Genomic DNA, 144,179 nt, shown 5'->3' with positions numbered 1-144,179 from the left:
ACTAGCCAGGAACGGAGAGGAGGGAAGCCCCAGGACCATGTGCTTTTGCACCTCCTGTAGCAGCAACTCGTGAGTAGGGAGGCCAATCCCCTCTTCAGAGCCGACTAGCCAGAAAGGGTGGGGGCGGAGAGAGGGAAACATCTTCATTTCCTATGAAAGGAAGACATTTTAAAAAGGTGTGCTGTCCCTTTAAATGTGATGGCCAGAACTCTCTTGGAGTTCAATTATGCTTGTCACATCCTTGTTCCTGGCTCCGCCCCAATGTCTCCTGGCTTCACCCCCAAAGTCTCCTGGCTCCACCCCCAAAGTCCCCAGATATTTCTTGAATTGGACTTGGCAACCCTATCCTTAGGCCAGCTTGCTTTTTAAAATTGGGGTTTCCTCTCCCACTTTGCCGTGTAAAATTGTCTATCACAGGGTGCTTAGGCTGCTTGGTGTAAAGATTGCTTGTTGGCTCTCTGGATGTTGTTGTGGTGGTGTATTTTTTTTTTTAAAAGAGAAATAATATCTGTCTCCGACAAGAGGCTTGTTGTGGAAAAGACCAACCCCCTGTTGTCTTTTCCCCCCCTCCTTCTCTCTCTTCTTTCTCTCTTTCTCTCTTTCTTTCTTTTGTAGGGATCCCTGGAGGTCCCTTCCAACTCTGTGATTCTTTGATGCTAAGCAGGTGCTCTGCCACTGAGCCACAGACCCTTCCAGTCTGCTGTAGACTGACCTTTTGTCTAGCGAGATGGGTATTGTCTGCTCAAGCTAGCATTGGCTCTCCAGGGTTTCAAGTGGAGGTCTTCACTTGAAACGTGAAAGCAGCCTGAGGGGATAGGGTTGCCAATCCCCAGGTTGGGGGCAAGGGATCCCCCAGTTTGGAGGCCCTCTCCCCACTTCAGGGTCATCAGAAAGCAGAGGGGAAGAGGGAAATGTCTGCTGGGCTCTCCATGATTCCCTATGGAGACTGATTCCCATACGGTGTAATGGAGAATTGATATAGGGTATAATGGAGAATTGTCGGGTGTCTGGGGCTCTGGGGGCTGTTTTTTGAGATAGAGGCACCACATTTTCAGCATACCATCTGGTGTCTCTCCTCAAAACACCCTTCAAGTTTCAAAAAGATTGGACCAGGGGGTCTTATTCTATGAGCCTCCAATGAAGGTGCTCCTAGCTGTTATTACCAATGGAAAGGAAAGGTCCCCTGTGCAAGCACCAGTCGTTTTTGACCCTGGGGTGACGCTGCTTCCACGTTTTCACGGCAGACCTTTTTAGGTGGTGGTTTGTCATTGCCTTCCCCGGTCATCTACACTTTCCCCCCAGCAAGCTGGGTACTCATTTTACTTCCTGTTTCCGGCAGTGGCATTTGGGGGAAATGATGTCACAGGAAGTGATGTCACTTCCTGCTTCCGGCAGGTGGCGCAGGGAAAACGATGTCACGGGAAGTGATGTCACTTCCTGTTTCCGGCAGTGGCATGACGTCACTGGAAGTGACGTCGCTTCCTGTTTCCGGCGGGCACGCGCTTTGCGCGCGCACACACACATTCATCCCCCCCTCAAGGTGTCCCTGGCTGGCCTGCAGATATTATGGCCACCTTATTGCTAGGTGTCTCTGAAATAATCCTTCAAGATTGCGAAAGTAGGGAAAGAGAAGCGTAAGGCAGCAAAAGAGGAAGTTAATCTTTGACCCACTGGCTCACCGCAAAGAGGAGCTAGAAGTTTGCTGGAATAAGCATTGAGTCATATACCTTGGAAAATCTTGGGGTCAGGTCAAAGGGGCAAATGTGTTTTTTATGAAGGATATTGCTGTAAGAATGTTAGCAACATCAATGCCATGTATGGAAAGACCCTCCCTGTCTCCTCCTTGTTCCTTTAGTAATATGACGCTTGTAATGATGTATAGGATGTGGGGTTGTCCTTTCCTGTAATTGGGCGAATGTTTACTGGAAATGATTGTCTGTGACTATAAAACTGTAGACCTTCCTGCAATCGGGGCTCCCAGATGTGTTCAGACATGAGTCTGGTCTGGGGCCCGTGTACACGTTAAATAAACCACTGTTTCTTCCTGATTTTGCCTGTGGCCTTGTTTCTGCCTGACCACCAGCAGCTAAGGTTGCTGCTACAAACCCATAGCCAAAGGGGGATATTACACTGAAGAGCAATTGCCAATCTGAGTAGACCTGGGGGCAGGGAGAGAAGTTTGCAATGCCCAGCCATTTCATGTTTTCCTAAACCAGAGCATTTTATATTTTTGGTTTATATTTTTAGCTTCTGCTGTGATCCTTGTCCTTTATTCTTGATATTTTATTTTTAAAATTGCATTGCCAAATCCCGCTATTCCCCTTACCTTTCCATTTTAAATAAAACATTGCAAGTTTTAAGCATGTTTGTAGGGCAGTGGGGTTTTTTAGAAAAAGCCCAGCAGGAACTCATTTGCATATTAGGCCACACCCCCTTGATATCAAGCCAGCCAGAGCTGCATTCCTGTGCGTTCCTGCTCAAAAAAGCCCTGCATGTTTGTATTTTAAGTGAAAAATAATATCTTTAATTGTGTTTCTCTGTATCCTTTATAAAGTTTATATCTTTACTACCTGGCATTACATTTTATGATACACATGGCCTGGCCCCACAAAGTTCCATTTATGTTAGATCTGGCCCTTGTAACAAATTAGTTTGACACTCCTGGTTTAGCCCAATCTCGCTAAATCTCAGAAGCTAAGCAGGGCTGATATTTGGGTGAGAGAACACCAAGGGAAGCTTTGCAGAGGAAGGCAATGGCAAACCACCTCTGCTTCTCACTTGCCTTGAATACCCCATGCTGAGGTCATCATGAGTCAGTTGTGATTTGATGGCACTTAACATACATTAAAACGGACAAGGTAATTTAACAGGAGTTATCGTTGGATGTTCCATTATAATTGGACAAAAGCTTCTGTTCTTATTCAAGATGGCTCTGATACTAACAATTTATAGACACACAGAAACTTGGACTATAGAAATGTCTATTGTCTAACAGGAAATTTCTCTTTCCCCCATTTATTTTTTAAAATCCTCCAATGGCAATATGGCATCTCCACCTAATGAGGATGGCTGGCTATGGCCCTGCTACAGAAAGGATGTCAGCAAACAGCTTCTGGGCATTTGGCAACTATTTTAGTGTCATTATCCAATCACAACTGCATTTAACATGCCTGCCTGCTGGCATTGCTGATCTTTTTTTACTAACTAGAAGCAGAATCACAGATTTCAGTAGAGGAGGACAAAACTAAATATTGCACATGGAAATGTTATGCTTCTGTTGTTGAAATATTTATTCAACTCCGTGGAAGAAGAGTGGCACCCCAAAACATGTCAGCTTCTTTAAAATGTGATATCGGTTCATATGGATCTGATTCCACCCCCCCCCCCCCTCCCAACCAGGTAACCTGATCCTGCTTCACCTACATAATTCACATTCTCGTTTCTGGAAGTGCATGGGTAGGTCATCTTCCAAAGCTACCAAAAGTCTTTCATCCTTCCTCCGCATCAAAAGCACACATGAAGTTTGGACTCAGGTGTTTGGATGGGGAAGTTAAGTATAGCTGCAGTCTTTTACCTAAGGGGCACATGCTCTTCAAAGCAAGCAGAAACAGCAACTGGGCATATCCTGTTCTTCTGTAATGAGAAGGAAACAGAAACCAACAAACACTGAATCTCGAGTCTGCTGAAAGAGTAAAAATGGAGGAGTTCTTCAAAGTCACATGGCACAACCTCTAAATTGTGCACAAGGCACTCCTTTAATCACATCTATGTGTATTTCCAGTTGTTTGATAATAGCAGCAGCACTACAAGGAACTTAGGCCGATTTCCCACTCGCCTTGTTTCGGTCTCATTGCTCCTTTTCCCTGCGGGGCTGCTGCTGGATTTTGCACAAGCTGCCCAGAGCTGGTGAGTTGCCCCATCCGTTTTCAAGTTCCCTCCACGGCAGACAGAAACTGGTTTTCAGAGGATCCTGCCTGCTGCAAAGGGAACTTGAAGAGAGGCGAAGCAACTTGATGGTCCAGGGCACTTTGTGCGAAATCCAGCAGCAGCCCTGCGGGGAAGAGGAGAGTGAGAGCGATGTAAGTTCAGTGAGAAATCCATCTTAGTGCCAAACAACCAAACAAACCATCACATCTCTGGTTTTCATACATCTCCAGCTGTGATGTGTTTGGGGCACCAAGACCTTTCAAACAAGTTGATGCCATTGTCTCCATGTATGTTCTGCTCTACCTCTACCATTGTGGGCGTGAATCTTTAACTCAAAACAGGAAAGTCAATCCTGTAGCAGTGTTAAGAAATATCTTTGTGCCTCCCACATTTATCTCTTCCAAAGCTATCAGCCCAGGTAGGCTTGTTAGCAGCTATTGGACATGCAGTTCCTTATGTCAGCTAAACATATTCTTAGAGGAGAAAGAGAAGGCAAAAAAACAAAAAATACACCTGTGTAAAAGCTAAGTCCCTCATTGCAGACCATCTCAAAAGAGTGGGGTCAAGTGCAAGGACCGCGGAAGATCCCCACAAATATCCTTCCTGGTTTTGCCTTCCCTTAGCAGCCATTTCCAACCATAGTCAAGTTTACTCCTGAAGGTCTCTTGAGTGGAATGACAGCCTTGTGGGATGGGAAACCAGAGCTGGAAGTGGAAGGGGCTGAAGTCACTCCGTTCTTGTGTCAACACAACTCTGCTCATGGAAGAGCCTGAAGGAATCATTCCCTCTCCACCACAGCTCCTGATCCATATGGGCAGGGGTGGAATTCTAGCAGGAGCTCCTTTGCATATTAGGCCACACCCCCTGATATAGTCAATCCTCCAAGAGCTTACAAGAAAGAGCCTTGTAAGCTCTTGGAGGACTGGCCACATCAGGGGTGTGTGGCCTAATATGCAAAGGAGCTCCTGCTAGAATTCCACCCCTGCGCATGGGTGTTAATTTCCTGGGACCAGAAATGGGAGCTTGGGGTAAGGGAGAGTTTGAGAGGACTGGTGACCACAAGCACCTTTCAATGACATTTAAGTTTACCCACACTGAACAAAAATAATATAAACCTACATAAATAACTCAACTGTAAGTTCTTTCTAAAGCTGGGGCCCATTGTGCTATTTTTAATGTGGATGCATTAAGTGACTATAGACTTCAAATAGAGATTAATAATCCTGAGATAATTAATTTTAATTTATTCCCACTGTGATAAAAATGTGCCTTCCAAGTTTCACACTTCTTCAATGAAAATTGTTCCATTAAAATATATTACCTCACTTTCAAATGGAATATTTTTATGCTCTGGGACCAATATAGCAAATGCTGTTTCTATACCAGACTTATGGGTCATGGGATATGGAATAATACTGAATAAATTATACCAGAGTAAACGCTTGTTGAATCCCCCTTTCACTAATCTCCTTATAGAACTGAATTGCTTATTAAAATTGTTCTCCTTTTTTTTCAGCAAGGGGGAAGAAAGCTGTCCATTTTGAAATGAAAATGGCAAAAGAAAAACGTGTCATTTGAGAATGTTTAATCTTCTTTTGGTTCTAGCAAAAATGTAGATGTTTTCATTTTGACAGACCTGGTTGAAAGTGTCATGGATGCTTTGGACAGTTCACAAATCATTCTGATTTAGAATGGAAGCAATTATGAGACATCAAGGTTTCCTCACCAAAGGAGACCAATTTCTTGTCAAAATGTGAAGGAACACGTTGAGATTTATTGTTTCCAGGGATGCTAAATTACAGTTGGAAAAAGGAGGCATGGTCAATACGGGATGGTCTTGCTCTTCTGTACAACAGAGAATCTTTTTGGGGAACAGAATGTGAGTCTCTTTTGTGTATGTCTTTTGCCTTTAAAATTCTATGGGTTTTTAAAAGCAAAATAATGTATTTCTGGATTTCTGAGGATTGGAGATAATGTATTTCTGAGGATAGTTATCTGGTAAACATGTTTGTATATGGTCCAGATAACCTTTCATTTAAGAACATAGAATGTAATGTCACAAGGGCCTCCAACCTATTCTGACAGTGCCATCCTAAACAGAATTATACCCTTCTAAGCCTATTAACTCCAATGCATTTAGGGTGTAACTCTAGCAGTGTGTGCCCTTTAAAAAGCACTTTGGTAAGACCTGAAAAAACACCTGAATTAAAAGGAATGCACAACTCAGAACCACTATGTCCCTTATTCTTTGTGAAGATAATTACCATTGACATCAACAAGTTCGGACTGGGCAGATCTTTCTATCCTACAGAAGTTAATTTGTTTATTTTATATAAATATATTTATACCATGCCTTGCCTTTGTGTCTTGAGGCAGCTCACAAATTATAATTTAAAACAACAAAGTGCAATAAAACTTCCAAACCATTGGAATGAAAGCTGGTGTCTTTCTGCATGGCAAGACTGTAAAGCCCTGTTGTTTCAGTGAGGTCAGAAACAATGAAAGGGCAATAAAATCAGACAGGAAAAAATGACGTGCCCATTCAGAATAACATTCTTCATTTCAAGGATGACCCACCACCACCAATTGACTCCAACACACATTATCCAAGGAAATAAGAAAAGTGTAAAACCTGGCACAACTGTAACATCTGACATGAACACTAGGAGGCCGGCAGTAAAATACAGTATTTTTGCTCATGACAGCATTCACTGTTTGAAATTCAAACACCTGCTGGACCCACATCCATTTTTAGATCAGTGCTCCCTCTAAGCAGAGTTAGTGTGAGCTAGGCTCTAGCTCACACATTTTTGTCTTAGCACAGGAAAAATAGCCCCAGAGCAAACTAATTTATGCAGCATCTCACAAATTAGAATTTTTGCTCACAAGACTCCACAGCTTAGAGGGAGTATCAATTCAGATACTGTTCTTTGTTTTGAAAACCTACACCTATGAAAACTCACTCTTTTATCCTCATAAAAAGATGCTGGAAGCTTATCTTTCTCTTTTGCTGGCCCTCAGACAACAGCTTTTATTTATCTAAAAGTATTTTTTCAACCTTCTCTTTCACAACAAATGTCCTTGATAGAAGAGTAAGTTTTACACCCTGCTTTTTCTACTCTAAGGAGTCTCAAAGTGGCCTACAATTGCCTTCCCTTCCTCTCCCCACAACAGGCTCCTTGTGAGGTAGGTGGGACTGAGAGACTGTGACTGCCCCATGGTCACCCAGCAGGGTTCATGTGGAGGACTGGAGGAATCAAACCTAGTTCTCCAGATTATAGTCTGCTGTTCTTAATCACTACTCCACTCTGACTCTCAGGAAAAGTCATAGAAGTCAGTCTCTCATCCCTTTTCTTTGTATAATACATGGCTGCAAAGTACAAAAAGCAGAGACAGAGTTGGGAATGCAGCTATGGAAAAAAGGAAGGAAGATGAGAAAATGGCAGGACTTGGGAATACCATGGAGAGCAGGGAACATCTTCTCCTATCCAAGTTGTTAAATAAAGAGTAAACCTGAGCTAGCTTATGAGATTTGGAACCAACAGAAATTTCCCACCCCTTTCATTCCATCTCTTGCTAAGTATTCAAATGGTAGCTCTGCGGCAATTAGTCTGAGCAAGTGGAAATATGACAAGAGCAAAAGGCCCTATGACAATGGATTTAGCACGGGGGCCTATTTTATAAAAAAAAAGCTGGATGGATCCACAGGCATTTAAAACATTGCACTTTCATCAACCTGTGCCTGGAGTTAGAGGCAAAGGGGGCTAATAAAAAGTGGCTTACAAGGTGCCTGGAAAGTAGGATTGCCAAGTCCAATTTAAGAAATATCTGGGGACTTTGGGGGTGGAGCTAGGAGACTTTGGGGGTGGAGCCAGGAGACATTAGGGGTGGAGCCAAGATCAAGGCTGTGGCAAGCATAATTGAACTCCAAAGGGAGTTCTGGCCATCACATTTAAAGGGACGGCACATCTTTCCAATGCCTTCCTTCCATAGGAAATAATGAAGGATAGGGGCACCTTCTTTTAGGGCTCATAGAATTGGACCCCCTGGTCCAATCTTTTTGAAACTTGGGGGGTATTTTGGGGAGAGGTGCTATACTGAAAATTTGGTGCCTCTGCCTCAAAAAACAGCCCCCCCCCCCAGAGCACCAGATACCCGTGAATCAATTCTCCATGATTTTCTATGGGAATAAATCTCCCTAGGGAATAACAGAGTTCCCAGCAGACATTTCCCTCCCCTCCCCCCCGCTTTCTGATGACCCTGAAACGGGGGGAGGGCCTCCAAACCGGGGGATCCCCTGCCCCCACCTGGGGATTGGCAACCCTACTGGACAGCAATCAAGGAAATCTGCTAGCTTTTAAAAGGAAATTACTCACATTCAACCAGTTAGCTAAGTCTCTCAAGCAATATCCTTGTACAAAAGAAACTGAATAGGAAGCACGGAAGGGAAGGTCATGCTTCTGAAAGCAAGAGGGTGGTCCCTGAGGAAGCGTAGGCAGGAGCTCCTTGCTAGCCAGGCATGCGGGCATCCAGATGGAGGAGAGTTAGATAGTGCTAGAAAAGGAACAGGTCGCACTCTCTTTATCATGTGTCTGCCTCCCTCAGGGATTCAGAACAATTAGCTCTAGAACTAGAGCATCTGCTCCAGTCAAGGGGGCAAGGTTTGTTGCTGCAAAGGGTATGAAGTCATCTTCTACCCTCTCAATCCATCCAACTGTTATGAGGCTAAGTGTGGATAAACGAGATGCCTACAGTAAAGCTCTTTCTTGGATGGGGAGTTCTAAATAAACAATATATTAGAAGATCAGAAGGATACCAAGTCAGAAGCAGACAAGAACTATTAAATGCCATCATTTTGGAGATGTACTGGATTATTCTCAGGTGGGACCTCCTCACTTGAATCTTCAGTCTGAAAACGCACCTCTTGGGGAAAAAAGTCCAATGTCTTTAGGGGCTTGGAATTTTGGTCAAGGCTAATATGACCTTTTCAGTATTCTTTTTGTTGATTGATGGACCATTTATTTACCTCTCCCCCCCCCTTCCAGGTTGTAAACAGCAGAGAAGCAAAATATCCAGCCAAAATAAATGCAGCAATATGCCATAAACCAAAGGAGAATTTGGAGGATTTTACGAGATGTAAAATTCCACAGTCTCATTCTTCTCATAAAAATTATAAAGAGAGCAGAATGAGGCATAAAAATCAATCCGCTTTCATGAAAAAGATCATTAATTAAAGTGAGAGGAAAATATATCCTGTATTCCCACTCATTAAAACTCAGAGATAATCACCAAAGTTTATGTGTTCAAGAGCTGACTTCCCCTTTTAAACAGACAGACAGATCTTTTCAAACAAGTGATCCTTCACACTTGCTGTATTTCATCCCCTCAGTGAGACAAAATTTGGTACAATTTGATGGAACTTTAAACACCTACCCTCAATAAAGGATTTTTAAACCTTTATTCAGAGGATGAATATGCTGATGGATTGAGAACAGGGATTGGATTAGATGGATGGGTGGGTGGATTGATGTGTATTCTGAAGTGAGATGTATATGCTTAGTGTGCCCTCAAAAGACAAAAAAATTGAATATTTTCTTACTACTAAGGCAACGAGAGAAGACGAGTGAAAACATGTTTATAAAGGTATATTGTTAACCTCTGAGATGTTTCATTATAGACATTTATTATACGGAGTTTTATCTTTACCTAAATTGCTTAAAAAATTGTTTTCAAAACTTTTTATACCAAGTAACATTTTGATACCCTGATCAATAAATTGTGGCTTTTATTTTGGTACTGATCTAATCATTTTTGCTTTCTCTTTCCCCGTTTGTATGTAACCATACTGAAGAACTTGTTAGTTTATTTATGTGTTTGAAATATTTGTGGGTCTGAAACCTTCCTCAGTTGGTCTGCCTAACAACTGAAGAATGATTGCCAGAGCAGAAACAGAACAGTCTCCCCCCTGGTATGACCACCCCGCAAGATGGAACCACTAATAAGGCCTGGAATGGTGACTGAAGGTATAGCACAGCTGCACATGGCACAAGGTAGTTCCTCATCTAATTGATCTCCATACCATATAAAGTGCCATACCAAAAAAACAAACAAACAATAAAACCCTCCCAGCTCATGAAAATCTAGCATGTCAGAGAGAGATGAGATCTAGAATCGGTTTGGTATAGTTTACAGACAACCAGGTTTGATTCCCCACTCCTTCACATACAGCCAGCTGGGTGACTTTGGGCCAGTTACAGTTCTCTCGGAGCCATTCTCTCAAGAGCAGTTCTCAAAAGAGCTCTTTCAGCCCCACCTACTTCACAGGGTGCCTGTTGTGCAAGGAAGATGGGAAAGATTAAGCCATGCTGAGACTCTGAGTGAAGGGCAGGGTATAAATCCAATCTCCTCCTCCTCCTCTTCCTTACTATTCTTGTGTTTCTGTGGGGGGGAGTTTTAAATATAGGAAGCTCATTCACAGAGTGATATTCTCATTCAGATTGTGATTCTGCTGATTGTACGCTTAGCTCTGATCTTGTTTATATTTCACTCTGCAGAAGAGCTGAGTTATTGAAATGAACTCTGTTTTGAGTGGGCTGCACAGCTCCTGTGAAACTTCTGTATTTTAAAAGAAAGCTAAGTAGGGGGCTAAGACTGAAAAAAGATATGGAAGAGAACTTCTTGCAATCCCCACTAGAATTAATGAAGGTGGCACAAAAGGTGTTTGGGGGTGGGTTTCCCTAGCAACCAGGCCTAGTTTTCACAGCAAGAGATAAAGTGGTATTCCTAAATCTGGATTGTTCCACTTCAAACTCTAGCTGGGGGCAGGCCTTGAATTCTGCAGGAGCTCACAGAAGCGCAGCTCCTGAACCTTTCTGAGGGTTCCCCCTCTTCCTCCCCACCTACCTTGTCCATTGAATAGTAGGTGCAGCTGCATAACAAGCCCTGGATTAGGGTTGCCAAATCCAATTAAAGAAAAATCTGGGGACTTTGGGAGTGAAGCCAGGAGACTTTGGGGGTGGAGCCAGGAGACATTGGGGGTGGAGCCAAGAACAAGGATGTGACAAGCATAATTGAACTCCAAGGGAGTTCTGGTCATCACATTTAAAGGGACAGCACGCCTTTTTAAATGCCTTTCTTCCATAGGAAATAATTAAGGATAGGGCCACCATCTTTTGGGGCTCATAGAATTGGACCCTCTGGTCCAATAGTTTTGAAACTTGGGGGGTATTTTGGGGAGAGGCACTAAATGCTATACTAAAAATCTGGTGCCTCTACCTCAAAAAATAGCCCCCCCCCCGAGCCCCCAATACCCATGGATCAATTCCCTATTATTCCCTATGGGAATCGTTCTCCATAGGGAATAATAGAGTGCCTAGTAGACATTTCCTTCCTCCCCCACGCTTTCTAAAGGGGGGGAGGGCCTCCATACCAGGGAATCCCCCCTCCCTGCCCCCTTCGTCTCTCACACACACAAATACTTACTTGGTCTTCTTCCAGCAGAACTTTGCTTGCTGTGAAAACGAAAGCAAGGCTGCACAGGAAAAGAAAGGGAGGGGCCATTCTCCATGGAAACTGTTACTGACCCTTTCCCATTAAGCCCTTCCTGTTTCCTGTGCAGCCTTAAAGGGGCACACATTTTAAAAACAGATCAGAAGCTCTACAACAACATGATGCCTACAGGTATGTTCTCTCTCCCCCCCCCACCCGCCCCCCGCTTCCAGATTTTTTGAGAGTGGGGGAGGAGGCTGCAAATTCGGGGCTCCCCCGCCAGGGCGGGGGGGTTGGGAAGCCTACCCTGGATTAGGAGACCAGGCAGTTAGGCAGCCACCAGGAGCTTTGCCATACCCCCAGAAGTCTTCATTAACCGCTGGAGACGCCCAAGTAACCCTTTCTCCACTTCTTATGTGATTTTGGGCAGCAGGTGACTTGCTGGCCTTTTGATTGTGGAGGGAAGAGGTGGCCAAGGAGAGCCCCATGTGAGCGAGGCCTGATTGGGCTGGCTGGATCACTATCAGGCCTCACTCACCCGGGACTCTCCTTTCTTGTGTCGGGTTGCTTTAGGCTGGTGGGGGTGGTATATGTTAATGAATTATGCTAATGAGCTCCACCACCTATTTTTCTACAAAACGACCCCTGGCTGGGAGCATCACATTAGGAAATGCTCCTCCTATGAAAATCATTCCTATACACAGAAATCTAGCAGAAAGAAGAATGTTAGAATCTGTGTCTCTGATTACTTTCTCTTTGCTAGGAGAGGAATGGAGAAGTGTTCAGGGTCTCATCTGCAGCATATGGTGCAGATATATGGTTAATACCATATATCATTTTATGACTATCCTATGCCACCATTTGATGGGTGGGTGGGTGGGTGGGTGGGTGGATTTTTTTCTGGAACAGGGTTATCAGACACATAAGGTAGAGATCAGTGAATTTCCAAATCAAACTACCTTGAACCTCAAAGCCAACTTTCATTCATGATGGCCAAGTGACTATGTGCTGATCAGCTTCTCCTCCTGAGGAGGTCCTATCCAATTTTGTTCTGTTTTTGTTTTCAGTCACAATGAAGATGAAAGTTTTCTGGTACACTACTGACTTAAGCTGTTGTCTTCTGCCCACGACTAACAGTACCAGTTGTTCCCCAAACATGTTTTAAAAGAAACAATTCTCTATGTGTTCCATTTGATAGAGATTGGAGTGCATCTCTACTTTTTGGAGTGTGTTTCACATGTAGATGCCATTCATTTTGGAGACAGATGCCGTTCATTTCGGAGATGACATCTGGTGCTGTCAGAACATGTAATGGGTTCTGACTTGTAATGTGAGCAGAATATTCTGGTCTTATTTAGGAGAGATGATAACCCTAGTTGTTTCAGCCATTGCACAGAGTATTTATAGAAGTATTTATAGAAGAGTATTTATATTTGGAATGGAAAATAAAATAATTGGGGGTGGAGAGAGAGAGCTTGAACCATAGCTGTCCAGCATGTGGACACATGTGATTGTCAATAGTCAGTGGTGTGCATAAAGTCTGAAAAAGGGGGATTCATTTAGGATTAGCAACATTTACCCAATTCCTACTGAGATATATAGTATCTCCATCCTTTTGATGGAGAGAGGCTCTACCCTATCACTTATATTCATGCCAGATTATAGAATTATGGAACCATAGGCATGAGAGGCGCCTTATAGAATTTCAAGTCCAACCCACTACTTTAAGGTAGGAAATTCAGTGCTGGAGCATCACCAGCAAATGTTTGTCCGCAGGACTTTTTTTGTAGCATGATCTCCTTTGCATATTAGGCCACACCCTCCTGATGTAGCCAATCCCCGAAGATCTTACAGGGCTCTTATGACTGGGCCTACTGTAAGCTCTTGAAGGACTGGCTACATTGCGGTGTGTGGCCTAGTATGCAAAGAGTTCCTGTTACAAAAAAAGCCCTGATTGTCCAGCATCTGTCACTGACACAGGGGTGATACTGGATCTAGCTTTGTAGCTGAGGAAGTAAGATGACGTAACTGCAAAAAAAAAAATAATTCTACCAATTCCACTTAGTTTACAAAATAGTCCCTATCTTGACTCTGCTGACCTGGCAACATGGGTCCATGTTATAGTTACCTTAAGGCTAGACTACTATAACACATTCTACATAGGTCCATGTCTTAGATTCCTTTGTCAGTAGCTGCCTCAAAACCACATGCTTGGCTGCCATTGATGAGAGCAGGAAAAGGTAGAGTGCTGTGACATCACAGTAAGGGTAAAGACTGCTAGATGCTATCAAAGGACTGGAGAAATTAGAATGATGGCTAGTGTGTTCAGCAGCAAGCACGCAAATAACACTGCCACTTGTTTGAGCCTTCATTTTAAAGTTACATTTATATATATATATATATTTATTTATTTAATATATTTATATATATTAAATATATATATATATATATATATTTATTTAATATATATATATATATATATATATATATATATATATATATATATATATATATATATATATATATATATATATTTAAAGCTGCATGGCCAAAAAAAGAAGCAAAAATGAATGAATATGCCTTTCAAACAGGTTTCTTTTATTAGATTAATTCCTGTGTGTGTTTGCACATGTTTGACACTACAATCTCTGAATTTCAGTACTGACCTTTCCAACACCAGATACTGCAAAATCATTGCCATTTCTCATTGAAATGTGTGTCAAAATACGTCCCCGAAAAGGGTGGCTTTTTAAAAAAACAGAAAGTCTTCTTATTGTAAGGAAGAACAGGAGAGTACAGCATTGCTGACCTTTCTTTGGGCTTAATAAGATATTTTCTGAGCAGGATGAGATTTATGCTATTGGCTGTAATCATGACAGAGAGGCCGATTTCTCTTTACGTACCTTGTGGTGGTTGTGGTGGGGGGAGTGCCTGTGTTTTTAAAAATAGGATTTGCTCTAATGACAGTGATGTGAAGATACACAAAGGGACATGTTCTTTATGACTGTTCACTTTGGGATAATATGTAAAACATATGAAATAGGAAAATGCAATCATTATGAAGTCTCTCTCTGGACATCACTTTACAATGTATTTTATATATTTGCTTCTTCTCCTCCAAAATGGGAGCTAAAAATAATCTGGTCCTCATACATCTAACAAACAGGAGACATATTCTTCACTGTGGTATCTCAGTGATGATCACCATATCATATTAGGGTGCATTATAGAGAGACTTGCCAGCTCCAGATTGGGAAATACATGGAGATTTGGGGGCAGAGCCTGAGGAGGATGGTATATGGGGAGAGACAGAAAGACAGACCGAGGAAGAAGAGCGTAGATTTATACCCCGCCCTTCTCTCTGAATCAGAGTCTCAGAGAGGCTTTCAGTCTCCTTTATCTTCTTCCCCTACAACAGACACCCTGTGAGGTGGGTTGGGCTGAGAGAGCTCTAACAGAAGCTGCCCTTTCAAAGACAGCTCTGCAAGAGCTATGGCTGACCCAAGGCCATTCCAGCAGCTGCAAGTGGAGGAGTGGGGAATCAAACCAGATAAGAGTCCACACACTTAACCACTACACCAAGCTGGCTGGCTGGCTGGCTGGCTGGCTGATGATAGATAGATTAGATAGGACAGACAGGACAGACAGACAGACAGATGATAGATAGACAGATAGATAGATAGATAGATAGATAGATAGATAGATAGATAGATAGATAGATAGATAGATAGATAGATAGATAGATAGATAGATAGATAGATAGATAGATAGATAGATAGATACTTTAATTAAAGAGTGCCAACTGTTTAGGGGAAACTGCAAAAAAAAATCTAACTCAGTTTTATTAGCAGAGATAAGGAGTGAGATCACAAATGATATGACAGAATTAGAGTTAGAACAAAAAAAAATCCAGCAGATCATGTGATTTAAAAACACCCTCTTTTACACATCTGTGAGATAATTTGTAAGGGCTGGTTACTTTGCCATGCCACATTCAATTTACTGCTGTGAATAACAAATGCCACATGATTAGACTTTTTCAGAAGCTTTGGGATCTGTGAACTACAGCTTGGATTGTTGCACTCGGCCACAGCTTCCACAATCTTAGTTAAAAGGTCACAAAATGTTGCAGTGGCTTTGGGAATGTTCATAAAACCTTCCAGATAAATTACTCAAAAATAAATTGCCTGCTTTGCTCTCAAAATATTTATATCAGCTAGACTACCAAGCCATTTTTATGAGGTACCCTTGGCCATGACATAACCCTTAACTTTCCTTTATGACTGTTTTGATGACATCATCATTGCAGTGTGATAAAAAATAATGGGTTTTTGCAAGAGATGGGACTGAATTTCAAAAGCTGTCTGGTTTAATTTGAATGTCCCAGTTCTGATGCCATTCCTCCCTTGTTAGAATTTATGTATGTGTTTGTTTCTTATGCTTACAAATTTAGATCCCACTCTCTGAGGAGTGGCTTACAAGAAACTAGACATAATCACCCAATAACAACAATTTAAAACAACTAAATGTTGAAATGAGCACACACAGCCATAATGCCCAGTGGAGACACAATAAACTCATTAATAATTAAATGCCTTTCGGAAGCAAAAAGCCTTACAAGCCTTGAAAAAAGTCATAAAAGGGACCTTCAAAACCTCTGGAAAATTATTGCACTGGGTGGGCATGACTTCTGAAAAAAGGACAGGCAGTGGAAGACACCCACTGGAATAAGGGATCACCGAAAGATCTTGCTGGACTGACCAAAGTTGGGATCTTATCAGGAGATGCAGTCTTTAGATATGTAGGTTGTCAGGGCCCGGGTGGCAGATAAGGAACGACGGCGGCCAACGTCTGGCAGCTGGCCAGAACTCTGTCAGCCGGCTGGGGAGGAGCGCAGGGGTGGTCGTTAAACAGTCCAATTATTTCAACACCGTAAATCAGTCCGGCCGAAGGAGGAGACAGAAAGCTTGGTCACAGGAATGCAGGGGGGTCGGAAGCCAAAGAAAACAACGCCAATTACCTAGGTCAGTCCACAAAGCAAAGTCAGAGTCCAGAAGTTCAAGTCCAAGGTTCAGGCCGGGTCAGGAGTTACACGGGTTCTCGCAGCAAGCAAGAGGGTGCAGAGCGTAGTCACGTCCCAGGAGGGTCATTCGTTGCCAGCACAGTTTGCCTTGAGGTCAGGGTTACAGATATACTGTGCTGGCTTGTTAACTTGTTAGTACTCCGGGCTGAGATCTCTCCTCCCACGCATGCGTGCATCTCTCCGTCTGTTTCTGAACTCCTGTTGCCTCCTCTCACGTAGCCGGCTTACAGGAGGTGGTGATTCAGGAGGGGATGCACTAGGGCCTGGTGTGGCCTGATCAGTTTCAGGTGGCTCCTGCTCTGAGTTAGCAAGGGCGGGGGCTGAGCTAGGGCCCGGTGTGGCCTGATCAGTTTCAGGTGGCTCCTGCTCTGAGTTAGCAAGGGCTGGGTCTGGGGCAGGCACGACACTATCCCCCCCTCAGGCCCCCCCTCATCCAAGCCGCCTGGCTTATCCGGGTAGGCCGCATGGAATTGCCGGAGCAGGTCAGGGGCGTGCAGGTGGGTAGCTGGTTCCCAGGAACGATCTTCGGGGGGGTAGCCCTCCCAGTCCACTAGGTACTGGAGCTGACCTCGGTGCAGCCGGGAGTCCAGGATCTGATGGACCTCATACTCCTCCTCCTCATCCACTAAAACCGGTGGCGGAGGCGGCGGTGGGACGTCCCTGTTCGGGTCTGGCGCGGCTGCGGGTTGGAGGAGGGAGCGATGGAAAACCGGGTGGATTCAGAGGTGGGCGGGGAGGCGCAGGCGGAACGCCACCGGGTTGATTTGCGCCTCGATGGGGAATGGGCCGACGAAGCGAGCGGTCAACTTGGAAGACCGGCCAGGGGTCCGGAGATATCGGGTAGAGAGCCAGACGGAATCCTCGACCTTGAGGGGGGCTCCCTCCTGGCGATGCCGATCTGCGGCCAGTTTATAGGCATCCTTGGCGCGCTGGAGCTGGGCGCGCAGAAGGTCGTGGAGCGCGTGGAGCTCTTCGATCCGGTTGTCCGCTGCGGGAACATCGGCGGACGGGCCGAGCGGAGGGAAGAACCGGGGGTGCAGTCCATAGTTGGCCGCAAACGGTGTAGTCTGCGTGGAGCTGTGGGCCGCATTGTTGTACGCGAACTCGGCCAGGGGTAACAGGGAGGCCCAGTTATCCTGCTGATAACTGGTATAGCAGCGCAAGTACTGCTCCAGGGTAGCGTTGGTGCGCTCGGTCTGGCCGTCGGTCTGGGGATGGTAGGCGGACGATAAGTGAAGCTCCGTCCCCAAGCCTTGCTGGAACGCCTGCCAAAAGCGCGAGGTGAATTGCGGGCCCCGATCCGAGACAATACGCTTGGGTAACCCGTGCAGGCGGAAGACGTGGTTCAGGTAGAGCTGGGCGGTTTCCGGCCCGGACGGCACCTTGGCGCAGGGGACAAAGTGGGCCATTTTGGTGAACAGGTCCACCACCACGAAAATACAGGTGTGGCCCTGGGACCGAGGTAGGTCAACAATGAAGTCCATGGACACCACGTCCCAGGGCCCGGCGGGAGTGGGGAGTGGCTGCAGGAGACCGGAGGGCTTGGCGGGTACGTTTTTGGTGCGGCGGCAGACCTCACATGACGCCACGTACCGACTGACGTCCGCTCGGACGCGAGGCCACCAAAAGTCGCGGGTCAGCAGATGGGCGGTTTTGTGTTGCCCGAAGTGGCCGGCCGGTGGTGCATCGTGGGTGAGGCAGAGGATGCGGGATCGGAGAGGTCCTGGAGGGACGTACAACTGCTCCCGATGGTAGAGCAGCCCATCCCGGGTGGTCAGTTCCCCGGCAGGGTCTTGCTGCGGGTCTTGCAGGTGCTTCTGGGCCCAGGGGTCGGTGGCCTGACTGGCCTGTATTTCGGCCACCAAGGCGGGTGCAGTCAGGGCGGCGGCGAAGACCGTGGGTGGCAGGATGCTAGCCTTGGGGGCTTCGGTAGCACCAGGGGTGTCATGGTCTGGCCGGCGGGACAGAGCGTCGGCTTTCTGGTTTTGGGTGTGCGGGATGTAGGAGATGGTGAAGTTAAAACGTGAAAAGAACAGGGACCACCGGATCTGTCGCTGGTTCAGCTGGCGAGTGGTCTGTAAGTGTTCCAAGTTCCGGTGGTCTGTGAATACTTGGACCGGGTGCCTTGCTCCTTCAAGGTGGTGCCGCCACACCTCGAATGCCACCTTGATTGCCAAGAGTTCTCTCTCCCATATGGTGTAGTTGCGTTCGGCGGCGGAGAGCTGCCGGGAATAGTAAGCGCAGGGCTGCCAGGGCTGACTGGGGTCGTCCCGCTGGGAGAGCATGGCTCCGATGGCCACGTTGGAGGCGTCTGCTTCCACCATGAAAGGCAAGCGGGGATCAGGGTACCGCAAGAGGGGACTGGAGGAGAAGCTGCGCTTGAGGTCGTGAAAAGCCTGGTCAGCGTCCGGGGTCCACTGGAAGGGTTCCTTGGGGCGGAGGAGCCGAGTCAAGGGCTTGGTTAGATCGGCGTAGCCAGCGATGAACTGCCGGTAATAATTGGCGAAGCCCAGGAGGCGCTGGACGTCCTTCCGATTGCGAGGGGCCTGCCACTGGAGGATGGCGTCAACCTTCGTTGGATCCATCTGAGTTCCTTGGTCTTGTCTGTAGGGAAGTCGCCCTGCCTTATCTCCATGTACAGTTCATACTGAGCAAGGAAGGCAGGGAACGCTTCCAGGCTTCCTTCAAACTTGTCAGGGACACTCACTGGGCAGCGGGCGCGAGGCGCGGCTGCAGCAGCCAAAGCTGTAGCATTGGAAGCAGTCTGCTGCTGGAGTGTAATTACAGCCTGCGTCAGCTGTTGCACTTGGTCGAGAAGCCCCGACAGGGGGTCCACGCCTCCTGCCGCTTGGTCAGTCATGGGGGAGCCGGGTGAGTTATATGGGTGCTGGCAAGCTGTCAGGGCCCGGGTGGCAGATAAGGAACGACGGCGGCCAACGTCCGGCAGCTGGCCAGAACTCTGTCAGCTGGCTGGGGAGGAGCACAGGGGTGGTCGTTAAACAGTCCAATTATTTCAACACCGTAAATCAGTCCGGCCGAAGGAGGAGACAGAAAGCTTGGTCACAGGAATGCAGGGGGGTCGGAAGCCAGAGAAAACAACGCCAATTACCTAGGTCAGTCCACAAAGCAAAGTCAGAGTCCAGAAGTTCAAGTCCAAGGTTCAGGCCGGGTCAGGAGTTACACGGGTTCTCGCAGCAAGCAAGAGGGTGCAGAGCGTAGTCACGTCCCAGGAGGGTCATTCGTTGCCAGCACAGTTTGCCTTGAGGTCAGGGTTACAGATATACTGTGCTGGCTTGTTAACTTGTTAGTACTCCGGGCTGAGATCTCTCCTCCCACGCATGCGTGCATCTCTCCGTCTGTTTCTGAACTCCTGTTGCCTCCTCTCACGTAGCCGGCTTACAGGAGGTGGTGATTCAGGAGGGGATGCACTAGGGCCTGGTGTGGCCTGATCAGTTTCAGGTGGCTCCTGCTCTGAGTTAGCAAGGGCGGGGGCTGAGCTAGGGCCTGGTGTGGCCTGATCAGTTTCAGGTGGCTCCTGCTCTGAGTTAGCAAGGGCTGGGTCTGGGGCAGGCACGACATAGGTCACAGATCATGAAGGACTTTAGTGTAAGATCCTTGAATTGAACCTGGAAGCTTGTAGGCAGCAATGAAAACCCGTGTCAGGTTTGGCTTAATATGTCAGATAGCAATCTGGGTTCATCTCCTCACTCGACATTAACCTTAGGCCAGTCACCTCTCTTTCAGCCAAACCTATCCCACAGGATTGTCAAGATAATAAAATAGAATAGGGGGCCATATAAAATTCTCGATGATAATGAAGGAAGAAGAAGAATATTAGGCTGCAGCATTTTGTACTAACTTAAACTTCTGGACTATTTTGAAAAGTATCCCTGTTTAGAGCACATTATAGTAATCTTGCCAAGTGGGACTGTCAACCTCCAGGCTAGAGATCTCCTGGGATTACAACTGATTTCCAAGCAACAGAGATCAGTTCAGCTGGAGAAAATGGCTGCTTTGGAATGGGACTGTGTGGCATTATACCCCAGTGAGGTCCCTCCCTTCCCCAAATCCCACCCTCTTCAGGCTCCACTCCCTAAATCTTCAGGTATTTTCCAATCTGGAGCTGGCAGCCCTACTGCCAACTCGTTACAAAAGCATTAACAGAAGATCAGCATGGTCATATAAGCTGAATCTAGAAATGAGAGCTAAACTAGATGATATGGCAGCTACAGATCTTACCCATGGCCTCCCATGTCATTTTACAGAAAGATCTGGACTATTTAAAATGCACAAGGACCTGATCCTGATAAGCCCGACAGTTAGGGTTCCCAGCCTCTCATTGGGGGCGGGAGTTCCCCTGATTCTGGGACCTCCAACCCACTGGCACAGGATTGGCCGGTGGAGAGAACCCTGGTCCTGAAGAGCTCCATCAACGCCCAATGTTCTTGGTGCAATAACATTACCCAGAAGTGATGTAATCATGCTGGGCATGTTGCATGGGGATGCTCTAGCATTTTGGTTTTAAAAACTCTATGGCACCATAGAGGTTTTTTTTTATCAAAATGCTAGAGCATCCCCACATGATGTGCCAAATGTGATTATGTCACTTCCTGGTAACATCATCACTCTGCATGCATTTTGTTCATGTGAGGACAGTCCCCCCACCAGCAGCCAGGTGAGACTTGGCAACCCTGCCCACAGTGTAGCAGAAACAGAGACCATGTCTCCCCCTTCCAGTGGCAAATAAGTAGGACCTGTGGCTACAGTAATGTCTAATTTATTCCTTAGAAACATGCCACCTAAAAGCCCATATTTTCTCACCAGTTTCTCTTTCCTTACACTGAATTTTCTTATCATTTTGTTGACACTTATGTAAAGGAAACAGAAGGGTCACCAGTGAGAACAATGAACATGTAAGTTAAAAGCTAGGGTTGCCACAGCTAGCTCTGCATTGGGAAATACTTGGAGATTTGTGGGGATAAAGCATGAGGGGGGTGAGGTTTGGGGAGATGCCGCAAGCAGGAGACTAGGAAAGCCTCTGTATAGGCTGCCACCACTCTAGTATGGGTCTGTCTGGAAAGGCCCAGAGAACCTACACAAACCCCTTTATCTTCCTTCCCAACAAGTACCTTTGATCTGTGACTGAAGAGGTGTGCAGACCCAGGCAACATAACAAAAACCAAGGCTTTTTTGTAGAAAAAGCCCAGCAGGAACGCATTTGCATATTAGGGCATACCCTCTGACATCACCATTGTTTAGCACAGGGCTTCTTGTGGAAAAAAGCCCAGCAGGAACCTATTTGCATATCAGGCCATACCCGCTGCTGCCAAGCCAGCTAGAACTGCATTCCTGCTCAGAAAAGCCCCAACAATCAGGGATGGAATTCTAGCAGGAGCTCCTTTGCATATCCCCTGATGTAGCCAGTCTTCCAAGAACTTACAAAAAAGAGCCTTGTAAGCTCTTGGAGGATTAGCTACATCAGGGGTGTGTGGCCTAATATGCAAAGGAGCTCCTGCTAGAACTCCACCCCTGCTGACAATAACAAGTTTATTGTAAGTGCTCACAAACAAGTGGGTTGTAACTTTTTAGTGCAATAGTGAACAAGGAAAAACAAGACAGTAAAGGTGGTTCTACTAAATAAAAACCCTGACGTGACTAGCTACACGTTCCCTTCTTCTGCTTTCAACTCACTCACCTTTCCCTGGATGAGGGAACCTTCATGACTGCAACCTCTCCCCGACTCAGCTTTTTCGAGAGAGTAGACACTTCCCTCTCTAGTTGGCCTTTTAATTGTTTCCTCCCATGTCCCACCCCTCTGGACATGTTCCACACACAAATGTTCTTTTAAGATATACCAGTCCCACTGTGAAACTGATCTATGTATTTGTGTGTGGAACATTTTAAAGACACACTTGTTCGATTAAATTTTCGATACATTGAATGGCTATCACTGTGGAGCTCACGCACTTGAGCCCCCAGACCCCACAAAGCCTGAAGACAGAAATGGGGTGGATCACGCATTTGGCATATCAGCCTGAGCTGCCCACGTTGTGTCTGAAAGGGCGCAGACATCTTACACTCATATTTACGCTTCCTTTTGCTGACACATGTATTCTTGACAACTGCTGAGCTGGTATTAGTTTCTGTAGACTAGGCAGACACTACCTCATGGTAAAGGGGGGTATGTCTTCCAGTTAGTGCTTTTGTCTGTTCGATGCTGTAAGCTGGTTTATTTCTGGCACAACTGATGCAGAGATAAATAAACCCTTGCTCAGAGAGGCAAGGCTAGGGCTGCCAAGTCCAACTCAACAAATATCTGGGGACTTTGGGGGTGGAGCCAGGAGACTTTGGGGGTGGAGCCAGGAGACTTCTGTGATGTCATTTTCTGTGATGTCACTTCCAGGTCAAAGATCAAGTGATGTCACTTCCATTCATTCGATGATGTCACTTCCAGCACACTCCACTAAAACCCCACTTCTTCCTTTGACATCACTTTCTGGGCACTCTCCCAAACCTGCCTTTTCCTCTGAAGAAACTTCTTCCCACCCCCAAACTTCAAACATACTGTCGTATATAACTTCGCACGACCACCTTTTCCCCATTTTACATTACCTCTAGGCCAGGGGTGGTCAAAATTGCTTAATGCTAAGAATCACATAGAATAAACATCAGATGTTTGAGAGCCACAAGACATGAACATCAGCTGTTTGAAATAGGCAAATAGATGGGGGCAGGGCTTGAATTTGGTAGGAGCTCACAGGAGCACAGCACCTGAACCTCCAGCCAGGGTCTGTATGCAGTGGGCAGTTCTCTCCCCACTGCACACAGATTCCAGGGCACACACAAATGAAATATGCTACTGAGCTCCCACACCTTTTTTTCCTACAAAATAACCCCTGGATGGGGGAGGAGGGAGGGAGAGGTGGAAAGAAAGCAACTTTAACTTTAAATGCATTCTCCAAGCTGCCAGCTGGCTTGGAAAAATGATTTAGAGAGAGAAATGCCTTCTCCAAGCTGGCCAATGGGGCAGCAGTGGGGGCTTCGGGAGCCACACAGTATGTGTGAAAGAGCTACATGTGGCTCCTGAGCCTCAGTTTGGCCACCCTTGCTCTAGACTTTTAGGCCTCCTGCCTGTGCAAAAATAACAAAAATTTTGCATAAAGCATCAAGGATGTTGTAGAACCTTACTGATGGGGAGAGTTATAGACGAAATAGCAAAACATATATTTCCTTGTACCAAAATAAATAACCTAACCAAAGCACTCTGGATGGGTTTGTTTTTAAAGAAGGTCAAATTTCAGCAGAAAACAAAGCAGGCCAAAAGAAGAGAGTTTGACTTAAGCAGCAATAGGGAACTCCAGCAGATACATTTCACTCAGCACACATACCAAGCATAATTCATAGCTTCAAAACAGACCAAAAAAACCCTCACCACCACAAAAATGCAGTGTTAATTTGAAAATTATACTGCCATCAGATTGTGCTTTAACAATAAGAAATAATACCAACAGAATACTTTCTGCATATACTCCACAACTAATTTAAGAAGATATATACAACACACAGGTAGAGGCTATCCAACATATAACATTAGTATTGTTATCAGCTTCATTTATAGCCCACCTTCCTCACTGAGACTCAGGACAGAATACAAAAAATGAAAAGCAATTCAATCAGACAGCAAGAGCCTTTAATAAACAATGTATTAGGACTACAATTACTGAAGTGGAGAACAATGCAAATGAATTACTTGGTAAAATATTCAAAAACAGTATAGTGCAGGGGTAGCTAAACTGTGGCTCAGGAGCAACATGTAGCTCTTTCACACATATTGTGTGGCTGTCAAAGCCCACACCACCCTGTCAGCTGACTCGGAGAAGGCATTTCTCTCTTTAAATCAAGCCTAGTCAACCAGTGGCTTGAAGAATGCATTTAAAGTTGCTTTCTTTCCACCTTTCCCTCCCCTCAGCTATTTGCCTGCCTGCCTTCTTGCTCTCAAACATCTGACATTCATGTCTTGTGGCTCTCAAACATCTGACATCTATTCTATGTGGCTCTTACATTATGCAAGTTTGGCCACCCCTTGTCTAGAGCATGGCATAAAAGTTCTGCCAAAAATGAAGCCCTTTACACTGACTTTAGTAGGAAAGAGACGCATGCAATGTTGATTCTGTTAACTTCTTCATGAATTTCCTGCATTGTGCAGGGGGTTGGACTAGGTGACCCTGGAGGCCCTTCCAGCTCTAAGGTTCAATGATTCTATGCACTGAACTGCACACTTAACACTATGCAAAATGCACAACAGAAAGCTGTATGAACCTAGGGATGCCAGCCTCCAGGTGGGACCTGGGGAATCCCCTGGAATTACAGCTCATTTTTAGACTACACACTGGAGAAAACTGCTGCTTCAGAGGGAGAACCATATGACATTATACCCTCTCCAGGTTATGTCTCCAAATCTCCACAAGCTTCTCATCTGGATATGGCAACCCAACTCCCCCATTCCCTGCCAGTGGCCAGTAGTTCCTATATTTCTCTTCTGTGGAAGGTAGCCTTTTGATACTTTTATTCTCCTAGCAGAAACTGCCTGCATCTTAACTATGATATATAACTAAAAGTACTACTGAATTTGTTTACTTTGCAAATTAAGTCTGTCAACTTAAAACTTGAGGGTATAACTGTGTTTCACACATCTCCTTCCCTGAGTCATAGGCAGGAGTGGCCAACAGTAGCTCTTGGTTTTTTAGCTCCTTGATTTTCTGCTTCTTTCTATTCTCCACCCCCCCACTGTCCCCCTGGAAAATCCTCTTCTGTGCCCTTTATTTTATTTTATTTTTAAATTCAAAACTGGCCCTGAAATCCTGTTGCTGGAGCCCTGTTTTGTCCAGGTCCAAACAAACCTCTCCCCCACACCCACCTTTACACTCAGAAAAAAAAAATTACAACTTACAGTGCAGTTGAGAGAGAAGAAGAAAAGTTTGTTTGGGAGACCACGTGGAAGGAAGCCGAGGAAGGAGAAGGAAACACTGAGTCTGGGAGGAGCAAGTGCCGAAGTGAAACTGAGTTGGGAAGGGAGGAGCTGAGGTGGTGGTGGGGGGGAGGAAGCTGGGGAACCTGTTTAAAGGAGCAGGGGAAATTTATTACTCCAAATGCCGCACTAGGCAGGCAAGTCCCAGCTCTTCCCGATTGTATTTAGCCATGCACGAGTGAGCACATAGCTCAAAATAAAAGCTCCCAAGCCTCCCAGCCTCAGTGAAGCAACGAGCCTGATAGTATCCTCCATCCCCAAGCTCCGGCAGCAAAGTGAAGCCTGCCTGGAGAGCCTGCTTTCTCCTCCCTCCCCCTCCCCCTCCCGCTTCCAGTTTTTTTCAGAGCGGGAGATGAGACTGCTAATCAGGGAGTCCCCCGCCAGGGCGGGGGGGGGGGGGTTGGGAAGCCTAGGCAAGACAGAAGCATTTTCTCCTCAACACGCGTGTTGTGTGGTTCATTCCAACATATCACAGCCTTGTATTTTTGATCACATATACCTTTAGAGGTTTTTGGTTGCCCACCTGGAGGCTGGAAACCTTAAATGTAGGCCTGGTTACTACTCTAACATAGGCTTCCCTGGAGCCTGTAGGCTGCACTAGGCCTAGCATCATGACAGGAGAAAAGAAGACATTGGATTTATATTCCTCCCTCCACTTAAGAGTCTCAGAGCGGCTCACAATCTCCTTTATCTCCCTCCCCCATAACAGACACCCTGTGAGGTGGGTGGGGCTGAGAGGACTCTCACAGCAGCTGCCCTTTCAAGGACAACCTCTGCCAGAGCTATGGCTGACCCAAGGCCATGCCAGCAAGTGCAAGTGGAGGAGTGGAGAATCAAACCTGGTTCTCCCAGATAAGAGTCTGCACATTTAACCACTACACCAAACTGGCTCTCCCAAGAGGAGGGACTTCAATGGGGTATAATGCCAAAGTAGCCGTTTTCTCCAGGTGAAATTATCTCTTTCACCTTGAGATAAATTCTAATCCCAGGAGATCTCCAACCACCACCTGGAGTTTGGCAACCCTAGTTAAAGTAATGAAAACGACAACATGCAAAATCCAAAATAAAGGAAAATAGCCTTATCTGTTCATTCCTCATGTTTCCCCATGCTTCATTCAAACTGAAGCTTATGCATGTGTTCTCATTATCCTAAATTAATCTGGGCTTTTAAGTTTTATTTAATTATCATGAATGCTGTTAATATGACTATGAAACCCATACTAAGTAGACTTGGAGTTGGTTCCAGGCAGCTTTTCACTTAAGCCTATTCAATTTGCCTCCTTACCACAGCCCAAACCCCATTATTTTTGTTCATTCAGACCTCATGATCCCCAGTGTAGCCTTGCTTAAATACCTCTGAAGAAGGCAAGCTCAGCACCTCCTAAGGAAGCTGTTCCCCTGAAGAACCACTCTAACTGTCAGGAAGTTCTTTCTAACATTTGGCTAAAAGCTCTTTTGATTTAATTTCACCCTATTGGTTCTTGTCAGATCTTCTGGAGTAGCAGAAAATAACTCTGCTCCATCCTCTATATGACAGCCCCTCAAATACTTGAGGACTATCACTGCTCAGTCATCACCTCTTCAGGCCAGGGCCGGCACGTCCATTAGGCAGACTTGGGTGGCTGCCTGAGGCCCAGCCCAGAGGGGAGGGCGCCTGTTTTGGTCCTCCCTCCCACCCTTGCCTTCATGGTGAATGAAATATACGAGCCTGGTGGCACAGCGTGGCTCCTGTGCCTCAGACTGCACTGCCACTGAGTCACCATCACGCCATCTCCTGGCTTCTGGAAGTTTCTAGAAGCCAGGAGGTGGAGCGATGGAGGCTCATTGGTGGGTGTGTGCACTCTGAGATGTAGGAAGCATGCTGCACCACCAGCCTCACTGTGGAGGGAACGTGCAGGCCATGGGGTGGGAGCGGCACTTTGCCTGGGGTGATGGCCTTGCACCGACAACCATACACTGGTGCTGCTTCGGGCTAACCATACTAATAGGACTTGGTCTCCAGACCCCTCACCATCTTTGTCACCCTCCTCTGGAAACATTCCAGCTTAGAGTCGCTGCTGTCTGAAATATCTTAAAAGATAAAAGATTCCTCACTCAGCAGAAAGGAACTCTTGGAAACAACCCTGTAAGGGTGAGATTATACAGTATGCCCAACACATTTCAGGTCCCAGGGTCACATGAAGCCAGAGAAAAGGGACAATCCCTCTAGAAAAAGAGGGATAGGAGGGAAACTAAAAGCTCCTTTTTAAGGGTGTGCACCAAGAAAATATTTGTTATATGTACTTATTTGCAATTTGGGGGAATTCCTCCCAAAAAATAATTGCTCATGTTCGTCTAGGTCATTGGCAGTTTGGGCTTCAGCTATGTCAGGTTTTCAGGTTACAGTACCATTACTTTCTATGGGGAATCTATTGATGGTTTGGGACAGCCATTTATAAAGAAAATGGCACCAGATTTTCATAGAATATACAGTCTTCCCTCTATCCTAAAGCCCCCACAATTTCAAATGACTTGAACTAAGGGGTTCAATTTTACCGACCTCAAAGTAGCTGCCTTGAAGTGCATGTAAAGTTCTCTCCACTGATTTCTATTAGGAGGAAATGTGCTGGCCATCAGCATTAAAAAAAACCTGACTGCATTCATTTTCCTTTCCTGCTCTTACAATGACTGATTAACAATTTTTAAAAATACCTTTCCACAGAAATCTCTAGCTTTGCCACCCTTTGTTCCTTCTGGGGGACTGGAGTCACACCAAGATTGACACCAAGATTGAATGACACCAAGATTGGAGTTGAGCTAGTGCTGCCTGTCTACTATTACCTCCCCCACTCCCCAGTTTCAAATGAATTGAGTGGGGGGGGGCGCAATTCAACAGGCCCTGAACCATGGTACTCCTAGGCTCAGCTGTGCTACTTGGAGAGAGGGGAAGGGTTCTGGACCCATTAAGGTGAGAGGAAAGAAGGAATCAAGAGTCTGAGTTTACCATTATTCCCCATGAAGAACATGGGGGGTTGGAGTAGCTGTTTTTCTATCAAATGACACCAAAATTGCAGTGTAGCTAGTGCTACCTATCCACTAAAGAACCACCAAGTTTCAAGTGAATTGGACCACGGAGTCCAATTATATAGGCTCCTGAGCAAGATGCCTTCAATTATCATCCTTGTGGAGGAAAAAAATGGAGGGAGCGAAGGACAACAACAGCTCTCTGCAGCTTGTCTCCAAAGGTGATTGTCTGGGAGGGCTGTGTGCTCTTCCCTACAAGGATCTGATTGGAAGTGAGAAATGCCTTTTCCTGGTGGGAAATCAGTAGAATAATAATGACACGAGCTCATGCTATTCTGCTGGTAAGCACCTGAACTTGAGAAATGCATGGATTGTTTGCAGGAGGAAGGTTCATACTTCCCAAGAAACCTGGATTTGCAGTCCCATTCTGTAATGACTGGAAGCAGTGATTTCTGTGTGTTTCTTCAGTTTGAGAATGTCATAATGTGCATCCTATTCTGCCCCCTCTCCCAACATCCACAAGAGCTCCCTAGCAGCAAGGAAAGAGTACTTTTTAAGGTAAATTCCCAGCAATTTACTGTGAGTCCAGTTGCATACTGAAAGTTATACCATCAGAAGTTCAGTGACTGAAATAAAAAAGACACTGAAATACGGAGCTGACCAGCTTTCTTATATGTCCATTGAGATATTAAAATTGGCTGAGGCAGCAGGAGCTCATTTGCATATTAGGCCACACCCCCAACACCAAACCAGCCACTGTGTGTTCCTGCTCAAAAAAAGCCCTGGGCTGAGGATCTAGTTTTAACTAGGCGTTTCAAGAATTCCAACATAAACATGATCACTAGATGAAGTTATCCTGTTTGAATTCACTCAGTTATGAAGCTGAATTCCTGACTGAAACCTTTGATGTACCCTATTGAGTTAGTTTCATGCATAACACCATGTCAAGCAGCTTGTACCTATGTAGTAACCATTTGGTCACTGCTGGCTGTGGCTATTTTTGCCCACCCCGATAATTAAAACATCTCACCAGAGAGCACAAAGCCATCCCCCATTTCTGAACAATTAGTTTCTTCCTTAGGTTATATCTGGGCCATTACATTGACTGACATATAAAGCATAGAATCACTTGCCGTTCATCCAGTCTTTGTACAATCAGATCAATCTTGGATTGATTGCAATGCCTATCTTGTGCACCAGCACAGCAACATCTATTCAAGAAGCAACCTCGAGAACTGGTTAAAAGACACACACATATTCACATGAACGCACATGAAGTTGCCTTATACTGAATCAGACCGTTGGTCTATCAAGGTTGGTACTATCTACACAGACTGGTTGTGGCTCTCCAGGGTTTCATAAGAAAAGAGTGTATTCACACTATTTGGGTGTAATATGATGTACCTGAATTTTTTCAAATGCATCCAAACAGCTCACAAAAGAACTGGCTCCCTGCTCATGACAGAAGAGCAAAACATAAGCCCAACTGATTGGGCATGACTAGTATGGACCTGTGATTATGATTGGGTTCACACATTACTGAATATTGTGCTCTTGTAATACCTCTTCCTGTCAGAACATCTAGGAAGTGAATGATTCCAATATTACATATTCAGGGATGTATGGAATGTGCCTATGTGACAGGTAAAGACATGAGCATCTAATTCAGCATCATTCTGCACTACCCCAAACAACACTGATTATGTGGGAAATGGGGAGTCAAATGATGCATGATGGTTGCTTTCCTTGGTAAGGCTAGGGGGAGATACTGGAAGGGTGGCCTTTCATCCCCCTATCTCATTCTAATAATAATGAGAGTTCAGTCATTGCATCTGTAAGTAAATGTTGACTAGTGTATAGCTGCAAAATTCTATCCAATACAGCTTCATAGCAGAGGATCTGGGCACTTTCACACACACTAAACAATGCATTTTCAATCTACTCTCAATGCACTTTGCAACTGGATTTTACTGTGTGGAATGGCAAAATCCCCTTGCAAATGATCGCTGAAGTGACTTGAAACGGCATTATTTAGTATAGTCAAAGATTTTTATTTCTTGCTAAGTTTCCATTGAAATCAACTGCAGCAAGTCTGCGTGCCGTTGCTCTGTAAACCACCTGTAACCATGTTTATGACACTCAAAGCTTTCTCTTGCAATATATGATTATCATTCTTGAAGCCTTAACTACTTTGGAAAGAGCTGGTAAATGAAGTAAACTAGATGTTAAAAGCCAAAGGTCATGCTGTGAATTAGAGAGAGATTTCCTAGAGCAGGAAGAGTATCTAATGCAGTGCAAGATTGAACTCTAGTGGTTATATTTAAACATTGCATATGGCTTTGGATATCTTCAAAAAATCAAAAGATGCTTTTAAACTCTAGCCCAGCTGCTCAGAAAGAAATAATCTCATCAGTTTACAGGCAAGATACACCCAAGGGAAGGACTGAAGGAAACACATGTTTTAAAATATGGGGAATGATGTTTTAAAATAAGAGCCACACCATAAAAGGAAAGATTTGCAAGCTTAGGTGACATCTTTTCAGAGAGAAATCAAACATATATGCAAGTAGAAAGTGAAGCTTCTATTCAATTCAGGCTTTGCTGAAAATTCATTTTTAAAATTCCTAAATATGTTTGACTTGCTCTGTTACACCACTCCCTTCTCCAGCAGTGATTATTCAATTAGCTGCTGAGTTCTAAGTTCTCTATGGTCTCTTTTTTGCTTTTCTGTCCCAGTAACCCTTGGTACTTTCTGAAATCTGTTTTGCACCCAACACAGTGTAATACAAATAAATCTGCTGCATATTCTGTATTCCATTTCTATACTCTGTAGACTGGAGGCATAACGAAAGCATATTTTTCCACTCTAAGTTCCCCTGCCTCATTTTTTTGTTTACACTGAACATTCAACTTTTTCTGGGGAATTTGAAAGCATACACATTGTTTTATAATATAAAAAAAATAATATCCTGACTGTTAAATGCTATCAAGTCACTTGTGACTTATAGCATTTCTATGAATTAATGACCTCAAGAATGTTCTATCATTGACAACCTTGCTCGCATCTTGCAAATTTTTGTTGTTGTTGTTGTTCAGTCACACAGTCCAGTCCGACTCTTTGCGACCCCATGGACCAAGTCATGCCAGGCCCTCCTGTCTTCTGCCATCCTCCGAAGTCTGCTCAAATTCGTGTTAGTTACATCAGTAACGCTGTTCAGCCATCTCATCTTTTGCCGTCCCCTTCTTCTTTTGCCTTCTGTCTTTCCCAGCATCAGGGTCTTCTCCAGTGAGTGCTCCCTTCTCATTTGGTGGCCTAAGTATTTGAGCTTCAGCATCTGACCTTTCAGGGAACAGTCAGTTGATTTCCCTTAGGACTGACTGATTTGATCTTCTTGCAGTCCAAGGGACCCTCAAGATTCTTCTCCAGCACCACAGCTCAAAAGCATCTGTTCTTCTGCACTCGGCCTTCCTTATGGTCCAATTCTCACAGCCATACATTACTACTGGGAATACCATAGTTTTGACTATATGGACTTTTGTTGGCAGGGTGATGTCTCTACTTTTTCTTATACTGCCTAGGTTTCCCATAGCTGTCCTCCCAAGGAGCAGATGTCTTTTAATTTCATGGCTACAGTCACCATCTGCAGAGATCTTGGATCCCAGAAATGTGAAGTCTGTCACTACTTCTATGTCTTCCCCTTCTATTTGCCAAGGTGTGATGGGGCCGGATGCCATTATCTTAGTGTTTTTGATGTTGATTCAAGCCTACTTTTGTGCTCGCCTCTTTCACCCTCAACAAGAGGTTCTTTAGGTCCTCTTCACTTTCTGCCATTAGAGTTGTATCATCTGCATATATCTGAGGTTGTTGATGTTTTTCCTGGCAATCTTAATTCCAGTTTGTGCTTCATCCAGGCCAGCATTCTGCATAATGTACTCTACATATAAATTAAATAAGCAGGGTGACAATATACATCCTTGTCAAACTCCTTTTCTTATTCTAAACCAATCAGTTGTTCCATATCCCATTCTGACAGTTGCTTCTTGACCATTATACAGGTTTCTCAGGAGACATGTGAGGTGGGCTCATACTCCCATCTCTTTAAGGATCTGCCACAGTTTGTTGTGATCTACACAGTCAAAGGCTTTAGCGTAGTCAATGAAGCAGAAATAAACACCTTTTTGGTACTCCTGTGCTTTCTCCATAATCCAGCAAATGTTGGCAATTTGATGTCTAGTTCCTCTGTTGGTCCTAATAGAAAAGCTATTAAATGATTTGAGGGTTTTTGTTTTGTTTATATATATTTTTAGGCAGAACAACATAGCTACCTACATTCTAAATCTGATATTAGAAATGTATTTCCACTGGTGGTATTTCTCATTAGATTGCTCAAATATGTTATCATTTCCACAACTACATCAGCCTATCCCTAATCCAGTTCCTCTTGATTTTTTTTAAATGATTGAGGGTATGATTGCCCATCAATATTGTCCTCTATCTGGTGGGGCCAAAACTGACAACTGACCAAGACTAATTTACTTCCTTATTCAAGTTGTTGGTGAAAGCCCTACAGCTGAAAGAAATCTTGGTCAGTTTCACCATCAGGATGTTCCTCACACCTTCAAAAGGGCATGTATGTAATTAAAGAACTGTTATCTGTGTTATAATACTTTAATTTTTAAAAAACTCATTAGACATCAAGTAAAACTGAGCTAATGTCCTCTGGTTTGGTCAGTCTGATGCGGAGAGAGGGAGAGGAAATCAGTGAAACTGGATACCAGTTGGAGTGGGGGTGAAAGAAGTTAGGGTAAAGAGGGGGGAGCATAATTCAGAAAGGAAGTCAAAGTCTGTCAGTTTATCACCAGCCTCATCATGAAGGGATTTCATCCAAGTTAAGTTGCGTGGCAGTATGGACAGCATGTGAGTGATATGTCTTCTCCAAAAAACTAATTAATTAATAATTGTCGTATGGTGCTATGTGTGATATAACCAGGAGATCCTAAGATGGTCTTGTTGCCTGAAGTACTAGCTCTTTTTAGCATTATGCAGCACTAGGCAGCGAGCTAGACTTGGGGGGCTGAGAGCTGCGACTGACCCAAGGTCATTCAGCTGGCTTCATGTTGAGGAGGGTGGAATTGAACCTAGTTCTCCAGATTGGATTCCACTGCTCTTAACCACTACACCATGCTGGCTCTCTTGTCTTCTCCTGAATTGACTAGAAGGGATGTGCTGATATGTAAAGTGGAACAAATACAGCTTCTGAATATTAGTGCTGTTCACTAACTGAAATACAAAACAGTTCTTGTATAATTTTTTAAAGCTGAATTAGTAACGGCGCCTTACTGGTGGAACCAGCTGCCGGAAGAGGTGAGGGCCCTGCGGGACCTAGGGCAGTTCCGCAGGGCCTGCAAGACAGTCCTCTTCCGGCTGGCCTATAACTAACCAACACTGAGAATTTTGGATGGAGGTAGAGTGCATTCTGATAGACCGCTGGTTTTTATGTTTTATGTTTTATTAATCTATTGTTTTAACTGCTGCTTTGTAATTGTTTTTAAGCCAAACCTATGTAAGTTTTATATGTTGTAAGCCGCCCTGAGCCACTTCGGTGGGAAGGGCGGGATATAAATCAAAATATAAATAAATAAATAAAAATAAATAAATAGATGAAGGTACTTCAGTAACTGCAAGGTACCAGTATAGTGGTTAAGGGCAAGGGGCTGTAATCTAGGTATGTCTGTATGCTGGCTTTTCTGGGGTGTCTGGGATACTAGTATGCCAAGGAACCTGGAAACCAGGTCCCATGAGGTAAGACTGAAAAAGCTGGGAAAGTTTACTCTGGAAAATAAAAGACTAAATGGAGATATGATTGCTGTTTTCAAATATCTGAATCACTGTACTGCAGAAGATGGAGCAGACAATAATTTACCTTGGGCCTCAAAGAGAAAGGTGAACTATAAATGATGCAGTCAATCAAACAAATAACAAACAAATATTTCCTTGACACTCAGTTCTGGAATGGAATCATCATATGAATTTAATAGCTGGCTAAACAGGAGTTGTATGAGTTAGGAGGTATATTTAGAATACATTAATCCTACATTTCCATAAACATTGTTCCAAACAACTTAAAATTCAAAAGCATAAAAATGTAATCATAAATCAGCAAAAATTTATAACTTAAAATATCAAGAATGTTCTATGTTCATAATTTGATATGCCCATTCATAATCAGAGAACCTCTCTGGACAGCCTGCTTTTTGGAGATGTGACGGAGTGGAGACAGATGTTCATAGGATACCTATATTGTTGTCATTTAGATATTAAATATTCTCTTAGGCTTTCTTCCTTCACCTTCCTTCATCTTGAGAGCCAGTTTGGTGTAGTGGTTAAGTGTGCAGACTCTTATCTGGGAGAACTGGATTTGATTCCCCACTCTTCCACTTGCATCTGCTGGCCATAGCTCTTGTAGGAGTTGTCCTTGAAAGGGCAGCTGCTGCAAGAGCTCTCTGTCAAGAAACAAACTTTCCATCCACCATATTTAAGTGTTTGTAATAGTTGGTGTCATTTTGTTTAAGTAGTATTAGGATTTGGACTTGTAAGTGAGCTGTGCCAGTAGGCAATTACCTAAGCAGATACCAGGTTAATTAGTCTTACCTGCGTAAGAATCCATTTGACAGTAGATCATCTAGATCTGACAACATGTCATCTAGATCAGAGTTAGTTGACAGCTCTAAATTAGATCACGTTCAGGATTGGCCAATCAATTAGCTAGTTATGTAACAACTGGGATATAATCTGGCTAGAAGCCACTCCAAAACAGATCACAGACATCATCAAGACAACAAGACAGATGGACACAGGAACAGAACTTCACAATCATCTTGACAATGAGAAGGAGTGACATCTAACTGTGTTGTGGTGCCTGACCAAGAGAGCATCAAAGTGAGTAAGGCTTTGGGTAAGTAACCAGGGAATGCTACATGGTTAAGTGTAGAAGATAGTTGGCTGGGTGCGTATAGACTTTTCTTTTGAGTGTCTTCTTTTGTGTACATTGTATTCTTTTGTTTGGTTTTATGCTCTTTTTATGTTCCCCTTTCCCTTTGTCAATAAAGTCTGTATATATTTTTCTATAATTTGGCTTTGCATTTTGCAGACTTGTGACCAGTAAAGCCACTAGACCACAAGAACCCTTAAGGCAACTGTTTGCAGAGCTATGTTATTTTCAGTTATTTTTCTTCCTTCCCCTCCCAGATCTGAAGGGGCATAGCCCAAACCCCTAGACCTTTGTGTGTTTGACACTGTTCTTTCCCTGAATGGGTTGGATCCTCCTACAAACCACTAACACAAGGACTGTGCTGGCCCCCCAAAGAGACTTTGCTTTTTGAAAATGATGTTTTTGCTCATTTCCCCTTCTTAACTGCATTTTGGTTTTTGCTATCAAGTCATGGCCAAATTATGGTGGCCCGTAGGGTTTTCAAGGCAAGAGACATTTAGAGATGGTTTTGCCCTTGCCTTCTTCTGCAAAGGGACCCTGGTTGTCTCCCATCCAAACACTAACCAGTGCTGACCTTGCTTACTTTCCAAGATCTGGTGAAATTGATCTAGCATGGGCTATCCAGTTGATTGCATGCCCCATAGCATTTTGCCCTCAAGACCCACATGTCCAACAGTATCAGCTTCTCAGGGACCACAGGGGCTACTGGAGGAAGTGGATGAAGGGGAAGAGTCACATCCATGACCACACTCTTCATTGTTCTTAGGAGTGAATCCAATCTCTCTAACAATCTACATTTAAAAAAAAATCATTCATAATTGTTACTGATCTGTTAATTTTATGATTTTTAATTGTAAGCCATTTATAGTATCTTCATTGGGAAAGCTGGATAAATATAACATCAGAAGTTGAATCCACTTTTATCTAGTCTCCATTAAAAAATTAAAAACATTTCCATCTCCCAAGTAGCATGTTTAATGTGTATCATGCACTAAACATATATGCGGAGAACCATGATCAGGATTAATAGACAAGCTGTATTAGGAGATGCTGTCACATAGCAGCTCAGAGTGTGAGCTGGAAGGTTCCTGGCTCAAATGTCATCTCAACCACAGATATATTCTTGGGAAAGCCTCACTCTCTGCTTCAGTCCCCTGCCTGTAATATAGGGAAAATACCAGCCTACCTTCAGATTCTGCTGTAAGGATTACTGAGATGAGGTAGACGAAGCACCTCCAATGTTGAAATTATTATACAAATAGGGCATTTCTGCAAGCCATGATTTGAATCTCTTCAAAGGGTGAAATGTTTTCCTGTGAAGGGGTGTGTGTGTGTGATATTTTTGGATAAGGCTTTGCATCCTAAGAACTTTTCCCTGGGAGAAAGTTTCATTAAACAAAATGGAACTTAATGAGGACTTCTTTGATCTGCCATGAGATACTGATGCCAGGGACTGACTTAACTTCAGTGATGTAGCAAGAGAGCAGTTACCCTTGTAGGAAGACAGACTTGGGGACTCAATAGAAAACTTTATCCTTGTTCTATGCCAGCAAGTGAGGCCCTTTATTAGTTTATCTGGTGTTCCTTCACTAAATCATTAACTTCTTCCTTGTTTGTGTTTTGTGTGTGTGTGGATATTCTGCTTCACTGGTTTTAATTGTTTATGTTTTTGTACAATGCATTGGCTGCAGGGGTGGAGATGTAATCCTGTAGGGCCTCCAACAGGCCTAGAGAATGGGGGAGAGAAGGGTTGTTTCTACCCAATTCCCTCTCTTTCTGGCCTGCTCATGTCCTCTCCTGCGTTGTCTAGGAAGTGATCAAACCCTTCTATCTTGGCCCTTCTGAGACCTGCCTTTAGAAGGGTCTCCTGTGAGGATGGACATCCCTGTCCTACCTCCTGGGCTCATCTTAAAAAAGAAGAAGCTTGCCTTTAGCCCATTTGGACTTGGGTGAGTCTGGGGCTGCCTCACCCCTGTTCCACCCCACCAGGTGATCCCCCCTGTATTTGGCCTCCTTATTTGGGCCTACCCCATATGGGACCAAGTCCTACTATGCCTCTTCGGCTGTTGCCCTGCCCCTAGAATCTAGGATTGCTAGGTCACTCCTGGCAACCAGCAAGAGATGGGGGAACTTACCAGTAGAAAGAAGAAGGCCTCAGCCATGTTCCCAGTGTTGCATAGGAAGTTATGTCATCAAGCCAGTGATTTCTGGGAAATGCTCTGGAATTTGGGCAAGAACTCTAAAACTGGCTTCTATTATAGTTTTTTCCCCAAATACCAGAATGTTGCATGAAAATTGCTGGTGTGATGATGTCACTTCCTTTGCAACACCGGCAAAGTGGCCTTCTTCTTTCTAATGGTAAGCCCTCCCACCAATCAGCTGATAGGTGACTGGGAGACAGAGCCTTGCAGTGGGGGACCCTGCCTCCACCTGAGGTGTCTGGCAACTCTACTGTGATCCAATGGGCATGGCTCCTGGCTCCTGCAGGGGCCTTCTTGCTGTGGCTGGCCCTGGGAAGCTTCCAACTGAGTGGGTAGGTATATGGGTGTTGCCTCAGGACAATTTTTGCATTTTAAATGCTTTTTAACATCTGAAATGTTTTAATGTTTGACATGGCTTAATGTTTATTGTCTTGGGCACCCTGAATTGGGTGGGAAGGCAGCACAGAAGTGTATTCAATAAATAATGTTATGATTATTTCAGAGTACTGTTTAATTTCTTTCCATGTGATACTCTCCTCTTCTAAGATTTGAGAAACAAGATGACTAAAAGGTGAGTCGGCCACTGAAGGCAGTCCTTTCAAATCTTTAGCCCTTCTATAGTGCAAAGAAAGGTGTGCCTGTGGAGGGAGTTGGTTCACAATAGTATTAATTTGTCAGCTCAAGTAATTAAGAGAAAATGTATCATCTTCATTAGCTTCTTTGGTGAGTGGCACAGGCACATTCATCGTCTGTCTATCAGCTTGCTAGCTCCATTGTCAGATAGAATAATGACAGGCATTATAGAGAAGATGGGCTGTTTTGGAAAAATATATTTGCTCGTAAATCCAACTTCATAAATATACACAATTCCTACTTTTACTAGGTTGAAGAAACAAGCAAGAGAACATAACAACCTTTCTCACTGTCTGTTTCTTTGAGAAAAGATAGAGTTCCATTGTTTTAAAAAGTGATGATCTAAAGATAAAGTATATGTAAAGGGTTCTACAAATATATACATCTAGGCTGTGTAACCCTTTCAGACCTTCAAAGCTACATCATTGAGACATCCAAGCTTCAATTTAGTATTTTCAGTGGCCCAAAGTGGCTTTGAAATTTGAATGAGTTACTTCACAGTTTGGCCTATGTCTCCAGATGGTCAAATGAGTTGAATGGGTGGCTTATAGTATCAATCACCAACAAAGACGATTATGGGTAGAATCTGGAGGTGCTGGAGGCATTTACATTTATATACCTTGGTAACACGTCCTGTAAGATGATGAAATAAATACCTACAAAACAAAATGAGGCTTTAGGTTGCATTTCTTAAGAGTTGCTCTGCTGGATCAGATCACTGGCCCATCTCGTCCAGCATTGTGTTTCACACAGTAGCCAAACAGTTGCCATGGGAGGCAAAGAAACAGGGCAATGTCTTATTGGTTCATGTCATCTGAATTGGGGGTGTCCTAATATTTGGGGGGAATATTAGCTCTTAAGCAAGGACAGCTTGCCCACTAGGCAAACTAGGCAGTTGTCTAGAGCACCGGGAGGGTAGGGGCACCAAATTGGGCTCCTCCACTCCCAGTGCTCCAGGTAAGCACCTAATTTGCCTGCCTCCTCCGCCTGCCACTGCCCACCGCCCACCCCTCCTTTCCCTTCCCGTCTCTTTGCCTTCCCGCTCCCAGTGTGATCACAGTGCACTGCGCCTGGGCCCTACCGGCTGCAATGCGGTATGCATCTTATCTTCCAAAGGACGTGCTGGAGAAGGCTTGGCTCCCCCTCCCTTCCGAAGGGGGGGGGAGGCAACAGGAAGGGAAGGAGAGGGTGGGCAGCAGGCCTGGGGGGTGAGATGGAGCATGGCGGGGGTGTGATGGAAGGGAGTGTGATGGCTGGGGAGTGCAACAGAACACAGCACAGTGGGGGGGGGGGTGCCTGCCTGGGGTGCCATGTGCCCTTGGGCTGGTGCTGCTCTTAAGGGGACTTGTGAGACGAATTGTATACCGGGATTCTTCCTTTAGAGAACTGGTCCAAACAGAGTTTGGGGGTGCAAGTCTCTAGCAAGACAAGAGGCACTGAGCATGTCTAGAATGTCCCCTTAAATAGACAAAAATGTATCCTAGGGTTATAGTTGATCAGGATGTTCCTTGGAACAATGAGAGATTGGATTATAGAGGTGAGACAATGTGTGCAGGAGTGAGTTGATAGATTTTGCTGAGACAAACAAAGGGTCTCAGGAAGCCAGGGGAATGGAGTTTGGATGCCAATAATAGGTGATGATAGCCCACTGCCAGAAGGGTGAAGGGAGAATTGAAGATGTGTAGGGTGATTAGATTAATTGGGTGGAAGCAGGAAGTCTCAGGGATGGAGGCGGGGAGAATCAGAAATTGGAACTTGAGATATTGACAGGAAACATTGGTAGGATATTGACACAACCGGAGGGTATGTCAATATCAGTAAGACAGTGACAATAGGTTGGGGGAAGAAGTCAGAAACTCAAGTGGAAAGACTTTACAAAGCCTTGTGCATTTCATGGAAGCTGAAAGAATAAGATTAGCTTAGGTGTCTGTCTGCTCCTGAGCCCAGAGCCACCTTAGCTAGAGACAGAGAGATTTATGCATATTTATCAGGCTTGTCCAATGCTTGTATATGCTGAGCCTTGGGGACATGGTGTGTTTGGAGCTGGGGAAGCTTGTCCAGGGGGCTGCCAGACTCCATTTTGTGTGCCAAGCCTGGCAGAGAATGTCCGGAGTACAATGGTGTCATAGGTGCCGAGTGTTATTGAGGGGTGCTGATGCTGCAGTGCAGCCTGCTTGCCCTCCACAAAGTGCATATGGGAACAGGGCATGTAGGTGGAGTAACACATCAGATATATGGAAGTGTATATCCATGCCAATGTTTTAATAATCACAACAGGAATTCTTATACAGCAATTCCAGATTGGAGTCTTGTTCTCTTTGAAGAACGGTAGTTTTTGGGCCAGCAACAGAATATCATGGAAGTTCAAAATGTTTGACTGCTGGTTTCTAATTATAGTTTTTAATGTCAGATTTCCATCCATGTATTCTTATGAACAATCTATATGTCTAATGAAAAGAGTAAAAGGCATTTTTGATGGCATGTTACACTAGAAGATAAGCTAGGGAATAAACTTAAGATGGTATAGCTCATGCTATTAGGTCCTGAATCTGCCCTCCATTAATCTGTTTAACCCCCTTTTAAAGCTTTATAAGAATGTACTTTGCACATTTATTTGGGAATGACCCCCCACAAGCACAACTGGACATATTCCTAAGTAGCTGTGATCACAATCTGATTACATTCCCCATGGTTATTTGCCATGTGGTGGCATTGGAGTACATTTTGGAATTGCACTTGCCATATAGCAGAAGGCAGTGCCAAAGCGCTGCTAAGACAAATTCATCTTTGCCTGCCTTGACTGGTGGCATTTGTTAATGTGCAGAAGGCTATTTCTTGGTCCTTGCATTCATGATATTCTGTGGTTTCCACTATGCATCCATATCATTATTCTTGAAGAGTGCAAGCCGGTGTGTGCTCAGATCTGAGCGCTGCCTTGTTAAAAATCCTCTGCTGTGCTCTCAGTAGGAACACCCCCCCCCCTAAAAAAAAATCTTAATCTTTGTCACATGGAAAATGAATACCTCACTGAAAATACAATCTAGGACATTTTATTGACTTTCAAAACATTATTAAAATTAATGTTGAAATAATAATAATAATAATATAATAATAAATTTTATTTATATCCTGCCCTCCCCGCCTAGGCAGGCTCAGGGTAACAACAGTTCAATAAAATTATACAATATAGAATATACAATATAAGGTGATTTAAAACAACATTGAAATTATACATTAATTTAAACAACAATCTAAAACCAGTTCGAATGTCTGGGTCATTCCATAATTTAAACGGCAGTGATCTTCCTGATGTTATTCTGTACACTTATATTATGGCAGGGGTCACTAGATAAATCATTGGTGGATTAAACAGCCATCCTATCAACGTCTACAAAAGCCTGCTTGAAAAGGATGGTCTTACAGGCCCTGCGGAATTGGTCCAAATTCCGCAGGGCCTGTACCTCCTCCGGAAGTTGATTCCAAAGGCACGGTGCTATAACAGAGAAGGCCCGTGCTCATGTACTCTGTAATTTTGCCTCCTTTGGCCCAGGGATAGTCAGCGTGTTCTTCCCTGCTGACCTCAGTGCTCTTTGGGGCTCATATGGGGAGAGACGGTCCCTCAGGTAGGCAGGTCCTCGGCCATATAGGGCTTTAAAGGTGATAACCAGCACTTTGTATCGGACCCGGTATGTAACTGGCAGCCAGTGCAGTTCACGCAGCCCCGGCTGTATATGCTCCCATTTCGGGAGTCCTAATAACAGCCTGGCCGCTGCGTTCTGCACTAGCTGCAGCTTCCGGGTTCGACACAAAGGCAGCCCCATGTAGAGGGCATTGCAGTAGTCTAGTCTTGAGGTGACCGTCACGTGGATCACTGTTGCCAGGTCCCGGCGCTCCAGGAAAGAAGCCAGCTGCCTTGCCCGCTTCAGGTGGAAAAATGCCGACTTGGCAGTGGCCGCTACCTGGGCCTCCATTGATAGTGAAGGCTCCAGTAGGACTCCCAGGCTCTTGACCCGGCCCGCCGCTTTCAGCGGCGCACCGTCAAAAACCGGGAGAGGTATTTCCCTTCCCAGAGCGCCGCGCCCCACGCAAAGGACCTCTGTCTTCGTCGGGTTCAGCTTCAACCCACTCAGCCTAAGCCAAGTTGCCACGGCTTGCCATGAGAAATGTGACTTTACGAAAAAGGAAGAACAGCACTTTTTGACAAATTTTCAATGAGTACTTGTTAGGCATGTGGTGTTCAAACAGCTAGCAGGAAACTTAAACTGCTTAATTTATTATTAGTAAAATAAGGTGAGATTCTAACATTCTAATAACAAGAGATCCTGAGAGATTCTAACATTTAGTTGCAAACGTCTAAAGGTTGGATTCTATACCTTTACTCCAAGCACACTTATCTTTGGTTGCTGCAGAGGCAGTCCTGTGCTATGGAGCTGGCTTCCTCTTGTACTAGATATTTCCGCATGTGCAATTCCAGTGTTTTTCAATGAACCCCTCATGTAAGGGGAAATGAGCTCAACAGCAGAAAACTGCCTCCACAGCATTAGGTGAAAAGTGTACATAGAGCCAGGGCTCCCCCCCACACCAGGAAAAAGAGGTGCCGGAACTCTCAAGAGGGAAATGAAGGAGGAACACATGGGTACCCCTACCTCATTTTTTCCTGGGGGAACATGGTGGAACAGAATTCTGGAACCTCTTTGTGGAAACAAAATGATAAAAAAAAATGTTTAAAAGTTCATGAGCACCCATGTGTTTCTCCTTCATTTCCCTCTTGAGAGTTCCAGCACGTCTTTTTTTTTTTCAGAAAAAAAGCTCTGGGTTCCCTTCATGAACTTTTAAATATTTTTGGAGAATTTTCTGTTAAGAGGTTCTGGAACTCTGTTCCACCATGCTCCCCCAGGGAAAAAGCCCTGCACAAAGCAAAGGTATAAGATTCAAGCCTAAACTGATTTTCAGTGCCATCCTAAGTCCATTAAAGTCTATAGCGTTAGAAGGGTGTATTTAGGATGGCACTGTGAAGTTCTCTCCTTCACATTGCAGAGAATAAGCCAAGACCTATACAGGGATCTATAATGTAGTCTGTGTTCTGCCATCCCCCCCCCCCCCGCACACACACATCTGTTTCTCCTCTCTTGTCTTCAGTGAGGAACTACACCAATGATTAGATGTTCAAGGCTATTCAGGCAAATCACACTGTAAATAACTGGCTGGCTGCCTCTGCTAAAGGTCCCCTGGCTCTACTAAAGTTCATACTGGTGACTGAAGCCAACATCTATCACAAACCCAGCTGGTAAAACCCAGCTATCTGTGAGTGCCCCATTACAAAACAAAGAAGATGGGCGTAAATATCTGTCCTATTTTATTTTTCTTGAGGTTTCTAGATTGCTTCTCTTTTTCTTTCCCAAACTATCTCATTCTTAATGCTCTGTCATGTTTCTTTGGATCTCTTGCTCCTTATTTTTACTGTTAATGCATATTTTTAATATCGCTTCTGTTTGTCCTAAATATTGACAGGAAAGTCAGATTAGATTTCTATCACTCCACCTACATCACTGAAAATCCAATCTACAGGTCATGCCTATAGATTGGATGGCCGGACTGGAAACATTAGTATTCATTCACCCATTTCTATCAAATTAAATCCTCACCTGTTGGACAGAGGCCAGGGTTTCAAATGAGCCTTATGCCTGCATAAGCATTTCTCTTTGTGTGCACCAGAAGGTTCTCCAATTCTGTCCACATTCACCCAAGTCAGTGCAATATATTAGTTAGACCAGGAATGAGGAGACCTGGGTTCTCCATTTAGCCATGTTTCCTGGGCTAGTCTTGGGCTAAACTACCTCTCAGCCTAAACTAACACGGTGTTACAAGGATAACAGAGGAGAGGAGAATGATACTTGCTTCCTTTAGCTCCCTGGAAGACAGGAAGAAAGATACGACAGATATTTTGTGTTGCACCCATGTCCACTTCTGAGAGATCTCCCACTTCAGAGCAATGTGGAGGGTTCCATTTGGAACAGGGAATTTTCAAAGACCAACTGCATGTATGAGACTCCATCCTTGTAGGTTTGGGGAAATTGAGCATAACAGGTTGCATTTTACCTTCAAATTTGCTTCTAGTTTTCAGTTTAGAACATTTCAGAAATAGTTTGCTTTGGTCCAGTGAAGAGCTGCTTTTGTTGACAGAAGAGCAAAAGGGTATTGATATTATCTATCTGTTTACCAGGCAGTTATTTTGTTATCAATTATTTTTGCCTCATTCAGTCACAAGAATGCATAAAGAGGCATGCTGTTATTCTTTAAACTAAAAACAGCATTATCTTGGCAGGCGGAGTTTGTTTAAACATTTTTTTTCCGTAAAAATCAGCTATCGTTACAATCGTATCCAGATATTTCATTCAAGGTTGTCCAAGTTGTTGAAACTCATGAATAAAAAACAAGGGAGAAACTTGCATATCTGAAGATTTCTTCAATGCCTACTCAAAAACAAATCCGTTGCTGCTGTGTTTGAAGTCCTTTATCTCTGGCATTATCCCAAATAACACCATTGATTCATGCCTCAGATCTGTTTTTCTGTTAGCTACGATCAGAAAAAAAAAGTCCCTGCTAACAAGGGACATTGTATGTGCACATGTAAGAAAATTACGACACTGCGTTTTCTGATTTAATTAACTAAAGCTTTCACAAAAGATTGAAATTTATCACCTCATAAATCAAAAGACCTGTCTATAAATTCAAGGCCCATCAATAGAACCCAGCACTGAGGAGTCCTGAAGAGCACTGTGACAGATCTTTTCTTCCCACCAAGGAAGCCTCTTATGATTTTGGGGGACCAGGTTTGTTTTAAACTATTAACCTTCCCCTCAACTGCAAGAAGCAAGGAAGCAAGTATAAAGCTTTGGGTTCACTGTCATTTACTTTGTGGTGAGCAAGCAGAACACGGAGATCACTGAATCAGGAATTATATGTAAACAACAATGAAAATTTATCTATATACGGGTTGTTTTTTGAAAGAACAGATCGGCAACACAGATTTCCAGATAGTCAAAGCTAGCTGAGGCACATAAGTTTAAGTTAGTTATGACTTCAGAGTGTGGTTTGAATTTTTATGAATGCTTACAGGTACAAACAGCTTTTTTCTGGCTGTCCACTAGGCTGGATCCTCAACATGTATCAGTGCTGGATTAAACCCTGTGGAGGCCCCTAGGCAGTCAAAATCTTGGGGGACCCCTCATAAATTATCTGAGTTGGAGCCTTACTGCAGCCTGCAGGCACCTTCTCAAAAGACCCTTTGACAAAGATGCAAGGAAGAGGCAGAGAGGCAAACTTGGCAATGATGCCAGCAGCAGCCACACCAGGCAAGTCAGGCAAAGAGCAGGTCAGTTTCTGGCTGCGCTGGCGGGCTGGGAAGGCTGCAAGCAGGGGGGAAACCAGAGGGGAAAGTTGGCCCAGGGCCCCTAAAGGCTTGGGGGCCCATATCCAGTGCCTACTTGGCCTAATTGTTAATCCAGCCCGGACATGTATAAACATGCTGAGCCTGTCACCTCCTCCATGACTGCAGAGTGACTGAGTGGAGGAAGTAGCCATTCACACACACCCTCTTTGTGATCAGCAACTTCCTGAAAGCAGCACTGATCATGGGGAGGGAATATACATGCAATCACATCCTCTGCACCATCACACTCTGCAGAAGATCAGACAATCATGCCTGTGATTGCTTCTCATGCAGCAAGACAATGAGGGGGTGGGGTGTCCATACCCAGCTAGCTTGAAGAATGTAACAGGCACAGGGGAGTATACTGGGAATTAAACTTCAATAAGTATGAGGCTGCGAGGGCAATAACCAGAACTTGGAACTGAGTTCAGAAGCTAATAGGTAACCACTGCAATTGAGGTAGCACTGGATATGTTCTGAGTACTAATGGCAAACTACTTCTGTTTGTCCCTTGCCTTAAAAACCCTACAGGGTTGCTATAAATTGGCTGCAACTTGAGTCCACCACCACTATCATGGACCAGCATACCATCTCTGTCAGATGAAGAGACCAAATACTCAGAGGAGCTGAGCACCTAACACCACCACTGAAAGAGGCACTTGGGATACCTCCAGAAGGTGCAGGAGAACCTTAAGAATCTGCGTCAGCCAGTTCACTCTGGGAAACCACCCTGCCTTCAGGCTCACCCTCAGGCCCTGAAACCCCCTCCCCAAGCCTGCTGCTGAACCAGCAGTCTCTCCTCAATGGACTCTTTAAACCCTGAACTACCTAAGTTCCATTGCAGTCTACACTGCCATAAGCAGGCACAATTCCTTTAAGTACTGGTACCCTGCTTCTGGAGGAAAGGGGCCTGTATTTCCACCTCCTTGCAGTAGTATACAAGGGCTCTGTTTTCCCACAGCCTTTTCCCTTGTCCCTGGTCTCAACTAGAATTTGTTAAGAGCATCTCCGAATAGCCTATTGCCTTGAAATGAATAGGGTAAACTATTGATTTAGAACTGAGGTTGGCTTCAATTGTATGTGTGCCATAGAGTAGCTGTTTTATTGCAAAGGAATTTAAGGAACAGGATGGAAAGGGGAACTACTAAACATTTAGAACAAACACCCCACAGGACTTAACACCAATATTGGCTTCTTATCTTATTAACATTTGCTAAACTCATTTTCACCGAGGACTAAACCTCATATATATATTTTATGCATTTTTGGGGGGGATAATATATTGGAATACTGTTTATAATGCAATGCAATATATAGGAATGCATTTTTCTGACAATACACTTACAAAGAACAATATATTGTATACTATTTAGAACAACATATAATGATTGTAATGTAATACAATTAAATTTAAAATATTTCCCTACATAGCACTGCATCCCACCCCAACAAATGAAAAAAAATGCTGTTTGCTACCCTCACGCTTGAAAGATGTATGAGGTGTTATAAAGGCGTGTCAGTTAACTTTCCACAATTAGAAAGGATTCTCTTACACATTGATTTCCTATTTAGGCATATTTATATTGTTGAACCTCTTTAATTAAATCCATACAGCTGTTGACCCTATACACATAAGTTGTTATTCCTGTTTGTCTCAAAATATCTTCATTGTGTTATATGCTAATTTGCTGTTCAGCCTCTAAGTCTGAATAGTTTTATTCCATGTAATTATATCTGAAGGTGTGTGTGTGTGTGTGCGCACACGAAACCTCATACCTTGAATAAAATTTCATTGGTCTTAAAGGTGCCACTGGACTATAACTTTATTCTAGAGATAAATGTAGTATATAAAGGCAGAACAGAAATTTCATATGATTCACTTATGGTCACTTTAAGAAACAAACACAAAAGACCTGTTTCCAGGTCAGAGGCTTATAAAACAAGCTTAGGACTCATTTGTGCTCTCAGCATCTTTCTTTATGCCTTTTCCATTTTTAGAGGGACTGTTTCAGGGCCATCCTGTGTAAGTTTTGGGTTCTGGATATTGCCCTCCTTTCTTTCTGTCCTTAGGTGTTCATCACATTTGGCACTTCACATTTTTTCCCTTTCTCTTCTTTTGCAAGCATCCTGTAATTGTAGTAATTCATGATGAACAGGAACAATCCAGCCAAGATCATCACACAACCACATTTAATGAACATGTATTTGTATTCCCCAGAAATATCAATAATGGTTCCTGTGAATGCAGAAGGAGAGAAGTTAACTCAGAAGGATAGTAAGTTAGGTTTGTCATGTGAAAATTGAAATCTTAGAACCAAAGTACACATTATGATACAACTCGAGACATAAGGTCATAAGGTACTTTTGCTGGCTGAACAAAAACATCCCATCTCCTCCCTCTTGCTGCAGCCCACAGAGGCCCATGAAACAGGATTCTTAGAGGCAAAGAAGACCCCAAAGAAGAGCATGGGGGCAAAGCAGGAGTCTGCAAGGGGGAGAGAAATCTGTAAAAGTTCTGCCCTTTCACTGGTGGATGATGATGACCTTTGGATTTTATGCATAAAAAGCAACCACCAGGGGCAGGGGGAGGAGGGGTCTGATACAGATCAGAGCCATAGTTCTGAAGAAAGGGACCTAACCTCTCCTTTCCTCCTTGCACTAATGCTTTCCTCAGCTGCTTTAAGCACCAGTGGGGGGGAGAGGACATGCACATTGTCCTATATTCTCTAAAGCTGGCTCAAAGCATCAGCCCTTTATGTGCTAGGACACAACACCAGGAAGTTTCAGCTGGCCATATGAGAAGTTACACTGAGCTCCACTCCACTGAAGCACACTGCAGCACAGACAAAGTTGCAAGGAAAACGTGGAGTGGATTTTCCATTCAGTTCTCTGTGCCCAGAGACCTGAATGGAAAATCCACTCCACATTTTCTTTGCAACTTTGCTTCCTATTTTAGCCTCTTCAAAGACAAGGAAGAAGGAGTTAGGAACTTTGGCAGCCTCAGAACTTCAAAGGGTGAGGACAGAAGGAGGGAGGGGGAAGAAAAGAGCCTCGCAGGCCTGACTAAAGCCCTGGGCGGGAGGGTTTGGCCACAGGCTAGTCATTTGACACTCCTGGTTTAAAACATCCTTGACAAGTGTTTGTCGAGCTGCTGCTTGAAGACTCAGACTGATTTCCCACTCACCTTACGCCGCTCTCACGTTCCTCTTCTCAGGAGGGCTTCCTTCCAATTTCACACTATCTGCACCAGGGCTGCGACTAGCATTGGCTTTTTCACACAGCAAACAGAAACTAGTTTTTAGAGGTTTCTGTTTGCTGCACGAAAAAGCTGATGCTAGTTGCCGCTCCAGGGCAGATAGTGTGAAATCGGAAGGAAGCCCTGCTGAGAAGAGGAATGTGAGAGCGATGTAAGGTGACTGGGAAATCGGTCTCACTGCCTCCCTAGGCAGCCAATTCCACTGCTGAAGAACAGTTCCTGTTCCAGTAACCTTTAATGGCATATCTGCTGAAAAAGAGATTGGATTTATATCCTGCCCTTCACTTGGAGTCTCAGAGCAATCTCCATTTCCTTCCCCTCTCTTACTGTAAAAAAATTCTTAATGTCCAGCCAGTACCATTCTGCCCAAAACTTAAATCCATTATTGCAAGTCCTATCCTCTGCTGCCAACAGGAACAGCTCCCTGCCCTCCTCTACAGCGCAGCCTTTCAAACACTTAAAGAGAGAAATCATGTCCCTCCTCAGCCTCCTCTTCTCCAGACTGAACATTGCCAAGTCCCTCAGGCTATTATCATAGGGCTTGTTCTCCAGGTCCCTGATCATCTTTGTTGCCCTCCTCTACACCCGCTCCATTCTGTCCATGTCCTTTTTGAAGTGAGGCTTGCAGCACTGCACACAATACTCCAAATGCTGAACAAATACAGTGTACAGTAGGCCTACAGCATCTTGTGATTTGAATGTAATGCCAGCCCAAGATTGTACTAGCCTTTTTTTTTGCCACTGAATCACACTACTTGTATTTAGATTACAGTCTACCTGTACACCAAGATCTAGTTCACACACATTGCTACTCAGAAGTGTGTCCCTCATCCAGTATACGTACTTCTCATTTTGGTTACCCAGAAGTAGGGGTTGGATTCAGCAGGCGTGCACTGGAGCACAGCTCCTGAACTTCCAACAGCTCCCCTTCACCTCCTCCCCACTCAGCCAGGGGTCTGCGTGCAGTAGGGAGAAATCTCTCTGCTGTGCATAGATCCTAGGTCATCTTCTGTTCTCCGGGGGTTTCAGCTGCCCAGCAACAGAAGCCTCCAGCTAGGGCAGGGGTGTCAGACAGGAGGTCAGCATGTCGGCCCCTGAAGGGCTCGGATCCATCCCGGAGCAACTGACTCTCCCCACCAAGCTTCTCTGGCTGTCAGAGAGGCAGGGGCCAGCTGGGCTATCTCCTCCAGCATGCCTCTTTAACTGTTGGAGCAGCCAGTTGAGCTTTCCTTGTGCTTCTGTGGCCACAGCTGCAGAAGCAAGAGGAAGATCTCCCCCCCACCCCCCGCCCCGCGCTTCCTGGGCTGTCCAGAAAGAGCAGGGTGACTGGCATTCCCTGTCTTTCTGCAGCCAGGCTACAGAAAGACAGGGAAAGATCTCTCTTCCCTCCCTCCCTGCTCACTTCCCCTTCCTCCCTCCCTCCCTCCTTTCCTTCCTTCTCTCTTCCTCCACTCCCATCTTCTTTCTCTCCCCCCCTCCTTCCTTCCTCCCTCCCTTTATTCCTGCCTTCTCTCTTCCTCCATCCCCATCTTCTTTCTCTTTCCCCTCCCTCCCTCCCTATTTCTCTCTCTTTCCCCTTCCTCCTTATCCCTTCATTCCTTCCTTCCTTCTCCCCCTCCCTCCCTCATCCAGCCATCCTTCTTTTCTTTTATTCTCTCAGTAGCATAACTCATTTGCAAATGAGTATGCTACTGAGCTCCTGCGCCTTTTCCCTACAAAACGATCCCTGCCCAGAGGTAGACTTCTCCATTTATCCTTGTTGAACTAAATCTTAAGCACATCCACCCACTTCTCCAGTGTGTTCAGTTCTCATTGAATTCTATATCTTCCAGTGTGTTTGCTTCTCCTCCCAATTTGGTGTAATATGCAAATTTAATGAATAGCCTCACCAGCCCCTCATCCAGATCATTTATAAAAGTACATATTACACAGTGGGCAGTTGTTGTTGCAGTATAACATATAAAGTGAAAGAAGAATTGGGTTGCTCAGCAAGGCTTTGAACCTAGGTCATTTATGTATCGGTACAAAACTATACGCATTGGATTTGAGAAAGTAGCCATTCTTCAAATAGAAAGGCAAAAAGAGTCATGATAAATCTTCAACTTCTAGACCAAAATCAAAGCAGTGTTTGGGGCATTTTTTTGTTTGCTCTGCATGCATTACCACCTTTCAATTAACATGTCACAAATGTGTTGTTTGGCTCTCTAGAACTATTTTCTTCTCCTCCACATGTAGTGCCTCTAATGACCTCCTCAGTGACAATGTATATTGAATGTGTGGTGATTAATATCTAATCAAGAACTTTATACTAAGGGAGGAAAGTGGTCTGCACTTGGGAGGAAAAAAGAGATAATTTCATGCTCTCTAACTAAAAAATATTGTTGTTGGTCCTAGAGCAACCTGGTCTACAGCCATGATTTTTATACAGCTCTATTAATGGAACATCAACCAGAGGCTAATTACTGCAATTCTCACTTTCTGCTAATCAAGATGACCTGGAGGTCTGCAAATACATTTCACTGAGAGTTTTAATGAGGAGAATATTGGGAAATTCAACAGCAGAAGAGCCTTTCCACTTCCCCCTTTGAGAATAAGACAAAGTCATAAAACATACCAGGAACAATTTACTTAGATCATTAAAGCAAAACCCAATCGTGGGTTATTAAATGCCAAAGATCCAATCAATTTACTGTTTATTAAAATGGAGGAAGAAATGCTTGCAGAACTCATATTGCAAACTATTACACAGCACTTTCTGGCCTCATTACCAATCTTCAGCAATTAGCCTCATCTGCTTCATAAAATGGTATACAAACTTGGGAAAGGGCTGTTTGGCAAATATATATATATATTGGATTTATATCCCGCCCTATATTCTGAATTTCAGAGTGGTCACAATCTCCTTTTATCTCCTCCCCCCCACAACGTACAACCTCTTCTCCCCCACAATAGACACCCTGTGAGGTAGGTGGGGCTGAGAGAGCTCTTATCGCAGCTGCCCTTTCAAGGACAACTCCTACAAGAGCTATGGCTGACTCAAGGCTATTCCAGCAGCTGCAAGTGGAGGAGTGGGGAATCAAACTCAGTTCTCCCAGATAAGAGTCTGTGCATTTAACCACTACACCAAACGTTGGCTCAAACATTGGCCTGTATTTTTACAAATCTTATGGAATTCAAAATGTTTGGTTCACTTAGCCTGATTATTTTATTTAGTTTGGGACTGGTTTGGGATTAGCCACAATACTGCCCAACAAACAGCTGCATGTTAATAGTTATATCAACTGACCCACAAACCAGCTAGAAAGGAGTATTTGGTCTGAAGCCATTTGAGTCCCAGTATAGTCAATGGGTCTAAATCAAATTAACTCAACGTGCAGCTGTTTTGCTGGTTTGTGAATTCCAGCCCTAGGATTCAGTGGCAAACCTGGACTGTGAGAGGAATAACATTATAGTACTTAACCTGCTATGTTGGTTATTAATTCATGTAACTGCAATAATCCTTTTATTTCAGAATGAAATGGTCTTCTACCATAATAATAATTCATTCATTGGTTCTTTTCAGAACTCGGGCAGAAAATGCAGAAGCATCTTCCATTCAATTAACAGTGCAAGGATTTAAATCTAACTAAATAACCCCAGACCAAAGCTGGGCTTGCTGAAGTTGTTTTTCTCAAGTATATAGACAGTACTGTAGTTGTCAAACAGTTATGGACCAGCACAACCATTTGCTCTTTTAAGGTCCCCATACTGTCCCCCTCCACTTCCATCTCAACTGAATTTGATGCAGTGTTCTGTACGCAATATTCATTATGCATCATGAAAAGAATAACGATAATAGCTTCCTTATGTCATGGAAGAGATAAGAAAACTCTATAGCAGGGGTATCAAACATGCAGCCTGCGGGATGGATGTGGGCTCCAATCAGGCCCTCCAGCAACTGTCTGTTGTCTGCTTCATTCTACCTTGCCTGCTGTGTTCGGTCACCATTTTGTGTTTCTCCCCAGCAATCAGTCGGCCAGCAAAGCAGCCTTTCCTGGTTCCTTCTCTCTCCCCCTCCCTTTTCCTAAAGGAAGGAAGAGAGAGGAGGAGCCTTAGCCAATAAAAGAGCCTGGCTCTATAGTTCTGCTGGGTGATTAAGTTTGCCAGACTCAATCACCCCGCAGAGCTACTGAGCCAAGCTTCTCTTCCTTCCTGGCTGAGGCTCCTCCCACTCCTAGTCCCCTGGGGAGGGAAGGAAGGAAAGAGCCAGAGCTTCCTTTGCCCAGTCCCCACCATCAGGAGAAATACAAAGAAAGCACATTTAAAATGCTGCTAGTTTCATTGAAGGTATGAGCTTTTTGCCTTGCTACAGAGAGAGAGAGAGAGAGTTTGGTTGGGCTTGTTATGGGTACGACTAGTTTTCCCTCCTTTTTTCTATATCAATGCCCTCCAGTCTTTCTCAATAGGAAAGCATGTGAACTGTTTAAAAGAGCAATAACAACAAGACAAAGTAAGGCTGAGTGTGTCCAGCCCAAATTTACTTGACAAATTCCCCTTGATTTTTCTTTCACATTTTCCTTTGATTGGTGATCTTGAACTTAGACTTTCCAGATAGTAGGCTGATACTGACAACTGTACATGGCTGTCTCTCTGTTCTTGAACTGCCACATAAGAGTTGTAGTTATTTTTCTGGGGAAGACTATAGTTTTGTAGACAAGCACATAGCCCTCAGTCTGTGCCATGGCGCCTTCACATAATCTTGATCAGCACATGAAGCAACTTATGTACAAAAGCTCACAATGCCCAGCTGCTTCATGTTTTCCTCTGGGTCCAAGGCTCAAAGACTATAAGATCTTTGTAATGAATGTCTGTAAATCAAAAGTAGGTTTGCAACTTATAGATGTGCACATTTGAACAGCATATTCAAGTTTGGTACAGCACAGACATTGTCTGCAGTTTTTGATGCAATAATTCATAGCAAGAGATGACATTTATTAGACTATAAAACAAAATATTGCAAGAGTGCCAATGTTTTAAGTAACAAAAAATTGTGTTTGTCTGAGCCCCCTTTATACAGTTTATATGTCTGCTACCTGGCACAGAGTGTTAAAGCTGCAGTACTGCAGTCCTAAGATCTGCTCATGACCTGCGTTCAATCGCCGGTGGAAGCTGGGTTTTCAGATAGCTGGCTCAAAGTTGACCCATCCTTCCGAGGCCAGTAAAATGAGTACCCAGCTTGCTGGGGGGAAAGTGTAGATGACTCGGGAAGGCAATGGCAAACCACCCTGTAAAAAGTCTGCTGTGAAAACGTGAAAGCAATGTCACCCGAGTCGGAAACGACTGGTGCTTGCACAGGGGACCTTTCCTTTCCTTTCCTACCTGGCATTACATTTTATGACACATATGGCCTGGCCTGACAAGGTCTCATTTATGTCAAATCCGGCCCTCATAACAAATGAGTTCAACACCCCTGCTCTATAGTATCTGAACATTGAGTAGGGGTTTTTTGCTTGTCAATGGTTTGCCATTGCCTGTCTCCACATCATGACCCTGATATTCTCCCATCCTAATACTAGCCAGGGTTGACCCTGCTTAGCTTCCAAGATCTGGTGAGATCAGGCTAGCCTGGGATATCCAAGTCAGGGCTCTTAGTAGTTATGTACCCCCGATATGGAAAAAAACATAAATCCTAACTTTATTGGTATAATATGGCTAAATAATCCCAGCAAATGTTATCCAGATTGCATATGTCCAAATCTGTTGTTAGCTGCACTACCAAAACTGAACAGGCCACTACAAAACTGAACAGGCCACTGCATATTGCTGTGAGAACCAAACCACTGTTTTGGAGTTCTAGTGCTAAGCAAATTCTCTGAAAACATGCTATATACGAAGAGTAGCTAAGGAACAGAGTGGGAACAACCACTAAAGGACTACTGCTTTAGCTTGCATTATAATTTGAATTAAACCTCTTCTCACTGTGGCATTTGAACTTCTGAATGGTTAAAGGGCTTTTATTCTGAAAGCTAAATGAATATTACATCTATCAAAAGTTCTGTCATCCTGGCAGAACTCCTGCAGAGCTGCCTCGTAGAGCAGATTTTGCCATCATAGGGTTTTTCTGTTCTTTGAAGATAATGAGCTTTTGATTGAGCAGTTATATCTTTCAAGAACAAAAAAACAGGGATTATGCAACAAAAACATGTGTGAATTCCAGTACCTGCGGCAGCTTCCTCCCCCCACCCCTAGAAGATTTTGTGTTTATTTAGAACAACATACTGAAGATAGGCCTACAAAGTTTCCTAGCTAATTGACGATAGAAACTATTGCTCCTCAACCTGCGTTTTCAGATGGGTGGGGGTAGTAACTGGTATATTTCTGGGTCTGCCAATAATGGTTTAACAAAATGAAGAACAGCTAAAAAAGAATTTTGATAAGAATTCTAAATTAGGTAACCAGCAACTTGAAGGTGAAGGGTATTCCAGTTTGCAATACCTAAGCTTAGACAACCTAGCTTCTCAAATGTAGCAAAGTTCACCCGAACTGATTTGAAAATGCAGCTCTGATTCAATCTCACACTTCATATTCTTTAATGTAAGTTTTAATTACTATTAAGAACAAAATCAAAGAACTCTGTGAGGTTTTGAATTCCACAACTTTCCTTTTACTCCAAGGCAGGGCTTTTTTGTAGCAGGAACTCCTTTGCATATTAGGCTACACCTCCCTGATGTAGCCAATCCTACAAGAGCTTGCAGGGCTCCTCTTACAGGGCCTATGTAAGCTCTTGGAGGATTGGCTACATCAGAGGGGGGTGCAGCCTAATATGCAAAGGAGTTCCTGCTACAAAAAAAGTCCTGCTCCCAGGAGCACTGTTGAGATTCTTTTGCTGCTTTGCTCTGGGAAGTGCAGCTCTTGAAAAGTTCATCTTGATTGCCATTTAGAAACCTCACTGAAAGGCATCTTGACCTAAAAAACAAAAACAAAAAAAACCCCTACCACCATACATATTTGTAGATCCATGAGCAGAAAGACAGAAATGTTCTTACCTCCAAGAGGTGGCCCAAGCAGTATGGTAAAACATTCCACTATGGTGACCAGTCCTACAGCACTTGTAAATCGGCTGGCACCAACAAGGTCCATGAGGGTTTCAAACAGCATTGCACAAACCATTCCAAAAGCCAAGCCGTAAAACACTGAATACACTACTAGACCTGAGTAGCCTGTTGCTAAAGGGCACAGGAGATGGCAGACACCATTAAAAATAATGGAGAAGCTGAAAAAATATTGGATCTTTGGCCTCACCCATCTGCTGTTAGCAACGAGTCCTGTAACCGGTCTGGCTACCATATCCACCATGGCAAGAATAGAGAGGAGGAAAGCTGCAGAATATTCATCAATTCCAAGGTGCTTCCCATAAGGAGCCAAAAAAACAATTGGGGCAAAAAATCCCAGAAACATGAGCACATTTCCTATCAAATATATCAGGAAGCCTCTGTGTTTGAAAAGGGATAAATCAAGGTACTTGTTAAAATTTTCACAACAGTCTCTGTCCTCCCTCTCTTCATTGTCAAGCCCAGCTTTTCCTGTTTCCAGCTGTTCTTCTGGAGTCACTACAGCTGGCCTCTCTTTTGGGCTCTTAGCAGGGCCTGTTGCTGCTCCAATGGGTCTAAAGAGAGCTCCAGCCACACAGCAGTTCAGTAGAATTGCCCCCAGAATAAAAAAGCTCCCTCTCCAACCAAAGTTGTCAAAAAGGAGCTGGTTCATAGGGGCAAGTGTACACAGCATGACAGGGCTTCCTGCCATGGCAAGGCCATTGGCAAGTGGTCGTCGTTTCAGGAAGTACTTTCCAACGATGATCACAGAAGGCTGGAGGTTAAGGGCAAGGCCAAGCCCTATAACAGAGACAGAACGAGAAAAATTATGTTCATTCAGAAGGCAAAAAGGGTTAACTGGACTATATGAGGTTGCTTAAATGAGATAAGACATGAGTAATGTAGCATTTTGTCACCAGAGCTCCATTTATCTGTACAGATTCAAGATACAGCATCCTGGGGTTGTTTCATGCATTATGTTGTTCATGTGTTTATTTTAGATTTGTTAACTTTACATCTGAAAAGACATCAAGTATGAATACAACAATTAATCATTATTTCGGAAATACATGGAGTCATCCAGGCAGTTCCACAATTCTTCTTCCAAAGAGGTTCTTTTTTAAAAGAAAGCAATCAAGCGAAACTGACATCAGGGGTTGAGAATCAATGGGAGAGAAGGACTGCACTACCTTTTCACTTCTTGTCGTTCACGTGCTCAAAACTGCCATCATCCAATGTTAGGATTACCTATGTTAGAGCCTGTAGTTCTTCTGGAATTACAACTGATTTCCAGTCTACAGTTCTCCAGGGCGAAATGGAACCCTTGGAGGGCAGACACTATGGTAAACTATGTAGTCTATGTAGTCTCAGTACTGGGTCCCATGCTCTTTAACTTGTTCATAAAGGATTTGGAGTTGAGAGTAAGCAGTGAAGTGGCCAAGTTTGCAGATGACACTAAATTGTTCAGGGTGGTGAGAACCAGAGAGGATTGTGAGGAACTCCCAAGCGATCTGTTGAGGCTGGGTGAGTGGGCGTCAACGTGGCAGGTGAGGTTCAATGTGGCCAAGTGCAAAGTAATGCACATTGGGGCCAAGAATCCCAGCTACAAATACAAGTTGATGGGGTGTGAACTGGCAAAGACTGACCAAGAGAGAGATCTTGGGGTCGTGGTAGATAACTCACTGAAAATGTCAAGACAGTGTGCGATTGCAATAAAAAAGGCCAATGCCGTGCTGGGAATTATTAGGAAGGGAATTGAAAACAAATCAGCCAGTATCATAATGCCCCTGTATAAATCAATGGTGCGGTCTCATTTGGAATACTGTGTACAATTCTGGTCACTGCACCTCAAAAAGGATATTATAGCATTGGAAAAAGTGCAGAAAAGGGCAACTAGAATGATTAAAGGTTTGGAACACTTTCCCTGTGAAGAAAGGTTAAAACGCTTGGGGCTCTTCAGCTTGGAGAAACGTCGACTGCGGGGTGACATGATAGAGGTTTACAAGATTATGCAAGGGATGGAGAAGGTAGGGAAAGAAGTCCTTTTCTCCCTTTTTCACAATACAAGAACTCGTGGGCATTCAATGAAATTGCTGAGCAGTCGGGTTAGAATGGATAAAAGGAGGTACTTCTTCATGCAAAGGATGATTAACATGTGGAATTCACTGCCACGGGAGGTGGTAGCAGCTACAAGCATAGACAGCTTCAAGAGGGGGTTAGATAAAAATATGGAGCAGAGGTCCATCAGTGGCTGTTAGCCACAGTGTGTGTGTGTGCTTCACTTGCAGCTGCTGGAATGGCCTTGGGTCAGTCATAGGTCTCACAGGAGTTGTCCCTGAAAGGACAGCTTTCTGTGAGAGTTCTCTCAGCCTTTCCTACCTCACAGGGTGTTTGTTGTGGGGGAGGAAGGTAAAGGAGATTGTGACCGTTCTGAGACTCTGAGAGTCAGAGTGAAGGAAAAGGAAAAAAGGAAAGGTCCCCTGTGCAAGCACTAGTCGTTTCTGACTCTGGGGTGATGTTGCTTTCACAGCGTTTTCACGGCAGACTTTTTACGGGGTGGTTTGCCATTGCTTTCCCCAGTCATCTACACTTTTCCCCCAGCAAGCTGGGTACTCATTTTACCGACCTTGGAAGGATGGAAGGCTGAGTCAACCTTGAGCCGGCTACCTGAAAACCCAGCTTCCACCAGGGATCGAACTCAGGTCGTGAGCAGAGCTTAGGACTACAGTACTGCAGCTTTAACACTGCGCCACAGGCCTCTTTAGAGTAAAGGGCGAAATATAAATCCAATTTCATCATCATCTTCTTCTTCTTCCATCCCTGTTGAGCTCCACCACCTTCTTGGGCATCACTCCCAGATCCCCAGGAATTTCTCAAACCACAGCTGGCAATCCTACCCATGTTTTTAAAAATGAAAATAATAATGGCAGATTTGCCCTTCACATGTAAATTAACCCTGAGTGGCAAACCCAGCTTTATTGCCATATATTGTGCATAATGGCACTGAGGGCATTATGGGGAGGGGTTGTGGCTCAAAAGATCAAGTATTTGCTTTGCATGAAGAAAGTCCCAGGTTCAATCCCAATTCTGCTTAAGACTGAATGGTAAAAATTTGAACTCCCTGACCCAAATCAAACAATCTACTATACATACCAATTCTCATCAATTACATATGGCTCAAATGGAAAGTCTTTGCCTCCACTAGTCTAGATTTGACCAGACATTTATTCATCTTGAGCAAAATTTATACACTTCTGAGTTTCTCTAGAGTTACAGCTCTCTTGATTAAGAGAGACCTGCAGCAGAAGTACTCAAGGAATATCCTACTTCCCTGATGAAATCACTGGCAAATAAGTGTCAAAACTCACTGCTGAGTAATCAAGTCCCAAATCTCATTTTAGAGCAAACATCTACTCTGACTTGTTTTTTGCCCCCTTTTATAATCAAACTACAAAACCTCTCCTAGCTGTATCTCCCATAAAAATAGATAGGCAACTGCCAAGAGGACGCTTTTGTTTTCATATGGGCAGCTTTGTTTTTAGCCTGGTGCAGCTGAAATAATAGAGTCTTGAGGCTGTGTGACCAGGGTTGCCAGCTCTGAGCTGGGAAATACCTGGAAATGTGGGGGACAACAGAGCCTGAGCAGGGTGGGGTTGGGGAGGGGAGGGACTTCAATGGGGTATAATGCCATAAAGTCCACCTTTCAAAGTGGCCATTTTCTCCAGCTGAATGGATCTCTATTACCTGAAGATCAGTTGTAATCCCCAGAGATCTCTAGCCACCACCTGAATGTTAGCAACTCTACACGTGACTCCTGAAATTTATTGTCAGGCTTTCGTGAGCCCAGTTGTCATATGTATGTAGATGTAGGGGCAGAGAGCTAATTTATGGCAGAATGCATTTACTATAAATGGTAAGGGTTTCTCAAGAACCCAAGTCTGAGTCCCCCTGTGCCACTACTCCTTTTGCAGGTGAGCAGCACCTAGCCCCATGGGTCCCTGAGGTTAAATGCACACAAATAAAGCAGGCTTGTAAAAAAATGCATAAAGGTTTATTGAATAGATTTAAAAACGGGATATGTAGCACATTACTTAGCAGCAAAAAAAATTTAAAAACTAAATTTCTAACTAATAATTCAATACCTGGTATTAGATGGCACACCTTCTTAGAACGTAAGAGTCCAAGTTAGAGCTATAAGTATTCGTTACAGAGCTGTCCATCATGAAGGACTATCACTTAAAGGAGGGAACTGTTCCTGTTAGCAGCAGAGAATAGAACTCACAAAAATGGGTTTAAATTAAGGGCAGGAAGGTACTGGCTGGATGTTAGGAAAAACTTTTTTACAGTAAGAACTGTTCAACAGTGAAATCTGCTGTCCAAGGAGGTGGTGAACTGCCCTTCACTGGCAGTCTTTAAGCAGCAGTATAATCTGAACTGTAGTCATTTTACACTTTATTCAAATGTGTAGCTAATTGTGCACACATTTGCATCTTGCTTGCTGTAACTTCCTCAAAATGCGCTGGAGGGAGTGGGACTGTTATCTGGTAGCCATGGCAGTGTCTGGCTTTCCCTTGACAACTTTGGGTGTCCGGGGCAGACTTTATGCTGTGCACCTAACCCTGGGAACTTAACTACCAGGGGTTGGCTTTAATTTGTGCACCTTTTTGCTTGGTATAATATTGGTTCTGTTTCTAACTTAACTCTGTTCCAAGCAATGGCTTCGTAGCGTGAAGGTCCATTGCTCTGTATTGAATAAACAAACAACTGACCACTTCTACATGCGCTGTTTTGATTGGGATTGATAACTGGCAAAACCTCACAAAACCCATCCTTGGTTCTGTAAACCTGCATCTGGCATATAAAAAATAATTATGTGTTTATTATTGGTTGTTTACTTATTAAAATATCTCTAACACTTTTCCATCTAAATTAGCACTCAAGGCTGTTGGCTGCATAAAACAATCTGTTAGAATATAATGAAAACAATTAGACATGAGTTGTGACTCATGAAACAGCTGCAGAAGTAAGGAGCAGGAAAGTGAACTCTGATACATGCCAATTAACCAGTAATTAGAGGCTGCAGAGCTAAAAATAGAAGGCTCAAGAGTTAAATGGCCTGGTGGAATGAAAATGTAGCTTGTTGCTTAGAACCACAGAGAGTTGCTGGCTGGCAAAGCTTCTGGGGAGAGATAGTTAATGCTTTGGAATCATCACAGTAAAGACTCTGTCCCTCACATTCCTAGACAGAATTTGCTGTGGAAGTTCTCTAAGAGCAGGGACTATTCTACTTATAGGCAGTGTTCCCTCTAAGCTGAGTTAGTGTGAGCTAGCTCACAGTTTTTTAGCCTCCAGCTCACACATTTTTGTCTCAGCTCAGGAACAATGGCCCTAGAGCAAACTAATTTATGCAGTAGCTCTCAACTTTAATGGCAGTAGCTCACAAAATAGAATTTTTGCTCACAAGACTCCACAGCTTAGAGGGAACATTACTAACAGGATATTCCAGTTCTTTATTAGTTTAAACCAGGTGTGTCAAACATGCAGTTTGGGGGCAGAATCAGGCCCCTGGAGGGCTCCTATCGGGCCCCTGAGCAACTGGCTGTCATCTGCTTCCTTCACCCTATATCTTGCTTCCTTCTGAATAACAGCTTGTTTTGCAAGGCTTGCTCAATTGCACAGGCGCTATAGAGCAATACCTCTATTTTCTCCATTAGCTGAGGCTCCTCCCTTGGGGAGGAAGGGGGAGAGGAGTAGCTTTCTTTGCCAGGCTCTCTCAGCAGTGCAATTTGCCAGACTCTCTCAATTGGCTACTGAGCAAAGCCTCTCTTTTTTTCTAGTGGCTGCGACTCCTCCCCCCCAGTCCCCTGGGGAAGGAAGGAAAGAGCCAGAGCTTCCTTTGCCCAGTTCCCTGGATCTCATGGGAGAAATACAAAGAAAGCATCTTTAAGACCAATGAGTGCTAACGTTTTAAGTATGTTTTAAGTTTTTATGTGTTTGCCTGTGTTCTGTATGAAATTTACATCTCTGCTATCTAATCTTAAATAGGTACACACGTGACCCAGCCCAACATGACTCAGCCCAACCTGACATGGCCTGGCCCAACAAGGTCTCATTTATGTCAGATCCAGAACTCATAAGAAATGCGTTCGACACCCTTGGTTTAAACCATGTATAACTTGCTCTGCCCAAGGCAGGTTCAGGGTATCTCTCTTTCCCCTTTTTTTTTGCTGTCAAATTGCAGCCAAATTGTGGCAACTCTGTGGGGTTTCAAGGCATGAGACAAACTCAGGTGGTTTGCCATTGTCTTCCTTTGTGTAGCATCCCTGGACTTCTTTGGTAGTCTCCCATCCAAGAATCTAACCAGGGACAACCCTGCTTAGTAGCCGAGATCTGATGAAATCAGGTTAGCCTGGGCTATCCAGGTCAGGGCATTTTACAAATGTTTAATTAAAACAATAATAACCCCCCCAAAAAACCATAATCCCCCTTCCTTCCAACCAAGCACCTACCCTCTTCCCTCTGGCTTCTGGTTTTGCCTCAAGTGTCCCAGTGTAACCATTTCTGAGATGCCGTTTCCTTGTTCTACCCCCTCCCCCCATGGCTGCAGCACCAAGTCCCATGGCTTCTAGCAACTCGGGGAAAACTTGCGACATCTTTTTGCTGCTTCTTCATATTATGGACAACCACAAGCCATACTTTTGCACTGCCTCCATTGTGGAAGCAGCAATTCCTACCCACACTAGAATAGTTTCCCTCCAATCATAGGCTGCATGCTGTTATGTAGCCATTTCTGGAGATTATGGGTAAACAAGAGCAAACATCTGGCAACTGCTATGTCAGATCTTTTTCAATGAGCATGAAGAATGTTTTTACTATTACCTGTGATAAATCCAGCACAAATATACAGCTGAAAAATGCTTGTGCAGAAGGAAGCAGAGATCATCCCTGTGCCACAGAGCAGCCCGCCAAATATCACCACTGGTCGGCTACCAAACCGGTTCACTAAAATACTGCTAATGGGGCCTAAAGAAGAGAGAGAGGAAATCCTTGTAATAGATGTTTCTGAAAGAAATATACTTTAAACACTAATCAGTTAAAACATTGTTAAGGACTTGCAATTAGGAACTTTCTCAAGCTTAATAGCTAGCAAGGAATGTGGCTGAGTGGAATCTAGCAAATCTCTTAGGGGCACCATCAACAAATGGCACATATGCATATGCATGCATACAGTGTAATGACAGGTCTACATGGGGCTTTGTTGCAAATATAGTTTGCTTATTTATTATAATTGATCTTTGCAAGTCACATGCACCATTAGCTGGTCTCCTCCCATCTAGATTCCTTTTCTTTATTAACCCATCTAGATACACAGAGAGAGAGAGAGCACGAATTGCTCCTCAAAGATCCCAATGCAAGCCTTTCCTGCACCTGTTTCTTGCATTCAGGAAATGTCACTTTTTTTCTCTTATGCATCTATGAAGAAATCATTAGCAATCGGTTAAACCTGAAAAGTGTACAGTCATGCCCAGGGTTTCTGGATGATCCTAGTGGACAGCACCATACTTCCTTGCACTACGAACAATTAAAAACATCTTTTGGTACAAATGAATTTTGTATTACCACCAAAATTTGATAACACTAAAGCTACCACCCAAATATGCACATGCAGATGTGTGTTTTATCATGGGAATGAAAGGATAACTGTCAGGGAAAGATCAGCCAGTATTAATGTGATCAAACAAAAACAAGAAAAAAACTTGCACTTCTTATAGATTCGTTGTGAAATAAGCTTTTGTAGACTACAGCCTGTTGGAAATATGTATATGTTTTGTATGTTCTTTGCAATGTTCTAAAGTTCCAGTCATTATAGGGTTAACACTGTGCCTGATTCCCTATTGTCTGCATGACCTGGGAAGAATATACTGACTGCTGTCAATCAAGGTCTAGAAGCGGGAAAACCTGTTTTGTCTGTTTGGTCAGTTAGTCAGGTGACTTCCTTTGTTCAGGCAGAGAGGTCAAGAAGAAGGAGGAAGTAGCCTCCATTAAGTACATGATCTTCTAGTGTAAGTATGTAGTTCTATAGTGTTTGTTATTTTCACCTCCCAGTACCCTTTCCCTGTAGTAATAAATATGTTTTTGCTTTTTCATGTTAAATGCCTCTCAATGATTATTTGATCCAGTAATCAATCGCACTGTTTGAGATAAAGAAACAGAATTCCCTAACGTAGGCCACTACATCAGATGCATTAAAAACATAAGACGACCCAAGATTAATGACTATCCCTGGGCCGAAGGAAGTTAAATATCAGAGCACCAGAATACGGGCCTTTTCGATCGCGGCCCCTACCCTATGGAACCGACTCCCCGAGGAGGTGCGGGCCCTGCGGAGCCTTGAACAGTTCCGCAGGGCCTGCAAGACCATCCTTTTTAAATCAGCATATTCGGACTGCTAAGAAAAATGGTAATTAAAGATCCGCCAATGCGGTCCAAAGATCTATACCGCAGTATAATTGTATCTACTAGACTGGTTTTTAATTTAATGTTTTAATGTTTTATTGTTCTATAATGTAATTCTAATGTTTTATTTATTATGGTGTGTTTTTATGGATTGCTGTTAGCCGCCCTGAGCCTGCCAAGGTGGGGGAGGGCGGGATATAAATGAAATTAATAAAAAAGATCAGACCAGCGGGCTGTCTGGCCCAGTGTCCTGTCACACAGTGGCCAGCCAGGGTATACAGGCTGAGGCCTCCTCTGATACTCTCTCCTGGCACTGGAGACAAGAGGCTAACTTGTCTCTGAACATGGAAGTTCCCTTTAGTCACCACAGCCAGCAGCCATTGATAGATCCATCCTCCATTAATCTATCTAATCCCACTTTAAAGCTGTTTGTTCTTGTGGCCATCACTTCATCCTCTGGCAGCAAATTCCACATTTTAATCACTCTCTGTTTAAACAAGTATTTCCTTTAGTCCATTCTTAATCTACTGCCCATTAGCTTCATTAGATGCCCTCGAATTCTAGTATTTTGAAAAAGGGAGAAATTTTTTTCCCTTTGTTAACTCTCTCTACCCTAAACACAATTTTATATACTTGTATCATGCCCCCCCTTAGCCATCTCTTTTCCAAACTGAAAAGTTCCAGCGTCTTCAGCCTTTCCTCCAAGCCCTAATGAGAGTCAGTTTGGTGTAGTGGTTAACAGTGCAGGCTCTAACCTGGGAGAACCAGGTTTGATTCCTCACTCCTCCACATGCGGCTACTAGTGTAACGTTGGGTCAGTTACAAGTTCTCTCAGAGCTGTTCTCTCAAGAGCAGTTCTCAAAAGAGCTCTTTCAGCCTCATCTACCTCACAGGGTGTCTGTTGTGGGGAGGGGAAGGGAAAGGAGATTGTAAGCCGCTCTGAGACTCCAAGTAAAGGCTGGGTGGTAAATCCGATCTCTGCTTATTTTAAATCTTTTGGTTTCCCTCTTCTGAACTTTTTCCAGCTCTGTGATGCCCTTTTGGAGATATGGTGACGAGAACTGTACATAGTATTCCAAATGAGGCCACAACGTAGATCTATAATATTGGCTGATTTAGTTACAATCCCTTTCCTAATAATCCTTAACATAAAGTTTGCCTTTTTTTAATGCTGCAGCACAATGGGTTGATACTTTCATTAAGTTATTTACTATAACCTCAAAATCTTTTCCCCTCTCAGCAAGTTCAGATCCCAATTTGCTAGTACTTGAAGTTAGGATTTTTCGCTGAGTCTGTGGAGCTCTTCACAGTAAGCCTCGGTTTTCACCATCCTGAATAATTTTGTGTAATCTACAAACTTGGCCACTACACTACTCACTGATAGTTTCAGATCATTTATGAACAAACTAAATAATACTGGCCCCTGTACTGATCCTTGTGGAAACCCACTGCTTACTTCCTCCATTGTGAGAACCAGGACTTTTTTTCTCTCTAGAAAAAGCCCAGCAAGAGCTCCAGGCTTGGCCCTGTGAACCCAGCTGGTGAGCTGGGCCCCAAGAAGCTGCACTACAGTGCAGCTGGGCCCCAGGAGGCCAAGGCCACAGTGTGGCCTTGCCCCATAAGCCCTGCTGGTGAGCTGGGCCACAGGAAACCATGCCACTGCCCTTTTTTGAGCCAGAGCCCTGGCCAGAGTAGTGCTCCAGTGCATTCCGATTCAAAAAAAGCCCTGGTGAAAACAGTCCATTGAGTCTTACTTTTTGCTTCCTGTCATTTAACTAGCTGTTAATTCACAGGAGAATCCATCCTCTTATCCCATGACTGCAAAGTTTAATTAGGAGTCTTTGGTGAGGTTCCTTGTCAAAAGCCTTTTGAAAGTCCAGGTATATAATATCTACTGGGTCACAATTTTTCACAGGTTTGTTCACTTTCTCAAGGATCAGTGAGGCAGAATTTCCCTTTGCAGAAGCCATGATTTTCCTTCAGCAGGCTTTGTTCTACTAATTTCCCTGAGACAGATGTTAAACTGAATAGTCTGTAATTTCCTGATTTACCTCTGGATCCCTTTATAAAAATGGGTGTAAAATTTCCTAGTTTCTAATCATCTGGTATAGTTGTAGAATTTGATGATAGCTTACATATATGGGTCAGTAGGTCAGCCATCTCATATTTGAGTTCCCTAAGAACCTTACTTGCAGGATTAGCATAATTAGCTGCAGGAGTTGGCATGGATAACCATTCATTAGCTAGATCCAAGTGGGCAGCAGTGTTGGTCTGAAGCAGTAGAACAAAGCAGGAGTCAAGTGCACCTTTAAAACCAACAAAGTTTTATTCAGAATGTAAGCTTTCGTATGCATGCATACTTCTTCAGATGAGGGGATAGGATACAGTAGGCTGAAATACATGTAGTTGTTGGGTTAAGAGTATAAACTGATACAAAGTTAGGATCAAATGGCGAAATAGTGTAATAAATTGGAAGACCATTTGATCTGGATAGCAATAATAGATAATAAAAGTTGCTGTTGCTGGAAGTCTAGGTTAAACAAAAGGACATGTATTTCCTAGTGATTGGCTATGGCCTGTAGTCTTGTGAGGGTTTGCCACTGACCAGAAATGCTTTCTTTATCTACTTCTACCAAGCATGAGTAATTGCCCCCAGAGACTTTTGTGATGTTGCAGGGGCTTCAGGAATGATTTCCCAGAAGCTTCTGAAAGTACCACCTGGAAGAGGGAATATAGCACAACTTTTAAAACCCATTTTAAACCCTGTCCCATTTTAAACTCCTTTTTAAAGAGCTAAACCAGAGCAAAAGGAGTCACATTCTGCCCTCTCTAGAATCCCATGGAGGAGGAAATGGGAGATTGCCTCGAAGACCCCTCAAGCAGTCGCAGTGTGTTGAAAAGAAGAAGCAGAAGACTGCTTTTGAGATGTGGTGCTGGAGAAGAATCTTGTCAATCCCTTGGACTGCAAGATCAAATCAGTCAGTCCTAAGGGAAATCAACCCAGATTGCTTCCTGGAAGGTCAGATGCTGAAGCTCAAATACTTTGGCCATCAAATGAGAAGGGAGCACTCACTGGAGAGGATCCTGATGCTGGGAAAGACAGAAGGCAAAAGAAGAAAGGGACAGCAAATGATGATGGCTGGACAACGTTACTAATGTGACAAACACGAATTTAGGCAGACTTCAGAGGACAGTGGAAGACAGGAGGGCCTGGCGTGACTTTGTCCATGGGGTCACAAAGAGTTGGACTTGACTGTACAACTGAACAACGAACGAAAGGGATTTTAGACCAATGAAGAATGTGATACCATAGCTCATCACCAGCAGATGAGATAGGATAGGGGCTCAGAAAACAGGCTGACCTTGGTCAATGGGCACTGCAGTTTCTTGGAGTATCTATTTCTGCCTGATGTGAGGCACAGGTTTTTGTCATTATTTGTTATTTCTTTTCATTATTTAATGTTTTTATTGTGTTATGAGTTTATGTTGTAAGCTGCTCTGCGCCCATTCCTGGGATAAGGTAGAGTATAAATAAACTATAAATAAATAATTTAGCAGCCAGCCCCTCTCTCACTCGAGGGCCTCATGTTGAGGCCAATAGCAGCATCTTACTGGTGAAAAGAGATGTAGATACCTCTAATCATGCAGGTCTAGTGAAGAAAAGCGAGTAATTAAAAGGTCCCATTTCTATGACTGCAAAAAGGCTTTTATGACATCACAGTTGCTGCTCAGCAATGGTGGCTGCACTGCCAGCTTCAGAGGGAGGCAACCTCAGGGCCATTCTGACAAGCTGGACAGGCAGGAAGAAGAGAAGGAAGAGGAAGGAACAACTTCTTGTATGTTGACTTGTTCATTATGGCAAAGGATGCGTATGGCTGGAGAGTGAATCTGATGGGCTGAATAGAGGTGTTCCATTGCTGGCATGCTTGAAGTAGTCAACAGAGTACATTGGCATGCATGAGTATGGCTGGAGAGTGAATGTGATGGGCTGAATGAGTGTGCGAATGGGGGTGTTCTGTTGCTGGCATGCTTGGAGCTGTCACTGTGACACACTGGTATGGTTGATGGATGAATTATGATGGATGTCCCTTGGTGAAAAGGATTTTAGAACAAGGAAGACTGGCCTTCTGTAGCTCATCAACAGCAGTTGAGATAGGATAGGGGCCCAGAAAAGAGAGGCTGCCCTTGATCAATTTAGCAGTCGGCACCTCTGTCTTGAGGCCAATAGCAGCATCTTACTGGTGAAAACAGATGCAGATGTCCCAAATCCCAAAGGTTTAGTGAAGAAAAGGGGAGGGCCCATTTCTATGATTGCACAAGGGCTACTATGACCTCACAGTTGCCACTCAGCCATGGAGGCCACCTTGCCTGGGTGGCTGCACTGCCAGCTTCAGAGGCAGGCAGCCCCCAGGTTTCTGGTGAGCCGGTTTGGCAAGAAGAAGAGGAGGATGAAAAAAGTCCTTGTGTGTCAACTTGTTCCTTAAGTGCACAGACTGTTATCTGGGTGAACCCGGTTCCTTAAGTATATGGACTATTATCTGGGAGAACCCACTTCTCCACATGCACCTGCTGATGTGACCTTGAATCACTCACAAGTTCTCACAAAGCTGTTCCTCTCAAGAGCAGTTCTGGGAGAGCTCTCTTTCATGTTAGTCAGAATGCCCTTTTCAAGTTAATTTGAGGAATTCTAGTCAATTATGCAAGATGGTAAAAACTAGCGCTGGATCAATAACCTATGTATACCAGAGTCGTTATTTCCCAGGAGCCCTTAAGTCAATGATGAGAGTTTGGAAAGAGTAAATTATGTTTATTGATGGAAACTCAAGCATACAAGGGCAGAAGCATACATTCAACACATGGTTCAGAACTAAGAAAAATAGTTGGAAAAGAGAAGGACATTTGCATTAGCAGGAATATCATTGGTGGGCTAATATGTTACCTGTCCAGCAAAGATCTGGCAACGAAGAAGGAGAAGGGGGGAAATCCATGAGATGACCGGTGTCACATGGACAATGACCCAAACTAATCAGGAATGGGAGTGGCTCTTCCAGCAAGGTAGCAGTCAGGAAAGAGTCACACCTGAATGGTAGAAAGATCTGCCTTAAATAACCAAATTTGTGACCTGTGACAAGATCCCATGATGGGATTTCCTGACAGGTTAATTGCTCCCAGAAAATTTGACAGTAGCATCCACAGAGTGATAACTGATTCTCTGAGTGGATCATATACTTAAAATAAAGAAAACTAAGTTGGGCAATTTAGGGTTTGATGGGTTTAATTGTGACAGCTCTTGGGGACTGTAGGGTAAAAAATAAGTGATTAGGAGGGAGATGATGAGTAGTATGATCTGGCTTGATGATAGCTGGAAGTTTAAGAGATAAGTCCAATTATGTTCTATTGAGAGAGGAAATGGTTGAATGGGAGCAGGGAAGCTCCTTTGTCCATAGGTAATCATTGTTATGGGCTTCTTGCAGCAATTCTTTTGTCTCTGGCTTGGGCGGCCAACATCTGCGTAACCACAGCTGATGCAAGGAGTATATGAGGAAAGCAGTGTTTCTTCATGGCTTCCATGGGAAAATAATATGCCATTTTGAATTGCTTCAGGAACATGGTTTCTCCTATAGCTGCTGGTCTTGTCTCCATGAAGACAGGGCTACAGTCATCTGCAACAGGATGGCTGGGCAGCTGAGGGATGAAGCATGGTCTAAAGTCTTTGTGGCTCTGTGGGCAGAAGCTACCCAAACTCCTTAGTTATTCAAATGTTTATATCCCACTTTTCCCTATGACTCAAGGCAGCTCACAAATCATACTGAAAAGCATAACAGAGGGGTGCAGAAAAAGCAACTTAAGTGCAAAAATTTGCAATGCCCAGCCATTTCATGTGTTCCTCTGGGTTTCAGGCAGTGGCGTGGGGAGGGGGGGAGGGGGGGGCGGGCCGCCCTAGGTCTGGGGGGTCCCCACATTGGCAAGGGGGCCCCCCAAACAATGACCGTGTTGCTGCGCTGCGAGGGGGGGAGAAAAAGAATAGGCGCCCGACAGCGAGGGGGAGCGCGCGCGCACGGCGGAGGAAGGGGGTGTGGTGGGGAGGGGCGCGCGCGCGCACGTCGGAGCTCCTCGTTCCCTTCCCTTCCCCCCCTCCCCTTCGTCCTGCGAGGCGCAAAAGCCACCGAGGAGATTCGCCTCTGAAGAGCTAATGGCTCCCAAAATGTGTTGGTTTTCCTGCTTTCTCCCCTGGGGCGAGGGGCGAGTGAGGGGGACCTTCCCGCGCTCTTCCCCCTCCCCTCCCCTCTTCCGCAGGACTTGTGGAGAGAAAGGGCGTGGGCGGGACTTTTTCTCTCTCCGCGCAGGGGCGTCAGAGCCGGAGCCGCCAAAGGTCAGGTGAAAGTCCCGCGCAGGTAAGGCCCCGCTCCCGCGCCTCCCAAATTGCTCGCTGCTGCCCACCCAGGCCGAGTCAGAGGGGGCCGAAAAGGAGAAGGGGAAAGTAAAAAAGAGCCCACCATGCATTTCCATCGCAGGACGGCTGGCAGCCCGGAAGAAAAACTCGGCCTACGTTCCCCACCCCACCCACACACTTTCTTTCTCCCTGGCTCTTCCCGCCCAGCCCAAGACACCAGCCGTCCGAGGCAGCAGCAGCGACCCAAGAGTGCCCCATTGGCAAAGCGAAAAAGGATTTTTTTAAAAAAAAGGGGAGGGGGACACACAGCCAGAAATGCTCTCCTTTTGGCCCAGGAGAGAGATGAACAGACATTCTCGCAAAGGAGGAGTCCAGTCCTACCTTTAAGACCAACAAAGTTTGATTCAGAATGTAAGCTTTCATGTGCACACGAAAGCTGACATTCTGAATCAAACTTTGTTGGTCTTAAAGGTAGGACTGGACTCCTGCTTTGTTCTACTGCTTCAGACCAACACGGTTGCCCGCCTGGATCTACGGACCTTCTCACATTTTGACGTGTTATTGTTTTATTGGTTTCTAACGCTCATGCTGCCCAGATCAAAGGTTTGCTCAGTTTGTTATTTTTTACTATTCTGTCACTGGATCTTAAATTTGTACCATTTTGCATTCTGAACCACGGCCTACTAGCTGTAAGTAGCTCTGCTCACTGTACCTGATTCCTCATCTGATGAAGTGTGCTTGGAGCACACAAAAGTTTCCATTCTGAATAAAACTTTGTTGGCATTAAAGGTGCCACTGAACTCCTGCTTGGTTCTACTGCTTCAGACCAACACAATTGCCCGCCTGGATCTACAGACCTTTTCACACTTTTATTGGTTTCTCACGTTTGTGCTGCCCAGATCAAAGGTTTGCTCAATTTGTTAATTTTGCTATTCTGTCGCTGGATCTCAGATTTGTACCATTTTGCATTCTGAACCACTGCCCACCAGCTATAGGTAGCTCTGTTCACTGTACTGGATTCATCGTCTGATGAAGTGTGCTTCTGAATACAACTGGGTTGGTCTGGTTGGTCAAGTGGCCCTGCTTTGTTTCCAATCGCAATCGACAGGGGAGGGACATCCGTTGCTGAGGATACACCCACGTCAGCCCAGTCCCTGCCAGTGTTCCCTCTAAGCTGAGTGAGTGTGAGCCTCCCTCACTGGGGGTTTTTTAGCCTCCAGCTCACACATTTTTGCCTCAGCTCAGGAAAAATGGCTCCAGAGCAAACTGACTTCTGAAGTAGCTCACAACTTTCATGCCAGTAGCTCACCGAGTAGAGTTCTTGTTCACAAGGCTCCACAGCTTAGAGGGAACATTGTAAGCAGTGTTCCCTCTATGTTGAGTGAGTGTGAGCCTAGCTCACAGCTCTTTAGCTGCCAGCTCACACATTTTTTCTCTTCGCTCAGGAGAAATAGTCCCAGAGCAAACTCATGGATGCAGCAGCTTACAACTTTAATGCCAACAGCTCACCAAGCAGAATTGCTGCTCACAAGACTCCACAGCTCAGAGGGAGTCCTGGCCCCTGCCCCTAAACCTGCGCCCCCATCCGAAATCCGGGGCTTCAAACAAACAAGGCTCCTGGATTCCAGGAGCTGAGAAGGAGGCTGGCTTGGAAGGCCTTCTAGTTCCCTTGAAATCCACAGGGAACTTCCGCTCTCCCCCCCCTCCTGTGGTGAGGCCTTTAGGAGCCGGGTGGATCAACAAAGTGCTAAAGACCAAGAGCCGCAGCCCAAATGCTTTGGGGATCAGTGGCTGGGCCCCTCTCTCCTTTTTTCCAAGGAAGGTACCCGCAAGGGCCTTCTTGCCCCCATTGTCCCGCTCCCAGTCCCTAAAAAACAAGTCTAGCTCACCACTAGCATAAGTTAGGGGCTAGAACTTGCGGCTGCCAAACCATCTTCAGATCTCCAGGCTATTCTACCCACAATGCCATGCCATAATTTATTCCCACCCCCTACGCTCAATACACTGCAAGAAGCTGCAGCGAAAATAAAGAGGCATTGTTTCTGATTAAACATGTAGGTAAAGGTTCCATAACTGCTTCATACATGCGTACTGAAGAAAAGGCCCCTTAGGCATCCCTGCTAAAGGCTTGCCTGCTTGCCTTCTGCTAAAAGCTTTCTCATAGCTTTTGAGAGAAATGGACTTTTCATAGAAATATGTATGCTGGTAAATGCTGGTAACTTCTTGCTGGTGACTTTTAAGAAGGCTTCTCAAGCAGAAGCTAAACTATATTTCACTAATCTATCTTTCTAGCACTGAAATACAAAGAGAGACTCCTGAATGCTTTTCAGAGGGTTTTTTCTAAGCATTAGAATTCCCCTACAGAGAAATCAGATACAGGGAAGTAGTCTCCCAGCCAGGAAGTGCCTGAAAGTTGAAAGGGCAACACCATACTCTTAGGTTAGCTTATCTACATTACAGCTATGGTATAGAGATATACTGAGTAAATCGAAGCTATGTGCACCTACATAACAGATATAGCCATTTAAATTATACAGCCATATATAAAATCATATAGGCCTGTCCTTCTAAAAGGATAGGAAAGGCCCCTTTTAAGTCCCTAGGCCTCCTAAGCAACACATAGGGTTGGTACTGTCAGTATAAAATACTCACTGAGCCAGAGATATGCCAAGGAGTACCTGATAGACTACAGTCAAGAGGGCTTCCCGGACCCCATTGGACAGAACAGTATAAAAGGGCAGAGCTACTAAGGGACTTTGGAGTTCTGGCTAGTGGTCACCTGACACTGTCTGAGCTACCCCTCAGATAGCCCCTTAATTGATTCTTATTCCATAACATCTGAAACAGTAATGTGTTACATCTTAACCTGCATTGTGTGTATCTATATGTTTATAAGTTATAGATAAAGAACTGCATTTAACAAATAGCTGACTGGCTTATTCTTACTTATGGGACATCCAGGGATCCCTGGAAAGATCTGATAGTAGCAACTAGCATAAAGGCAAGGGAAATCCTAGCTTGGGAGAAAATCTAAGTGATTAGACGTTCCATGGGGACCTCCTTATCGCTTTGCTTGTTGAAAACCACATCAGTATGCCTGTTTTTGTTTTCCTTGTTTTTCTTGTAAGCTTGCTTAATATAGAAGTCCCACAAGTTCAGGGCACAAGGGGAACAGCTGGGCCAGCAGGCTGCTTGTGGCATTTCTCCCTGTCACATGGTGTGGTGGGGTAATCAGGTTATCAATCACATGACCTAGATCGCACCAGCAGTGCCATCTTGAGGGGGGGGGTGCCGCCCCCAAAGTGACACCACTTCCTGCCCCCCCCCCCGCAAGTGGTGGCCATTTCGGGGAAGTTACATCACTTCCTGTTTCCAGCAGGGCTCCCTCGCAAGTGGTGGCCATCTTGCCGAAGTGACATCACCGGAAGTGACATCATATCCTGTTTCTGGAGGCGTGCACACACATAGGGGGGCCCACATAAATCTTGGGCCCCGGGCCCACAAAGCCCTAGCTACGCCACTGGTTTCAGGCTCAAAGAATTGACTGTGAGATTTCTGTAATGAATATCAATAAATCAAGGTTTGCAACTTACAAATACACATCTGAACAACACCTGAACTGCATAATTAATATTGCTACAGCACAGACATTGTCTCCAGATTTTGATGCCATAATTCAGAGCAAGAGGTGTCAGTTATCAAAGACTGTTAAAATATTGCAAGAGTGCTAATGTTTTAAGTATGTTTTAAGTTTTTTAAAAAAATAATAATTGTATTTTGTCATTTATAAAGTTTATATCTCTGATACCTGGCATTAGATTTTATGACACGTATGGCCTGGCCCAACAAGGTCTTATTTATGTCAGATCCGGCCCTCATAACAAATGAGTTTGACATCCCTGGTAGAGGGATCTTTGATTACAAAGGCATCTAGGGGAGGGGCATTCCCATTTCTTGTGGGAGGGCACTTGAGAAGCCAACAAAGTACAACTTTTTAACGCTCCTGCCAGAACCAAGAAGAGGATGAAATATTCACATCCCCCTCCCTCCAGCATTTCTCTGAGCAGGAAATGGGAGGTAAGCATCTGAAGCAACCTCTAATTTCTCATGGGAAGGAAAGGTAACAATGTACAACTTTTTCACTTCCCTTTAAACTCTGTCACTCTTTAAGGAATGCTACTGTTGTATTCTCTGATGCCGCCAGCTTTGCTGCTGGGAAATGCACAGGAAGAAAGCAGGCAAATATGATTCCTTCTTACTCAGGGCTGGCTTTGTCACTAGGCAAACTAGATGATTGCCTAGGGTGCTGGCCTTTTGGGGGCACCAAGTTGGGTACCCTCCATGTGACTCAGGACTTAGTCATGTGACTTAGTGCAGGGAGGGAGCCAGAAGTTTGCCTTGCCTAGGGTGCCAGAACAGTCTAGGGCCAGTCCTGTTCTTACTCTTACCTAACAGCAGTTATGGGACACAAAAGGGGCACTCCTTCCCCCACAAGCATATGTATTTGAATGCACCCAAAAAAGAAGAGGAAGAGTTGTTTTTTCTCCCCTGCTTTTCAATACCCAAAGGTGTCTAAGAGTGGTTTACAATCACCTTCCCTTCCTCACCCCACAACAGACACTATGAGAAGCAGGTGAGGCTGAGTGTGCTCTGAGAACTGTGACCCAAGATCACCCAAATGACTTCATGTGGAGGAGTGGGGAATACAACTCAGGCAGAACACTTGGTTTCACGTGCTCTGGAGGGTATCTCAAAAGCTAAAAGTGGCTTTGCTTGATTGGTATACAGATACTTGTGATTGTGTGTATATATCATAAATGATTTGGAGTTGGGAGTAAGCAGTGAAGTGGCCAAGTTTGCAGATGACACTAAATTGTTCAGGGTGGTGAGAACCAGAGAGGATTGTGAGGAACTCCAAAGGGATCTGTTGAGGCTGGGTGAGTGGGCATCAACGTGGCAGATGAGGTTCAATGTGGCCAAGTGCAAAGTAATGCACATTGGGGCCAAAAATCACAGCTACAAATACAAGTTGATGGGGTGTGAACTGGCAGAGACAGATCAAGAGAGAGATCTTGGGGTCGTGGTAGATAACTCGCTGAAAATGTCAAGACAGTGTGCGATTGCAATAAAAAAGGCAAACACCATGCTGGGAATTATTAGGAAGGGAATTGAAAACAAATCAGCCAGTATCATAATGCCCCTGTATAAATCAATGGTGAGGTCTCATTTGGAATACTGCGTACAATTCTGGTCACCGCACCTCAAAAAGGATATTATAGCATTGGAAAAGTCCAGAAAAGGGCAACTAGAATGATTAAAGGTTTGGAACACTCTCCCTATGAAGAAAGGTTAAAACGCTTGGGGCTCTTTAGCTTGGAGAAACTTCGACTGCGGGGTGACATGATAGAGGTTTACAAGATTATGCATGGGATGGAGAAAGAAGTACTTTTCTCCCTTTCTCACAATACAAGAATTCATAGGCATTCAATGAAATTGCTGAGCAGTCAGGTTAAGATGGATAGAAGGAAGTACTTCTTCACCCAAAGGGTGATTAACATGTGGAATTCACTGCCACAGGAGGTGGTGGCAGCGGCTACAAGCATAGCCAGCTTCAAGAGGGGGTTAGATAAAAATATGGAGCAGAGGTCCATCAGTGGCTATTAGCCACAGTGTGTGTGTGTGTATTTATATTTGGCCACTGTGTGACACAGAGTGTTGGACTGGATGGGCCATTGGCCTGATCCAACATGGCTTCTCTTATGTTCTTATCCATACATACACACAAAAATGGGAACAGTGGAACCAAATGTCCGTGAAATGAAAGAGGTACACTTTTGTGACATTTGAATGCCAACTCAAATGTACACATCTCCAGAGATTATTCATAACAGCAGTAACCGACAAAATGAGAAAGACTGTATTACCCTCAGTAACTGCTGTTGAGAAGGCCACTACCCTTATCTTCTTATATTTTTGAGATCCATTATGGGTTGTGTCTCTTGCAATCTCATGGCCTTCTGGCCCCACCTTTTCCATTCTCTATGTATGTGTGCCTGTCAATTCATACTCCACACATCCAATGAAGTGAGCCTAGTCAATAAAGTTTGTGTATTTATGATAACTTCTGGCATTTTTGATTGAGGGTAGAGAGCAGGAGGGAAGATATTAGCAAACTTTCATATTCCCCCTAGCTAGGCTCTACACCTATCTTGATCAAACTTTTGGGTTGTCCTTCCTTTTAACCTGTGATAAATCACCCCTTTCTTGTATGACAGACTTTTTTAAAGAGAGAGAAAGAGAGGGGAAGGTTTTACATTTCTAATTCTTAATTAAGAGAACTAGGTGAGAATGAAGGTGGAAGAAACAGCTGGCAAGGATCTGGCACGCTCTCATAAAGCTGTCACTTACTTGCCTTGACCTTGTGGAGGAAGCGGCAGAAGCATCGACAGATTTCCCCTGAAAAAAGCTTCAGAACTGAGGAAGGAGCCTCTGAGGTCTAGTCAACAGCTGCTGAAGGTTTTATCAATACGGCTTGCGGCTTTCAAAAATGAAAAAATGCCACCTAAGAACAATCATTACTAGCCTGATGCATGGTGCAGAATCTCCAATTGCTGGGGCTCTTTTTTAAATGGAGAGAAAGGGTATCTGATTGCACCCAAATTTATGCAGTTAACTACCTGGGTTCAAGAAAAGGGTACATGATCTAACAGCATGCTTTCAGTCAAGACCGTCAGACAACCAATTACGCTGAATCTTCCCCTCAGTCACCTTTCAGATTCTATGTATTTTATTAATCATCTGACACTTGAGAAAACTGCTGAAGAAGCAAAGGAAAACAAAAACCTTTTATTGTGCTGGAATGAAATGCTAGGCTCAGTTTAGAACCACGATAAAAACAGCGTTGCTCTGTGGATTATATCACCAGTGAACAAGTGTAATCCACCTACCAATATCTAAGATGCACTGGGTTAGTCTGAGAGACAGTAACTGGCTCAAGATCACCTAATGAGTTTCCTAGCAGAGTGGAGATTTCAACTTGGATTTCCCTAGTCTGACACTCTAACAAGGACACCACAATGGTACTTGCTGAAGCCTGCTTCACAGATACAGAAAAATGAGGTCCATTCACAGGTCCATCAGTGGCTATTAGCCACAGTGTATGTGTGTATATAAAATTTTTTGCCACTGTGTGACACAGAGTGTTGGACTTGATGGGCCGTTGGCCTGATCCAACATGGCTTCTCTTATGTTCTTATGAGGTGGCACAGCCCTGAGGTAGTAAAATGGACTGCACCACTTCAGATAGCAACCAGTGAGTTTTTGTTTTGAGTGCTTTTTTGCACATAAACAAAAGCTAACAAAATTTCTATAGCATAGAGAAAGCTTCTATCCACTCTTTGCTTACTGAACTGATTTTTCTGTTTGTGGGGGATTTTCTACCATAGGGGAAACAGACCTGAGAAATAAGGTTTATAAATTCAAATCTGCAAATTCAGACAAAGAACTAGGAATTAAACCCTCACATAGCCTTCCTGCTACACCCTCTGTTTCATTAGTAACTCATGCATATAACATTGTTAACTTCACAAAGTGCTTTTAAATACTACACTTTGCATTTATTTTCAAAACAGCCTTATTAAAAGAACCTTTTATATACTGTATTTTTCGGTCCATAAGGCGCTCCGGACCATAGGACGCACCTTCCTCCTGGGGGGCGATCCGCTGCCTCCGCCTCCGATCCCGGCGCTTCTCCCACGCCTGCCTGGCTCCAGCTTCTTTCAGCAAGCACTGGGATCGCTCCACGCTGCCCCCACCGCAAACCCAGAGCTTCGCGAGCGCCAGCTGCGGAGGGGGCAGCATGCTTCCTCCATGCCTGTCTGCCTGGCTCCAGCTCTGACGCTTACAGCAAGCGCCAGGATCGCTCCCTCCGTTCTCCAATCCCGGCGCTCGCTTTAAGCATCAGAACTGGAGCCAGGCAGACAGGCACGGAGAAAGCATGCTACCCCCTCCACAGCCGGCGCTCGTGAAGCGCTGGGTTTGCAGAGGGGGCAGGTGCTTCCTCCGTGCCTGTCTGCCTGGCTCCAGCTCTGATGCTTAAAGCAAGCGCCGGGATCGGAGGGCGGAGGGACCGATTCTGGCGCTTGCTGTAAGCGTCAGAGCTGCAGACAGGCATGGAGGAAGCACGCTGCCCCCGCCGCAGCCGGCGCTTGCGAAGCGCTGGGTTTGCGGTGGGGGCAGCGTGGAGCGATCCCAGTGCTTGCTGGAAGAAGCTGGAGCCAGGCAGGCAGGCGCGGGGGAAGCGCAGGGATCAGAGGCGGAGGCAGCGGATCACCGCCCCCCCCAGAGGAAGGTATTTTCACTCCATAAGACGCACACACTTCCCCCCCCCACTTTTTTTTGGGGGGGGGAGTGTGTCTTATGGTCCGAAAAATACGGCAGTTCTCTGGTGACAGCGGCCAATTAAATCAGTTTAACTTCTCTTTTTTTCAACACATTAAAAAGTCAACTGTGTGAAAGTAAGGCAAAAGAGAATCAAGAACAACTGACAAGTCCAGAAGGTCTCAACTCACCTCTCCTGCACCCCAGCATGTAAATAATAGCAAGGGTATCATTATGCGGTAGAAAGAAATGGAAAGAAAACAGAAATTCTGCCCCCCCCCGCCCCAAAAAATAAATAAATCACAACTGATTGTATCAATAAAGCACCATGAAATTGTATTAAATAATTTAAATAAATTAATATGCAATTATGTTTTATATGTTTTATTGGTTTTAATGGTAGTAATGTTGTGTTGTGAGCCACCCTGAGTCCGCTTGCAGAGAGGGCAGGATATAAGCTTAATGTAATAAATAATAAATCTATGAATGACCAGAGATAGTGAAAAAATAAATATGTGGTGGGTGTCTGTGTGGTCAAGGCTTGCTTCTTGAAACAGATTGGCCCTTTAGCTTAAGTGGAGCACTGCCCTGGAGGGCTGCTAGTGGACAGGAGCAAGCCAAGTGCAGCTTTGATAGTTCCAGCACTTGACTAAGATCTCGCAAGAGGCAACAAACGACAGTACACCTGTCATCATCACCGCCACTGGTCTGGTCCCAGCCCAATGGCTCATGTGGAGGCCACTCAACTTGCCTTGTTCCTGGGCTCTTTCACTGGCTTGGTGTGCCCTTGTTATTGATCCAGAATAACATATCCAAGTCAACTATTTCTGAACCTGAGAGAAATAGCATTCTCTGTCATATAAGAAAAATCTACTATATGTTACTATTATCCATCTGAATAATCAGTAAAGGTCATATTTAAACTTGAGGCTGCTAAGGCAAAGATCTTTCCTCTGAAACTTTGCATAAACTTGGGATCTTGTTAAACTGTGCTGTAACCCAATGCAATGCTGTTACATGTGTAGTTTGTACATCAGTGATCTCCAGTCCTTGAGGAACTTGTGCTGGCAAACAAACTAAGCAATCTTGCAGCAGTTCAAGTGAGATTCTGAGCTCTCTGCTTTGCTCATGTCATCTTCAGGCATGCAGGGCATCTTTTTTGTTTTGTTTTTTGCTCTCAAGGCACAGCTGTGGGGTTTTCGAGGCAAGAGACATTCTGAAGTAGTTTGCCATTGCCTGCTTCTGACCCTGGTATTGCTCGGCAGGGCCGACCCTGTTTAGCTTCTGAGATCTTACACAATCAGGCTACCCTGGACTATCCAGGACAGGGCACCATAGCTAAGTATTAAGAACTCACAGAGCTTTATTTATTTATTTATTTAATTCGATTTTTAGTCCGCCCTTCCTGTAGAACAGGCTCAGGGCGGGTTACATCATAAAAACAGTCAACAGTAAAAACAGTGAAAGACCCATTTAAAATATATAAAATCTAAAATTACAAAGACTAAGATGGCAGATTCTGCTTCAGAGACATGGCCTATTGTCCAGGTCCAGCAGGTCTTGTAGCACTGGGATTGAATGAGGGGGGGAGGCCGGTAACAAGTGACGCCCACTGCCTCAGTTGAAAGCCCGGTGAAAGAGCTCTGTTTTACAGGCCCTGTGGAATTGAAGCAGAGCCCGCAGGGTCCAGATCTCCAGGGAAAGCTCATTCCACCAGGCAGGGGCCAGGGCTGAAAAGGCCCTGGCCCTCGTCGAGATCAGATGGACGTCTCTGCGGCAGGGTATTACCAAAAGTTGTTGGATCGCTGATCGTAAGGACCTATGGGGCTCATACAGGGAGAGGCGGTCCCAAAGGTATGCTGGCCCCTGGCTGTATAGGGCTTTAAAGGTAAGTACCAACACCTTGAACCAGATCCAGTACTCAATGGGTAACCAGTGCAGTTCATGCAGCACAGGATGGACTGTACAGGCAATGAAGTCAACATCCGTGCAGCAGCATTCTGCACCAGCTAGAGTTTCCAGAGGAAGTCAAGGGTAGCCCCACGTAGAGAGAGTTACAATAATGCAGCCTGGAAGTGACCATCACATGGGTCACTGAGGCCAGGTCATGGGGGGGAGATACGGGACCAACTGTCTGACCTACCTCAGATGGAAAAAGGCTGATCTGACAGTGGTAATAACCTGGGCCTCCATAGTTAGAGAGGCATCCAGGAATACTCCCACCCTCAACGTGGGTATCTGTGGAGCCCCATCAAAGGATGGGAGCCTGATCTCTGATCCCAGCCCCCTGTAACCTAGACACAGTACTTCCATCTTCGATGGATTAGATTTCAGCTGGCTCTGTTGCAACCAACCAGCCATGGCTTGCAATGCCCTACCCAGTTCCTCCAGGGCCGAATCTGGGCGGCCATCAGCAGATAGAGCTGGGTATCATCTGCATATTGATGACACCCCAGCAAATACCTCCGAAAGATCTGGGCAAGGGGACGCATGTAGAAGTTGCATAACACTGGGTATGAATGGCTCCCTGCAAAACCACATTGTAATGGGTGCTGCTGGGATAGTTCCCCCCCCCCACACACAAACACCACCCTCTGTCCCCGACCTTGGAGAAAGGAGACCAGCCATTGTAGGGCCAGTCTCTGTATTCCTGCGTTGGCAAGGCAGTGGGCCAACACTTCATTGTCAACCGTCTTGAACACTGCTGACAGATCAAAAAGGATCAGCAGCGCCGAACCACCTTTATCCAGATGCCTTTATCCACCAAGGCAACCAACACCGTCTCCGTCCCATGGGCCGGGTGGAAGCCGAACTGGAAGGGATCCAGGACAACAGTGTCCTCCAAGAAAGCCTGAAGCTGCGTTGCCACCATCCTCTCTACTACCTTGCTCAGGAATGGCAAGTTTGAAACTGAGCAGTAGTTTGCTAGGACCATAGGGTTCAGAGATGGTTTCTTCAGGAAAGGATGGACCACTGCCTCCTTCAAGGCCCCCGGGAATGCCCCTGTTGAGAGGGACAAGTTGATGATCTCCCTCAGGGGAGTTTGTATGCCGTCACCGCAAGCTTTAACCAGCCACGACGGACAAGGATCAAGGGGGCAAGTGGTGGGTTTCAAAGCAGCCAGGGTCTTGTCAACTTCATCCTGACCAGGAAGGGGGTTGTTCTGGAGAATGTATATAATCGGGGACCTGGCCCCACCATGTTGTCTTTGTGATGTACTCTCAAATAAAGAACGTCTGCTGCTAAGTGTGTCCGAACCCAGTACATTACAGTCGCCATCTCATAAGTCTTCATAAACGATCTATAAAATGTTCTTGTAGTTTCGTCTTGGGCCTTCCGCCACACTCTCTTTAGTCAACTCAGTTCCTGTTTCATCTGCATCAGTTCCAAGGAATACCAAGGAGCCAAGTTGGTATGGGGGCGGAGAGGGCACCGGGGAGCGACCACATCGATGGCTTCATAAAGACAGCTATGCCAGTCTTCCACCAGCTCATCCAATCAGCCGCCAGGGGGAATTGGATCCTGTAGAGCCTCCTGGAACCTATTTGGGTCCATTTGGCTCCAATATGCTGATGACACCCAACTCTATCTACTGATGGATGGATGGCCTGACTGTGTCCCAAAAAACCTAGACCTGGCGTTGCAAGCTGTGGCAAGCTGGCTTAGGCTGAGTAGGTTGAAGTTGAACCCAGTGAAGACAGAGGTCCTTTGCCAGGGTCACAGCGGTCTGGGCAGGGAAATCCCCCTACCAGCATTTGACAGTGCGCCATTTGCAATGGTCAAGAGCTTGGGGGTGCTGCTGGAGCCTGCCCTGTCAATGGAGACCCAGATAGCAGCCACTGCTAAATCCGCTTTTTTTCATCTTAGGCGGGTGAGGCAGCTGGTCCCTTTCCTGGTGCGCAGCGACCTAGCAACAGTGATCCATGAGACAGTCACCTTGAGGCTGGACTACTGTAATGCCCTCTACATGGGGCTGCCCCTGTGCCGAACCTGGAAACTGCAGCTAGTGCAGAATGCAGCGGCCAGGCTGTTATTGGAGCTCCCTAGATGGAAGCACATACAGCCAGGGCTGCAGGAGCTGCACTGGTTGCCAATAGTGTACCGGATTCGGTACAACGTGCTGGTTATTACCTTTAAAGCCCTATATGGCCAAGGACCTGCCTACCTTAGAGACCGTCTCTCCCCATATATTCCCCAGAGGGTACTGTGATCTGGGTCTCAAAATCTATTGACAATCCCCAGGCCGAAGGAGGCCAAACTGAAAGTTACTAGAGAAAGGGCCTTCTCGATCTCAGCCCCCCACTGATGGAACCAATTGCCAGAAGAGGTGCGGGCCTTGCGGAGCCTTGCTCAGTTCCGCAGGGCCTGCAAGACTGCTCTTTTTCAGCTGGCCTTTACTTAATGATCTTACAGCATATTGTTGAATAATACCGTCACCACGGAAAAACTGTACGATATATAACATCAAGATTTTAATATTAATCTAATCTTGGAATGCTTTTTAATTACAATAATGATTAATTGTATAAATGTTTGATTTTAATATGTATATACATATAATATGTATTGTTTTAATTGCTGAAGTACCTGTGTTGTGAGCCGCCCTGAGCCTGCTTCGGAGGGGAGGGTGGGATACAAATTAAATATTATTATTATTATTATTATTATTATTATTATTATTAGCGAGCATAAATCTGCTCGTCGGCTAAACACCAAGGGTTAGGTGTGGATAGCTGGGCCTTCAAAACAAAGTAGTCTGACCATGGCATCACAGCCATTGTAATACAGTCCACTCCAATTCCCAAGACAAAGATAAGATCTAGCATGTGACCCTCTTGATGTGTGGTAGCTGAAACAACTTGGGAGAGCCCTAGTACCACCATGGAGGACACCAGGTCCTTAGCCTGAGGAGGAGATCACATCCTCTGCATGGACATTGAAGTCTCCAAGAACCAATAGTCTGGGATACTCCAATGCCCAGGCGGATATAGCCTTCATCAGGCCAGGCAGGACACTGGCTGGTGCGTTGGCGGACGGTACAACAGCCAAATGGCCAAGCTCTCCTCAGCATCCCACACCAAGCCCACACATTCAATGCCAGCAATCTGTGTCTCAGGGAGTGTCCTGAAGGAGAAAGTTTCCTGGATAAGCATTGCCACCCCCCCCCGCCCATTAGTCTGGGACTTGTGGAGGACTGAAAAACCTGGGGGGGGGGGCAGCTGCCGCAAGGCAACGGTTTCATCATCCTGCACCCAGGTCTCAGTCACGCAAGCCAGATCTACCACCTGGGTTTTTTTTAGCAGAAATACACAGGAACGTAATTCCAGCTGGCTTGGTGTCATGAGTGTGCCCTAATATGCAAGTGAATTCCTGCTGGACTTTTTCTATTAAAAAGCCCTATGTGGAACAATGGTGACATCAGGGGTTGTGGCCTAATATGCAAATGAGTTCCTGCTAGGCGTTTTCTACCCAAAAAAGCCCTGAGAACTCACAATTTTCATATTGGCTCAAAAAGGGAATTTCCTAATCTGTCTAGTGGATTTATTTTCTCACATCACAAAAGACGAAAGGAAATGGTGAGTGAGCAAAGGCAATCATATTCAGGATATGATCTAATCTTGCTTCATCATCGATTTTTCGCAAACTTCTGGCTTGGTTCTCTGCATGTTTGGGCAAGGGGGCAAAGCCTTAACCTCTAACTTCTCCAGTCTGTCTACAAAGGGCAGGAAGGTAGACTGCTTAACATGTGTGGGGAGCCTAGGCATCTGCCACTAACCCCCCCCCCCCATCTGTGTAGCTTCTCAGCTAATGAAACAGTGTTCCTCTCTCCCCAGCAGATATACAGGCTAGCTAGCACTTCCTATCTATCACACAGTGAGCAAGTAATCTCTCCCTTCCTCCCACCTTTCCCTGGCCCACAGTCTGCAACTAGATAATTGCCTGTCCTGGAGGGGAGGGGCTTAGCCTTTCTCTCGCTCAGCCTCATAGCCTGACCTGCCTTGTTTCCAGTGGGTACAGTTATCAGCACAGTCAGAATAACTCAGGTGAATAAGATCCAGGCAAATCAGGAAGCCATCCCTAAGCCAGTGCGATGATGAAGTGATTAGCGGAAGACTGAAGTAGTAGGTGCCAAAATGCTAATAGTGGGAAGATGAGCTAAATGCTTGGGTTGGAGGATATCCCTGTCACACAGAATACAGGAAATAATTTTGTTTACATTTAGATGTTTTTCCTGGATTTCAAATTGAGGCACAGTTCAGACTGGACTGCAGTTGTAAAGCTCTGATTGTATGACACTGGATTAACCTCAGATCTCTCTTGATTGCAGCCTGCCGAGGGCCTAACTAGATGTTACAACCTGTGGACATTAATGCCCTTTTAAATAATAATAATAAATTTATTTTTATATCCCGCCCTCACCCGCCAAGGCAGGCTCAGGGCGGCTCACAGGACATGGTATATACCATGATTACAATAAAATACAATCATTACTATAAAAGACAGTTAAAATATAGTTAAATTACATTCATAAATTAAGTTAAATAAAACGGTTAAAACCATTATAGAGTATCAATCAAGGTGCTACAGTTCAATATATGTATAGGATGGCTAGGTGTCATTACCCGGGTTCCATCTTAAAAGCAAGTTGAAAGAGGATGGTTTTGCAAGCCCTGCGAAACTGATTTAGATCTCGCAGGGCCCGCACCTCCTCTGGTAGTTGATTCCACCATTGGGGAGCCATTGTTGAGAAGGCTTGCTCCCTCGTTGTTTTCAGTCTGGCCTCCCTTGGTCCAGGGATTTTTAAAAGATTTTGAGAACTAGATCTCAGTGCTCTCTGAGGAACATATGGAGAGAGGCGGTCCCTAAGGTAGTCAGGTCCTCGGCCATATAGGGCTTTAAAGGTAATAACCAGCACCTTATAACGAACTCGGTACACAATTGGCAGCCAGTGCAGTTCCCACAGCCTAGGCTGTACATGTTCCCACCGAGGTAGTCCCACTAACAGCCTGGCCGCTATATTCTGCACTAGCTGCAGTTTCCACGTTCGGTATAAGGGCAGCCCCATGTAGAGGGCATTACAGTAGTCCAGCCTCGAAGTGACCGTTGCACGGATCACAGTTGCCAGGTCGCTGCGTTCCAAGAAGGGGGCCAACTGCCTCGCTCTCCTAAGGTGGAAAAAGGCGGATTTAGCAGTGGCAGCTATCTGGGCCTCCATTGTCAAGGAAGGCTCCAGTAGCACTCCCAAGCTCTTGACCCTGCGCACTATCAGTGATGCACCGTCAAAGGTTGGTAGGGGGATCTCCCCTTCTGGCCCACCGCGACCTACGCAAAGGACCTCAGTCTTCGCTGGATTCAGCTTTAGCCCACTCAGCCTGAGTCAACCCGCCATGGCTTGCAGCGCCCGGTCCAGATTTATAGGGACATCGTCAGTCTGGCCGTCCATCAATAGACAAAGCTGGGTGTCATCAGCATACTGGTGGCAACCCAGCCCATATCTCCGGGCAATCTGGGCAAGGGGGTGCATGTAGATGTTAACATCGGGGAGAGAACTGCCCCCTGAGGCACCCCACAATTAAGTAGGTGTCTCTGGGACAGCTCTCCTCCAATTGCCACCCTTTGTCCCTGACCTTCAAGGAAGGAGAGCCACTGTAAGGCTAGCCCCCGAATTCCTGCATCGGCAAGGCGATAAATCCAGCCATTTAAAAATGCTCTGAGAGCCTGATCAAACCCACAGTGCAGAAGGACCAGGTAATCTTGTTCCCTCATGCCTTTTCAGGTGCCAAAATAGCTGTTGGAAGGTGTTTTGGCACCTCAAAATATGCCTTGGCAGACAAGATCATCTTGTTCTGCTGTACCATGGGCCTGATCAGGCCTTCATGGCATTTCTAAATGGCTTAATGCACCTCTAAAATGGTATCTGCACCATGGGTCAGACCCATACATGATGTAACTTCAAGCCTAGCTCTAGGTCACTGGCTCTAGATCACTTCTAGACAGCTATGACCTCTAAAGATTACCAATGTTTCTTTAGCGAAAGTTTTATTAGAAAAAAATAGGATGAGGAAAACTTAAAAATTCCACATAGATATAATTCAAGATATATACAATCAGACCATTGTTATGACCTATTTCCATTGGTCTTTTTCCTTTTCTTCAGTAGTCTGACGTCTCTTTCAGTAGACTGAGCTGAAGTAAATAATTGCATTTAATCCTACACAAATCATACCAGTTTAGTGCCCGCTCTGTTCAATGCATTTTATCACATCTGTGTGACAAATTTCCATTCATTTGTTTGGTGATACATAACACGCCATGTCACAAAGCCAGATTTTTGGTGGCAGGAAAATATATACTAACCTCTCTCTGGAATACCAACTGGACTGATCTGTTATACTGTCCAATTAATTTTCACCTGATCACCTTGATATCAATTCTAACATTCTTTCAATTGACCTTTAATAATATATCTGCCTGTGGCATCATACGGACAATAAACATACTTTCCTCCGTTAAAAGCAATGAGAGTGTTTTAGCTGAAACTGAAAAAAAGGTCAAAATGCCCTCCAGATTCTACTGGTGCAACAATATAAGAGCCCTACTGGATCACACTAATAGTCCATCCAATTCATTATCTTGTTTGCAACAATGGCCAGTCAGATGCCTCTTAGAATTTCCCAAACTGTGCATGAAGGAAGTGGTTTATTCTCCAGTGACTGGCATCAAGAACTATACCAATGTACAAGTTCTGTACCATTGATAACAACTGTTCTCCGTTAATTTGTCTAATCCTCCCTTCAAGCCGAAAAAGCCACTGGCCACCATCTCTTTTGTCAGTAGTCCTAAAAGTTAATTATATGTTGTGTAATTAAATACTTTCTTCTGTACTGAATCTACCATACGATCAATGAGTTCTTGTACTATGTGAGAATAGGGTTGCCAGGTCCGAATGACAAACCAGTGGGGAACTTACTGAGATGCTCCAGGAGAGGGGAGGGAAAAAACACACCATGCCTACATCACCTGGAAGTGACACAGGCATGTTAGTGACGTTGGGGATGACGCTCTGGTTTTTGGGCAAAACTTGATGGTTTGAAGCTAATTCTACCATAGAATTTTGCCCCAAAACCAAAGCATAGCTGACACAGTGTGAATACCATCTTCTGTGGCTTTTCTGAAAATAATGGCCATTTCATTAGAGGATTAAAATTAAAGATTTGGTGCACTTCCTCTCCCTCCCCATTACTGTTGCCTGGGAAAGCACTTCAAAATCATTTGAATTTCCTTGTGTAAATTTAGAAAGGGTAAGATTATTTTTTTTACTAAATTGGGAGTATTGTTCTAAGAGTTATTCAAAGTTTTATGGTGCTTCTGGGCCTATCTGAAGGATAGCTTTCAGAATATGGTGCTGGTGTACTGCTGCTCAGCCCCTTAGCCTTTGGGGTCCAGCAAAGTTCCATCTTATCCCCTATGCTTTTCAGCATCTACATGAAACAGCTGGGTGAGGTCATCTAGAGATATGGGCATGGTTGATACCAATATGCAGATGACACTCAGTTCTATCTCACACTTCTGGCAGATCACAGGGATGCTACAGAAACCTTGAACTGGTACCGTGAGGCAGTTTTTTGAGTGCATGCAGGTTAATAAACTGAAGCTTAATCTTGACAAGATGGAAGTGCTACTGGTGAGCAGAAAGCTGGTTTGGTGTAGTGATTAAGTGGACAGACTCTAATCTGGGATAACTGGGCTTGATTCCCCACTGCTCCACATTAGGGTTCCCAAGTCCAATTCAATAAATATCTGGGGACTTTGGGGGTGGAGCCAGGAGCAAGTTTGTGACAAGCATAATTGAACTCCAAAGGGAGTTCTGGCCATCACATTTAAAGAGACCTTTTAAATGCATTCCCTCCATTGGAAATAATGAAGAATAGGGGCACCTTCTTTTGGGGGTCAGAGAATTGGACCCCCTAGTCCAATCCTTTTCAAACTTGGAGATTTTTTTTGAAAGGCATTGGATGCTATGCTGAAAATTTGGTGCTTCTACTTCAAAAAACAGGGGGGAGGGCAGAGTCCTAGATAACCATGAATCAATTCTTCATTGTACCCTATGGGAATTGGTCTCCGTAGGGAGTAATGGAGTGCCCAGCAGACATTTCCCTTTCCCCCCACCCCGCTTTCTGATGACCCTGAAGCAAGGGGAAGGCCTCCAAATCAGAGGATCCCCTGCCCTCACCTGGGGATTGGCAACCTTACTCCACATGTATCTGCTGGTATGACTTTGGGTCACTCATACCTCTATTTGCGCCAAGCCTGGCCAATATTTTTATGGCAAAGCTTGAGAAACAGTATATATGCAATGTATCAACTAATCCCTTTTATCACAATGTAATAATATACTGTCACTTTATTGATGATATCTTTTGTATCAAAATCCAGGGAACACTGGAGTTTTTTCAGTGGTTAAATACAGTACATCCATCAATTAAGTTTGTGGGAACAGCTCATCATGATAGCTTAAATTATCTGGACATGTGTGTGTTTCGGACAGCTGAAAATAGGGTAGTGGTTAAACCATATACGAAGGAGACAGATAACTCATATTTGAGATATGACTCACATCATCCATTACATTTACGCAAAAATTTGCCCTATGCACAGTTTTTGCGGGTTTGACGTAACTCGACCTATTAGAAAGATTTTGTAAGGCAGGCAGACATAATGATGGAATGTTTTGAGACCGGGGTTACCTTAAACAGATTATAGACAAGGCAAAGGAAAGAGTAGAACAAGGGGACAGAAAGCAACTATTAATGGATAACAAAAAAGAAAGGAAATCCAGGGCTGTCTCATGTGCCTTTAATTTTGACAATAGGTCCTATGAAATAAAGAGAATCATAAAGAGGAATTGGCATTTGGTACAGGATGTGCCAAGTTGTGAGAATCCTTCTTTTGTTGGTTTTAGGAAAACAAAAAGCTTCAGAAATATGATTAGGGCTGATGCAAAAATGGAAAGGAATGAGGAGATGAGTACACTTAAAGGGCACTTCCCTTGTGGAAGTTGCTCAGTTTGTGAATTAGCATGGCGTACAAATGAAATAAATTTGCCACATTTTAAGAAAAAATTAACAGCTTGGACAAATTGTGGAACTAAAAGGATTGTGTACTTATTGAAATGTAAATGCTCCAAATTATATGTGGGGTCCACAATTAGAACTATACGGACTAGAATTTGTGAATACGGTTCAAGACTAAGAAATTTACAAAACGATGTTCCTTTAAGCCAACATTTTGCTGAAGCAAACCATTTAGCTACGGATTTTTCTTTTTTGGTGCTAGAAAAATTTGAATCACATCCCTATGCTAGAACTGATATACAAAAACATCTCCTGAGACATGAAAATTACTGGATACACACTTTAAAAACTATGACACCAAGAGGCTTGAATCAACGTTTGGATTGGTCTGTATTTTTGTAAATTACATGTTATTCCTGGTGATTCAGCCATTATTATAGTAAAAATGGCAAGCATTGTATATGGATAGAATGTTTGTTGAATGAACATGATTTAGTATGGATGTCTCTTTAAGTGAACACAGCTGTAGTGTTTTAACGATGTTCCTACTGTGGCTATATGAGGATCAAGGGTGACCATGGATGATTAGGGATGCAACCAGCCATAGAATTTGTGTGAGGCGATGTCCATTAATGTAGCAGGACTGGGTCCCATTTAGCGAATGATCGTTCCAAAAAATTGGTAGGTGAAGGATAAGCGTGGTCTGTTTTTGTATTTTGTACTTTTACATCACTGTTCATATTTTCTTGGAATACTGTGTTGCGTTATTCTCTATTTTGTATTAGGAAAAGGTGGACGCAGCAATTTGCATTGTGAGTGACGATTGAGAAAGGCGTGGCCGAAACCGGTCTCTATTTTCTTCTCCAACACTTCTTACAAGAAATTGAAGATTGCATCTTAAAGCATGTTTTGGAATACAGTGGAATTATTCCACTTTAAGAATATGTTTGTATGGTTTGTGTATATGGAATGAGCAATTTATGAGCAATTGAATATACAGTGTTTGTTTGTGCTACCCAAACTCTGTTGTTTTTTACACATCTATATCGGGTATCCTCTGTTCGCACCTGGGGATTGACCTTACTCCACATGTATCTGCTGGTATGACTTTGGGTCACTCATAACTCTATCAGAGCTGTTCCTCTCAAGAGCAGTTACTTGAAAGAGCACTCTCAGCCCCACCTACTTCACAGGGTGTCTGTTGTGGGAAAGGGAAGGAGCTTGTAAACTGCTCTGAGTGAAGGGTGGGGTATAAATCCAATCTCTTCTTCTTATACAGAATTTAAGGTCAGCTATTCTGGATGCGGCTGCATTCCCCTTGAAGGAATTGGTCTGTAGTTTAGAACTGCCACCTTTTACTAGCTTTGACTGGCTAGCCAGCTGTGTACTTTAACTGTACTGTACTTAAGCTGTACTTCAACTTTAATCTTCAAAGTCCATTGATGCAACTCAATTTATCAAACCTGAAGTGGACCCAGGATACTTGGATGCCATCAAAGTATTATTAGTACTGTTAATTTTAATTTATATGATTCTGGATTTTTAGTTTTTAACATGCTGGTATGAACCTTGTGTTATGACCTGCCCTGAGCCAGCTTGGTGAGGAGGGCGGGCGGGATATAAATAAAATCAAGAAAATAAAATAATTACAAACTTGCTTTTAATAGTGTGTTTTTGTTAGGTTTTAATGGTTTTTAAGATGTGTTTTTATTATACATATTTTAAATTGCTAGCTACCTTGTGGGCCCTGGTCAAGTCAGAAAGTGGGGGTATAAATTCTGTGAACGCTTTTTTAAAAATATCCTGGCACAACTGTCCAGAATTATAGAAATACTCCCAATATTTTAATTAAAATTACAACTATGCCCATCCTGACTTCCTTTTCCAACAAGAACTTTAGTACAGCTTTTGAAGCCTCTGGGGTAGACTAGAATAAAAGACTGACAGAGCTACTTCCACCATTAAGCAAGGGTGACATGACCTGCCTCATGTGGCAGATTTTGGACAATTATTTAAAGGGTGGCAAACCGTGATTGATCCATATCCATATTGATCCATATTTTTTACCACTATATATGGTAAAAAAACACCTCCTTTAAGCACCAAAATGCCATGGGTCATTTCTGAAAACAATGACATGCCCAGCATCCCGCTAAACCTTGGCTTTGTTCCACAATGGCTTCTTCTGGACCCTGTAGTGAAAATACCATGTCATCTGCATATAAAAGCAACTTAGTGATATTGTTCTGGTATTTGATTCCTTCAATGTTAGCTTATTCATCAGTGCATCTGCCATGGCACACTTTTTTATGGCAGAGGTAACTAATTTGTGCCAGCTGCCATAAAAATATTCAAAGCTAAAGTGATTTCACAATTTCTGTATGGCATCCCAATTTGGATTGGATCTCATGAATGTGCTATCAAACATGCCTGATCCAAATTCTTGCATAAAATTCTGGGCCTGCCAAAATGTGTCCCATATGCAGGTATCTGCTTAGAAACTGGCATGTCTTTAATGACTACTAGTGCATGGCTCATGACCTTCAAATTCTGGCTACGCTTGCACTATGACTCTGAACTGGGGAGCTATATCTATCAAGTGCTCTCTGGATTTAACTTGTCAAATTGGTCAGCACATATTGAAAAAAAAATCAAAGCTGTCCATGCTGTCCTTCACCGCCACAGACCAACAAATTAAAAACAGGTTGCTAGATATTGAGCGCCAAGACCTATAAAGTCTATGAAATATACAGTTCAGTTCCCCACTGAACTTTAAGATCCCTCTTAGTACTGGGAAAATGGCAGGTGCCACAGCAGCGTAGAGCTTTTTCCCTTGCCAGATGCAATGCCATGCCCTCTGCCATTCTTTATGGAAGATTTAACAAGACAGCCTGCTCACAGATACTGTCTCTGTAAGCAAAAATGTGTGAAGTCAATTACTCATATTCTTCTTTACTGTAGTTTGTATTGTGAGGAAAATACCCCTATTTCCAGAACATCATAGTCACCTGCTGGGTTGCCAGGGTGCCTGAAGACTCAACTCACACACATCTGCCAGGGAAACGTGGGTTTTGTCTACCAGACTGGAAGGAACTTATGAGTATTAACAGCCACCCCGTTGCAGCAGCACTCTGTGTCTTTGGAAGGAGTGCTAACCAGGAGAACAGATGGTTTCCAGTCGCCCCGTGAGATCCCCATCTTGCTTTGGAAGTGGAAGAAGGTGCGCTGCCAGGAACTGTCCAGGCAAGCGGTTTTCAGCCTCGACCATAGAATCCACTTTGGGAGGCTAACACCACCAGCAGCTATCTTCCTGCAGTGCCAGATTCCATTACAGCGAAGCGGGAGGCTTACGTACTCAACAGATGTCACCCATGCATAAAGCCATCAAGCTTATGGATCCTACCAGACCGCCTAAGCCTTTGTCCAACGGAACTCAAGACAAAGACTGGTGCCAACAGAAGATCGAGGAGGAGGAAGAATATCTTCACCATGAGCCAAGTTTCTTTGTATTGACCGGGTGCTACCTAGGTAGCAATTTGGCCATCTATTGTCACCTTTTTAGATAAGTTTGATAGACTTAAGTACCCCCCCACCTTAATAATTTTTCCCATTCTTTCCCTTAATGGTCATCCTGGAGCCTCCCACCTTGGCCCACTGTTACCTGGAGGTCCAATCAGGTAACTAAGGCCAAGACTGCTCACTGGCTAGCTATGAGCATCCAATCAGGGAACACGAATTAACTGGCTATTGGATACTGCAGAAGTCCAACCCTTACGGTCACTGCAGAGCCTCCCCTTTTTCTGAGGTCATGTATCAGCTGACCACTGTCATCCGCCCCTGTACCTCCCATCCCCAAAGGGCTCAAGGTAGTCCTTATAACCTGTGACCTAGCTCCTCACAGGTGCGCATCTAGCAGTACCCCAGTTCCACTGTCTAGATACATCCCTGATTCTTGGCCAGTTGAGGGTCCCCTCCCCCTAGTCATTGTTCGTCGCCATTGGAGCCTTCCTTGAAGACTACGATCAGTAATTATCACCCTGTTTATCCATCCTTGTGTTATCTCTGAATCACTATTTTTTCTTAAGAAAAATATGTATGTGTGTTTTATGAGTTTGTCTTGTATGTATGCCTATATTTTTCTGGAATAAATTTTAATTGTTTTTACTTAATTAGTGTCCCTGGTAAATTTAAGCAAAAATTTCTGGACGTGTATCCTGTATACATAGATTAAAAGATCCTTTTTAAGCCAGGTGCCCGCCTGTCAATTCCCCAACCTCATTTTGAGGGCATTTTGGCTTACAGTATACAGATCTTTGTCACAAGTATTTACATCCTCTTTTAGTTAGCATGGTTTATCGGTCTGATGCATTTAAGGTCTGTAGACTTTTGAATGATACTTCATCTAGTGTCACCGAGAAAGTGGCTAAGTTTCGTTACTCTGTTTTAAAGGCATGTCAGAGGATCTCATAGAAACAGTTTATATTTATGTTTATTCTGATGCATATGTACGCAATCATTCCATTTTACCTCTTTTAACCAATTTGCTCTGATATATATATATATCTATATATTTTATGCCAATAAAGGCTAACTTGACTTGACTATACAATGTTAGCTTATTGATATATGGCTAATGCTAAGACTTCAGTTTGATAGACTGAATGACAAAACAGGACAACCTTGCCTAACTCCTCTCCCTAATGAAAAAATAGGCAGAACAGGTTCTGTTCATTGGCATTTTTCACTGTATTAAGTAATAAATTAGATCCAAGCATGCGTCCAATATTCAAAGAACCTACCCTGCTTATGCCATTCTATACTCATCAAGTAGCAGCTGCTACCAGAGCATTATAGGGGTGTCCATGTAATCAGTCATAGTTCTAAGGTCAGCTACATCACTGCTCAGCAGAAGATCCAGCAGGTGGTCTCATGATCAAGCTTATTTCTCTGTGTTCCTTTTGTACTCAATTTAAGTCACTATAATCACTGTAACTAATTAGCAAGTGTATTTGAATGAGCAGCACATACATATGGCACCAGAATTGAAAAGTTAATGAGATACTGCTGTCATTTAAATATTGGCATGCAGTAACCAACAGATATGGAGTAAAGAAGGAATAAAAGCTATTTTTCCCCCTCAAAACATGAATGGGAATGTTGCATGTGGCACCCACAATACCTAGTGTTAAGGTGTTAATTCCTCTGAATCTAATATTGAGATAATTAAAGACTCTTTTACTTTGAATGGAAAAGCCAGTATGCCATTTTTACCCTTTTACCTTTTATATTAAAGAGGGAAAATTAAAAGAGGTGAATTTCCTGTGCTCCAATCAACTAAAAATGTGGACTTGACTTTTAATTTCCAAGATAGCTGTTGGTCCATTTGCCATTAGTTTCCTGCACCCCTAATCTGCTTCCTTCCCCATTCTCATAGCTGAAAGCTACTGAAAAGCAACAGAGAGAGATAACCAGTCTACCCCAGTGCTGTCATCACAGCCTAAAATAGCTTAGAATGGCTTAAGGCTGCCTGAGGGTTTCTTTTTTTGTTTACATTTATTCCAAATTGTGCAAACCAAGTTCACATTTCCCAAGAAATGAGTGAGAATTTGTTTTGTTTTTTAAACTTCTTGCCGGCACAAGAAACATCCAGACTCCAGCTGTGAAGAAAGCACACTCCCTATGGGTGTGTGGACAGATACATTATTATATTCAGAATGAAAAAGAAATGGCCCAACTCCTACTCCCACTCCACCCTATTATGCCTGTAAAAAATTGCATTCCTGGGGTTAGAGGACCCTCATGAAAAGCAAAGAGAATATTGAGGGTTTACAGTAGAAGGTAAGAGATGGCAGAAATCACCACCAGTCTTTAATGACAAGTGCTCACCTACCATCAGAAACAAAATACCTGTCTATGTGTATACGTTCATAAAAGCTACAGGTACCCCCTCTGCATAAGGTCCAAAAAAGAGGTGACTAGCTAAGCTGAGCTGCCCAGCTCCCCATTCAAAACCTGGATTCATCAAGTCTAAACCCTGAGAAGCCGCAAGAGCCTTTTGCTTTTTGAGAAGGCAAGAGATATCACGCATAGGCTGCAATCACACAAGCTAAATAATGCACTTTCAATGCACTTTCCAACTGGGTTTTGCCATTTCACACAGTAACATCCAGGTGGAAAGTGCATTGACAGCGGATCAAAAGTGCATTACTTTTCTTACTTGTTCTTGCTTTTATCTTGGGGTTTCTTGCAGACTTACTGAAGCCTCTGAGCTATAAACTGTGACCAATTTCACACTCACCCTATGTTGCTCTGACGTTCCTCTTTTCAGTGCGGCGTCCTTTCTATATCCCACAATCTGCCCCTGGGCCATCTTGCATTGTGGTTTTTGTGCAGTAAACAGAAACCGCTAAAAACCAGTTTCTTGTTGCTGCGCAAAAACGGCGATGCAAGATGAAGCCCCGGGGCAGATAGTGGGAAATCGGAAGGATGCCACACTGAAAAGAGCAATGTCAGAGCGGCATAGGGTGAGTGGGAAATCGGTCTGTGTTATGTTTCTTGCCTATAACTTCCACAAATAGCTGTGACCTCAGACTGCTGATAAACATCCCACATGACCACATTCCTATTCTTTTCTGTTCTCTGGAGTTGTCTCTTACCAACACCAGAGAAATACCCAGGAAAGGGAAAATGGCTGCAGTTTGGTTTGATTCCTGTAGGCCTGGGTTCTGGGTCCAAGAGTCACCTCTAGCAACCGCATGGGTCAAAAAAATTGCAGCAAACCATGTTCCCCACCAGGAGATAAAGGGGATGAGAACAGGATATAAGAAAGGGTTGCCACTCTCCAGACGGGAGTAAGGGATCCCCCAGTTTGGAGGCCCTCCTCCCCTCTTCAGGGTTATCAGAAAGTAGGGGGGAGGGCAATTCCCATAGTAATGGAGAATTAATCCATGGGTATCCAGGGAAGCTATTTTTTGAGGTAGAGGCACCAAATTTGCAACATGGCATTCAGTGCCTCTTTTAACCTCACCCCCTAAGTTTCAAAAAGATTGGACCAGGGAGTCCAATTCTATGAGCCCCAAAAGAAAATGCCCCTATCCTTCATTATTTCCAAACAGAGGGAAGGCATTTAAAAGACATGCGGTCCCTTTAAATGTGAGGGCCAGAACTCCCTTCAGAGTCTATCATGCTTGTCACACACTCACTCCTGACTCCCTCCCCAAAGTCTCCAGGCTCCACCCCCAAAGTCCCCAGATATTTCTTAAGTTGGACCTGGCAACCCTACAGACAGAAAAGACATGGGAACTGTGAGGGAAGGAGAAATAGGAGGGGACATGGAAAAAAGCAGCAACCAAGTGATGCAATAAATGTAGATGAGATGCGGTGGAAGGAAGCAAAAAAATATGTATCACGAAAAGGGGAGATGAGGCAAGCAAAGGCAAAGATAACAGAAGCAGAGCAAGGGAAGGTGGGATAACGGAGGAAGTTGGGATTTCCCCTCCCCCTCCTTGTGGGTATCCTGCTTTGTGTCTGCGTCTATTATAGTGAAATTCTAAATAAAGTTACCTTTGGATTCTACTGAACTCAAAAAAGAGTTCAGTAGAGTTCAGTAGAGGACTGCACGCATAGGACTGCACTACACATCATGTGTTTCCTTGCAAGAAATAAGCACTACAAGAAGTAGTATAAATAGGCACCATTTCCCCCTGTTCCCTGTCAGTCAAGGCCAGCAGGAGAATAGTGGGGGGAACTGGAAGCAGTGGACCAGCATGCACCACTTCCAGCAAAAGCTGGAAGTAGACTTATTACACTGGCAGTGATGCTCTAAAATTAACCCAAAACTCTATGATTTCGGACAAATCCTAGGATCACTCCCCACCCCCACAGACACTATTAGTATCATTTCCAGTTTTTGCCAAAAGTGATGTTGTATGGCCAACACACAGTCCCCCAATTCCTCCACCCCAACCCTAAATATAAATATATCAGATAAATAACTTTATCATCAGCCTTTCACTAAAACAGTCCAAACCTCCAGGTCTCTCAAATCAGAGCTTTGTAGCCCAAACCACTGCTCCTACACTTTCATCTTCTTAACTTAGACCTTCAGTATAGTGGCCCTTGCTATAACTTCACTACAGACCAATGTGCCCCTTCTCAGCTCTTTCATTAGCCAGCATAGTGATCAATATAAGGAAGTACTTCTTAAATAAGGGAATATGGTAGTGGAGATTGTAACATTGAACAAAATTTAGCAAAATGTAAACATCCAGATTTCCTTGCCCATGGATTTTGAGTAACGCTTACAGTTACAGCCTTTTGCCTGTGACTGTGCCTGTTTCCCCTTTATCACAGCTCTACAGCTCTGTGAGTCTTGCACAATGACCTGGACAACCACAATAAAAGACAAAATCATACCACATTGGGATGAGATGTAAGAATGACAGGTTCTCTCATATGAAGTTGTTAGTACTATTCTTACCAATGCAGGGCTTTTTTTGTAGCAGGAACTCCTTTGCATATTAGACCACATACTCCTGAGGTAGCCAATCCTCCTGGAACTTACAGTAAACCCTGTACTAAGAGCCCTGTAAGCTCTTGGAGAATTGACTACATCAGGGGTGTATAAGCTAGTATGCAAAGGAGTTCCTGCTATAAAAAAGCCCTGCTTACCATTAATCAGAACTCATTTAGGAGGGGGAAATGCTTGTATATAATGGCAGTAAGAACTGAAATTTATGTATTTCCCAAGGAAAATCACAATGAAAGAAAAATAATCACAACTAAAATGGTAATCCATTATTTGCCAGTGGACAATCCATTAGGCCAAATACCCATAAGAAAAAAAATAAGGGCAAAAGAAGTTCCATTAATTTCAGTCAGAGAATGACCCTAACTGATTTCCTGTTGAAATCAGTGAGACATTCATGTACTTTATTTTGGCTACACCAAACCCTTATTAATTTTTTAGCATTTTTTTTAAAAAAAAAACCCTGAGCCCTTCAATTCCAAACAAAAATATGTTACCAGTTCTACTGAAAATAGCTAGAGAAGAAATTTTGCTATAGCAGGAAAAATGTTTCCCTGAATTTTTAACCAGTAGGACAATTCCCCAACCAATTTGGGGAAATTTAAATTGAAGCATACATTAAATGCAACAAATACATTTTGCAAACATTAATTGCTTCACCTTGAATGTCAGTGGAACTTGGAATGCGTCTTTAAATGCTAAACTGGATCCTAAGGCCCTTCTTTTGATGGGCTGAAGAATGAGACACATTATTTTTAATGCTTTATTTATGCCTCAGTTAGAATGGGCTTTCTGTACCTGCCACTGTAATTTATAGTAGTAGCTGAATAATAAAACATAGCTGTAAAGTTTTGGATGAAAATGTTCAAGGTCAATTGTCAACTTTTCAGCTTCCTGGGCACAGTACAGCAACCTATGGCTCATTGTTTGAGCAGATGCTCTTCTGCTGAGAGACTGCAAACTTTGGAATAGGATTCTTGGTTCAAAAAACAATGGCAAAGGGATGCTGAGGATTACAAATTCTTCCTGCTTCAATGAACTGTAAAGGATAAATAAATGACAGGGATAAACAATCCCAGATTTGAAAGAGGGAAGTCATACAGGGAACCTGTAGCAATTTTCTCCCCCCCCCCTTCCCCCCTCCTGTCCTCACCCTTTGAAGCTCTGAAGTCCCCTGTTCCTTCTGCCTTGTCTTTGCTGGCTGCAGCAGGAAGCAATTCCAGGCTTGCAAAGCTGCAAAGAAAATGCAGAATGGACTTTCCATTAAGGTGTCTGGGCCTAGACAGGGCCCAGAGACCTTAATGGAAAATCTATTCCATGTTTTCCTTGCAACTTTTGCTACAATGTGTTTCAATGGAGTGGAACTCAGTTTCACTTTCAGTGTTCCTATGCCCAGCTGAAACTGTTGCTTCCTGGAGTTGTGTCCTTGCAAATAAAGAGTTGATGCTTTGAGCCAGCCTGTCTTTGTTGAATGGTCCTCAGAACTAGTGCCTAGTGAATACTGTAGCCTGGGAACCAAAGGCCAAAGGGGGATATTACTGTGGGGAGCCACTGCAAATCTAAGTAGACCCAGGGGTATCAGGGAGAAGCTTGCAACGCCCAGTCATGTCATCTTTTCCTAGGCTCAGAGCATTTTATATTTTTAGTTTCTGCTGTGATCTTTGTGCTTTTTCTTGATGTTTTATTTTAGAAATTGCTTTGCCAAATCCCACTGTTCCCCCATGTTTCCATTTTAAACAAAACATTGAAAGAGCTTTTAAATATTTGTATTTTAAGTAAAAAAATACTATCTTTGTGTTTGAGTCCTGTATAAAGTTTATATCTTCACTACTTGGCATTACATTTTATGATACACAAAGTCCTGTTTATGTCAGATCCGTCCCTCATAACAAATGAATTTGACATCCCTGTTCTATAGGTTCATCCAAAAAGAAGAGTTGGACAAAACTATATAAGAGGCTTGATAGTTTTTCTGAGTTGGACAAAGATGGTGAGGGATCTGGAGACCAAGTCCTATGAAGAAGGGTTGAAGGAGCTGGGAATGTTTAGCCTGGAGAGGAGGCGGCTGAGAGGTGATATGATCACCATCTTCAAGTACTTGAAGGGCTGTCATATAAAGGATGGTGCGGAATTGTTTTCTCGGGCCCCAGAAGGTAGGACCAGAACCAATGGGTTGAAATTAAATCAAAAGAGTTTCTGGCTCAACATTAGGAAGAACTTCCTGACCGTTAGAGCGATTCCTCAGTGGAACACACTTCCTTGGGAGGTGGTGGGCTCTCCTTCCTTGGAGGTTTTTAAACAGAGGCTAGTTGGCCATCTTACAGCAACGAAGATCCTGTGAATGTAGGGGGAGGTATTTGTGAGTTTCCTGCATTATGAAGAGGGTTGGACTAGATGACCCTGGAGATCCCTTCCAACTCTATGATTCTATGAATGATTGGGGAGAAACTGAGGTGAACTATACGGGTTAATGGTGTTTTGATGACCCTGCAAGTACTGGAAGGGTTTTGTTTTTAGTGTTTTGTTAATAGTGTAAAGTGTTGCATAATTAGAGTAAATGAGTGCAGGGAAGTGAAGTTGGGTATGGATGAGGTTAATCCAAAGAGAGGACATTGTTTTCTTGGGAGACCCATTGTCCTAAATTATGTGTTTCAATAGAGTGGGGAGGAGGTTATTAACTGGCTTGCAACTCATACTTACACTTCTAGACTATATGCAAAATCTGTGCAGGCGCACAGTTGACAGGGGTTATGCCAATTGTACTGGCTGCCAATTGAGTGCTGGATCTAGTTCAAAGTTTTGCTACACTGGCTGCCAATTGAATACTGGTTCTAGTTCAAAGTTCTATTACAAAGCCCTACATGGCCAGGGACCAACATACCTATGGGACTGTCTCTCCCCATATGCTCTAAAGAGCTTTACAATTAGCTGACCATCACCTTCTGGTTGTCCCCAGCCTGAAAGACATCCAACTACCCACTTTTCTTTACTATTTGTCCTTTGAGCATATACATAAGTGCTTATGGGAAGTATCACTTCAAGCTCCTGGCAGCTGGTGGCTAATGGGATTGCAAGAAGAGGCTGCTGGGATTTGTAGTGCAGCTGTGAGTGAACTGTGCTTTTTAAAAATTAAATGTTTCAAAATTTTCAAAGCCTGGGAAGAGAATACAGAAGCCCCATCATATGTCCTGTTTGCTGACTTTTTATTTAAAGGCCTGGGGTGAAGTTGGAGTCACAGCAGCATTCTCCGACTGCCTCCTTCTCCCCTCCCTCTCTGAAAAAAACCCCCTCTTTTTAATTAAGCCCTTTCCCAACTACAGGTGCCACAGAGCTCTAGGCAGAAAACAGCTGACACACATAGGTGCCTTTCTTTGGAAGGTTTTAAAAGGTTTATAAAAGAGAGACATATGGGGTGAAGATCTGCTTAAGTGCACACTGCTAAATAGAATTGCCAATTCTGATTCAGGAAATATCTGGGGACTTTGGGGGTGGAGCCAGGAGACTTTGGGGGGTGGAGCCAGGAGAAAGGATGTGACATCACTTTGTGATGTCATATCCTGTGATGTCACTTCCAGGTCAAATGTCAAGTGATGTCATTTCCCAAGCTCCGCCCCTTCAAATGATGTCACTTCCAGAACATTGCATCCAAACGCCTTCCTGTGATGTCATTTCCCCCCTTCCAAATTTAAATTTCTCACTTTTCATTGATTTTTGACCCTCAAACCTTTGTTGTAATAGCAGGGGATCTCCAGCCACCATCTGGAGGCTGGCAATCCTGATTTATACCCTACTTTTAGTGGGAACCCAAGCTGCTTCCATCAGAGGTTGAGAGTATTCCACTGTTACCCAGCAAGCTTCCTTGGCAAGGTAGAGATTCAAACCCAGGTCTCCTAGACCCTAGTCCAGCACTCTAAAGCTGGAATCCAAAGGATGGGTACATAATATGAAGGGAAAGAACTACTCCATGCACAGCAGGAGCTTTGCTTGTACTCTTCACTGCAGGAATTTCTTTTGCTAACCAGGCAAGGTGTACTGAAAACTGCACAGAGGTTTGTATTTGAGGGCATTTGGAACTAATTGATGCTGAAAACTCTGAAATAAAATTCCAGCTACATAAGCAGTTCTCTTCTTTGATTTCTAAATAATTAGCAAAACTGATTTACTGTCTCTTCCCCACCCCCACATGGCTGTGGAATATCTTTGCTGACCATTGGAGAAGGGTGGGCTGCAAGGTGACAAAAGATACAACCTATGCCTGTCACCTTCTCTCCCCAGGACTCCCCTGCTCATTTGGTATTCTAAAACCACCAGAGTTTTGAACCAGCCCTGTATGTTTAATAAACAGTATTCAGAAATATGGAGATGAACACTTAATAGCAAAGAAATCAAAGAATGCTAGTTAGACATCAACTCATAGAAATAATCCCTATTAATTCTGAAGTTCTCATTATATGAACAGAGAAGTCACAACTTTGTATGCACTACTAAGACAGCAAGAAGAGGAACTGCTGAGTTCTCTGAGACAGTGAAATCTTGAGAAAAAAATGACAATAGTAGAGCTGTAATGAAATCGACTGCTTTATAAAACTTTGTTAAGTTCAATCAGTAGTAATGTCTTAACACAGTAGCCAATATACTGTTGAAGTAAATGGAGGAATGGCTTGAAATCTGTTGCTCTTTAGTTAGACTCTTTATTTCTATCTAATCTTTAACAAACTTTTAAGAAAAGCTAAATATGTAATTAGTACTAAATATGTACTGACAAGATTGTCCATAGGAAACAATAGCAGAGCCTGGATTGTCCATAGGATATAATGGGAGAGAAGATTGTCCATTGACTTGCATGGGCTTCATTGAAATACATCGAAGCACAGAAATGGCTTTAACAAAAACGTGGAATGGATTCTTTCAGGAAAGTCAAAAGATACTATAAATGTCCTGGGGGAAGGTGGGTTGCCACCCTCTGGGACTGCATTGCTAGGGGACTGGATTGTCAGGGGAAAAACTAATCTGCCAGCCTTTAGGACTGGATTGACAGGGGAAAAGGTAGTTTGCCATCCTCCAGGACTGGATTGACAGGGGAAAATGTACTTTGCCAACCTCCAGTCCCCAAGGCTGCCCTTCTACCCTGTCCCCTGGCAATGCAGTCCCAGAGTGTGGCAACCCACCCTCTCCCTGACAATTCCATTCCAGGACACTAGTAGTATCTTTTGACTTTCCTGTAAGAATCCATTCCAGGTTTTTGTTGCAGCTGTTTCTGTGTTTCAGTGTATTTCAATTAAGCCCATGCAAGTCAATGGACAATCCAGGCTCTGCTATTGTTTCCTATGGACAATCTTGTCATAGGTTTTAGTACATCCCCCTCCGACACACAGGGAAGATCTTTGTTGATTTGAAAGAAACTGGAATAGGGGGAGAACTTAAAGGTGCTGGAACGGGAGGGGGAGAAACAGAGATGACAGTCTTCCTTCCAACACACACACAAACAAACAAATACCAGAAGATTTTTGTTGATCTTAAAGAAGCTGGAATGGGATACCAAGGACACACACAAACAAATCAGGGAAGATCGTTGATTCTAAAGGAGCTGCTGGAATGGGATGTTGAGGGGGAGAAAAAGGACACCTCCAAACACTCACTGAAGGGGGGAAAAACTTTGTTAGTGCTTCAATGGGATGGAGGAGGAGAAAGGAGAGTGAGCGTGCATGGCTCCCCCCCCCACTTCCATCCCTGGCTCCCACATGCTGGCCCCTTAGCAGACTCTCTCATTCACTCACACGCGCATGCACACACACACACACAGAAAAGAGGGTGCGCTCGGCCTCTCCCCCCCCCCCCCCGCTCTCTTGTGGAATGGCCTGAGGATAGGGGTGAAAATCTAACTTCCTCACCATCAGCTTTTTTAGGGACTTAACTTCTCTGTGGCCATGTAGGACTGGACACAGCAACCCCGACAGCTCAAAGACTCTGGATTCCAAGGTGCGGTAGCCTATGCTGCCAGCTCTGCAAAGAGCTCCCAGCAGCAGCACACTTGCACGAGGTCAAATGAGGGTTGCTTGGGGGGGGCCTTCTTTAAGCAGGAAGGCGGGGCACGCCTGCTCTCTGGACTTGCAAAACACACTGAGGAGACAGAGGATGTTAGTCCTCCAGCAGCGACGCTCTAGCATGTTCCTTAGTCTCTATGGTGCCAATGTCCGTCATTTTGTCCCCCGCTTCCGGACACTCCAAAAGCGGGGGCGGAGCTTTCAAACCAAGGGATCCCTCGCCCCCAGCGGGGGTTTGGCAAGCCTACCACTAAATGAATTTTAAAAATGGCACATACACAAATGTGCCCCTTAGCTCCCCAAATGGTGTGATATTGCAAGAGAAAGTTCAGACATCAGGAACTGTGTGGTAAGACCAGTTCAATCCACAAAGATCTGCTTTTTTCTAGAGTTTGAAAAGTCATCTGTGTGTATGGGCTGCCAACAATTGCAGAACAGGAGACAGATGTCACTGTCTGAATGATCATTTTGAATCCATAGTGGAGAAGCAGCAAAATTGGGTCAACCCATCTGATCACAGTCTTCTTGTTTCAATTTGGCTTTAATTCTATTTTCATATGCAATTTTACTTTAATTGCAAAAATTATTCCTTGTTGAAGGTATAATTTTATTTGTATCCGCTGATATGTTATAACCTGCCCTGAGCCCACTCACAGGGGATGGCAGATATAAATCTAAATAAATAAATGGCTGGCATCCATTTTGTGTCATTTTAGGCCAGGCGCTGCATTGCAGCCTATGATATCTGAGCTAGTACATACACACAAACAGAAAGACAGGGTTTTTTTGTAGAAAAGGCTCAGCAGGAACTCCTTTGCATATTAGGCCACACCCCCTGATGCCAAGCCAAGTGAAACTGCATTTCTGTGTGTTCCTGCTCAAAAAAAGCTCTGCATACAGATATAGAGAGAGGGCAGGGAAGGGTGTTTATGGGTTTTCTATCTATAAACTGCCAAAGTGAGAGGAGGGGTCTGACTGCTAACAACTGAACTCAAACAATTCTGAGTAAGTACAGATGTGGGATCATTCTATATACCTTTTTGGTTTTTTATACTGAGAAATATCACATGATGATAATGTAAAAACAAGTATTTTAATACCGTTGAATCCAGTACTCATTGTATTTTGCTCCACAATTCTAGTGGATGGGACGCATGCACACTCTCATCACATATAATATTCATTACGCTAAAACTATATCTTTATATGTAATCCTGGCTTATTTACAGGGTCTCCCAGCCTGGGACATAAACAGGATCACATCATTTAGAACAGGGGTGTCAAGCATACATATCAGGGGCTGAATCAGGCCTCCAGAGGGCTCCTATCAGGCCGCTGAGCAACTGGCTGTCATCTGCTTCCTTCTCCCTATACCTTACTTCCTTCTGCATAACAGCTTGCTTTGCAAGGCTTTCTCAATCACACTGGAGCTACAGAGCAAAACCTCTATTTTCTCCATTGGCTGAGGCTCCTCCCTTGGGGAGGAAGGGAGGAGGAATAGCTTGCTTTGCCAGGCTCTCTCAATCGCACAGCAGAGCTACTGAGCCAAACCTCTCTTCCTTCTAGTGGCTGAGGCTCCTCCCCCCACCCCCAGTCCCCTGAGGAAGGAAGAAGAGAGCCAGAGCTTCCTTTGCCCTGTTCACTGGATCCCATGGGAGAAATACAAAGAAAACATCTTTAAGACCAATGAGTGCTAACGTTTTAAGTTTTTTAATATATATATTTGTGTTTGTCTGTGTTCTTTATAAAAATTTATATCTCTGCTACCTAATCTTAAATCTTAACACACATGGGCTGGCCTGACATGGCTCAGCCCAACCCGACATGGCCTAGCCCAACAAGGTCTCATTTATGTCAGATCTGGCCCACATAACAAATGAGTTCAACATCCCTGATTTAGAAAATGATGCAATAAAATATATTCAGGCAATCCAACATCACACCAAAAACCCTTAATCTGAATATCAGAAAACTCATAGTGCAATCTTACGCAGAGTTACTCCGATCCAAATCCATTTTTATTTCAATAGGCTTAGACTGGGGTACTTCTTGCTTTGGATTGCACCAAACTTTGTGATAGGAACAATTACTGCAAAAATTGTTTTCCCATATATTTACTTAATTTGTATATTCTGTTTTAGTCAGGCCCTTTGATTTGGTTTCATTTTTGGATTTTTTAAAAAATGAAGACTAAGAAAGAAGTAGAAACCATAGTAGTAAAGGCATGAAGCAAATTGGATGGGAGGCATGAAGAAATGAAAATTATGTTGGTTTGAAAAGTTTTAATCTGTTAGTTTGCTACACTTTCTTCAGCTTTGATTTACAATGTAACACATTTTTGTCATTTTCTTTGTACCCATAGAGGCTAGAAACATAGCCTTTAATACAGAAGGGGGAGGAAGCTCAAGCAACAGCTTGATAAACAGACATAGTACAGTCGTATGCAAAGCTACACTAGTCTAAATCCATTGAAATCGAAACTCAAGGCTGCTCTTTGAGACTTCCTTCCTGTAAAAGTATGTTTAATTTTTAATTTGTGATTAGCCCCATGATTTCAGTGAAATTATACATGTGATGAAAATTAAATGGAAAATTAAGCCAAGTTTTTACATAAAGGTTGCAATCTGAAGAACATTTTTCTGGGAGTAATGCTCACGTGGGTCTTACCTCCTAGCAGACCTACTTAGGCTTGCTCCCTTAAAAATGTATACCTAAATAATAATGTTGCAGCTTTGCATTTTTATGTATATCCCAATGGGAAATTCATTTACCAGTTATCTGATATCCCCATCTCTCTTTAAATTATGTGCAATTTAAGATGTCACATTATATGATGTTCAGAAAAGGCACATGACTAAATAGTAGGAGATGGAACCTGTTCAACTTTCCATCATTGTTTCTGTAAGCTAAAGAGTGCACACAGCAAAATCACAGTTAACTTAGAACAAAGCTTTTGATCCATCCCTTTGAGTACAAATAATTGTGATTTATGACAGCCAATGTACTAAGATTTATACTTCCACTCACTGCTGTTTTATACTTCCATTCACTGCTGTAGTTCCTCCAAATTTATTGCTGCTGCTATGGAGGGGAGGGGCTTCCTAGATATGTATGTCATTTCTCTGCGCTGCATTCTTATCATGAGATGCACATCGGCCCATCTGCCTTGGCAATAGGATGTGTTCTCTGCCCCCCAATACCATTCCCATTCATTAAAAAAAATCAAAATGTGTTGGACAAAACTTCCCCATTTCTGTCTGAGGTTGCAAGGTGAAGTAAAATAACTCCTGATGGCAGCTACATTACACGGTTAGAAGATGTTTATCATACTCATCCAACCACTATTAAACTTATTTTAGTATTAATTATTTGGGAGCTTGATTCTCAAGATTTACAAAATTCAAGATTAATATTATGCTCTTATATTCAGTAAAAGGGGGGGGAATGCAGGATTTATGCATTATACTGATTTAGCATAAACCAAAAGAGTAGGAAGCAGAGGACGATGTCATGTAGAATTTAATGCAACATTAGATCACGTACATTTATCAATGGAGACTTGTGCAGCTGACATTTTTTCTTAGATGAACTCATCTGGAAGAACATTAATATGTTTCTCACAAACACTGTTCTCTGCATCCCCCACAGAGGTGAGGTGGATGGAGACCAGAGACAATGAGAACTGCATTTTTGTCTACCCAAAACTCTATGAGGAAGGGCAAGATTTTTTAAAAATGAACAAAATAAGTAAACAAAATATGTGGTAGAACTACATAACGTATCTTATTAGTGTCCATGCCCTCTTCCACAACCAATTTCTTATTTCTCAAACAGCTACAGCATTTATACATCATGCAAGCTTTTCTTCAAAGATATGAAAGAAAAGGTAGCCACAGAAGTCATAAAATCATAGTCCAGGTTATCTCCACACACACACACTCACACATTATGTAACCCGCCTTGAGTCCAAGTGAGAAATGTAGACTATAAATGATGTAAATAAATTATAATAAATACCAGCATGTGCAATTTGCAATGGAAGGTAACATTCTCTTTTTGTGGCATTCATAATTCATCAGAAAATAAAGCTAGTCATCTGAAAACTGGCCATCAACTTCAGGATGATGGTCGAGTTGCAGCCAGAGACTGGGAGCAGCAAGAAGAAGGGGGATTCATCCTGAAACATCCTGGCCCAGATTAGCTCTTGCCGGGTGAGCCTGGACCAGTCACACTCTCTAAGCCTAACTTGCCTCATGCGGCTGCTGTTATAAGGGTAAAATGGAGGAGAGGAGAATGCATTAAGCTGCTTTGGGTCCATATTCATTGTGGAGAAAGGCGGGGTAGAAATGAACCAAATCTATCAAAATAAATGCATCTGTCAGCCTTGATGTGCAAAACCCTTTCTTTCCACAAAGGCAACTTTATGTATGCTGCACAATAGCTGGACTCGGAAAAAATATTTATTTAAACTCTACATGGTACCACAATAAAATGTAATATATAACAAAATTGTATTACCTGCCACAACCTAGTGAACTCTGGCCCTGGGGGGAAAGGGAAGGAATTGCTATGGCACACCTCAGAGCACCCTCACGCCCTGGCCCCAGGGAAGAAGAGGTGGTGTGGGACTAACAGTTCAAAGTACTGTAATTCCAGTGAAGGAGGAGGGAAGCAAGAGTACAGTAAGAGTTGCCAACCTTCAGGTGGACCCTGCAGTTCTCCCCAAACAAAACTGATCTCCGCAAACTATAAAGATCTCCCCTGGAAAAAATGGCAGTTTTTGAGGGAGGACTCCATGGTATCACACCTCTGCTGAGCTCTCTCCCAAAACCCTTCCCAGCTCCACCCCCCCCCCCCCCAATTTCCAGGAATTTCCCTGCACAGAGTTGACAACCCTGTCCAAAGAGAGGCAGCTGCATAGCTGCAGGGCAGAGGGAAGAGCAAGGCAGGTCTGCAAAGGTAGCTAAGGACCTGACAGGAGGACTGACAGCCAGTTGTAGCTCACTGTGGTGGAAAAGGATTCCTTTTCTGCTGAATTATCCTTGGGAGAAAGGGTATCCTCAAGTGACAGTTAAGGGATACAGAGATTGGGAGTAGCCAGGGGAAGGGGGATTCATTGACTGGGAAGTGGCCCCTTGGTCCAAGGTCTTTAGACTACCATAACTAATTATTTCAGGGCTTTTTTGTAGAAAAAGCCCAGCAGGAACTCACTGGCATATAAGGCCACACCCCCTGACATCACTATTGTTTTGCAAGGGCTTTTTTGTAGAAAAAGTCCAGCTGGAGGGACAGTGGCTCAGTGGTAGAGCATCTGCTTGGGAAGCAGAAGGTCCCAGGTTCAATCCCTGGCATCTCCAAAAAAGGGTCCAGGCAAATAGGTGTGAAAAACCTCAGCTTGAGACCCTGGAGAGCCACTGCCAGTCTGAGTAGACAATACTGACTTTGATGGACCAAGGGTCTGATTCAGTATAAGGCAGCTTCGTATGTTGTTTATGTTGTTTAGGAGCTCATTTACGTATTAGGCCATATCCTCTGACACCAAGCCACCCAGAAATGTGTTCCTGCTAAAAAAAAACAAAAACGATTTTGCTTTTTTGCTTCCATAAATAATGTTATTTGTTAATTAACATTTGTAATTTCGTTATTTACTCATTGTTATGATCTTTTACTGTGGGTTAGCCCACAAAACCACTTTAAAACAGTACTTCAAGTGTGAGAGCTACAAGGCTGGCTGGCAGGTGGCTGAGTAGGGTTGCCAGGTCCTCTCTGGCTACTGGCGGAGAGGGAAGGGTAGCCAGACCCAGGCTGGGAAACTCCTGGATATTTGGTAATGGAGCCTGGGAAGGACAAGGACCTCTGTGGGGTAAAGGGCTCTGTGAGAGTCCACCCTCCAAAGCAACTATTTTCTCCAGGGGGAACTGATCTCTGTAGACTAGAGATGAGCCATAATTTCAGGGGATCCCCAGATCCCATCTGGAGGCTGGCATCCCTATGGCTGGGGCAGGCCCCTACTGGAAAAGAGAAACAGGGACTGTGTATGCCTGACCTTACATGTCCACCTGATGTGATACTCTACCCCTCTGACAAGAAATAAATCATTCATGGAAACAGAAGCTCTGCCCCACCTGTGCTTTGAATACCCTTTAGACCAACATAAGGAATCTTATTATAAAGGGCAGATTCAAGTCACCGCTTTATGGACAGTATGCCCAGGACAAGAGGGACTACAAACTACATATTCCTGTTTTATATGCTCTGCACACACACAATAGCCCTATGCCGACATAGTTATATTATCTGGGATTTATGCTTTTAACCCAAATTGCTGCAGAGTGTTGTAACGATCTCTTTAGTCAAATATGTGTTGGTATAATAAAACATTAATTCCATAGTCACAAATGAACTAGTAGCCTGTTGCTTTGCCAAGGTCTCTTAAATCAATCGAATGACATAGCTAAAATTAAAGTGGATTTTAAGGGACTTCATGATTAATGTGTTAAAGCATAATCATACCTGTAAGAACATAAGAGAAGCCATGTTGGATCAGGCCAATGGCCCATCCAGTCTAACACTCTGTGTCACACAGTGGCCAAAAAACCCAGGTGTCAACAGGAGGTCCATCCGCGGGGCCAGGACACTAGAAGCCATCACACTGTTGCCCCTCCCAAGCGCCAAGAATACAGAGCATCACTTGCCCCAGACAGAGTTCCAACAATACACTGTGGCTAATAGCCACTGACGGAGCTCTTCTCCATATGTTTATCCAATCCCCTCTTGAAGCTTGCTATGCTTGTAGCTGCCACCACCTCCTGTGGCAGTGAATTCCATGTGTTAATCACCCTTTGAATATACTTGCATACATCTTGGCAGATTTTTCTACTGTAAGAATGCAAGTACCCTATCATGAAAGACTAAAAGAGTCCTCAAAAATAATAAATGCTCCAATTCACAAAAGTAAGCACGGAAATGTACTGAAGCAGATGCATGTTGGGTAAACTGTAATGGGTTTCACAATCTTGCAATGAGACACTGGCATACATAGTGTTGCATAGAAGTTTATTACAATGTTCTGGTGAAGACTGAGGCCCAATTTAAATGTTATACTGGCACACTAAGAACCTTCTCCATGTAATTCCCAACATCTCATTTGAACTGTGCTGCAAGCAATGCAAAGCAGCTACATGTGTTTAATTTGCACACCAGAGATCAGAGACCTTGCAGATATTGTGCAGGAATGCAAACTAAGCACATACAGCTGCTTTACGTGGCTGGTACAGTGGTTTAAATGAGACACCCAGGTCCATGCAAAGTTACTGAGGTCAGCTCTTTGCCTGTGCTTGACATTTAAATCAGGCTTTATTCTATATGGTATGGTATCTACATGAAAGACTCAGAAACACATCCCGCACTCCACACAGGGATACACAAAGTCATCTGATGGTAAGACCCATGTGACAGTGATTTTGTGAATGGATTTGCCATGCCCTGGGATCTCTCTCATCACAGCTCAGTTTTTTCGGCTGACAAAAGCAAATTGCAGAAGCCCACCTCAATATGGATTTCACAAGTGACTGTAGAAACCACCTTAGAGAAGTACAGAAAGGGCTTGTTGATGCTACTAGTCATTCTAGGGACATGTCATCATTTGTCAGCTGCAAAGCAACTGCCATTTCTACAAATTCTGGAAATGAAGTCCCAGATGCTAGAAATGATTGCAAACATGCAGTTTGAATGCTCTACATCACTCTTGATATTTTTAAAGGCTCGCTTCACTGTTAATTCATATGGAGTTTTACTTCCGCAAAAAGCTTTACAAATTATCATCTCCATCATTCTTATGATGTCTTTGTTATCATTCTCATTTTCCACATAGAGAATGAACACCAAATGCCCTAAATGGAAGCATTCTACAGTCCCAAGGAAGCACAGAAACTCCTGCTATCAATGACACCCACAAATTATTTATAAATTATACCCAAAAAGTACATGTTTTATTTCATTTATATAAACATGCATGTATGCACTGAGATGCTAGGAGTAATGTTGAAACCTTTGCTTTGCCTAATTATATAAAACCAGTCTTCCATACCTATTACTTTTCCTTTTCTTATTGCTGTCCAACATTCTGTACAGTCCACTATTTTGCTATCCTACCAGCACAGTTCCAACAACAAAACAAATCTCTGAGTCATGATTATCCAAGGGCATCTTTCACAACCTTAAAAGACAGATTTGAATAATATTTGCTTGTGTGATTCTTGGCTTTTTTATTCATACCCTGACTCTAAGCATATTTATGGTAAAGTAAACTCTGACTCTTTCGATGGCATATTCTCATTAAAATGTGTTTAGGATTGTAACCTTAATAGGGAGATATGTGCATTCCACTCCTAATAGAAAGCATAGCCAAGCAGAGTTTTGTTTTACTTACCTACAGCATAGGTAGTAGCCAACATAATTGAAGAAATCCATGCAATCTGACCGTATGAAGTGTCAAAGAAACCCTGGATTTCTTTGAAAAAAACTGTTATGCTTTTAGGGAAAGCATATGAAAATCCAATGGATATGAATGCTCCAAATACCACCACCCATCCCCATCCACCATCTGGAGGGGTATAGTTTATTCTTTTGTCTGTTGGAGGTGGCATGTCAGGGCTAAATTAAATCCCCAAAAGGATTTCTCTGGAATCCCTGAAAGACAAAGCATACACTGAAATAAGGTTGCATCACATTCATACAGGAAATTCAATCACAGTCTTCCACGCACATTATTCTTCCTTTTCCATTCATTTCTCTATTCAGAAGATTTTTAAAATTCTGAATCTCTTGCAATAGACATAATAGATATTTCTGGCAATAATAATAATTAAAAAACATGTTGTTATAAAAATGTCTACTGTATTTCAGTGAAATACTGGAATCATACCATTACTTTATTTCAATGAAATACTGGAATCATACTGTTAACATGCCTTTGTATGCTACATTCAAGATAGACATGGTCAAATAAAGGGGGACTGTGGGTCAGTGACAGAGCATCTGTTTGGCATGTAGAAGGTCCCAGGTTCAATCCCTGGCATCTCCAGTTAAAGCATCTGGCAGTAGGTGATGTGAAAGACCTCAGCCTGACACCCTGGAGAACTGCCACCACTCTGAGTAGACAATACTGGCTTTGAGGGACCAAAGGTCTGATTCAGTATAAGGCTGCTTCATGTGCTCATGTGTTCAAATATGATCATTTTTTAAAAAGAATCTCTAGAGTTCATAAAGTTTAAATTACACTGTGTGTAATTCTCATGATATATTATATTATTAAAACACCTTGCCAACCTCTGAGGATATTTGGGGATAGAACCCCATAATGATGGCAAGCTAAGGACTTATTCAACATATATCAGCTCTTAATCTAGACAATGAAATCTGTCATAGGAGTGAATATTTAAAATGCAAGCCTCAGGTAAACCAGCGGCAAAACTATAGTTGGTTGGGTTGACAACCTCCTGGTGGGGCCTTGAGATCTCCCAGAATGTCAACTGATCTCCAAACAGCAGATCAGTTCACCTGGAGAAAATGGTGCTCTGGAGGGCGCACTCTACGATATCATCCCCTGCTGAGGTCCCTTCCCTCTCCGAACCCTCCCTTTGCCTGGCTCCTCCCCCAAAATCTCCAGGAATTTCTAAGCACATTATTGGCAACCATGTTTATTTAACACAGATTGCTTTTTGTGTACCTCATATTAAACTTTGGTTTAATATAACATACAGAAACCAGTTCTAAATTTCTAATAGTAGTTTAGTAGCTGGTAGCTTAGTAGTTGATAGTTGGCTTTACTTTAGTAGTGGTTATTACTTAAGACCCAAAGGCCATGTTGCTCCCAGTTCTTTGTCTCTAGGCAACTGCTCTTGAACAAAGGTGACTACACATACAAGTGAGACAGGAATTCAATCCAATCCGTTTCTTCCACTTTTGATTGATGCTTTTTCATATCTTCATCTAACGATTCAAGCAGATTTCACCAGAAATCACATGTATTGCTGATTTTACTACAAATATTCACTCTCAATCAAGGTAATATGTTTTGCAAGAAATAAATGTGAGACCCATTTGATATGCCAGTATTTGTTTTTGTTTTGCTGTCAAGTCACAGCTGACTTATGGTGACTCCATAGGATCTTCAAGGCAAGAGGCAATTAGAGGTGGTTTGCCATTGTCTGCCTCAGCATATAACCCAGGTATTCCTTAGTGGTTTTGCATCCAAATACTGACCATGGCTGACCTTGCTTAGCTTCCAAGATCTAATGAGAATGGGCTAGCCTATGCCATACACGTCAGGGTAACTTTATTATAGTGGTTCTTAGATATGTGTAATTGAAACATAATATCTGAAACAACTTTGACTTTAGAGGACATTATTGGAGAGAAAACAAATATGCTTCCTACACACAAATGCACTCACACCTCCAACCTCAAAGAATGCAAATTCATTTAAAATAATTGCACAAAAACATTATGAAGAGTATATACAAAATGTATGAGTGCAGTCTGTTGTCTGTAATGAACAATTTATATTTAATTGTATATGGAATGCACAGGAAACGTGTATACAACCATGTCATGCCATGCTTCAAAACAGACTGGCTTTTAAACACCAGGGAAACTATTCTGAATGACCCCAATGTATGATTTGTTTCTGCTTTTTTCTCCTTCTTTACGAAAAACTACTAAATTGTGGGGAAGTGGGTGGCTATCTTTAATATGATACATGCTACACAAAGGATAAAACATACATACCTACAGCAAACCCACTGCACAGAACTTTCTTTTCTGTTACATACAGAATATACACAGAGCATCAGCATGCACATAAGTAAGCTCATACAAGCAAGCTAGTCAATACAGAGATTGCAGAACACTTGTGCCATAGACAACATAGTATATGGAGCAGAACACACAGCTGACAAAATTGTGAACACAAGCTGAACAAAAAAACCCCTCATTTTAGGGAATGCACATGTATGGAAACAGAAGAAAAGAGATATAAACAGGACATGAAGGGATATACAAAAGCTGAATGCACACAGGAAGGGAACTGTACATATACGTACAACACTCTTTCCTATTTCTAATGAAGTATGCACTTTTAAGTCAGTTATAAAAGCATGGGTTGCCTTTCAGGAGTGGAAAGTTAAAAAATTAAGTAGATAACAGATCTTTTAAAAGGAAATGGCAGTCTTACACAGCCCAACTCAGAATGGGACAATAAAGAAGAGGAGAAATTAAACCCTTCCATTCAAACACACTTTCACTAACTGAAACCAGCTCCACTGTTCTGTTATTACTCGCTTAAAGAGGGAAAAGGCCAGGGGTCTCTGCTTTTTCTAGTGGGTTCTATACATGGCAGAGTCTCGGAGTAAGCGATACAAGCTCTTTAATAGGAATCACATAGTAAAAGGTTACAATACAAGACTGCTGTTGGGGCCCACGGGACGAACTTATATATGTCTCTGGGTTCCCACACAAGCACGTTATTGGGTCATTCAAACCAGCAGGGGCCTGTGATTGGTCCTGGGCTGCGGGGGTTTGAATCTTACAGCCCTTTTTTCCCCAAGTCCCCAAGCTCAGTCCGTATGGCTCCAGTGAGCCAGGCGGAAACACCAAAGTCTTCCATTGAGTCCACATACATAACATCCCTCCCCGCTTAGTTCGCAAGCCCCTAGTGGACATAGTCTTTTCGGTATGCAGGCTTGTGGTGCTTTCGCATCGACCGCCTGAGTACAGGGGTTGAGAACGTGGTTTCTTCTTCAGGCGTTGCTGGTGGAGGCCCTGGTACCGAGGGGAAATCCACCGGCTGGACTGGGTCCTCTGAGGTTTCTGGTGCTGATGGTGGTCCCGTTTGTTCCGCTGGTTCTGGCACGGGTGTAGCTGCTGTCTCTTCTGCTTCCTCCGGCTCAGGGGTTGTTTCACCACAAGCAGGGGCCGGGGAGGTTGCGTTCTCGTCATTTTCCCCGGGCACCTCGCGCGCATGTATTTGATCAATGTGTTGCCTTAATGTGAATCCCCCCTGAGGTTGCTTTGTAGATGACGGTCCCTAGTACTTGGAATACTCACGCTGGTATCCATGCTGCCCCCCCCCCAAGTTTTTGGCAAACACTAAGTCCCCTGTATCGAACCCCCGGGGGGCCCGGACTGCCTCTGGTACCTCTTGCAGGTCGGGCACGCAGTTGGGATGCATGCGATCCAGGAGGGTTGTCAGCTGTCGGCCCATGAGAAGCTCTGCTGGGCTGCGGCCGATGACCGTACTGGGGGTAGAATGTTGCACTAAGAGGCACTCAGTGAGGCGTGCTTCCCACTCTCCATATATGATTCAGCGGAGCATTTCCTTTGTAGCTCGAACCATTCTTTCCGCTTGGCCGTTTGTGGCTGGGTGAAAGGGGGCTGATCTTATGTGTTTTATTAAATTTTGGTCACAGAAATCCTGAAGCTCAACCGAAGTGAAGGCCGACCCATTATCTGATACTAACATGTCAGGGAGGCCATGTGTGGCGAATACCCTGCGTAGCGCCCCTAATGCCGCCCGAGAAGAGGTGGAGGCCACTGGCACTACCTCTAGCCATTTAGAGTAGGAGTCCACAATAAGGAAGAATATACGCCCCTGGAAGGGCCTCGTGAAGTCAAGGTCCAGGCTGGACCTGGGGTTGTGAGTGGACTCCCACCGTTGGGCCAGGGCGCAGGGCAGCACCAGACGAATCTCCTGGCATGGCTGACATCAGGCCACCCAGGATTCAATTCCATCGTCAATTCTTGGCCACCATATATAGCTGTGGGCCAGCGCCTCCGTGCGTACAATTCCCAGATGGGTTTCGTGCAGCGCTGTTAGGACTCGCTGCCGCAGTACCGAGGGCACTACCGCCCTACTTCCCCACAACAGGCACCCTTTATGCACAGGCAGTTCATCCTGGCGGGATGCAAACACAGCAAATTCCGAGCCCACGCGTCCTTCTGGCCACCCCCTCCACACCCAGTTCAGAACTCGAGAGAGAGTTTTGTCCTTGGAAAAATAGCGGGTAATGTCCTTCGTGTGCACCGGGCGGTCTGGGAGGGGTTCCAGTGACATGATCTGGAACGCCGGGGCTGGGTCCATAGAGGACAGTGGCAGGCGGCTCAGAGCATCCACGTGACCCATCGCTTTCCCAGGGCGGTACTTAAGGTTGTACAGGTAACCCGCCAGGAAGATGGACCACCTCAATACCCGCAGTGAAAACATTTGGGGCATCTGTTGGTTGAAGGCAAACAGGCCCAGCAGGGGCTTGTGGTCCGTCAAAATAGTGAAGGGCCAGCCGTACAGGTAATAGTGGAATTTTTTAACCCCTGCCACAATAGCCAGGCCTTCTTTGTCTATTTGAGCGTAGTATCGTTCTGGTTTTTATAAGGTCCTTGAATAATAGGCCACTGGGACCTCGCGCCCATCCGACAGCCTGTGGGCCAACACAGCGCCGACACCGTAAGGCAAGGCGTTGCACGCGAGCACGACAGGTAGCCGCTCATCGAAGTGTGCCAGCAAGCTATTAGAAGTCAAAATGTCTTTTACCACCTGGAAAGTGGCGGCTTGCCGATGACCCCAAACCCACGGTGCCCTTTTGTCCAGCAGTCTGTGTAAGGGCTCTGCTACCGCTGCCTTGTGGGGAAGGAAGGCATGGTAGAAATTGAGAATTCCCAAGAATGATTGTAACTTGTTGGTGGGAGCCAACGCATCCACCGTATACCCCAGAATGCTGCTCGCGTCCACCGTATACCCCAGAAAATTTACGGTGGGCACCCCCAATACACATTTTTCCTGTTTTACCTTTAACCCTGCCCCCTCGAAACGCTGTAACACCATTCAGAGGTGGTCGCCGAATTCATCTTCGGTGGCTGCCGCAATCAGCACATCATCGAAGAACAGCTGTACTCCGGGGATGCCTTTAAGAAGGGAATCCATTAAGTTCTGAAACAGTCCTAGAGCCACGCTGACCCCAAACTGCAAGCATCTAACTTTGAAGCCCCCCCCCCCGGTGCGTTACGATAGTTTGCACTTTTGCTGTGGCTACGCCCACAGGGAGCTGTTGGTATTCTTGTGCCAAATCCAGTTTCCCAAAGATTTTTGCTCCCACTAGGGATGCTAACATGTGGCTCACCACCAGAACGGGGTATGCATGGCCTTGTAACGCCTTATTTATGGTGCATTTATAGTTAGTGCAGATGCGTATGCTGCCATTGGGTTTGATCGGGGTTACTATGGGAGTCTCCCACTTTGAATTAGCAACTGGTTCCAGAACCCCTTGGGCCATGAGGCGGTCCAGCTCCTCTTCGATCTTGGGCCTGAGAGCTAGGGGCACCCGCCTGGCCTTCAGCCGTATGGGCTGCACGTTGGGGTCTAGTTGTAAGGCTATGGGGCCCCCGGTTTAAGTCCCCAGAGTTCTGTCGAAAACCCTGGGGAACTCTTTGCACATGAATTCCCGTCACTTGGATGCCCAGTGCCTGGAACCAGGACTGACCTAGAAGGCTGCACAGATCGCCCTCCACCACGATGAGGGGGAGCTCGCCCTTGAACTTTCCGTACCTTACATGGACCAGGCCCACTTCCCGGACTGTAACCTCCCACTTTTGAAAGTCCCGGACAAGAAATAAGGTTGATTTTAATTGAGCTTCCCTCCCGGGGCACATCTCCCTGAACATGCAAGCCGAAATGACCATCTGGCCCGCCCCAGAGTCTACCTCCATTTTGCAGGGCTTGCCTTCCATGAACACAGTCACGTAGTATTTATCCGGGGAGGGAATGGGCAACTGGCATACCTGGGTGAGTGCCTGGATGTCGTCCACAAGTGCAACCTCGTGGCGGTGGCCATTCTGTTGGTGAGGAAGTTTTCCTTGCCGCAGCGCTGCCAACCGGCACACCCAAGCTATGTGCCTGGCCTTCCCGCATGTATGGCAGGTCGTGCTCCTGAACTTGCACGTGCGCCGCTCATGTGGCTCCCCACAGCTAGCGCAGGTCTTGGGGGGTGGTTGATTCTGTTGTTCGCGCCTAGGCTTTTGTTGGGTTGAATGATGCAGCTTGAGGGCGTCGTCCCCGTCTGAGTCGTCTGATTCTGCAGCCGGTCGCAGCTGGTGGGCGCTGGTCCCTGGACAGCGGGCCTTTTCTTAGTGTGCATCCTCAGTGGCGGTGGCTATTTGTAGGGCCTTCTCCAAGGTTGGCTTTGATTCCATTGTGATTTTCCAACGTGCCTTCCCATCCTTGAGGCCGTGAGTGAACTTCACAAGCAGGTTCTCCTCCAATTGTGCGCTGTACTCCACCTTCCTGCCCAAGTCTCGCAGGGCTAGGAAGGTCGCTACGGTCTCGTTCGGCTCCTGGAAGCTTTCGAGGAACTGTAGGTTCTGGGTGAGGAGAGTAGGCTTCGGGACGAAATAGTCGGTCAGCACCTCGATGATCTTGTTGAAGGAAGACGCCTTGAGCGTCTCTGGCGCGACCAAGCCCTCTGCTTGCTGCAGCATGGCGACGCCGTAGTTGCTCAGCAGGATGATCTTCTTGATTTCGTGTTCATCCTCCTTGATTCGCTGTGCCACGAGGTGGTACTTGAGTCTTTTGACCCAGGCTTCCGGCTGTGCCATGTTGAACGCCAGGATGGAGTTTTGCGATCCGGATGCAGTGGCTATGATTGGGCTGGGCGGCGGTACCGGTTGCACGGCAGCACTGGAGCTCGGTGCGCTTGGCGGTGCCGGGGTGTCCTGGCCCTCGCTCATCTGGATCCCATCCTCGTTGCCACTATAATATAGTGGGTTCTATACATGGCAGAGTCTCGGAGTAACTGATACAAGCTCTTTAATAGGAATCACATAGTAAAAGGTTACAATACAAGACTGCTGTTGGGGCCCACGGGCCGAACTTATATACATCTCTGGGTTCCCACGCAAGCATGTTATTGGGTCATTCAAACCAGTGGGGGCCTGTGATTGGTCCTGGGCTGCGGGGGTTTGAATCTTACAGCCCTTTGTTTCCAAGTCCCCAAGCTCAGTCTGTATGGCTCCAATGAGCCAGGTGGAAACACCAAAGTCTTCCCTTGAGTCCACATACATAACATTAATTTAAAGGACTATATAAAAGCATGTGGTGGAAAGATTTAAAAATGCCTCTCTGCATCTCAGCCAGGGAAGATCTGACTGCAAACCTTCCAGCCTCTCACACATGTATAATACAAACCACATTGCATGTGCATTGATTGTAAACCTATGCAGAACTGCATCCTTCTAAATAGATCCAAATAGACAGCTGTGTTGGTCTGAAGTAGCAGAACAAAATAGGAGTCAATTGCACCTTTAAGACCAGCTTCGTTATATTCAGAACGTAAGCTTTTGTGTGCATGCACACTTCTTCAGACGAGGAATGAGGTACAGTAAGCAGAGCCACATATAGCTGGTGGAGTTTGGAATGCCAAGTGGTACAAAGTTAAAAACCAACAGCAGAAAAGTAAAATTAACAAATTCATAAAACTTTTGATCTGGGTTATATTAGCGTGGGAAACCATAAAACAGTAACTTGTCAGAATGTGAGAATGCCTGTTAATTATTCTATTGCTAATAAACCTGGGTCAAAAATAAGACATTTCTTTCCCAGAAGTTTTTCCTGTCCAACTAATTTACCTTTTAACATGTAACATAAATATATACATAATTCTAGTTTGCCATTGGGAAAATTACATTAAAATATAGTGGAAGATGGGTTTAGTATATGTAATGAAATAAACAGCTAATATCCCTTGTTTGAATATGTCAATACAAAAGCATTATTCTGATACACTATCCTAAAAGAGAAATACATTGGAATACTGTGGATATATCGCCATACTTGGTGAAAGTGGGTTTAGCATATGTAATGAGATAAAAAAACAAAACAACCTCTCTGTTCAGTCCTGGGGAGGTGTTTTTTCCAAGTTTCATAATAGTTTGTAATTCAGTATTTCCCCTCTCCATTCTGTTCTTGTTCTTCTAATGTCACTGAAATCAATGTAACTTGTTAGCTGCTTGAAACCCTTTTTGTTTAACATATCTGGTAACTGAAGATGTCAGAATACCAAAATTAATGGTTAATTTTTAAAAAGCAGTTTTTCAGAGGACTGTAGAACATAAAAAAAGATTAGAGGTATGAAAAAAGAAAGTTTCCCAATTTGTGAAAAATCTATAAATTCCAAAATTCTTTAACTTGGCATACTAGGCAACCGATCCCATGACAATGTATTTTTTTTCTTCCTTACGAAACTATTGCAAAACAAGCAAACATTGACAAATGTTGATACAAAGGCCATATGTGGGGCAGATTTCCACACAGGGAATATAGAATGCAGAAAAGGGGAATATTAAAAGTTCCAAAGCAAGCTGTTAAGAGAGAGAAAGGTACATAAACAATAAATGCCTATGCCATAGAGAAATTGTGCATATACAGGATGTTAATGTTTGCATATACAGAATGTTAGTATGTTAATATGTCCAGGGGTGGCCAACGGTAGCTCTCCAGATGTTTTTTGCCTACAACTCCCATTAGCCTCAGCCAACATGGCCAGTGGCTCGGGCAGATGGGAGTTGTAGGCAAAAAACATCTGGAGAGCTTCCATTGGCCACCCCTGGACATATTAACATACTATGCATCAGACAGACATAATGCACATGAAATCATAAACAAAGACACAAAAGTCTTATGACACAAAACATAAGACTTTTGACACAAAACATAAAATGAACATAATACATATAAAACATTACAGAAAGCAAACACACTTATGTTACAAAAAAGATGTATTTGTGCAGCACTCTTGGCACCTATTGCTCAGCAAGCTCATACTTCTGCACCATAAAGCCTGCATACAGCAGGCTGGCACAGGAAGACTATTTAGTTGTGTATGTACAAGATTTTTCAGCCCGGATGGCTGTAAACAGTTGATGTGCAAAGGAATAATGAGAGCAGGTGTATTAACATTAAGAACACAATAAAAATGCTAAAAAAAATTAGCAAAAGCAGCAAAGGAAAGCAGTTTCCTATGCATAGAGAAATGCTAACACAGCAGCTTTCACAACCAACACGGGGGGGGGGGGGTCCAGCAGCTAAAAATGTACAAGGAAGGGGCCATGAAAGAGCTCCCTTGAAAGAGAGTTCCAGAGGAATGGTACCACCAATAAGAAAGCCCTGTTGTGTACTGCTTCAAAAGTTATGGAACTAAAGAAAAACACATTAATGATAATCTCCAGGTGCAGGGAGGCACCCACTGCACAAAGTGTGCAGGCTCCAGGTATTTTGCTTACTATAACCAACAGAACATAGATTCCTGCATGCACATACATATCCTCCATGCAGTGGAAACAAATTAGGAAGCCGCTGGAAGGCCGAGTCCTCCCCTGTCAAGCAATTCGTTCTTTGGAATATTACCTTCTAAAGATACGATACCTCACAATAGGAAAAGTGTATCTTTCACCGGGGCTGTCAGAAGTTCCCAGATGTTACTGTCAAAGCAGACTCACTGCTGAAACGATGACCATTGAACTTCCTAGTTCTCAAGATCTAACTCTCCCCCCCGCCCCTCACCACCACACCCGCCACGTTTCGCATTCACCAGTACGTGCGCCTATAGAGAGGGCACTGTTTTGCCAGATGGCGCGCGTGCACACCCCCCGCTCCAGTTGCACACGTGTCCGGGGTCCCCCCGGCCCCAGGCTTGCCCTAGCAGCTGGCGCGCTCTTTCGCGCCCATTTGTTGAGGACGCACGGCTTAGGCACCTACCTGTAAGCGTCCCTGCTGGGGATCATGCAACCGGGGACACAGCACTCTGGACTTCGGAGCGCAGGGAAGAAGGGGCCAGGGCGCGAAGCACGAGATTGATTGGGGCCCCTCGACTTGACACGTGACGCGAGAAAGCAGAGGGAGCCCCGGCGGTGGAGACTTTCCCCTCAGCCCCGCCTCTTTCTGGGTCGCTTGGGGAGGGAACCCCATTGGGAGTCTGCAACGGTCACATGTGGCGCGCGGCGGAGGGCGGGGGCGGGGTTGTTGATACTGGCTCCTCTTGGTAACGGCAGGTCCAGACTGGGGTTGCTAACCTCCAGGGGCAGGCTGGAGAGCTTCTGAAATTACAGCTCACCTCTCCGGACAACAAGATCAGTTCTAGATGCGTCGAGGGGGGGGGGGGCTCAGTGGCATTCTACCCCACACTGAGGCCAATGCTCTCCCCAATCCCCGCCCTTCCCGCAGAATCTCCAGGAATTTCCCAACCTGGAGCTGGCTATCTTCTTACTGCTGTACTCTTGAGTAGATTTGTTTCCTAGGTAATAGGAAAAAGTGAAAGGACCTCGTGTTTATACAATTTATCCAGCCTCGCTACCACCTTTATTTATTTAGTTCTACCCCACTTTTCCCCTAGTTGGGACTCCCAAGTGGCTTACAATAGTGAGCTCTTTTCTTCTTGGAAAAATATTCTTGGAATACTGTGTACAATTCTGATCACTGCATGTTAAAAAAGGATATTATAGCATTGGCAAAAGTGCAGAAAAGGGCAGCTAGAATGATTAAAGGGTTGGAACACTTTCCCTATGAAGAAAGGTTGAAATGCTTGGGGCTCTTCAGCTTGGAGAAACGTCGACTGCGGGGTGACATGATAGAGGTTTACAAGATAATGCATGGGATAGAGAAGGTGGACAAAGTAGTACTTTTCTCCCTTTCTCACAATACAAGAACTCGTGGACATTCAATGAAATTGCTGAGCAGTTGGGTTGGAACGGATAAGGAAGTACTTCACCCAAAGGGTGATTAACGCATAGAATGCACTGCCACAGGAGGTGGTGGCGGTTACAAGCATAGACAACTTCAAGAGGGGATTGGATAAGCATATGGAGCAGAGGTCCATCAGTGGCTATTAGCCACAGCATATTTTCGGAACACTCTGTTTGGGGCAGTGATGCTCTGTATTCTTGGTGCTAAATGGGGGGGGCACAGTGGGAGGGCTTCTAATGTCCTGGCCCCACTGGTGGACCTCCTGGTAGCACTTGGGGTTTTTTGGCCACTGTGTGACACAGTGTTGGACTGGATGGACCATTGGCCTGATCCAACATGACTTCTCTTATGTTCTTATTTTCTTATGTTCATTTTATCCTCACAACTACCAGCAGCCTGAGAAGTAGGCTAGGCTGAGAGTGAGAGTGTGTAAGTGGCCCATGGTCACACAGTTAGCTGCCCTGACAGAACAAGGATTTGCCACTGTAAAATTGCAGCACACGTCACTGTCTATACCTCTCACTGTTATATTCAACAGGGAGCTCCAAATTCAGACTATTAGCCTCAAGATCACAGCCTGAAACATCTAAATTTTAATTTCCCCCTCCCTTTCTGTTTTCAAAAACTTATAGCCTTGTGAACTCTACACCTTGCCCCCTGTGTTTTGGAATTTTGGGTACTCTCCCATATCCCACTTGATTGACTGCAGCTGTACCAGTTTCTCCATCATGTTTAAGTCAAGAAGGAGTTTAAACTCAAGGGGACTGTGGTGCCACCTTGGTCAGAGAACTTTTCTCCCTCACTTAAGGCTTAGTAAACAATTTGAACCTAAAATATAAAAACTGAGTATTTGTGATGCATCAGCTGCTCATTGGGGGCTGGAGGTTGATTATTTAACTGGACTGGATGGAAATCAGCATAATCCATCTTTACAGACCTTTTATTACACCACCACCCCCGCACACACACATATGCTTCTATTAAACTAAAGAGAAGTCTTTACAAAGAAGCAATTCAACTGGCAGTGCAGTCATAAACAGTAACAGTTTTCTAAATCTGTTGGCATCAGGATTACACTGTGGGGGACTAAGTTAAGTCTTTAACCAGTTTCTGATATACAGCTATCAAACTCACTAAGAAGGTATTTAGCATGAGATGAGATTAGTGAGAATACACCCAAATTAGAATTCACAGGGTGTAAACTGATTAATAAATGCAACACAAAGAACTCAGAACTGCAGACAAGGGAAGGAAAAGAGCAAAAAGTTCTAGGTTAGGAAGGCAGCTCATATGCAGACACAGAAAACAACAAAAGGCAGTCATTTGAGACTGCAGGTGTCTCCTTAACCTTCTGGCAATGGATGCAGCCTAGAACAAAGGCGGTACAACATTCCAACAGTGAGTGGTTTAAAAACGTGATCACAAATGAACTCAGCGTAGTCCAGCATACTTCTTCCAATGATGGCCGGCCAGAAAGTCTTGAAAACCCACACAAAGGCTTTGCCTGTTGTCTCCCCCAGCATTTGGTATTTAGAAGGATGTCTGTGACTGTGCCATCATCCCTTCTTAATACTATTACATCTTGAACTCTAGCCTATTTTCTGATAGTATTTTTTGCATTCATTAAAGCCTAGTTTTGATTTTGTATTCATTAAAGCCTAGTTTTGATTCCAGCTGAGTTGCCCAGTGCCGCAGCTATGCAACATTCAAACAAACTAGTGCAGATATCCGCATCATTATAAATTAAACAAAAACACACACACTAAGCTCATCATTCATATAATCCCTGAAGTGCACTGAGTATCTGCTCCCCTTGAAAATGTAATTAATAATGTTGTTACTGATAAGGTTTACTTATTTCTGCGGTATTCACTGTACTACAAAAGGGACAGTACAATTAAAGTGCAGTAAAAGTATGGCAGAAATAATTCATTTTGGTGACAATTCAGTCAACAAAAGCAATATCTAAAGAAAGCATATACATATATTTCCATTAGTTTTGGGGAAGTGTTTTGTTACTTCATTGTGATTTTTTTTTCATGGGAAATTCCTGGACTAAGAAGACCAACACATTAGGGGATCCCTGAGTGTTAACTCTAGTTGCCTGGTGCGTTTACTGGCCAATCTTTCAACTTTTGTCATTAGTGTATTCTTGGGTTCATCCTTGAAATGTGGCTGTACTGTTGTTCAGTTACAGTCCCCCTGCTCCTGACTACTGAGCATTTCTTATTTGAGATTCCATCCTTGCAAAACCCAAATCATTCGTTCACCCTCATGTTGTATTTTCCCTTTACTGAAACTACTGCAGAAGGGTATTCACATTATGTATGAAGGTATTATAAAGCAAAAATAGCATGCATGTCAGTTAAATCTGAACATTTAGATTGCAATCTTGCACTTTTTATCTATTTGGAAATTTTGGTGATTTCAGTGGGATTTACATGGGAACAACATAACAAGTATATCTGTAAATGGTTTACAGGGGTGTCAGACATGCAGTTCAGGGGCCAAATCAGGCCCCCGGAGGGCTCCAATCAGGCCCCCAAGCATCTGCTTCCTTCTTCCTATATCTTGCTTCCTTCTGTATCTCAGCTTGCTTTGCAAGACTTGCTCAATTGCACAGGAGTTACAGAGCAAAGCCTCTATTTTCTCCATTGGCTGAGGCTCCTCCCTTGGGGAGGAATAGCTTTGCCAGGCTCTCTCAATGACAGAGCTACTAAGCCAAGCCTCTCTTATATTGGCCGAGGCTCCCACCCCCCCCCCTCGGGCAAGGAAAGAAAGAGCCAGAACTTCCTTTGCCTAGTTCCCTGGATCCCATGGGAGAAATACAAAGAAAGCATCCTTAGGATCAATGAGTGCTAACGTTTTAAGCATGTTTTACGTTGTATATATATATATATATATATATTTGTGTTTGTCTGTGTTCTTTATAAAATTTATATCTCTGTTACCTAATCTTAAATAGGTGCATACATGACCCGGCCCAACAAGGTCTCATTTATGTCAGATCCGGCCCTCATAACAAATGAGTTTGACTCCCCTGGTTTAGGATGTTAAGATTTTAAGAACAGCACATTTTATCACAAGACTGTAAGAAAAATTATAAGAACTCTGTTTCTTATCTATCCACCGACATTTGGCTTGCACAAACATTTATGGAGCCAAAGATATGTCTGTATTCTCTGAAGTGCAACAAAGTACTAATGCCAGGTGAAAGGGGAAAAAAATAAGATGGCCCATATTAATTATATGCAGAGCTAATGGAAAATCTGGACTTACTGTTTTTATTTATTCAAACATTTGTATGCCATCTTTCTGCCCAAATTTAGGGTCTCTAAGGCAGCAAACAATTAAAACAGTACAGATAAAAATAAATAAAATATTTAAAACAGTGTTAAAGTACAGATAAATATAAATAAAATATTTAAAACTAATAAAGCATATATACACAAACGGAGGAGGGCCAATGAAAGTTAGTGAGGGAACACCAAACCAAACAATCTTTACCCACAGATGGAAGATAATGATAAAGGAAGACAGATGAATCTCACTGAGGAGGAGGTTCCAGAGTTTTGGTGCCACAGCTGACAAGACCCTTTCTAAGGCTGCCTGCTGCCTAGCCTCAGATGGCAGGCATGCCCGAAGTAGGTCATCTGAAGTTGGATAGGTTCATATTTGACAGTTTCAAGAATATGCTAGGAGAAAAAATATAATTTTTACTAAACCAGGTTTTACACTCACCACCTCCATAAGTAGTGGCACACATGATAGAAGATACCCATGCAATCTGGCCATAGGAGATGTTGTAAACAGCCTGGAGTTCTTTGTAGTAGATTGTGAAAGCCTTGGGGAAAGCATAAGCGAGACCAGCAGAGAGGGAAGCTCCAAATACCACAACCCAGCCCCAGCCCCCATCAGGAGGGATGTTGCCCAAGTCTGTGTTGCATGGTGGAGACATGGCTGAGCTGCTGCTAAAGGCAGTCAGGAGAACCTAGGATGAAAGTGAAAATCTACATTACTGCAGCACTCTCAGGCCTTAATCCCAGAACTTCATAGAATTTGTGTATCAAATGTAGTCCTATAAAACGCGTACTTTGCATGCAGTAAAAGTTAAGTAATTTCTTCCATTGGTTTAAAGATAAATGTTTGACACAGACAACAATTCACTTGAGAGGAAAATGTCAATGCCTAAGTCCAGCAAATTGCACAGCAAGAAAGTTCAGCAAATTGCACATCTCTTCCAACATAATCAAGGAGGAAGAAACCACTACAGAAATCAGGTCAGCTTTCATTTCCTATTACTTGTTTTTAATAAGTTGTTACATTTTTATCCATCCCCTTGTTCCAAAGAGGCTTCGGCAATGTAAACCGGTGAGTTATCCTATTTAACCTGTGCAGCCACCCCATTATATGTAAGTTAGGATGAGAAGCGGGGACTAGCCTAGGCTCACTCAGCTTTATGGCTGATTGAGAAATTGCACTCAGGTGTCTCCAGCTCAAATCCAACATTCAGCCCCCTTCAACATACTCTCTCTGTTTTTAAATTAAGATTTATGACATGAGAGAGTCTTGAAATGAAATATCACCAAAAAACCAAAATCAATTTTTATTCCAAAGAATATCACTCAATCCAGTCAGCTTTTCATTCAGTCCTGTCCACTTCCCCTCCTTAGTTCAGCTCACCAATCCCGTACAATATTTGTCCATGCAGGTTCCATGATCCCCAGCATAGATTTGAGCGAGGGGGGCATCAAAGGTTTTCTCTAATTTCTTCTTCACTAGCTTAAATCTAACCCATTGCTCACAAACAGATCTCAGAAAGGGTTCCTACCTTTTGAAATTCCTGAATGCAGAAAGACAGCATTCAGTTAGGTGCTTTCATATCATCCTTTAGATAATAAAAGCCCTACCGTGGTGGCAAATCTGAGGATTTTCATTGGTTGGATGTGGGCTATACAGGACTGGCTTGCACTCTGACTCTGGAATGCCACTGGCTGATTCTGCTCTCCCCCACCCACAACCAGCCCCATCAGGCAAGAACCCCACCAGATGGCCACTGACCTCTGAGGGAAACAGTTCTCTGCTGACAGGTTCTCCTGGGGGCTTACTAATCACCAGGGCTTTTTTTTGTAGCAGAAACTCCTTTGCATAGTGGGCCACACACCCCTGATGTAGCCAATCCTCCTGGAGCTTACAGTAGGCCCTGTAATAACAGCCCTGTAAGCTCTTGGAGGATTGGCTACATCAGGGATGTGTGGCCTAATATGCAAAGGAGTTCCTGCTACAAAAAAATGCCCTGCTGATCTCTACTGCCTCTCCTCAGGGCCTTTTGTAAGAAGTCCAGGACAGTCTATTCCTCCCCCCCCCCCATACACACAAACATTTCCATGAAGCAAACAGTGAACTGTGAGACACATGTTCAAGCAGGCTTTCAATGCTTGACGGAAAGAGGGCTGCCACCAGACATCACATAGAATGCTGGTGATCACTGTTCGTAAATTCAATGCCGCCTGTATTGTATGAATGCAGCACCATAGAATGGTTTTAAAAATTGTAAAATGTTTTTTTTAAAAAATTGAAATATGTAAATTATGGTTTTATATATTTTAGTGGTTTAACTGTATTGACATTATGTTGTAAGCCGCCCTGAGTCCGTTTGCGGAGAGGGCGGGATATAAGTTGAACGTAATAAATAAAATAAATAAATGTTCATGAGACAAACAGTAGCAGTTACTTCTCTTCAACTGACACAATGGACTCCATTTTATCCTATCAGCCCATTGGACAGAATGGACTCCATTGTATCCTATGGGCCCACAGGATAGAATGGAATCCATTCTGTCCTATGGACCCATAAGATACAATGGAGACTACTCATGGCCCCATGAGATGGAATGGACTCCCTTTTGCTTTCCTGCTGCCTGCAAACAGAAGGGAATGAAAGGGAGGCTTGCAATGGCTTCTCGTCCCTTAATGGGCAAGGGAGGCTTGCAATGGCTCCTTGCCTCTTACATTTTTACTGGGCTTCCCCAAAGACTACATTTTACCTTCTCCTAAGGTGCAAATTATTATCATTCTGTAGGGGGAAAATGAGCCATCTATATGTACCAGCAGAGTGGGTCCGCCTGTCATCTGCTTGCTTTAAGAGGCAGGGAGCCATTGGAAGGCTTCCCTTTTGCCCCTCCCCACCTGCAAGTGAGAGGGGGTGAAAGGGAGGCTTCTAATGGCTGCCTACTTTCCTGCCCGTCTTCCTGTCATTTTTCTGTCTCCCTTCCTTCCTTTCATTTTCCTCTTTCACTCCTTTCTCCACAATATTTCCATAACTCTCCCTTCTCATTCCCTCTCAATCTTTCTTTCTCTGTCTGTCGTTTTATTTCACTCTGTCTACCTTTATTCCTTTCATTTTTCTTTCTCACACTCCTTTCCCCCATCTTTTCCTACCATTCTTTATCTTTCTTTCATTCTGTTTGTCTATCTTACTTCCTGCCACCCACACATACATCACTCCCCCCCCCCCCAATATTTTTTCTAGGGTCTGTTGTATTTCTTCCTACAATGGGCTTTACTAAATAAAGTACTTGCAATCCACTTGCAAATAATCACTGAAGTGGACTGAAACAGCATTATTTAGCATGTGTGCATGTTTGCATTCTGAGGTATCTGTCCATGGTATTTATTTTATTCTATAGAAGTCAATAGAAACCACTGACTTCCACAGGAGAAAAGGATTGCAACTGGGAACAGCTGGGGTGGAGGCAAAATTTGTTCTCCCAGCTTTTATCTAATTAAAATATTTTCCTTTCCCAAGAGCCCCGTGGCACAGAGTGATAAAGCTGCAGTACTGTAGTTGGAGCCCTCTGCTCACGACCTGAGTTCGATCCCAGCGGAAGCTGGTTCAAGTAGCTGGCTCAGGTTGACTCAGCCTTCCATCCTTCCGAGGTTGGTAAAATGAGTACCCAGCTTGCTGGGGGGAAAGTGTAGATGATGGGGAAGGCAATGGCAAATCACCCCGTAAAAAGTCTGCCATGAAAACGTTGTGAAAGCAATGTCACCCCAGAGTCCAAAACGACTGGTTCTTGCACAGGGGACTACCTTTACCTTTTTATCCATTCCCATTCAATGGTAATTCAAGCACATTTTGGTTTTTTGTCAACATCCATTAATCTTTTTGTAGTAAAGAAAATGAATGGGCTACAACAACTTAAGACAGTTAATATAGGAGTAAAATCTTGTTCCTGATCACAGATTTGAAGACACATTTTAAAGTTGGGGGAATGTACATTTTTACGGGCTTCCCCAGAGACTACATTTTACCTTCTCCTAAGGTGCAAATTATTATCATTTTGTAGGGGGGAAATGAGCCATTTATATGTACCCGCAAAACCAATAGTTCACAAGCTTTACCTTCAGGGAGTCCTTTCCATATGAACATGTCTTCAGAGGAACATGCAGTTTTGTTCACATGGGGCACTGAGCCAAGCCTGTTGGGCCCCCAATTTGCCCTGCATGAACTCATACATCATAGTATTGTCCTAGTGCTCTGCTGCTGATGCAAATTGCAAAAAAAAAAAGAGAGATTGATTGCGGTGGGTAAGCTATGGGGGAGGAGCTGTGGCTCAATGGAGGAACATCTGCTTTGCATGCAGAAAGTCCTACCATGTTCAGTTTCTGGCCTCTCCAAATGAAAGGATTAAGCCGTAGGTGATGTGAAAGACCTCTGCCTGAGACTGTGGAGAGCCCAGAGGTCTGATAACTTCATGTCTTCCAAGGAATCTTATCTACCATTATTAATCTTTTAACAGAGAAATCTCAGTGCTCACTGCTGCAGAGAGGACAAGAAAATACACTGCACAGAAAGCGTCTCACTTGACCTGGAGTGTGGAACTAGGTTGTATGAGAGGCAGACAAAAGTTTCACTGTAGAGTCACTGGCTAAAAACTCCACTTCCCTACCTTTTGCTATAGATTTTTCTTTCCATTTCAAAAGGGACCTATCTTCACCTCTCTAGACCCTGGACTGGAACTGGAGGACTTCCTGAAGACTGCATGTCTCAAAGTCCTAATGACAAACATATTGAGGGAGGAAAAATCTTCCCTGCCTCTTGATCCTTAAGTCAATAAGAAATCACTCATTGCCTTACCTTAAAATGCTATTCCAAGAAGCTGGCCTTCTGATCCTTGTTTCGCCCCTCTCAGAAGAAAGCAAAGCTTAACCCCTGCTTAGGGTGAATGCTTTATTGTAGGGGGGTTTTTCTGACAGGGTAGTAAGAGGTCCCCTGGTTCCATATGATCCCTGCTTATAAAGCTAATTCCATTGCATAAGAAACAGCTGCTCTACAGCATCTGAATAATGTACACTTGTCTTCATGGAGGTAATACAGATAAAATTCTGTGAAGCGGCAGCTTAGGCTCTCCAAAGCAACAGCGATAAAGCTCCTGAAATGTTCTTGAGAAATTAATTCAGCAGTGCCTCAGAAGTTTGGAAGCAGGCTGCCAGGACCTCAGATCTAATCCAGAACCAGCAGGGGCTATTGCATCACTAACATTCTTACCATATTCTTGAATCATTAAATACAAGCCTGAGCCCAAAATTTTTTTAGCACCATAGGAGAAAGCTCTGGTTCCTCCTCTCCGATAAAAGTTCATATTTATGGCAAAGGTTATTTGCACATACGGGGAGACTTTACAGTGGGAATTCACAATGACTTTACAATGTTTCCTTGTTGCCCTCTGTACATATATTTCATAACAGGTGTAAATGTGATATAAAACACCTGTCTTGACTTTGTCTCCAAATCATTCTCAGGACTGGGGAAAGGTGCTAGGATCAGTGAAGGAACAGGGCAGTTTTATTCTTTGAGTATCAATGTCACATACATGAAACTGCCTCAAAGGGAATCAGACTCTTACTCCATCTGAGTCAGTACTGTCTACTCAGACTAGCAGCAGCTCTCCAGGGTCTCAAGCAGAGGTCTATCATATCACCTACTACCTTGTCCTTTTAAGTGGAGGTGCTGGGATTGAAGCCTGAGACCTTCTACATGCCAAGCAGATGCTTGGCCAGTCCCTTAAATGTCAGCATCTTATTTTAACGGCCCTGCTCATGTCCCATCAACACCCACCTGACTTAAAGATAAACTTTTTCCTTGCCTACAAAGAAGTGGTTCCTGCCCATCAAAGTGCTTTAAAGTTACAGGGCCTCCTTCCCAAAAATTGCTTCACTAAAACCCTTCTTGATTGAAGTTCTTGTAGTCTGAATAACAGCAAAATGTTGAAAGCATAACTGACTGTTCAATTGACTGTTATGCTAGCATTAGTCTTCCTAGAAGGCAGCCAACCATGATCCAGGAAATGGCCCACAATTCATTATCAGAACTGCATCACAGAAGTCTTTAACCAAATGTTCATTTGTGGGCAAAGGGTAACCGTTGTGCCCTCAGGATAAGAACCAAACATGCTGCACTAAAACCAGGTGGCAAGCAACAAAACCACAAGTTTCAGGAAGACAAAATCAGATCTCCTTTCAGTAGCATGCTAATTATGTGTTTTATATTTCCTTTATTTATGTTTGTAGAGCACTTTTCTCCCCAATATTGTTTTTCCCTCCTCCTTTTATCCTCAGTGACCCTGTGAGATAGGTTTGTGGCCTATACTTTTGTGTATAGCTTGCTGAAATTAGGCTCTTACTGTGTAATTTTGCATCTATAGACGCTTTCACACATGCTAAATAATACAGTTTCAATCCATGTCAACAACTGTTTACAAGTGGATTCTGCTATTTCACACAGTAAAATCCAGTTACAAAGTACATTGAAAGTGCATTATTTAGTGTGTGTGAAAGTGCCATGTTAGTACTTGAGCTTTGCTTCAGTTCTGTTTTTAGACTTCTGGTTGGTCCTACAACCCTAACCCTATTATATTGTTTACTGAATGCCCCATCTGTCAATTGTATTGACTCACTCTGCATAATCCGCATTGAGTCCAAGTGAGAAAGGCAGACTATAAATAAATGAAATACTTTGCCCAAGTTACCCATAGCCAGACATCAGCTGCATAGAACCGTTGTTGTTGTTTTTTTAAAGAAGAGCCCAAAAGAGTATGGAATGGTGCTGTGGGGGGAAGGAGTCCTGCCTTCCCCTCAGCAGTTTACTTGCAGAAAACTGGGGTGGGGAGGAAAGGGAGAAGCCCTTCCTGCTCCACAGCACCATTTTTAGCCGGTTTGTGCACTCCCCCTTTCTAAGAACCATTTCCCACAGCTGCTGTATGGCTGCAGGGAACACAGGCAAACTAGTGTAAATAGGTGACAAAATGTGTCATGTAGTTTACCTCAGGGTGAGAATCTGAAGCTGTTGTGTATTTTTAAAAAAGACAAAAACTTTTGAATATGGTGAATGTAGGATGAAATGCAGGGGAACAGCTGTTTTGTTCAAAAGATAATCCCTAGAAAGGTGAATACTTAATTAATTTAGGGTCTCTGGTGACTAGATATCCCCAACCTCTCTTAGAAAGCCTAAGGTGTAAATGCACAGAACATGAGGCCTTGCTCCACTCTTTCCTGCCTCCCCCTTCCTCCCATTTCTCATATTTTAGATTGGAACTTCCTCAAGGCCAAGGAACATGCCTGGTTCTTTTCACTCTGGAAGCTGTTGTGTGAGTGTCAGTGATGCTGAATGCATTTTTTAAAAGGTTCCAAGAAAGAGTTGAGTGAGTCAGATTGGCATGGCTGGTGCATATTCCATGATAACAGCAATAAACAGTCACCTGCAAGAGGTCAGTGATACAAAAGTCATGATGTAGGGTATGTTATAACAGCAAACATAAAATGTCTGCGTCATTCACAGGATTAATTTTTTATACATAGTTTCTCAGGCTTGGGAATCTATTTACATGAATTTTAGCTTGCTATGTTTAAACCTTAGATGCTGACGGGTTTGCAGAACAGCCATAGAGGAGTAAAGCAGTTCACATAACAATTCCTTATATAGCAATCCTGACTTCATTCACCCTCTCTCACAGGCCACAAAACCCAGTCAGCCATGATATGTATGGGAGAACTATGGGATAACTATTATATGGCACTGTATGGGACATCAGATGAGGTGGTTTCCCCCCTGGAGGATTGTCAGGAACTGCCAGTGGCCTCCGGTTGAGCCTTCAGAAATAAAATCTTTAATTGGAGCCCTGAAGCCTAATAAAGCTCCAGGACTTGACTTAATCCCGGCCGAATTAATTAAAGAAAATGCTGACTGGTGGGCTCCAGTACTTGCCAAATTATTCACTGAAATAGACAGGACAGCGAGGGTACCTACGGGCTGGGATACTGGAATTATTGTACCTATTCATAAGAAAGGAGACAGAAATGACCCAGATAACTATAGACCCATCAGTCTCTTAAGTATCCTAAACAAATTATATGCCAGCCATTTTAAAGAGAAACTGTGGGAGTGGATTGAGTGTGATAACATCCTGAGAGAAGAACAGGCTGGGTTTAGACTGGGTTGTTCCACTCTGGATCATTGTGTAGTATTGGACCATCTTATTTCCAAATATTCCTCTAACAGCACCTCTGCCCTATACGCTGCCTTTATAGACTTTAAATCTGCCTTTGATATGGTTCAGAGGGACATACTGTGGGAAAGATTGAGAGGGATGGGAATTGATCAGAGGCTACTGGCATTGATAAAAGCATTATATAAGAATACCAAGATCAGGACAAGGATAAATCCGAAGGGACATCTCACAAAAGCCATTAAAGTAGAGAAGGGAGTTAAGCAAGGTTGCATCTTGGCGCCACTTTTGTTCAACCTCTTTATAAACGATCTGGGGGAACATTTAAGTGGTCCAGACGTGCATGCTCCAAAGACTGCAGATAGGCATATCCCGCTCCTGCTATATGCAGATGATGCAGTGCTGGTCTCTAGGACCCCAATTGGGCTAAAGAGAGCAATGAAAATTCTTGCGCTTTACTGCCAAGCTAATCAGGTTGAAATAAATTATTCAAAATCTAAAATTTTAGCCTTTGCAAATAGACCCAAGGTACATCATTGGACGATAAATGATAGGGCCATTGAACAGACATGCTGCTTTAAGTACCTAGGGGTAGTCTTTCAGGCCTCAGGGGCCAGGAAGGCACATGTGGAATATGTTACAACAAGTGCAGCAAAAGGTTCAGGAGCCATAGAGAAATCCTATTGGACCTCCGGGGGGCAGAACGTGGCGGCTGCAGTTAAGGTCTTTAAGGCCAAGGCCCTCGCCCAAATTCTATATGGGGCACCCTTGAGTATAACACCATATCAGCATCTCTGGTATTTAGTGGAGAAAATGCAATCAACGTTCCTTAGGCATATACTACAAGTCCCTCCATGTGCTCCCAACTCATTTATCAGAGTAGAAACGGGTATGGTCACTGTGAAAGCAAGACTGTGGATTGCTGCTATTCTTTACTGGTATAAACTAATGATTCAGCCCACCAGTTTGGCGAGGCTGATAGCAAGAGACGCATTTGTGCCTCCGTGGATTAGAGAAACGGAGTCCAAGTTGGGTTATTATGGACTATCTAAACAATATTTGCTCAACATGGAGTACAATCTGGTTAAACCCTTTCTTAAACAGAGAATCTTGGATGTCGAAAGACAGCATGATTTGAATCAGCTTAAAGGTTATTTACCAGGAATAGAGGAGCTCCATAAAATAACACCGATGCCATACTTGCATAATCTTGATAAAGTTGAGTATAGGAGAGCATTTACCCTTCTCAGACTTGATATGTTACCGTCAGCTATTATTGAAGGCAGATACACAGGACAACCATACGATGAGAGATTGTGTATTTGTGGGGACAAGAAACCGGAAGATAGGGAACATGTATTATTCCAATGTAAATTATATCAGTGTATTAGGGCCGACTATATACTCCCGATCTGTTCCAGTGTCCCTGGGAGAAATATTAGATATCAGCTAGACAAATTATTGGCGGACAGGAATAAAAGAACCACTTTATGTGTGGCAAAATTTGCTTCGCGAGCTATAAGTCTCCGGAAGCAATTCCTAAGGGAAATATCCAACTGAATGCCTTGGCCATGGAACCTAACTAGTGTTCTGGAGGGAAATTATATCATACTGTGTATGTTTTATTCTGATTATTGTTTTACCTGATTGTATTTTATTAAGTTATTTGTATTTAATTTGACTGGTCTAAGACCGTATTAAACTTGACTTGACCCTGGAGTAAAATCACCAGGATCTGTTGTGAAATGCTTTGGTTTTGTAAGATGGATAGACAGACCATTCTCCCTCTGTAACAAGCCTCATGAAAACCAGATCATCCAGTAACTTCACTGATAACCCCAACAGGAAAGAAAAGGGTATAGTAAATTCAGTGTGATCTTCTTCATCTTTTTTCCATTGACATGCAGCAAATGCACTGGTGCCTGAACAACATGTGATTATAACTGAAGCCTCAATGAGAGGAAAGATTGTACATTCATAACATGAAAGCCAATATGGCAGAATTTGGAGCATCAAAACAGGACTGAGTGCAAGAGCTCACTGGGATGCTTTGGTACAGTCTTTCCAACTAATCAGCCTCATGGGCTGTGGTAAGGAAAAATACAAGAGGGGAAATCTTATCTCCTGAACTCCCTGTAGGAAGGATAGGATAAAATTGTAATGGCTGATCCCTCCTCTCTACTCTGCCCATTGGCCCTTGAGTTAACGGTAATCCTCATCTGGAACCAGCTTTGACTAAGATGTTAAGCCCTAAAAAAGGGGAAGGACAGGAAACAGCCTCTGCCCTCAGACATCATAGTTCAAGGTAAAAGGTAAAGGCAGTCCCCTGTGCAAGCACCAGTCGTTTCTGACTCTGGGGTGATGTCACATCACAATGTTTTCATGGCAGACTTTTTTTACGGGGTGGTTTGCCATTGCCTTCCCCAGTCATCTACACTTTACCCCCAACAAGCTGGGTACTCATTTTACTGACCTCAGAAGGAAGGCTGAGTCAACCTTGAGCCGGCTACCTGAACCCAGCTTCCACTGGGATCAAACTCAGATCGTGAGCAGAGCTTGGATTGCAGTACTGCAGCTTACCATTCTGCGCCGCGGGGTATCATAGTTCAGCAAGTCCTTATTGGATGTCTGAGATGAAATTATACAAAATCATAGCTGAACTGGTCCCTGTCAGAGAGGTTTTCACTCACCATCTTAGAAAGCAACGAGACCATGACTGACTAATTTGTCCTCATTTGTTTGATATGCCACATTGCCAGACTGGCTCACACAACCCAAACAACTACCCGTCAGTTCTGACACACTTATTATCTTTTTCTGAAAAGTGTGACACTAACCCTGAGCTTCTGAAAGCCCTTATGCTACAAGAAAACTACAATAAGTTTCAGGCAGTTTTTCTATGTATCATTATGAAAATATAAAATATAAAGAAACTGAATGGGACTGTTTCACTTGTCAATTCTTTATTGTACTGGCACAAAGCCAAGGCAGGCCTGCTTTGCAGTACTGAATCACATGACAAAATTATAAATCCACTTTGATTAACAAGGGTGGTTTTTTTCAGAATACCATTTCCTCTAGTTGGCTGCATTCCCCACAGCAAACCAAGAGAGAAGCCTATTCTATTGAACTGGCATGCTAATGTTATAGAAGAGAGCAAGTAAGGACAGAAAATAATTTCATTTTTATAACACCCCCCCCACTTAATTTAAGCAGAAAACATATTTTAGTTTTCTTTGCTTTAAAAATGGCTTATGGCCAATGTTGTTTATTGTGCAAGTTTCTATTTCTGCAAGAGAATCTTCTGTGAGCTAGAACAGTTGTGTTTTCATGGGAGCTGTCTTAATTTCCAAATACTGGACCACTGCACGCTGCGAGTATCACTTTGCTGTACACAAAGTCTTGTTTGTAGATGGTTAGTTTTTAATGTCTCTGTGATAGGGGAGATCCTGGATCAGGAACCACCACATCTCCCTGCTCATGTCCAAGAAGAGACGAGAGGGACAGGAAGAAGGTTTTAAAATACCATCCAAAGCAGAGTCACAGCCTTCTAAGTCCATTGAAAGCAATGTCAGAATGGTATAGCTCTGCTCAAGATGGCACTGTTAATCTTGTACCATTTGGGGCAAGTAGCTCCATGGAGGGTTATCTGAAATATGGTAAATCCTAACTCTATAATCTCCCTTGTACTTTGAGTTTTGTGGTAGATAACATCAACCAGGAAATTATGCACAAAACCTAAAAAAGGAACAGTCATTAAAGCATCCTAAATATGAGTGCCGTTAACATTTTGAAACCAAGTTTTGTTTTTCATGTGAGTGAACACATTTTGAACAACTATCAAGACAGTCTGGGCCAAACTAGATGTGATAGCATGTTCAACAGGGGATGTGGCTACCAATTTAAAGGCTAAAATGAGCCATGTACTTAGGAATTATGTTAAGCAAGACTAATGATAACCTACTTGATAATGATTTCAAATCTATCATATAATTTCTATCATATCTGTCAACTAAGGATAATGATAATCTACTTGATAACAATTTCAAATCTGTCATATTAGAAATTAAGAACAAATTTGATTTCTGGACAACTTAAACTTTATCCATTACAAGTCAAATTATTGCTGTTCAAATGATACTGATACCCAGCATCTACTACACAACATCTAATCTCTGTCATTATTCCTAACAAAAGTATTAAGCAATGGCAACCCATGATCAATGTGTTTATATAGTAAAAAAAACCTAGAGTCAAATTACTAGCACAAAATAAAATTAACAAGTGATCCTAATATAAAACTAATTTATGACGCTTCATAATTAGCATGGATTGCCAAGTCAAAATACATCAGAAGTAGCCTTAAAACAATATTATGGTAGAATGCCTTTGAAGAGCTTTATGTGGTTGAATAAGTATTTAAGAAACAGAGTCTATAATAAGGAAAACTGGATAATTAACAGTCATGCATATCTGGGAGAGATATTAAAAACACTGTCACCAGATATTTTGCCATCAGCATCTGTAGTAAGAAATTTAAATATACTGCAAAAATGTAAACTAAGTTCTATGCCTAAATGGGAACTATATGATATAGATACAGAATCAATAGCTTACAGACAATAACATTATTGATTTCAAAATACGTCTATTGAATAAGCAATGGTAATATTAATTGGCTTGAATATTTACAGCTTAGGAATGTTTTAATTATGTGTGTACATAAAAAGCTTGACAAAATTTGAGGAGATAATAAGCAAAAACTAGGAGAAAATACTTTCCAAAATACAAGATTTTATGTCAGACAGTTAATGTCTCTAAACATTCATTTCTATCCAAGTGAAAAAAGGACGAGTTATGAAATCTCTGAAGAAAAGTGGAAATATATATTTTAAACATGGTTTAACATTTTCAATCTTCCTTGGATTTAGAGAAAATTTGATTAAAATGTTGTACCAAAAGTAAATAGCTAAACATAAAATAGCTAAAACTTATAAAAACTTTAAATTTAGCTGAACATAAATAGAAACACAGATGATATGTGCTGGTATTATAAATTACCTAAAACAGACTATCTATCTGGATTTGTGGTGGTTATGCTGCAGAGCACAAATTCATTGGTCCTTTGTTGTAGACTATTTGAAAAAAGTTTTGTTGTAGATTTCCCCTTTTCGGTTGTGGTTATATTACTAGGCTAGTCAGCCAAGTTCCCAAAAGATAAGGGAAACTTAATTTCACATATGCCAACAGCTGCTAGATTAGTATTTGCACGCCACTGGAAATATGACTCATGGCCCATGGTTGACTAATGGATTTTGAAGTGCAAGGAAACTTTCCTCTTAATCAAATTGACTAATTTAAAGAGAGGTTATAATATGCAGCAACTGTAAAGAATACGGGAAGCTTTTTTTAATAAGAACTAGATAAAGTCTGTGTCTGTTTATATACAACTAGGAATAAGGCTGGTTGTGAGGGAAAGTCAAATGGGCTCTAGAAAGAGGCTCTGGGTGAGTGTCCCCCACCTTTACTATATTCTCACCCACCCAAGTGAAGACATTCACTTCCCCATACCACCCACCCAACTTTCCATCCCCCACCCCCTCCAACTACCATCCCCAACAACCTCATCCTCTCCTCACACCCTTGGCACTCTATTCCCCCCACCGATGACATTCACTCACTCCCCCAACCTTGCTGTCTTCCCACAACACTATCTGTGGTGGTTTAAAGCTCTGAAAGAGGCCCAGAATGGAGATAAGGAATAATAATTATGGAGGGTGCGTGGGGGGGAGGGTGATGACGGCCACAGACGTTGAAGATCAGCATTCCTTTCATTTTTGCCACCTTTTCCTGTCATATTCAGCCTTGCAGCATTTAGCATCAGAATGAGCTTGTAGTGTGATCTGGGTTTTTTGGCCTGGCATGGTTGTGATATGGTTTACCAAAGAGTATGCATCTCGAGAAAGCCATTTTTTTTAGTGGAATTCATCTGACTTAAGCTTTCCATTTCCTCCCCCCTCCCTGCAGCCTCTACCTAGGAAAAGTACAGTCTTTCTCCACAGTGGGGACCAAAGCAGGAGAGAAGTGACCTCAGCAGGGTATAATGACACAGAGCCCACTCTACAAAGCTGCCATTTTCTCCAGGGGAGCTGATCTTTGCCATCTGGAGAGCAGTTGCAATTCTGAGTGACCTCCAGGCCTCACCTGGAGATTGGCAACAATGGTTCCTCAGGAGGAAATGGCTGGCTTGGAGGGTGGAGTCTATGACATTGTACCTGTCTAAGGTCCCACACCTCCTTAAACCCCACTATCTTCAGGCTCCACCCCTCAGAAATCCAGAAATTTCTCAACCTGGAGTTGACAACCCTATTTCCTTCTCAGCAAACCATCAATCTACCTTTATCTGCCCCTCTGACTTCAGCTTTCTACTCCTTCCCTCTCCCTGCAGCCTCTACCTAGGAAAAGTACAGTCTTTCTCCACGATGTGTGTGTGTGTGTGTGGGGGGGGAACAAAGCCGCTTACATCATTCTCTCCATCTTTTGATCTGCACAACAACCCTGTGAGGTAGGTTAGGCTTAAAGTCTGTGAGTGGCCAAAATCACTTAAGTCAGCTTCCACAGCAAGCAGCAAGAACCTGGGTCTGGCAGACCCTCCTCTGAAGTGCTATGCCACACTGGCTGTCATGGGGGCGGGGCTGCTGCTGAACAGTAGCAAACAGCCAGGCCTAGTGTAGCCAACCTACAGGTGGAGCCTGAAGATTTTGTGGTATTACAACTGAACTCCAGACAACAGTTCTCTCTCCCCCTGGAGAAAATACTGCTCTGGAGGGTGGACTTTGTGGCATACTATTCAGCTGAGGCCTCTCACTTTACTGACAGAAACAAGCTTGGTTGCCTAGTAACTATCTCTGCCTATCAGCTTCCACAGTGGCCCAACCTTCATCTGTCTTGGGATGAGGTCATGGGGAGGAGGGAGGTAGTGACAGGAAAGAGGCAGCTGCCATAGCCTCTGAGGAAACACTCCTGGCAGGGCCAGGTCTTTCTGCCTAGTCACATTACCACCTTCATTCCGTCTTTGCCATCTCCCTGTTGCCACTTTCTCTTCTGAATGCTACAGAGAGTGGATAGGCAACGAAGGGTGGGAGAGAGGAGCAGACTCAACCAATGGAGTTTGAGTGGTGGTTGATGGACCAATAGGTGATCAGGTGAGTCATCCCTGAGAACTTTTATTAATAGGAGAGATACCAATGCCACAAGGGCTCAAGTCTGATCGGGCCTGCAGTGTGGTGAGACAAGGCACTTTAAAAGACATGGGGGGGAGGGGTGCGGGATGAGAGCACCTTGTCCCCCCATGCTGCTGCATTGTGGCATTTTTAAATCACCCATTTTTAGGCTTTAAAACAGTGGTGTCTCAATGTCATATATGAGGACATCACATCTAGTTTGGCCCTTTGAACAGTTGGCAGGGACATAAAATCTTTTGCATGGTTCAGGATGCACATGATTCAGGATGAGAGATTAAAATGTAAAGTTCACTGCCAGAGGATATAGTGATGGCTGCAAGTATAGATGACTTTAAAAGGGGACTAGATACATTTATGTAGGATAAATCTAGCAGCAGTTACTAGCCATGGTGTCTAAAGGGAGCTTCCACAATGAGAAACACTAAACCTCTGAATACCAGGACTACGAGGCAGCATTTGGCCTGTTGTTTGTCCTCTATAACTGATTGTCCAATGTGTGAGACTGGATGCTAGACTAGATGGACTATGGATCTGATACAACAGAGTACATGTTACATTTTTTAAAGTGGTTTACAAACGCAGCACTTCCTGCAATGGTGCCAGAGATGCACTTGATAAAGTATGACAAAACACAAGACTTGTGACACCTTTAA

The 144,179-nt window shown here is 43.8% G+C and overlaps 1 protein-coding gene across 3 annotated transcripts; it reads right to left on the bottom strand.

Annotated features, from left to right (window-relative positions):
* Positions 1-47,592: 47,592 nt before the first annotated feature.
* Positions 47,593-123,950, bottom strand: LOC132572449 (monocarboxylate transporter 2-like). Of its 3 annotated transcripts, none has more exons than XM_060239505.1 (5): positions 123,792-123,950; positions 113,421-113,680; positions 62,993-63,136; positions 56,069-56,914; positions 47,593-48,023 (listed from the first exon to the last, which is right to left on the bottom strand). In XM_060239505.1, exons 2-5 carry the CDS (start codon positions 113,635-113,637, stop codon positions 47,854-47,856), a joined length of 1,377 nt encoding a protein of 458 aa, XP_060095488.1. In that variant the 5' UTR covers positions 113,638-113,680; positions 123,792-123,950; the 3' UTR covers positions 47,593-47,853. The 3 variants fall into 3 exon arrangements, with proteins under 3 accessions (XP_060095488.1, XP_060095489.1, XP_060095490.1); XM_060239506.1 differs by lacking the exon at positions 123,792-123,950 and adding an exon at positions 99,581-99,677 and having other exon boundaries at positions 113,421-113,556; XM_060239507.1 differs by lacking the exon at positions 123,792-123,950 and adding an exon at positions 77,642-77,768 and having other exon boundaries at positions 113,421-113,552.
* Between the last annotated feature and the right edge of the window lie 20,229 nt (positions 123,951-144,179).

This window comes from Heteronotia binoei, chromosome 5 (genome assembly GCF_032191835.1).
Source record: "Heteronotia binoei isolate CCM8104 ecotype False Entrance Well chromosome 5, APGP_CSIRO_Hbin_v1, whole genome shotgun sequence".
Lineage (NCBI taxonomy): Eukaryota > Metazoa > Chordata > Lepidosauria > Squamata > Gekkonidae > Heteronotia > Heteronotia binoei.
Note: the sequence above shows the minus strand (reverse complement) of the source record. Positions and strands in the feature narration are given on the sequence as shown.

Coding starts and splice junctions, on each gene's coding strand:
- LOC132572449 (XM_060239505.1), bottom strand. CDS start 113,637: ATGCCACCTCCAACAGACAAAAGAATAAACTATACCCCTCCAGATGGT. Junction 63,137..113,420: donor GGCTACTACCTATGCTGTAG/GTAAGTAAAACA, acceptor TCTCTTCTTTAG/GCCCCATTAGCAGTATTTTA. Junction 56,915..62,992: donor TTGTGCTGGATTTATCACAG/GTAATAGTAAAA, acceptor TCTCTGTTATAG/GGCTTGGCCTTGCCCTTAAC.